Below are 144,179 nucleotides of genomic sequence, written 5' to 3'. Positions count from 1 at the left end.
AAATTCTAACAGGATTAGACAGGGTAGATTCAGAAAGAATGTTCCCGATGGTGGGGGAGTCCAGAACTAGGGGTCATAGTTTGAGGATAAGGGGTAAACCTTTTAGGACTGAGGTGAGGAGAAATTTCTTCACCCAGAGGGTGGTGAATGTGTGGAATTCACTCCCACAGAAAGTAGTTGAGGCCCAAACGTTGTGTGATTTCAAAAAGAAATTAGATATTGCTAAAGTTTTAAAGTTTATTTATTAATGTCACAAGCAGGCTCACATTAACACTGCAATGAAGTTACTGTGAAATTCTCCTGTTTGGGTACACTGAGGGAGAATTTAGTACAGCCAATGCAACTAACCAGCAGGTCTTTCAGAGGAAACTGGAGCACCTGGAGGAAACCCATGCAGACAACGTGCAGACTCTGCACAGACAGTGACCCAAGCTAGGAATCGAACCCAGATCCTTGGCGCTGTGAGGCAGCAGTGCCAACCACTGTGCCACAGTGGCGCCCTCTTGGGGCTACAGCGATCAAGGGATATGGGGGGAAGGAGGGGATGAATTCAATGAGCAGACTCGAAGGGCCGAATAGTCTCCTCTTGCTTCGCGTTTCTATGTTTCTATGTAATGTTGGATGCCGTTAATTTCCTGCCCGTCTCCAGTAATGGGCAGCAAACTGTTGATTCTATGAGCACGGGGTTCATTTGGCACAGTTGGCATCCCTTTAAGCTGGGACGTTGCTGTCTCAGCCAGCTGCATAAACACCTCTCATTCTCTTCAAGATCAGAGAAGCCTCCAGTACAAAAACTGTCGGGTCAACGCTGGACTGCAACCATGGCAACCGAGAACTGTCTACTGCAGTAAAGACTGCTCCAAACCTCCACCAGGTCCTGACACTGCCTGAGGAATGCTTTCTCTGGTGAGTGGGCAGCGTGAGTGGCCCCCCCTTCATCGCAATGGGCCATGAGATTGAAATGCAGCTTGTTCACTAACCGTGTCCCCATGAACATGTCTAAACAGGTGGGATTTTCCAGCCGCGCTGGCCCCAAGATGGAAAATCCCGCCCAAGGTCAATGGAACTTTGCATGGTGCCTGTCCTGCCCCACTGCGATTCCACTGGTGAGTGGGACGGGAACATTCCACCCAATACATTTAACACACGCTTAATATTTCATAACGATTTATTAAAAATAACCGTAACACTACATTCTGCACCCTCTCCTTTCCTTCTCCCCTATGTACTCAATGAACGGTATGTTTTCTCTGTATAGCGCGCAAGAAACAATACTTTTCACTGTATCCCAATACATGTGACAATAATAAATCAAATCAAATCAAAATGCTTCATCATTTATATATTAGTGGAACTCCCAATGGTAAAAACAGAAGAATTATTGACACTTTGGACACAGAGGGAGCGCACGGCTCTCACACTCAATGTTGTGTGGAATCAGCACACACCTCACTTCACTCACCCTTGCTTTACGTACAAATCACTTCAGTCACACCAGCAGGAAAAAAACTACACAGACGGGAATCAGCGGAACGGGGCAACCCGGGGCAACACAGTGTCTGGGGGGGGCCACACTCAGATGGGCCGCATGTGGCCTCTGCCAGGCCGCAGGCTTCCAACTGCTGTTCCTTTCTCACCCACTGACCCCAAACGTAACTAAACTGGATTTTGCCATTTCTCCTGTTGTTGCTTCTTCGCAACGACATGAGTGCCATTCCTCTTCCTATCCACAAGGGGCACTGTTGTTTAATCTGTAGAAGTATTTCCCCTGGGGTCTGAATAAGTCTTTGTTCTGTGACCAGTTAGTCACCTTGGTTGGCCATGTATCCTGCCACTGACTTCACAGACATACATGATTGGCCTAACTGAACTGGAACAAAAACACAGCCTGAAGAGGCACACACAGCTTCGAGGGAAGACTCAAACTCACTGAACTGCTCTGTAGGCAGTGGCAAGCATGAGAAGATACACACACAGCAGTTCCTTCCTGAGTTTGCTTCCGAGAGCTGCCTCGAAGGAATTCCTTTGTAAAAAAATCAATGTGTCACTTTAAAGGGATTTTAGGGGCTTAAATTTAAGCCGCAGTTCTGGAGGTTGCAATACGATTTATTTACCATGGGCTCCCAAACAAATCTTGTGCTTGGAAGGAGAAATCACAAGGATCTACTGGGATCATATAAACATTGAGTGCCTACAGTGCAGAAGGAGGCCATTCAGCCCATCGAGCCTGCACCGATGACCCAGGCCCTATCGCTGTTACCCCATGTATTTATCCTGCTAATTCACTCTGTCACTTGATTTTAATGGAATTAAGGGGAATGGGGAGAAAACGGGAATATGGCATTGTTATGGAGGATCAGCCATGATCATAATGAACAATGAAGCAGGCTTGAATGGCCTACTCCTGCTCCTAGTTTCTATGTTAATACTTGTCATCATTTTTCTTGACAAAAGGCGGCATCAGTTGGGGAAAAAAAAGGCTCACTGGGTGGCAAAATGACCTTGGATAGTGCAGATCCCTCAAGATGAATGCGTGTGGAATTGCCAATATACAGGGAGACTGTAACTCCTGCCATACAATCAAATGTATGCTTTGCGAAAGGTGGCAGCCCTGCGAAAGGTGGCAGGCAGCCTCGCTTGACAGTGAGTGCCCTGTCTGGTCACTCTTCTTTCCAAATTTCAGGTTCTGATCCAGAGAGACCTGCAACCTTCCAACTCCAAAGCTCTGAATACTGACCCCTGCATCCATAGCTTGGGTTTTCGGCATTACTCTGGGCTAGCTTCCAAGATGTAATCTCCGATCAATGCCAGGGGTTGTGGGGTTTAAACAGAAAGAAAAAGATGTGGTTTGCACGTGTAGATTCAAGCTAACAACAACACATTTTTTCTTGCCTGTACAGAGGTCAAATTGAAAATAAAGCCTGTGCAACACCCCAATGACATCACCATCAAATCATGTGATCTGCTCTTAAAGCTATTTGCAACCACTTTATATAACACCAAACTACTCCTGCATTTTAATAAATCTTATTACACAAGCCCTCGCTCAATGAAAATGGCATGCTTCATGGAGGATTAGTACTGTTCTGTTAATCTGGTTAAATCCCAACACATGCAATGATCTACAAAGTGCCTGTAAGCCAGAGGCCCAATTAGTGCAGGCAATGAGAAAGCAGGCATAAGTAGCACTATTGTCCATTAATAAGACAATAAGCAAAATGGATCAATGGATTACAACCTGAATCTGTAATCCCTAATGCACAGAGTTGTTCTCGTTCCAGATATCGCGCTGATCCTTTCATATCAGAGTTACCCAGTCTCGGTCGTTTTAAACCTTTGACCATTGCCTCTTATTATTTCACACTGAGGCAACAGTGGGAATCGGAAGAAAAAAATATAAGCCTGAAATTGTGAGTGTCACCAGTGATTACAGGACTCCAGTCCTCGATAATCAAGTCCAGTTGCTGGTGATTGATATTGGTGGAGAATTACAGAATCCCAATAGTGCAGAAGGTGGCCATTCGGCCCTTTGGGTCTGCACCAGCTGTCTGACAGAGCATCTTAGCTAGGCTTACCCCCAACCCTATCCCCATAACCCCAACCTTTGGACATTAAGGGGCAATTTAGCATGGCCAATCCATCTAATCTGCACATCTTTGGACACCAAGGGGCAATTTAGCATGGCCAATCCACCTAACCTGCACATCTTTGGATACTAAGGGTCAATTTAGTATGGCCAATCCACCTAACCTGCACATCTTTGGACACTAAGGGACAATTTAGCATGGCCAATCCACCCTAACCTGCACATCTTTGGACACTAAGGGTCAATTTAGTATGGCCATTCTACCTAACCTACACATCTTTGGATACTATGGGGCAATTTAGCATGGCCAATCCACCTAATCTACACATCTTGGAACACTAAAGGGCAATTTAGCATGGCCAATGCCCCTAACCTGCTCATCTATGGACTGTGGGAGGAAATCGGAGCACCCGGAGGAAACCCACACAGACACGGGGAGAACCTGCAAACTCCACACAGGCCATTACCCGAGGCCGGCATTGAACTCGGGTTCCTGGCGCTGTGAGGGAGCAGTGCTAACCACTGTGCAGCCAGCCACCCCCTTCAGGATTCAGAGTTTGTTTGCGAGTATCTACTCGGCAAGCCAGCCAAAGGGAAGCTGTTCAAAGTGAGTGGAATCTGCTAAAGTTGGAGAATAAATGCCTTCATTTCCAAGGGCCTACGATATAGGGACAGATGTAAACAACACACCATGGGGGTAGGTGGAACTGTGGCCTTGGCCTCTACCTTACATCACTGCATCACCAAAGTGTACATGTTATCAAGTTTTGAGGGCACTCTGTACTAATTAATGTTTAAACCAGGGATTGTAAAGCATCTGAATGTAAGAGGGCAGGCCATCGGTAATGCACCAAATTAAGCAAATATTAACCTCCAGCAAGGTTTGAATGACCACATTGTCTCGACAAGCAGGGCACTATTACTTCCATAGAGTCCACAGAATCCCCCCAGTGCGGGAGGAGGCCATTTGGCCTGTCGAGACGGCACCGACTCTCCAGCAGAGTACTCCAGGACCTCCTCTCCAATACTATCCCCGTAACTCCACACATTAACCATGGCCAATCCACCTAACCTACACATCTTTGGACACTAAGGGACAATTTAGCATGGCCAATCCACCTAACCTGCACATCTTTGGACACTAAGGGACAATTTAGCATGGCCAATCCACCTAACCTGCACATCTTTGGATACTAAGGGACAATTTAGCATGGCCAATCCACCTGACCTGCACATTTTTGGACATTAAGGGGCAATTTAGCATGGCCAATCCACCTAACCTACACATCTTTGGACACTAAGGGGCAATTTAGCATGGCCAATCTGCCTAACCTACATATCTTTGAACACTAGGGTTAATTTAGCATGGCCATTCCATCTAACCAGCACATCTTTGGACACTAAGGTACAAAGAACTATGGCCAATCTAACTAACCTACAGATCTTTGGACACTACGGAGTATGGCCAATCCACCTAACCTGCACATGTCTGGACTGTGGGAGGGAACCGAGGCACCCGGAGGAAACCCACGCAGACACGGGGAGAACATGCAAACTCCACACAGACAGTGACCCAAGGTCAGAATTGAACCCGGGTACCTGGCACTGTGAAGGATCAGTGCTAGTTACATTAGACAATAGCTTTGTCATCAGCATTGGACTTTTCATTTCCAGAGCATCAAATTCTGGGCTGGGGTGGAAAAGAATTATTCCTCAATGTTCCCGCTAAGAGGCACTCAGGTAGGAAGCTAATTCCAGACAAGCTCCGTAAATTGCTGCGCAAATGAAGGAGGTTTGCTTTAAATTGGAAAAGTGAATCTAACATGCGGCCAAGTCTTCCACCAACCCTGTTGAGCTGGCTCCCTGGGGGGATTATCAATCCAAACAGCAGCAAGAGCTCTGATCCTCCAGCCTCAAACAAGAGGAACACGTTGCACTGTTGGTCTTAACGTGAACGCAGAAGTTGCGTGCATTTCCAATACATAATTTCATCCTTATCTGATAAGGTTCTCTAACTAGGAACCCCCAGGTCCTGATCAATCCCATCGGTTTTTGCATTGTGCTGGCATATATGACACAGGAGACAGATCGGCACAGTGGTTAGCACTGCTGCCTCACAGCGCCAGGAACCCGGGTTCAATTCTGGCCTCGGGTCACTGTCTGTGTGGAGTTTGCACATTCTCCTGGTGTCTGTGTGGGTTTCCTGTGGGTGCTCAGGTTTCCTCCCACAGTCCAAAGACGGTCCAAATTTGTCTTTTAAAAAAATATTTAAACGCTTACACGGGTATGATTGGCATCGAGGGATATGGGAAAAATGCGGGCAGTTGGGACTAGCTGAGTGGTTAAAAACTGGGCAGCATGAACAAGTTGGGCCAAAGGGCCTTGCTTCCATGCTGTAAACTTCTATGGCTCTCTGTGCAGGTTAGGTGGATTGGCCATGCTAAATTGATCCTAGTGTCAGGGGGATTAGCAGGGTAAATATGTGGGCTACAGGAATTGGGCTGGGTGGGGATTGTGGTCAGTGCAGACTCAATGGGCTGAATGGCCTCCTTCCGCTCTGTAAGGATTCTATGATTCTATGAAATATGTGGGGTCACAGGAATAGGGCCTGGGTGGGCTTGTGGATGGTACAGACTCGATGGGCTGAATGGTCTCCTCTGTACATTAGGGATTCTATGATCTCAGGTGGAAAGCAGGTGGGGGGCGGGGGTAAGAAGACTCCATTGCAATGTGTCACTGCGATCTGGGATGCGCTGGCTGAGAGGCTGATTCAATCTAAACTTTCCTGAGAGAATTCGAGATAGACTCGGGTAATGGAAAACTTCTGCAGGGGATGGGGGAAAAGGCAGGGTGGTGATCTGGAGAGCTCTTGCAAGGAGACTGGACTCAAATTGGGAATCTCTGCTAAACTATTGAGATTCTTAGCCCAGGGATCAGTGAGGGTGTTCCGAGCAACCTCAGGTTTGAGGGAAACTCACATAGACACGGGAGAGAACGTGCAAACTCCACACAGACAGTACCCAAGGCCGGATTCAAACCCAGGTCCCTGGCGCTGTGAGGCAGCAGTGCTGACCACTTTATTCTTTATTAGTGCCACAAGTAGGTTTACATTAACACTGCAATGAAGTTACTGTGAAAAGCCCCCTAGTCTCCGCATCTGTTCGGGTACACTGAAGGAGAATAAGCACAGCCAATCCACATAGGGCAGCACGATGACACAGTGGTTAGCACTGCTACCTCACAGCACCAGGGACCCGGGTTCAATTCTGACCTTGGATCACTGGCTGTGTGGAGTCTGCACATTCTCCCCATGTCTGTGTGGGTTTGCTCCGGTTTTGTCCCACATTCCAAAAGATGTGCAGGTTAGGTGAATTGGCTGTGCTAAATTCTCCCTCTGTGTACCTGAACAGGCATTGGAGGGGAATTTCACAGTAACTTCATTGCAGTGTTAACGTAAGCCTTACTTGTAACTAATAAATAAACTTTAAACAGGCGTCGGAGTGTGGCGACGAGGGGAATTTCACAGTAACTTCATTGCAGTGTTAACATAAGCCTACTTGTGACTAATAAATAAGCTTTACTTTATTAACCAGCGCCTCTTTTGGACTGTGGGAGGAAACTGGAGCACACAGAGGAAACCCACGCAGACATGGGGAGAACATGCAAACTCCACACAGACAGTGACCCAAGCCGGGAATCAAACCCAGATCCTTGGCGCTGTGAGGCTGTATCCACTGTACCGCCGTGCCTCATGGAGGTACCCCCAGCTGAGAAGACATATGTGAAAAGGATGTCACATGGATTGATGCTGGGCTGTGAAAGTGTTTCTTGTCTATGCGCGTGTGTGAAAACCGACTGTTGTCTTGGTTACTCTGGCGTGAATCTTTACAGTGAACAAAACCAAACAAAAACCTCCCTGAAATAAACTGGAGGAAAAAAATAGCCCTCCCCGCCCAAAAATGTTGTGGTTAGAACAATTTGATGAACAGGTTACATAGGCTGCATTGCAAAAGCTTTCTCTAGTTATCCGTGCAGCACTCAGGACTCTCAGCACGTTGATTCGTAACAGAGACTCTTATACATTCACTGTAACTCACAACTGGCCTTAATGGTCCTAAATCAGACTTACCCAGACGATAAGAAATTGAACAGATCTCTTTGCCCAGTCTTGTTTGCCAGTAGATTAGAGGAATGCCAGGCTCCAAGCAGCCTCTCTCTCTCTCTACTTTCGATACCTAAAAATAAAGAGGGTGAGAAAGCACTTTGTGCTTAAGTAAAGCTTCTGCAACAGGCTAAGACTTCTGAGCACTCCCCAGAGGGTGGAGTCTGAGTATTTAAAGTGACAAAGGACTTTAGCACAGAAAATCATTAGACATCCAAATCCATTTCGCAGCCTCAACTCGAGCAGATTACAAGAGAATTGCATTGATTTAAGAATGACTGAGATATCGCAACTTGAGCTAGATAGAGTTGATGCAAATTACCGTACATACTGGATTACAAGTTCACCGTAGGTTACAAGCCAACATGGTGGCAAAGTGGTTAGCACTACTGCCTCACAGCGCCAGGGACCTGGGTTCGATTCCCTGCTTGGGTCACTGTCTGTGCGGAGTATGCACATTCACCCCCATGTCTGCGTGAGTTTCCTCCGAGTGCTCCGGTTTCTTCTCACACTCCAAAGATGTGTAGATTAGGATTGGCTATGCTAAATTGTCCCTTAGTGTCCAAAGATATGCAGGTTAGGCGGATTGACCGTGCTAAATTATCCTTTATACAGATTGTACAAACTCTGGGTCTGTACTCGTTGGAGTTTAGAAGGATGAGGTGGGATCTTATTGAAACTTACAGGATACTGCGAGGCCTGGATAGAGTGCACGTGGACAGGACGTTTCCGCTAGTAGGACAAACTAGAACCAGAGGGCACAACCTCAGGCACAGTATCAATACACACGTTGATACTCAACCTTTTTGACTGCGTGTGAGCACACCTTCCTTTGCCATCAAGTCCTGAGGTTGGACTCTTACTCAGAGCTTTTGGCTCAGAGGTAGTGACACTGCCCACTGCACCACTAGATCCCTTCTATAGGCCTATCGTATAAGAACATAAGAAATAGGAGCAGGAGTAGGCCATCTAGCCCCTCGAGCCTGCCCCGCCATTCAATAAGATCATGGCTGATCTGAAGTGGATCAGTTCCACTTTCCCACTTTCTCCCCATAACCCTTAATTCCCCTGTCTATCGGAAATCTACCTACCCGTGACTTAAATATATTCAACGAGGCAGCCTCCACCACTTCAATGGGCAGAGAATTCCAGAGATTCACCACCCTTTGAGTGAAGAAGTTTCTCCTCTTTCTCTCTGTCTGGATTTGGAGACTGGAATCTGCCAGGAAATAAGCCTCTTAGATGTTCTGCTGTTTGGCGATATATCCTTCTCTGGAAATTGCTGTCTCCATCTCTGTCTGGAGGTGTTAAAAGGTTGGAAATCTTGCATCCACGTGAGTATATTTGCTCTGGTGTTACTGAATACTTAAGAGTATTGATAGGCAGAGGGATCTGGGTGTACAGGTACACAGGTCACTGAAAGTGGCAACGCAGGTGGAGAAGGTAGTCAAGAAGGCATACGGCATGCTTGCCTTCATCGGCCGGGGCACTGAGTTTAAAAATTGGCAAGTCACGTTGATGTTTTATAGAACCTTACACCGCACTTGGAACTAATGTTCAATTCTGGTTGCCACACTACCAGAGGATGTGGAGGCTTTGGAGAGGGTACAGAAAAGATTTACCAGGATGTTGCCTGGTATGGAGGGCATTAGCTATGAGGAGAGGTTGGAGAAACTTGGTTTGTTCTCATGGAACGACGGAAGTTGAGGGACGACCTGATAGAAGTCTACAAGATTATGAGGGGCATGGACAGAGTGGATAGTCAGAAGCTTTTTCCCCAGGATGGAAGAGGGGGGCACAGGTTTAAGGTGCAAGGGGCAAGGTTTAAAGGAGATGTACGAGGCAGATTTTTTACACAGAGGGTGGTGGGTGCCTGGAACTCGTTGCCGGGGGAGGTAGTGGAAGTGGATACAATAGTGAGTTTTAAGGGGCATCTGGACAAATACATGAATAGGATGGGAATAGAGGGATATGGTCCCTGGAAGGGTAGGGGGTTTTAGTTCAATCGGACAGCATGGTCTGTGCAGGCTTGGAGGGCCGAAGGGCCTGTCCCTGTGCTGTAATTTTCTTTGTTCTTTGATTCTGAAGAAGGGATTTATGTCTATAGGACATGTTGCTTAAATTGGAACAATGGAGATAGCAAGCTGTTAAGAATTATAACTTGTCACATCTCAGCATTTCAATTGGTAACAGTTATGCTAATTCTTTTTGTTATATTCTAACTGTGTTCTTAAATAAAGTGTGTTTTGATAAAAGCTAGCTAGTGGGTCACTGGAATCATACCTGGAGTGGCACGGTGGCACAGTGGTTAGCACTGCTGCCTCACAGTGTCAGGGATCCGGGTTCGATTCTCAGCTTGGGTCACTGTCTGTGCAGAGTTTGCACATTCTCCCTGTGTCTGCATGGGTTTCCTCCAGATGCTCCGGTTTCCTTCCACACTCCAAAAGACATGCTGGTTAAATGCACTGGCCATGCTAATTTTTCCCTCAGTGTACCTGAACAGGCACCAGAGTGTAGCAACTAGGGGATTTTCACAGTAACTTCATTGCAGTGTTAATGTAAGCCTGCTTGTGACACACAGAAATAAATTAATGTCTTTTAGGGAAAGCATTCTTTCTGGTTGTATCACAGCTTGGTATGGGCTCCTGCTCTGCCCAAGACCGCAAGGAACTACAAAAGGTCGTGAATGTAGCCCAATCCATCACTCAAATCAGCCTCCCATCCATTGACTCTGTCTACACTTCCCGCTGCCTCGGGAAAAGCAGCCAGTATAATTAAGGACCCCACACACCCCGGACATTCTCACTTCCACCTTCTTCCATCGGGAAAAAGATACAAAAGTCTGAGGTTACGTACCGACCGACTCAAGAACAGCTTCTTCCCTGCTGCTGTCAGACTTTTGAATGGATCTACCTTATATTAAGCTGATCTTCATAGCTGTGACTGTAACACTACATTCTGCACCCTCTCCTTTCCTTCTCTATGAATGGTATGTTTTGTCTGTATCGCGTGCAAGAAACAATACTTTTCACTGTATCCCAATACATGTGATAATAATAAATCAAATCTAATATTAAGCTGATCTTTCTCTACACCCTCGCTGTGACTGTAACACTACATTCTGCACCTCTCCTTTCCTTCTGTATGTACAGTATGCTTTGTCTGTATAGCGCGCAAGAAATAATAATTTTCATTGTATCCCAACACATGTGACAATAATAAATCAAATCAAATAATCAAATAAAAAAAAGAAATCTGCCATTCTTACCCGGTCTGGCCTACGCATGACCCCAGGTCCACAATGGTATAGTGATATTGTCACTGGGCTAGTAATCTAGAAACCCAGGGTAATGTTCTGGGGACAAAAAACAGAAAAATGCTTGAAAATCGCAGCAGGTCTGACAGTGCCTGTGGAGAGAGAATAGAGCCAATGTTTTGAGTCTGGATGACCCTTTGCCAGAGCAAAGAGGGAAGAGAGTCAGCAGAGATTTATACTATGTGGGTGGAGAGGCGGAATTAGACAAAGGAAATGTAAACAAGGATACAGGAGGCTGAGGGGCTGCTAAAAAAAAGTGTCCATTAAATAATCAAAATGCATGAATGGCAAAGCAAAGGTACAGCTTGGGAAAGGACTGCCTGAGGAACGTGGCAGTTGGCCTGATAATTGGGGGGCTGGAGGTGGTGGAAAGAAGGAGAGAATGGAGAATGAGATGAAGTGTTCTGGGGACCCGGGTTCGAATCTTACAACAGCAGATAGTGAAATTTGAATTGAGTAAGGAAAAAAAACTAGAATTAAAAGTCAGCAGCAATGTGGTTGACTCATAAAATTACCCTCTCAAGGGCAATTAGGGATGGGCAATAAATGGTGCCCATATCCCAAGAACAATTTTTAAAAGAAACCTACCATGGTGGGATTTGAACCCAGATCCACACAGCATTACCTCGAGACTCTGGATTACACACCTAATACCTCTACCTTGTCACATCCAGATAAAACATAAAATCCTTACAGTGCAGAAGGAGGCCCTTCGGCCCATTGAGTCTGCAACGATCACAATCCCACCCAGGCCTCATTCCCATAACCCCACGTATTTACCCTGCTGGTCACCCTGACACTAAGGGTCAATTTAGCATGGCCAATCCGCCTAACCCACGCATCTTTGGACTGTGGGAGGAAACCAGAGCACCCGGAGGAAACCCACGCAGACATGGGGAGAACATGCAGACCCCACACAGACAGTGACCCAAGCCAGGAATTGAACCGGGTCCCTGGCGCTGTGAGGCAGCAGTGCTAACCCACTGTGCCATCGTGCCGCCCAATATATCATAACAACATGGGGCATTGCGCATTCCTGAACTTAATAATCTCACTGAGGGCGTGCTTGCACTACTTAAACCTGATTTTTGACTGTGACTTATTTGAATGCATGTGGAATGTGTGGAAATATTCAGTCACACACACCTCACTGAGTGGCTGAATCACAGATTCCATCCTTTACATTACACAGTCGGGCGTGTTTCACTCAATGTGGAAAATTGTAAGTTTGCAGCAATTATGTAGAAAGCCTTCCAAAGGAAAAACAGAAACATGACCTCAGGCGAGTCAGATGTTTGGAAAAGTACATGAAGTGGAATTTTAAAAATGAGGCCTGTGTTCGACTGGCCCAATGTTTTGGAAAATACAGCAATTGGCTTGCTTGAAGATATGTGCGAGGCCTGAGCACAGGGCTCAGTTATCTGAGCAGCTCACACAACCTCCACTTGAGAAAAGGCAGCTTTAGTGTTTTGGGAATGTTTTATCTATGTGAAATGGTGTGACGACAATAGTCTCTCCCTCAACGTCAGTAACACAAAGGAGATCAAAATCGACTTCAGAAAGCATAGTGGAGAACATGTCCCTGTCTACATGCTCACCCTGGACATTCTCTCTTCCACCTTCTTCCATCGGGAAAAAGATACAAAAGTCTGAGGTCACGTCCCAACCGACTCAAGAACAGCTTCTTCCCTGCAGCTGTCAGGCTTTTGAATGGACCTATGATATATTAAGTTGATCTTTCTCTACACCCTATCTGTGACAATAACACTGTATTCTGCACTCTCTCCTTTCCTTCTCCCCTATGTACTCTATGAACGGTATGGTTTGTCTGTATAGCACGCAAGAAACAATACTTTTCGCTGTATCCCAATGTATGTGACAATAATAAATCAAATCAAATCAAATCACCTATCAACTTATGGCGCCTAAAGATCCACGAGGTATGCTTGGTAACTTGAACACTGGGAGCGGTTAATTGTAAGTGTGCATACACTATCCTTGGGTGGCACAGGGGCACAGTGGTTAGTTCTGCTGCCTCACAGCGCCAGGGACCTGGGTTCGATTCCCGGCTTGGGTCACTGTCTGTGTGGAGTTTACATGTTCTCCTGGTGTCTGCGTGGGTTTCCTCCCACAGTCTGAAAGATGTGTAGGTTAAGTGCATTGGCCGTGCTAAATTCTCCCTCAGTGTGCCCGAACAGGAGTGCGGTGACTAGGGGATTTTCACAGTAATTTTATTGCAGTGCTTGTAAGCCTACTTGTGACACTAATAAATAAACTTAAAATCTTAAACCTTCCAACTGAGGATTACTGCATGGGGAGCTAAAATCCCGGCTATAATTACACATCAGTCACAATTCAATTAAACAAGTGCTGCTATTGTTTTATTTTAACAATAGAATTCATTGCAGGCTCTGCCGATACATCTCCTAACTCTTCCTCATCGCTTCACGATTTCAAAGTGGAACATAGCTCAGCTCAATCACGGGCAACCTGGGCTGGTGAGTGGGCAGCGTGAGTGACCCTCCTCCATCTCAGTGGGCCGTGAGATTGTAACCGGGCTTGTTCACTAACCGTGTCCCCATGAATAAGATTCAATACATTTAATCCACGCTGAATATTCCAGAACGAGTTATAGAAAATACTTCATCATTTATATATTAAAGAACAATACAGCACAGAAACAGGCCCTTCAGCCCACCAAGCCTGCATCAACGCCTTTCTAAACTAGTTTTAAGCTTATTTACTAGTCACAAGTAGGCTTACATTAACACTGCAATGAAGTTTCTGTGAAAACCCCCCAGTCGCCACATTCCTGTTCAGGTACACTGAGGAAAAATTTAGTACAGCCAATGCACCCTAACCAGCACGTCTTTCGGACTGTGGGAAGGAAACAGGAGCACCCAGAGGAAATCCACACAGATACAGGGAGAATGTGCAGGCTCTGCAGAGACAGTGACCCAAGCCAGGAATCGAATCCAGGTCACTGGCGCTGTGAAGCAGCAGTGCTAACCACTGTGGCACCGTGTGCGAAAGACCTTTTACCTCTGTGCAGTCCCTATCTCTCAATTCCCCGACTATTCATGTATCTGTCAAGATGCCTCTTAAATGCTGCTATTGTATCTGCTTCTACTACCTCCTCCGGCAGCACATTCCAGGTATTCACACCCTCTGTGTAAAAAAACTTGCCTCTCACATCTCCTTTAAACTTTCCCCCTTTTACCTCTAACCTATGTCCCCCAGTAATTGACATTTCTTCTCTGGCAAAAGGACTGCCTATCCACTCTGTCCATGCCTCTTATAATCTTGTAGATTTCTATCAGGTTGTGCCTCAACCTCCGTCGTTCCAGTGAGAACAAACCAAGTTTCTCCAACCTCTCCTCATAGCTAATGCCCTCCAAACCAGGCAACATCCTGGTAAATCTTTTCTGTACCCTCTCCAAAGCCTCCACATCCTTCTGGTAGTGGAATTGTCATCAACTTCCAAAGGACTATTGATACTTTGGACACAGAGGGAGCGCATGGCTCTCACACTCAATGTTGTGTGGAATCAGCACACACCTCACTTCACTCACCCTTGCTTTACGTACAAATCACTTCAGTCACACCAGCAGGAAAAAAACTACACGGACGGGAATCAGCGGAACGGGGCAACGGTCAACACAATGTCTCATGGGGGCCGCACTCAGAAAGGCCGCATGTGTCCACCCACTCCCACCTCCAGTCATCGGCCGCAGGTTGCACACCCTGTGTCTGCGTGGGTTTCCTCCGGGTGCTCCGGTTTCCTCCCACGGTCCAAAAGATGTGCAGGTTAAGTGCATTGGCCTCCCTCAGTGTACCAGGAACAGGCGCCGGAGTGTGGCGCTTAGGGGATTTTCACAGTAACTTCATTGCAGTGTTAATGTAAGCCTTACTTGTGACACTAATAAATAAATAAACTTTTTTATTCAGTTAATGGTAGGGTGTTGGGGAGAGTTACAGAACAAAGAGATCTCGGGGTACAGGTTCATAACTCCTTGAAAGTGGAGTCACGGGTGGACAGAGTGGTGAAGAAGGCATTTGGCTTAATTTCATTGGTCAGAACATTGAGTACAGGAGTTGGAACGTCTTGTTGAAGTTGTACAAGATATTGGGAAGGCCACACTTGGAATACTGTGTGCAGTTCTGGTCACCCTATTATAGAAAGGATATTATTAAACTAGAAAGAGTACAGAAAAGATTTACTAGGCTGCTACCGGGACTTGATGGTTTGAGTTATAAGGAGAGGCTGGGACTTTTTTCCCTGGAGCGTAGGAGGCTGAGGGGTGATTTTATGGAGGTTTATAAAATAATGAGGGGCACAGATCAGCTAGATAATCAATATCTTTTCCCAAAGGTAGGGGAGTCTAAAACTAGAGGGCATAGGTTTAAGGTGAGAGGGGAGAGATAGAAAAGGGTCCAGAGGGGCAATTTTTTCACACAGAGGGTGGTGAGTGTCTGGAACGAGCTGCCAGAGGTAGTAGTAGAGGCAGGTACAATTTTGTCTTTTAAAAAGCATTTAGATAGTTACATGGGTAAGATGGGTATAGAGGGATATGGGCCAAATGTGGGCAATTGGGACAAGCTTAGGGGTTTTGAAAAAAAGGGCAGGGAGGACCTGTTTCCATGCTATAAACATGATTCTATGACTCTATGATTTAAAATAACTTTAACCACTGACCTAATTGATTGCAGAATAACTGCAATAGCCATTAAATGCCAGTTGGTGGTGCTGCTGAGCTGCGTCTCGGTACTCAGAAACCTGTCTGGCCTGATTGTAAACTCCAACCCCCCTCCCCACCCCAACACACACAGACGCACACACACACATAAACAAGGCTTGCATTCTCATCCGCGTACACCTTAAAATTCATCATTCATTTACTGAATGCATGCATTTTGGGCAAGCAAAATACAGAATTCCCCAGGACGTAGCTGAAGGCCTCAGGCTCTCTTGCCAGGGAGAAGCAGTGTAATCATGGGTTAGAACAGCATGGCACCCAGACAGCCCAGTGGATGAGAAGGCTCAAACACTTGTCACAGTTGAAATGAGCTCATTCAGAGTAGGAATCATAGCTTTGATCTTCTGGTTTATATGGTTTAGAAAGGGGATGGTGGGGGTTGGGCAGGGAGAACCCAAGGACATGCATCATTTGACAATGTGAAATTAGTTGAGAAAAACACTTCATGTCATCATAGAGTCATAGAATCCCAACAGTGCAGAAGAGGCCATTCAGCCCATCGAGTCTGCACTGACTTTCTGTCAAGTATCTTACCCAAGTGCTCTCCCCTAACCCTATTCCCGTAGCCCTAGACATATCCTACGGCCAATCCACCTAACCCGCACATCTTTGGACACTAAGGGACAATTTAGTATGGCCAATCCACCTAACCTGCACATCTTGGGACACTTGGGGCAATTTACCCTGGCCAATCCACCTAACCTGCATATCTTTGGACACTAAGGGGCAATTGGGCATGGCCAATCCACCTAACCTACACTTCTTTGTTTTAAAGTTTATTTATTAGTGTCACAAGTAGGCTTACATTAACACTACAATGAAGTTACTGTGAAAATCCCCTAGTCGCCACACTCTAAGAACATAAGAACATAAGAAATAGGAGCAGGAGTAGGCCCTCTAGCCCTTCGAGCCTGCTCCGCCATTCAATAAGATCATGGCTGATCTGTCGTGGCTCAGTTCCACATTCCCGCCCTCTCCCCATAACCCTTAATCCCCTCGCTTATCAAAAACTCATCAACCCGCATCTTAAAAATATTTAGCGAGGCAGCCTCCACCACTTCAACGGGCAGAGAATTCCAGAGATTCACCACCCTTTGAAGTTCCTCCTCAACTCTGTTCTAAACCGCCCCCCCTTTATCTTGAGGCTGTGCCCCCTAGTCCTACTGTCCTTTCTGAGCAGGAAGAGTCTCTCCACCTCTATCCTATCCATCCCATTCATCATCTTATATGTCTCAATGAGATCTCCCCTCATTCTTCTAAACTCTAACGAGTACAAGCCTAGTTTATTCAGCCTCTCCTCATAGCTCAACCCCCTCAACTCCGGTATCAGCCTAGTAAACCTCCTCTGCACTCCCTCCAAGGCCAAAACCTGTTTGATTTGATTTGATTTATTATTGTCAAATGTATTGGGATACAGTGAAAAGTATTGTTTCTTGCGCGCTATACAGACAAAGCATACCATTCATAGAGTACATAGGGGAGGAGAGAGTGCAGAATGTAGTGTTATAGTCACAGCTAGGGTGTGGAGAAAGATCAACATAACGCAAGGTAGGTCCATTCAAAAGTCTGACGGCAGCAGGGAAGAAGCTGTTCTTGAGTTGGTTGGTACATGACCTCAGACTTTTGTATATTTTTCCTGATAGAAGAAGGTGGAAGAGAGAATGTCCGGGGTGTGGGGGGTCCTTAATTATGCTGGCTGCTTTTCCCAAGGCAGCGGACACTAAGGGGCAAGTTAGCGTAGCCAATCTGCCTAAACCGCATATCTTTGGACATTAAGGGGCAATTCTGCCTAGCTCGTCCAGCTAACCTACACATCTTTCGGACTGCGGGAGGGAACTGGAGCACCCGGAGGAAACCCACACCGACATGGGGAGAATGTGCAGACTGCACAGACAGTGAACCAAGGCTGGAATCGAACCCGGGTCCCTGAAACTGAGGCAGCAGTGCTAACCACTTTATTGAAATTCTGATAGTTACATTTGCTGCCAATATAGCCAGGGCTCCAGCACGTGATGAATTGCACAGCCTGCTCCATTTGCCAGCTGGCTGACTTGACTATCTTTCCCTCATCAGACAGACCGATCATGACTCATTTTACATGCCGGGTAATTTAAATGAAAGCAGTCTACGCTTGATTGGAATGGCAAAAGCTGCAACGATCCAATATCCACAGTGGCGAAGCTGGTGAATCATTTAGTCTTTTCAATGTGAAAGAGGAACTAGCTGTGTGCGTATGTGCACAAGCGAGGTCAGGGGGGTCACTCTTGTATCCGTCTTTTCAGTTCTCCGACTGCCAAGTGTTTTGTTCTGAAACAAAGCTCCCCTACCTAATAGCAGAAAGCTTCCTTTGAGTGGCCAGCCCACAGGGATGCTAATCTCCGCTAATTCAGTGGAGTCGCTCACTGTCAGGCAAGTGGCGTTTGGGAGACTTCCTGGACCGCAATGTCAGGCTTCCATGCAGTTCCTGGAGGGAATTAAAAGGAAGGACTCACCTCTCGCCAGTTTTGGCCAGATTCAGAACAAAACAAGCTGCAGTGGAAGGAGGGCACAGCATAATAGGAACTCACCAATCCCTGCATAAAAACAATTACTTCCTTGACCCTTGGGATTTGCATGGTAAATACGTGGGGTTATGGGGATAGGGCCTGGGTGGGATTGTTGTCAGTGCAGACTCAATGGGCCAAGTGGTCTTGTTCTGCAGTGTATGAATTTTATCATTCTAGTGCCCCAACACAGTTGTACTGTGTGAAAAGGCCCTTTGGCCCATCGAGTCTGCACCGACAGAACATACTACTAAAGTCATGCTAATCCCATTTTCTAGCACTTGTCCTGTATGATATATTTCAAGTGCCATCCAAATATTTCATTAAAGGTTGTAAGGTTTCCGACCTCCACTACCTTCCCAGGCAGCGCATTCCAGATTCCCACCTCCCTTTGAGTGAAAACAAAATTCTCAAACCCCCTCTAAATCTCCTGCCCCTTTCCCTAAAACCCCCTCTGATTGACCCCTCAACCAAGGGGAACAGCTGTTCCCTACTCACCCTGTCCATACTCCTCATAATCCTACACACCTCAATCATGTCCTCCCTCAGCCTTCTCCTGCTCTCGAGAAAACAATCCAAGCCTAACCAGTCTCTCCTCATCCCAGGCAGCATCCTGGTGAACCTCCTCTGCACCCCCTCTTGTGCTATCACACTTAGGAGTGAATTTTACCATCCTGCCCACCATGGGAATTGGAGCAGGCGAGGGGGCGGACCATGGAAAGGTCCATTGACCAAGGGTGGGATTTTCTGGTTTTCGGACAAGTGCAGCTGGAAAAGCCCGCCCGTAGTGAGGTGTCCAGAACTGCACTCTCTGGGATTCACTAACACAGCACAAACCAAGGATTTGAACCTGCCCTTCTCAGTCTCACACTTACTCAACAATCCATGGTGGTCTACCCACCCTTTAGTGAAAAAAAAGCCAAGTGTGGTTTCTATTCTCATTTGGCCCAAACTAGTGTAGTGAAAGCAGATACATTAGTGACATTTGAGAGGCATCTGGATGGGTACATGAATAGGGAGGGAATAGAGGGATATGGACTGAGTAAGGACAGAAGGTTTTTTTTAGTTGAGTTAGGGCATCATGAACTGCACAGGCTTGAAGGGTTCTTTATTAGACAAAACATAACATTGTGATGAAACAGTAATAAGAAATGTTTCATCTTTAAATTTCTATCAATATCATAGTTTAATTATGAAATTACAGTATGAGAGGAAGATTGTTAGAAATATAAAAATGGATAGTAAGAGTTTCCACAGGTATTTAAAAAGAGAGTAACTCAAGTGATGTTGGTCCTCAAAAGAGTTTGGGGAGTTAATAGTAGATAATAAGAAAATGGCAGATCAAATTAACCAATACTTTTCTTGTCTTCTCTGTAGAAGATACAACAAAGAAGTGTTCCAGTAATAGCTGGAAAGGGGGTGCAGGGGGGAGAGGAACCTGGTGAAATTACAATCATTAGGGTACTGGTGTTGATCAAACTGACGGAGTTACACAGGTTGACTAGTCTCCAGGTCCAGATGGATTTCATCCGAGGGTCTTAAAAGAGGTGACTACTGAGGTAGTAGATGTGTTGATGTTAACTTTTCATAATTCGTTAGATTCTGCAAAAGTCCCATCAGGCTGGAAAGTAGAAAATATTCAAAGTTAAAGTTTATTTATTAGTGTCACAGGTAGGCTTACATTAACGGGTGGATGTAGCTGTTACTAGGGGGCATAACTATAAGGTTCATGGTGGGAGATATAGGAGGGATGTCCGAGGTAGATTCTTCACCCAGAGAGTGGTTGGGGTGTGGAATGGACTGCCTGCTGTGATAGTGGAGTCAGACACTTTAGGAACTTTCAAACAGTTATTGGATAGGCACATGGAGCACTCCAGAACGATAGGAAGGGGATAGCTTGATCTTGGAATTGGACATAGCTTGGCACAACATTGAGAGCTGAAGGGCCTGTACTGTGCTGTAATGTTGTATGTTCTATATGTTCTAACACTGCAATGAAGTTACTGTGAAAATTCCCTAGTTGCCACACTCCTGTGTGGGTACACTGAGGGAGAATTTAGCATGGCCAATGCACCCTAACCAGCACATCTTTCAGACTGTGGGAGGAAACCTGAGCACCTGGAGGAAACCCAAGCAGACATGGGGAGAGTGTGCAGACTCCACACAGACAGTGACACAAGCCAGGAATCGAACCCGGGTCCATGGCGCTGTGAGGCAGCAGTGCTAACCCAAGGTGCCACCATTCATGAAGGGAGGCAGAAACTGGAAACTCTCAGGCAGTTAGTTTGACATCTGTTGTGGGGAAGGAGTTAGAATCGATCGTTAAACATAGAATCCGTACATCTCTGCCAGTGTACCTGAACAGGCACTGGAGTATGGCGACTCGGGGACTTTCACAGCAACTTCACTGCAGTGCTAGTGTAAGCCTGACTTGCAACACAAATAAATTTTTTAATGGGTTGGAGATGATTCAGAGGAGGATCGATTCCCAGGAACAAGCGCATTGTCTTATGAGGAAAGGTTGGACAGACTGGGCTTGTTTCCACTGGAGTTTAGAAGAGTGAGGTGGGGAGGGATCTCGACTGAAGTATCTAAGGTCCTGAATGGTCTTGACAAAGTGAATGTGGGAAGGATGTTTCCTTTTGTGGGGGAGTCTCTGCCTGAGAGAAGTGGCCATGCTAAATTGTCCCTTAGTGCCCAAAGATGTGCAGGTTAGGTGGATTGGCCATGCTAAATTGCCCTTTAGTGTCAGGGGAATTTGCAGAGTAAACTCATGGGGTTGCGGGGATAGCACCTAAGTGGGATTGTTGTCGGTGCAGGTTTGATGGGCTGAATGGCATCCTTCTGCATTGTAGGGATTCTATGATTCTAGAGAATATTTTAAGACGAAAGTTGACAGATTTTTGTTAGGCAAGGGGTGAAAGATTATTAGGGGTTGATGGGAATATAGAATTTGAAACAAACAGTTCAGTCCTGATCTCATTGAATGGCGGAACAGGTTTGAGGGGCTGAATGGCTTGTTCCTGCTCCAATTTCATATAAACATAGAGGGCATGATACAGAATAGCTAGCGAGAAAAATAGGAGATTAGGAAGACAAAATAACATCTGGACGAAGAACGATAAGTCAATAAAAGGGAAAGTGCTTGGAAAAGTCAAGGAGTGGTTGAAAAATTAAGCAAAGTATGTATGAGAAACATTAAGGTGGCACAACAGGGGTAATTAGCGAGAACTTGGAAATCTTCAAAACTAAATCACATTGAAAGAAAGTCATCAAGCCCACAAATTGCACACTGTAATACTTGGGGAGATAAAAAAATGTGGAAAAAGGAATTATGCCAAAAGACTGGGGGATCGCAGATGTTACAGTCCTATTCAAGAAGGAAGGAATAAGCCAGAAAATTATAGAGCAATCAGTCGTGGGCAAACTGCGAAGGATTTGTAAATAGCAAGTCATGCCTGACCGATTTAATTGAAGGATTTGAGGAAATTACAGAGAGTGTCTGAAGGGAATATGATGGGCGTGGATTCTCAGAAGGCATCTGATAAGGTGCGAGATGAGAGGCTTCTGAAGGGCACATGATATTGAGAGACACATAGTCGCATGAATAGAGAGTTGGTTGAATAACTGAAAATAGAGGGAAAGGGAGAAATGGAGGTATTGCTGATTAACCAGCTTGTCAGTAGTAAAGTATGTCGAGTGGAGGTGGTCTCAATCTGCGAGGAAGAATGCAAATTATAGAAGGGAGAACATAGAACACTACAGCACAAACAGGCCCTTCGGCCCACAAGAGCGCTGATCATATCCCTACCTACCAGGCCTATCTATAACCCTCAATCCCATTAAATCCCACGTACTCATCCAGAAGTCTCTTAAAAGACCCCAACGAGTTCGCCTCCACCACCACCGATGGCAGCCGATTCCACTCAGCACCCTCTGAGTGAAAAACTTACCCCTGACATCTCCTCTATACCTACTCCCCAGCACCTTAAACCTGTGTCCTCTTGTAGTGACCATTTCAGCCCTGGGAAATAGCCTCTGAGAATCCACCCTATCTATACCTCTCAACATCTTATAAACCTCTATCAAGTCACCTCTCATCCTTTATCTCTCCAGGGAGAAAAGACCAAGCTCCCTCAACCTATCCTCATAAGGCATGCCACTCAATCCAGGCAACATTCTTGTAAATCTCCTCTGCACCCTTTCAATAGCTTCCACATCCTTCTTGTAGTGAGGTGACCAGAACTGCGCTCTGTACTCCAAGTGGGGTCTGACAAGGGTCTTATAAAGTTGCAGCATTACCTCCCGACTCCTAAACTCAAGCCCTCGATTAATGAAGGCTAGTACACCATACGCCTTCTTGACCACATCCTCCACCAGTGAGGCTGATTTAAGAGTCCTATGGACCTGGACCCGGACCCTAAGGTCCTTCTGATCCTCTACACTGCTAAGAGTCCTACCCTTGATAAGAAGCTAAGTTAGTGGAGGGAAGATACAGATCAGTGCAGAAAAATATGAAGCTGGGTAGTTATAGGGGAGGCGATGGCCTTGTGGTATAATCACTAGACTATTAATCCAGAAACCCAGCTAATGTTCTGGGGATCAGGGTTTGAATCCCGCCACAGCAGATGGTGGAATTTGAATTCAATAAAAAAAATCTGGAATTAAGAATCTACTGATGACCCATTGTCGAAAAAACCCATCTGGTTCCCTTTAGGGAAGGAAATCTGCCGTCCTTACCCAGTCTGGCCTACACGTGACTCCAGAGCCACAGCAGTTGACTCTTAACTGTCCTCTGAAATTGCCTAGCGAGGCACTCAGTTGAAGGCATCTCACCAATGGTAACTAGGGATGGGCAATAAATGCTGGCCAGCCATCAACACCCATGTCCCACGATTGAATAAAAGAGTAATAGGAAAATCGTATCTGTGTGGGTTTCCACCAGGTGCTCTGGTTTCCTCCCACACTCCAAAGATGTGCAGGTTAGGTGGATTGGCTATGCTAAATTGTCCCTTAGTGTCCAAAGAGGTGCAGGTTAGGTGGATTGGCCACACTAAATTCTCCCTCAGTGTCCAAAGGAGTGTATGTTAGGAGGGGATTAGCAGGATACATACAGGGTTACAGTGATGGGGCCTGGGTGCTATGCCCCGTCAGAGTCGATGCTGACTCGATGGGCTGAACAGCCTCCTTCTGTGGGGATTTATATTCTTAAGATTATCAGAAAAGCGCAAATTAGAGGTTCTAATTATGAAAAAAAAGCTCAAAAACTAAGTTTTCTCAACAGAACAGCAAAACATTAAGGAGCGGGAGAATTTAACGGAGGCATTGAAAATTATGAAAGGTTTCAAAAGATTAAATTAAAAATTGTTTCCACTGTTTGCCAAACCACTAACAGATGGAGGATTACCACAAGAGCCATGAAAGGGGAAGTTTGAAGGAATTTTTACCTCCACACAGAAGATCATTACAACATGCAACAATTTACCAAAAGTAGCTACTGAGACAGAGGCTGACATTTAAAATGGGAAAAATTATAAAAGCATCGGCTGAATGAAGGGAAGTGGGATTAAGAGTAGATCTCTTGTGAAAGAATGGCTCTCCCTCTGTGCTGTAGCTTCTATGCATTTGGTTTTGGACAGATATTAAAAAGCTGATTCTATTGAGTGGCGTGGTGGCACAGTGATTAGCACTGCAGTCTCAGAGTGCCAGGGACCCAGGTTCAATTCTTGGCTTGGGTCACTGTGGAGTTTGCATATTCTCCCCGTGTCCGAGTGGGTTTCCTCCAGGTGCTCCGGTTTCCTCCAAAAGACATGTGGGTTAGGTGAATTGGCCATGCTAAATTGCTTCTTAGTGTCAGGGAGACTAGCTAGGGGTAAATGCATGGGGATAGGGCCTGGGTGGGACTGTGGTTGGTGCAGACTCAATGGGCCAAATGGCCTCCTTCTGCAGTGTAGGGATTCTGTGATTCGGCCTGAATGAACACTGAGCACACTTGCCTGGTCCCACAGGGACACAATGTTTCTCATTAAATTTGAGACACCACAAATATTTATAGGGAAAACTGGTCTATCCAAACTACTTTTTAAAAAAAATTATGAAGTAAAATTGACATATGAAATCCAAATTGTACAAACATTTAGTTTTAGGGCAGGTGATCTGGGTACTCTGCCACCCATACTCATCATACCTGGAGAACCAGAAGTTGCCAAATTCCCTTTCTAGGGATTGCAGACTGTATTCATCTTTCCAGCTTATCCATACAGTGCTTCATAGGAACAGCAGGAGGCCATTCAGCCCGTCGAGTATCATTCCAGATTATCAGTACAGTGCTTCAGAGGAACAGGAATAGGCCATTTGGCCCATCGACTATCTTTCCATTTTATCCGTACAGTGCTTCATGGGAACAGGAGGAGGCCATTCAGGTCATCGTGTATCTTTCCAGATTATCAGTACAGTGCTTCATAGGAACAGGAGGCCATTTAGCCCATTGAGCCTGCTCCGCTCTTTAATACGATCACGGCTGATCAGATACCCCAATGCCTTTTATCCCTACTATCCCCATAACCCAGTGGATGTTAGTTGGAAGGAACTGGGTTGAAGCTGCCCTGAATCATTTCAGGAGGGCTTGTTACAGGCAACGGGCAGAGGCCAATTTTACCGCAGCTTTGACTTAGCCTAGTGCCAAAAGGTGAAAAGGACAGCATAGGCATAGTGCTTAATGTGATCAAAGAATCACTGGACCGGGTGGGGAGTTGGGATTTTCCAACCGTGCTCACGCCAAGGTTGGAAAAACCCGCCCGAGGTCAATGGACCTTGCATGGTCCGTGTCCCACCCTGTTATAATTCCCATGGCAGGCGGGATGGGAAAATCCACCTTACACCAGGGTTGATTGGCGGGGGGTGCAGATGCAAACACTGCGCAACGCAATCAGCAAATAACTAATTCATTGTATCAAAGGGTTATCATCTTTATTAAATATGCAACACAGGCAGGTTCATTTTTAAGCAGCTCATTTCTAGACATCAGTACGCTGATAAGATGCTTTTGTTTGGGGCAATATCATACCTCTGCACAAGAATTGACTCATTTAAAATAAAGAAAAAGCAGCTGCTCTATTTAGGATGCCAGGATGCAGCACAAAGCAAGCATGCAACGTCTACCCCAGTAAGAACAGGAAGCAGCAGCCACGGGAGAGAAGGTTGACAAATCAAGTTATCGGTCTGACAGCGAGCTGCAGAATGGGGAAGCAAGAGAGGCGAGGGCAGGTGAGGCACTGCAGAAAGGGGAAGACAGCAGCTGCAGTGTAGAATCTAGCAAGGGAGGTCACCCGCACACTGCTAGGAGGAGAAGCAAGGTTGGCAATTGACATCACCCCACCGATAATAAACTGCAGGAAGGAAAAGTAACAATGTCTCTCGTTGGTAAAATAAATACAAGTGGAACATTACACAATACACATGATGCAAATCATTTGGCACAGAGGACTGGCCTTTCGGGGGGAGTTGAATCAAAAATTCATAATTTTACTTGCAAACTCATATTTACCAGGAATGCTCCCTGATGCTGTTTTACTGAAACAAAGTTTGCTGCTAGCAACCAGAGAGACATGAGCATTATTTTAGCAGTGACAGATAGAAGAAGCCTGCATGAATTTTATTCAAGATCTTCGCATTTACACGTCATCTTTCCCGGATTATTACACTCTGGGAAAACAAAAGCAAATGCATCAAGTCTTAGGCGATTGTGGTTAATAGTCCTCACAGTGGGTGGACAATATAATAGGGATATTATAATAGTCTTCATTAGGAAGGGCATTCCAGCCTTACTGTAACCTTTCTGTTGAAACCCTACGTTAGAGTTTAGGATGTCAGTTTTAAAGGCATTCCAGCCTCTTGCTCACAAAATGCCCATTTCCCGGCTCCACATTTGACATTTTATGTTGCAGGCTGCAGCTGTCCTTTGTAGACATACTCTAAAGCCGTGGCAATAGTCCTCATGTCCATCTCAATACTCCGCGCCCAGTTCTCCACATCACCAATTTCCTGGGGGAGGGGGGAGAAAAAATACAAAATGTTCAGCAAGACCACAGAGAAGCAACACCCACTTGCTGCTGCAGTTGTCACCTACTAAACACACTCAGATTCTGCCCACAGATGCCAGTCTTCCAGACAAAAAAAGGCATTTGTGTTGATATCCCAAAGTACTTAACAGTCAGCAAGTTAGGTTTTGACAGCAAATGCTGCTTCCAATTTGTGTGCAGAGCATTCTGAGAAACAGCTGGCATTATTTGTTTTGAGGATGTTGATTGGGAGAACATTGTGGAAAACTCAAAATAGCATCACGGGATGTTTCACACCCACCTGACAAAACAGACAGGCATCTCAGTTTAAAATCTCACAAAATTCAGCATCTTTGAAATGCAGAATTGTTACAGTGCAGAAGGAGGCCATTTGGCCCATTGTATCTGCACTGGCTCTCCATACCAGCATATCCTTCAACTGGAGTATCAATCTGGATTGCCACGTGTGCTCGAGATCCTGGAGTGAGGCTTGAACCCACCAGCATCGGCAAGGATTTTCGCAAGATATTGGCAAATAGGAAGCATCATAGCCAAGCCCAATCCTGTCTTTACACTGCCACATTCCAGCAGGGCTATCTTGGTACCGATCAAGAACAGGAATTCTGACAGACGTCTGCTCTGCTCCCCTGCATCCTGCCTACAAATCAAACATGGGGCGTTCCAGTCTGTCTGGTTTAAGGTTACAGAAGGTACTGCTTACCATTGCAGAGATCACTACGTAAAAACTGGAAAAAGGCAACATCTGTTCAATGACCTGGTCCATGCTGATTATTCATCCTCTATAAGTTCATCAAGTCTGAATCTCATGATTCTGCACTGTTCCTCCATCCCTTTATTTCATTTACTTTTAACCACCCATCCAACATGGTCTTGAATGTTGAAATGGGCAGTACAGTGACACAGTGGTTCACGCTGCTGCCTCACAGTGCCAGGGACTTGGGTTCAAATCCGGTCTGGGGTGACTGTGTGGAGTTTGCACGTTCTCCCAGTGTCTGTGTGGGTTTCCTCCCACACTTCAAAGATAGAATCATTGAGTCCTATAATGCAGAAGGAGGCCGTTCGGCTCGAGTTTGCACCGTCCACAATCCCACCCAGGCCCTATCCCCGTAACCAGATACATTTACCCTAGCTAGTCCCCCAATACTAAGGGGCAATTTAGCATGGCCAATCCACCAAACTCACACAGCTTTGGACTGAGCGACTTATCTCGAAGGAAATCCACACAGACACTGGATGAATGTGCAAACTCCACACAGACAGTGACCCAAGACTGGAATCGAACCCAGGTCCCTGACGCTGTGAGGCACCAGTGCTAACCACTGTGCCGCCCGTGTAGGTTAGATGGATTGGCCATGCTAAATTGTCCCTTAGTGTCCAAAGATGTGTAGGTTAGGTGGATTGGCCATGCTAAATTGTCCCTTAGTGTCCAAAGATGTGCTGGTTAGAGGGACTGGCCATGCTAAATTGCCTGTGTTGCACGTGCAGGTTAGGTAGATTAGCCATGCTAAATGTGTGGGGTTACGGTATAGGTCGGGGTAAGTAACGCCGTTGGAGATTGGGTACAGACTAGATGGGTCGAATGACAAGGATTCTATGATCCTACTTCAATCACTAACTCCTTTAGTACATTCCATAGCCTCACAATCCTGTGTAAAACGCTTCCTCCTGTTCTTGATCCTAAACCTTACGTTTCCTCATCCATAACTACTGGACACAATGGTGATTTTTTTAAACTCCTCATTACAGATGGGCTTGGGATTTGAGAGGAAGTGAGCTGCAAACAGCTCTCAGTACAGTCACTTTTAAGGAGGCCACATGCCTCCAATTAAACACCTGTTGGCCGATTTTTCTAATCTTGGGGAAACCTGGTTTTACTCCATGATCACTCCCCCACTACTGTCACCAAACCTATTTGCTTCTGGACAGCAGCCTTGTGTTAAAGTCTTCCTTGTAAAACAGGCAGCTAAGCCTGCTCAATCTGGAACCAAGGAAGAGAACTGAAACATGTCCTGGAATTAAAACCCCTCGCATTTGGAGATACTGCATTTCCAACCATTACTCTTCCTCTGCCACTCTGCAGGTTCAAAAGCATGCTCCCACTATGTACCAGGGGCCAAACTGTTTCTATTTACCCTGCTCTAACCCTTCATTGTAATATCCTCTGTTCCAACCAGGAACGCCCCAATTCTGTCTTTGTATCGTAAACGAGACAGCATCCTTGAGAATCTGCACTGCCCTATTAGCCAGGCATTTTCCTATAGTGTGTCGCCCAAAACTACACGCAGTACGGCAATTGTAAATGGTTTCGGGTGCAGGCAAGATTCCTTTTATTTAATTAAGCTGTCTGCATTGCCCACATCCTGAGGCAGACAAAACAGATGGGTTGGTGACCTGCTCGCAGTCCGCCTTGTAAGCTGTACAAGAGTGATGGGCGCCGCCTGCTTCTTTTCTGCCTCTCTGGAAAATTAGGCTTTTGTGATGAACAGGACTGGGTGGTGCAACTCAGCAGGGTGGGGATTGTCTCTGCATCTCACCAGCCTCTTGCATTACACTTTGCTGCCGCTACTCTGCATCACTGTTAATGTTAACTGGATAATCGCCAGAGAGGAGGTACAGAATATCAAAGGCAAGATGTGATGGTCAATCGGCCAAAGGTCTTAACAGTCAAACATGACAATAACAGGAAACTGATGACCTGGCTCCTTTTATTCCATTTATACTGTGTGGAGGGGTGTGCCCAAAAGAACATCCAGCACAGAAAAACTTTACTGCCTAGGGTGTGTCAGCTATGTTAGGTTTATCTGCCCTCCACATGGTCACACCATGTCACTGCTAATTTAAGGAAGCCATTAGCCAATATGAAAAAGGATTTTAAAGAGAGTCACAGTTCGCCATTTCATATTGCCTTTATTGCTGTTTTGGTGCCAAACTGGGATTCTCTAGCCCCACTGCCGTGAGTGGAGACTTGGCTGAGCACCACATTCTCTGTTCCCACTGGCAGTGGGGGCAAGGTGGACAAACCCGGAGAATTCCAGCCACAAGATTCACATTTCAGGTTGATTTCTTTTCTTTCATCAGAACTTTGGCCACAGACTTGAAGCATTAACTCTGTTTCTCTCTCTCTCCATAAATGCTGCTGAGGACAATTTAGCACAGCCAATCCACCTAACTTGCACATCTTTGGACACTAAGGGACAATTTAGCATGGCCAATCCACCTAACCTACACATCTTTGGACACTAAGGGGCAATAATCCACCTAACCTGCACATCTTTCGGACTGTGGGAGGAAACCAGAGCACCCAGACGAAATCCACACAGACACAGGGAGAACATGCAAACTCCATACAGTCACCCAAGGCCAGAAGTGAACTCAGGTCCCTGGCACTGCGAGGCAGCAGTGCTAACCACTGTGCTACCCAATATACATGGTAGCTGCAGATTGCTTGTGGGAAGACTGAGTTTCAGCTTCGTGGGTGGGGGGGGGGGGGTCGTCGTCCTGGTTTTAGTCGTTTATTACTTAATTTCCTTGATTGTTTGAATAACTGGATGAATAGAATTGAAAATAAGGATAACTGCAGAGCTGTGGAGTGTAATGGCTCATGCGATGCAGAGATACATTGATCAAGCCAAAACAACATGGTTGCATCGCTTAAACATAACATTACTATGATAAAAATAGCACCTGCCTCCCTGAACCCACTTCTCCACGAAAACGGTCACTCATTTGAACCAAGGATTTGTGTTAAAACTGGATTTGCCAGGGGAATTGTAAGATCAGTTTGATTTTTCTCTACAAGCCAGTAGATGGTGCTCAGCACTGCATTAGTTTAATGATGCTCGCCAAAGATGTCTCATCTTTTCTCCACCTAGTTTACTACCCTTACTGACCGATACTGAGGTATAGATCAAGAGCACTCACTCCCATGCGAGTTGGAAGTGTCAGCTCTGAATGAGGGGAGATCTTATAAAAACAGATACAATTATGAAGGGAATAGATAAGATAGAAGCAGGGAAGTTGTCTCCGCTGGCAGGTGAAACTAGAATTAGGGGGCATGGCCTCAAAATAAGGGGGAGCAGATTTAGGACTGAGTTGAGGAGGAAATTCTTCACCTAAAGGGTTGTGAATCTGTGGAATTCCCTGCCCAGTGAAGCAATTGAGGCTACCTCATTGAATGTTTTTAAAGCAAGGATAGATAGATTTTTGAACAGTTAAGGAATTAAGGGTTATGGTGAGCGGGTGGGTAAGTGCAGCTGAGTCCATGAAAAAGTCAGTCATGATCTTATTAAATGGCGGAGCAAGGTGCCAGATGGTCTACTCCCGCTCCTGCCCTAGAGAAAAGAAACAGTGGCATTTTAAGTATTTTTAATTTTCTTTGAACATTTCTGAATTTGTTATAAAAATATCGGAGTTGTGAAAAAAAGCCTGTTTGACAGTTGAGAATCATCCAAATGGATAGCAAAGAGTTGCTCTGCTTTCTAATTGGTCTGGGGAGCTGGGGTGACAACCAATGGCAGCAGTGTGAGGGCTGGGCAATGGAAAATGAGAGGTCATGTGATGAAACCTCCAGGAATGCAGTCAACCAAAAGTTGGCAAATCTACCAGAAGCATGGCAAACAATAAGTGAGCAGAAACAGTTCATGTCAATAGACTGTCCAGTCATGGGGGGGGGGCATCCCAAAGTTTCCCTGGTCATGATTACACCGCATTTACTAACTGAGGTTGAAGCTAGGAGGATGTTTCTCTGGCTACAGAAGCTTTTGCTATCCAAAACTGCGATGGGGGAGAAATTTCTTCATTCAAATTTTAGAATTCACAATACACAGTCGCTGAGTAGATTTTTTTTGTGAATTTTTAAAAAAATTTCATTGCCTGCTTTTGGAGTATCCTTACTGCCAGATAAACATCCATCTTAATTGTTGTGAAGTTGCATTTGTGAAGTGTGGTCCCTTTAAAAGCTGGCTTTGTGTCAGTGCTTGGATGTTTAAAATGCAGAGGCACACACAGTACACAGACAGTAACATTTGTAACCATTTGTAATGCGAAAGGATATATTGGCCTTGGAGGGAGTGCAGAGAAAGTTCACCAGGTTGATACCGAAGATGAGGGGTTAGCTTATGAGGAGAGATTGAGTAGATTGGGCCTGTACTCGGAGTTTAGAAGGCTGAGGGGGGATCTTATAGAGACGTATAAGATGACGATGGGGCTAGACAGGATAGAGGCAGACAGATTATTTCCACTTAGAAAGGAAACAAGGACTAGAGGGGCACAGCCTCAAAACAAGGGGAAGTCAATTGAGAACAGCGTTGAGGAGGAACTTCTTCTCTCAGAGGGTAGTGAATCTCTGGAATTCTCTGCCCATTGAAGCAGCAGAGGCTACCTCGTTGAATATGTTTAAGTCACGGGTAGATAGATTTCTGATAGATAAGGAAATTAAGGGTTATGGGAGCAGGCGGGTAAGTGGAACTGAACCACTTCAGATCAGCCATGATCTTTCTGAATGGCGGGGCAGGCTCGAGGGGCTAGATGGCCTACTCCTGCTCCTATTTCTTATGTTCTTCGGACCAACATAAGAAATAGGAGCAGGAGTAGGCCATCTAGCCCTTCGAGCCTGACCCGCCATTCAATAAGATCATGGCTGATCTGTCGTGTCTCAGTTCCACATTCCCGCCCTCTCCCCATAACCCTTAATCCCCTCTCTTATTAAAAACCCATCAACCCGCATCTTAAAAATATTTAGCGAGGTAGCCTCCACCACCTCAACGGGCAGAGAATTCCAGAGATTCACCACCCTTTGAGTGAAGAAGTTCCTCCTCAACTCCGTTCTAAACCGCCCCCCCTTTATCTTGAGGCTGTGCCCCCTAGTCCTACTGTCCTTTCTGAGCGGGAAGAGCCTCTCCACCTATATCCTATCCATCCCATTCATCATCTTATATGTCTCAATGGGATCTCCCCTCATTCTTCTAAACTCTAACGAGTACAAGCCTAGTTTATTCAGCCTCTCCTCATAGCTCAACCCCCTCAACTCCGGTATCAGCCTAGTAAACCTCCTCTGCACTCCCTCCAAGGCCAAAATATCCTTGCGTAAGTACGGCGACCAAAACTGCACACAGTACTCCAGCTGCGGCCTCACCAATGCCCTATACAGCTGCAGCAAGACCTCCCTACTTTTATATTCAATCCCCCTCGCTATGAAGGCCAGCATCCCATTCGCCTTCCTGACCACCTGCTGCACCTGCAGGCTGGGTTTTTGCGACTCATGCACAAGGACCCCGAGGTCCCTCTGCACTGTCGCCTGCTGCAGTTTTTTGCCCCGTAAGTAATAGTCCAGGGCAACCTTGGTAACAGGCTTGGCAGGCTTTTGAATTTTGACACTACCAGGAACATATCAAATTTGAATTTGCTGTTGTTGACAACATCAGACCAATCATGGTATAGGAAAATTGACAGGTCATCACAGTTATAAAGAGGAACTCAACTGCCCGCCTGGAGTTCAACTGAAGAGCTGCCACCTCTCAACACCTAGAGTGGGAAAGAATGGCTCCCTGCCAGCTAAAAAAAAACTCTTAAGAGAACTCCTCATCTATGTAACAAAAGGGTACCAAATCAGAAAGAGCTTACAAACAGTGGAATCCCCAGAAAGACTCCAAAGATTTTTTCCAAAGCCACAAAACCTGTTTGTATATTTTTTGAGAGTGACTAAGTTAGTATCATTTTTTGGTGATGAATGGTTCTTGTATTTATTTGAACAGCATTCCGTTAGAACCTTACTTTAATTGACACGTTACTTGTTTAGTTAAGTTCCCAGTTGGTTAAATAAATAACATGTTAATTATCCACTTAAAGTGAGTGTCAGGTCTTTCTGTTTATGACCCTCTAAACGTTAAAGAAGAAGAGTTCACACCTTCCCAAACATTTTTAACAGATTACGAATTCTTTGGGGGATTCAGCGTGACTTCTCAAAAGGGTATCAACCTCTGCGTCATAACACAATGGCTTTGGAATGTAAAAGGTATTGTGATGCAAATGTGCAGCCATCTTTGACTGTGATCTAACGTCACTGAAATATGGTTTTGGTCTTTTTGAAAAATGCAATTTGGGGTTTCCAGCCAACAAATCAAGTCACTTTTCACAAAGTTATGGCTTCACAGCATGGTTGATCATTCACACATGCCCTCCACATTCCTGGATAAATGACTGACACATTTAACACATGGTAAGGACTTCATTAGCGTTAAAAAATGACTTCCATGGGGATGTCAATGGTGGCTGCATGCTTACTCATCTGCAGTGTGCTGGCAAGTGATGAGTTATTGAAACTATATCGTCCTGAACAACCTCCCTTATTAAATCACTGTGATTGGCAGAGTGGAATCTTATAAATATAGGATCACTCGAGTTAGGACAGTTGGTTGGAAAAAAGAAGATTCCAAAGTAAATATCAAAACCCTAGCGACATATTGAGCTATACTTTCCACACAAACAACAACCCTCCTAAAATGCTGTCAGTAAGCAAGAAGTTAGCAGCTTCAAGGACTCGACACTGAAGGTAATGGCTGTTTACCCAGTTGCTTGAGCAACAGCTGGGGAGCTGAAAATAATTATAGCAGCTATAGTTAGCTAGGCCTCTTAAGAGATCGATTAGCTAGGCCTCATAAGAGATTGACTGGCTTCACAACCACAGATGTGGGCTCTTGTTCTGAGGCAAACAGCGTACATCGGTTGTCCCAGTGCAGTGTACCAGAATGTAGTGACTAGGGGATTTTCACAGCAACTTCATTGCAGTGTTAACGTAAGCCTACGTGTGACTAATAAATACACCACTTTATTTTAAGTTTTAACATTTGTGAGAAGGACGTTTGCAATGAGGTGTTACGAATGGCTTTGGAAATGGCCAGAATACACAACAGAGAGATATGCAACCTTTGGAATGCACCATCAGATTGTCTTGCATGCAATATTAAAATAAAAATAAGACCTTCTTCCTCCCCAACCGAATTCCACAAGCAGAGAGCCTTTTATTTTGGATATTAGACTGTGCTTTGCGGCCGCACGGTGGCACAGTGGTTAGCGCTGACCAATTCTGTCCTTGCGTGACTGTGTGGAGTCTGCACACTCTCCCCGTGTCTGCATGGGTTTCCTCTGGGGACTCCAGTTTCCTCCCACAGTCCGAAAAATGTGCTTGTTAGATGCATTGGCCATGCTAAATTGCCCCTTCGTGTCCAAAGGTGTGTAGGTAAGGTGGGTTGGTGTGTGTGTGTGTGTGCACGCGCACGCATCTGTGCCCTGTGATGGACTGGTGTCCCATCCTGGGTGTTCCCTGCCTAACATTCAGTGTCTGTCGGGATAGGCTCTGGCTCCCCGTGACCCGGAATTGGGGCAAGCGGGAAAGCGAATGTGAAGACTGTAATTTGATCACTATCAGTTTATAAAGTCTATCTGAAACGGGGGAAAAGGAAGCATTCTATCCAATTCTTGCAGCATTGGTAGCAAATTGTTTTACCTGGCAGATATTACAAGCACAAAACCATGACTGAGAGGCAAGCAAGTGAAAGAGCAGCAAGTATGCCACCCAGAAGAAAATTTAGCCCACGAGAAACAAAGAATTCCAAGTGTTGACTATTGTATGTCGCTACAGGTAGGGATTCAATTCCCAGACTTGGGACATCAGTGGAGATAGCCATTAACCTGGGATAATTAAGTGATTATGCTGTTCCAGGCTGAAGGCAGCAATAGTCTCTCTGACAGCTGTTGGAAAGATATAGTCGCTCATTATTTCAAGGTTTAACATTTCCTGAATGATGATGGTTTAAAGTAGGCTTGGCAATATGCCAAAAATTGGATACACTTAATTCCCTGTTCCCACAATTAGAAGCCAAACATGTAGATTACGCCAACTCCCCCCACCAACCCCTCCAATGAAAATGAAAATTCCAAAAAGCACATTTTGCACATCAGGTTCAGTCAGGGTACACTGTGTTCAGAGTGTTTCAGATATCACACGCCAAAGCTTCCACCCAGGGCGTTTACAACCTTGTACATGCTTGGGCAGCACTGAGAGTAAAACTATTTGGTTGTGGATCAAAGTGTTACTTTGCTCAGTGGATAGCGCTCTCACCCAAGTCAGAAGGCTTCAAAGTTCGAGCCTCTATCAGGACATAATCTAGGCTGACACGAGAGTGCAGATTTGAGGGAATGCTGCACTGTTGGAGGTCCCATTCTTTGAGTTAAACACCAACCACAGTCCCAACTATTTGGCCAGGTGAACAGTACTCCATGGCCAACATTTCTCTCTCAACCTGCACCAACAAAGATAGTCAGAGGCTTTTTCCCAGGGCTGGAATGGTTGCCACAAGAGGACACAGGTTTAAGGTGCTGGGGAGTAGGTACAGAGAAGGTGTCAGGGGTAAGTTTTTCACTCAGAGGGTGGTGGGTGCTTGGAATGGGCTGCTGTCGGTGGTGGAGGCGGATTCGATAGGGTCCTTTAAGAGACGTTTAGATAAGTACATGGAACTTAGTAAGATAGAGATTACTAGGCTTACCTATAACCCTCTAAGCTGGGGACATGTTCAGCACAACTCTGTGGGCCGAAGGGCCTGTATTGTGCTATAGTTTTTCTATGTTTCTAAAGAGGTAAAGTGTTCATGCACCTCGTTGCTGCGTATGCGATCTTGCTGTGTGTAAACTGGCTGCCATTTTTACCTACAAAACAACATGGGCAGCATTTTAGAAGAGATACACTGGCTGTGGGTGCTTTGAAACATGGTAAGGCGCTATTTAAACGCAACTTCTAAAAAAATTCACAGCCCCTGCTCCTGTTCCACGTAAGATTCTGTTCAAAAAGCCAATGCTTGGGATAGAACACTGATGGGATCAAATCTAATTTCCCTCCCCCTACCCCCCCACAAAAAATCACCCAAGCGATTTTGAACTGATTTTGACCGTGGTCGATTAAAGAAACAATCACGGTGATGAAGATGTTTTGGGATATTTTACGGTGTATTCGGTCCTCCCCTGTTATAATTTACCTTCAGGGCTTGGTTGAAGTTATCTACCATACCAAGCCATTGCTGAGTTTGTTTGGCAAACTGGGCAGCCTGGATCTGCAGTGTTTTTACTTCATTGTCCAGTTTCCGCTGATTCACGTAGGCCTGTGCCACTCTGTAAACGGAGACAGCGACATGTCAATCAGTATTCCTGCAGAGGTAATAAGTAGCTGGTTGCTAAATGCAGCCACGCAAGTGGCAAAATATGATCTGGTGAACAATTTCATCACAATAAATATTTATCTCAGAAAACATTCTGAATATATTATTTTGCTTAAAATACAACACATTTGCATTTTTAAAAAAATTTACATGCTCATGCAATCATTGCATTCTGTAATGGCGCTTTCCTCTTCTTGCCGGCTACTATCAAGACAAGGAAAGGGCAGCCATGTTGTCAGAACACCATCCTCACCATATTCTCCTTTTAAGTCACAGAACAGCCTGATTTGAACGTACATCATTTATCCTTATACGCCAAATTCCCCTCCAACGCCACTTTCAAATTTGCTGATGACACTTCCGCAGTGAGTCAGATCTCAAACAATGATGAGACGGAGTACAGGAAAGAGATAGAGAAACTGGTGCAGCAACAATAATCTCTCCCTCAATGTCAACAAAATGAAGGAGATTGTCATTGACTTCAGGAAGCTTAGTGGAGAGCATGCTCCTGTCTACATTAACAGGGATGAAGTGGAAAAGGTTGAGAGCTTCAGGTTCTTAGGTATCCAGATCACTAACAACCTGTCCAGGTCCCGCCATGCTTACGCTATAGTTCAGAAAGCCCATCAATGCCTCTACTTTCTCAGAAGACTAAGGAAATTTGGCATGTCCGCTACGACTCTCACCAACTTTTACAGATGCACCATAGAAAGTATTCTTCTCGGTTGAATTACAGCTTGGTATAGCTCCTGCTCTGTCCAAGACAGCAAAAAACCACAAACGGTCATGAACGAACCCCAGTCCATTACGCAAACCAGCCTCCCATCTACTGACTCTGTCTACACTTCCCACTGCCTCGGAAAAGCAGCCAGCATAATCAAGGACTCCACCCACCCAGGACATTCTCTCTTCCACCTTCATCCGTTGGGAAAAAGATGCAGAAGTCTGAGGTCACGTACCAACCGACTCAAGAACAGCTTCTTCCCTGCTGCTGTCAGACTTTTGAACGAACCAACCCTGCATTAAGTTGATCTTTCTCTACACCCTAGCTGACTGTAACACTATATTCTGCACTCTCTCCTTTCCTTCTCTATGAACGATATGCTTTGTCTGTATCGTGCACAAGAAACAATGTCCTCCTTCTGCACTGTAGGGATTCTATTTTTTTAAAATATCTGTACCAAATCGAAACCCACACCAAAACAAATTGAATTCTCACCCAAAACAGCTGCAATTCCCATTCCCCTTCAATTATAACCTAGTGCATCCAATAAGGACGTGATTTCAAACGTGCTCTTGGAGTCTGGCATTGTTATTCAACAAATGCTGTTTGCAAAATACAATAAAACTCTATTTGACTTTAATGTTGCAAGTTAGGCAAACTCAGGCCCACTTTAGAGTCACTGGGTTGGATTTAGTGGAACCCACTGGAGCAGGCATGATGGTGGGGGGAGAATTGAGCTGGAGTAACTGCATGGATTCCTGATGTTGGGAAAACAGTCTCCAATGGGAAGGGCCTGATATTGGAATTCCACCCACTAGTGACTGGAAGCCAATTATTCCTGAGCACGCTGTAATTTAATGTTTTCTCAGGGATGAAACTAGACTCACACAACTTTCCCACGTTGAAGCTAACTGCGGCCTCATTGGGGGGAGGGGGGGAGGGGAGGGGAGGGGAGGGGGAGGTCTCTTGTTAACTGCCCAATTGAAGGAATTGGCACCGGGAAGTACAGTACTGAAAGCCAAACCCTCTGTCCTTGCCTTCTACCCCCCTGCCCCTGCCCCTCCCCACCAGTGATTCATTCCTCAGGACCCCCATCCTGCCCTCACCCAAGATGCTGGATCTGGGTTTGGTTCTCAGTGCATTACCAGCAGCAGCCACTGCACCAGGTGGTAATAGAGAGCTACCGGCCTCTAATTGGTGATCGGATTTCATAGAATCTCTACAGTGCAGAAGGAGCCATTCAGCCCATCTGGCCTGCTCTGGTAACAATCCCACCCAGACCCTACCTCCATTACTCTACGTATTTACTCTACTAGTCCCCCTGACACTAAGGGGCAATTTAGCACAGCCAATCCAGCTAACCTACACACCTTTGGACACTAGTGGGCAACTTAGCATGGCCAATCCACCTAACCTGCACATCTTTGGAGTGTGGGAGGAAACCGGAGCACCCAGGGGAAACCCACGCAGACATGACCCAAGCCGGGAATTGAACCTGGGTACCTGCCACTGTGAGGCAACAGTGCTAACCACTGCGCCACTGTGCTGCTCCACTTTTGGGGGCAGGATTTCCACCCCACAGAGGGCTAGATGACCCTGTGTTTTCCTGCTGGTGTCGCGGAGAATTGGGCATGTGGGTGTGGGTGGGGGTGGGGGCGGGGGGGGGGGGGGGTTAGATTCTGATTGGGCCTTCATTTGCATCTCATTAGTGGGATGCAATCAGCTTTTTGCCAACCTCCAGTGGATTTCCTGATCTGCTGTGGTGGGCACCATTGGAAAGTCCCGCTGGCATCAAACCTGATTTGTGCACCTCCTAGTGAATTCCCTCCCTGACATTGTTGATCCCACTGGGAGAATTCCACCATGCCTGTTGAAGCGATAGCATTGCGCCTGCTCTTTCAGAAACACAAGTGACTCTGGCAGCAGCTAAAAACAGCTGCTACTGCTGGCACAAGCCATCATCTTGCCTGGCTGCATACAGGCGAAACATACAACCTGTCTATCTGGGCTGAACATTGTGGTTTATTGGGCAGCACTGCTTCTGAGGAAAGCCCGAATGCAATAACAAAAGCTATATGGCACAGTTCACGTGTTGCTGCCAATGCTGTAGAATCCATCCCGCTGTGTAAATAGCAGCAGCCTTTTGCATTTATACAGCACTTTCAATGTCACAAACATCCAGAGAACAGGCACGTTACCAAGTAGAAGTTAGACACCAAACCACATCAGATGTCAGGACAGCTCACTAAAAGTTGGGTCAAAGAGGAAGATTTGAGAGAGTGGTTTTGGAAGGGAATCCCACAGCCTAGGGCCTGGGCAACGAAAGGGATGGCTCATGAAGACAGGACAACAAAAACTGGGGATGGTCTGGAGGCCAGAATTGGAGGAGTGCACTGCAGAGAGATAAGAAGATGCAATTCTGTGTTGCAGAATCACTTCAATTTGAAGTGACAGGAGGTGACATAGGTGACACAGTGGTTAGCAATGCTACCTCACAGCGCCAGGGACCCAGGTTCAATTCTGGTCTTGGGTCACTGTCTGTGTGGAGTCTGCACATTCTCCGTGTCTGAGTGGGTTTTCTCCAGATGTTCCAGTTTCCTCCCACAGTCCAAAGATGTGCAGGTCGGGTGGATTGGCCATGCTAAATTGCCCCTTAGTGACCAAAGATGTGTAGGTTAGGTGGATTGATGTCGGTTGTGCTAAATTCTCCCTTGGTGTACGTGAACAGGCACCGGAGTGTGGTGGCTAGGGGATTTTCACAGTAACTTCATTGCAGTGTGGATGTAAGCTGACTTGTGTCACTAATAAAATTTAAACAAAGGTTGCACTGGAGTTGGAGAAGGTTGAAAAATCCACTTGAGGATTAATTGGTTAACAACAAAGTAAACTCCAGCATGAAATGAAACCAACAAGCCAGCACTAATGGCAGCGTACAATAAGAAACAGCTGACAAAACGTCATTCCAAGTCACAAACTTAAAAGTGCAGCATGTGCACAATTATAGAGGTCATAAGTGTCAACTGTGATGTCCTGCCATGGTTGAACAGCTGCCAAAAGCCATCGCCAAACCTTTTGCGTGAAGAATGATTAAGGTATGGGGAACTGTTTCTGAGCAGGAGTTTGTCCTTTCAGAGGAGGCAAGAATTAATGAGGATAGTTCTACTTCCATTTTAAAGTCACTCTTCTTCTCTTCTCTGCCACCCACCGCCCACCACCTCCCCCCCCAGCTTCCCCCACCCTCTGTTTTATTTTGGAAAGGGTGACAGATAAAATTATTTTATGCTTTCCATTATTATTTCTGCTTTCCAATGCAAAATGCAAAATATTTAAATGAAAATTGAAGAACCGCATCACTTACTTTGCAGGGTTAGTGTCTTAGAAACCCTGAAGCAATGGCATCTACCTTGACTCAAATTCACAGGCGGTTGTACCATGGGACATGATTAGTTCAGTGCCAGAGGCAGCCACTTCTTCATGTCAGCATGTGAACTTGGGCAGCAACAGGGAAGCCGGAAGACGTGAGCTGATGTGAGGGTGTTCTACATTTTAATTACACTCGTCAAGAAGTGCTCAGACATCCACTAGCTTTGACAGTTTATACAGAATCAAAAAGCTTTGGTTAACTCAGTTCATAAATCTCCAAATAATCAACCACATGACCGGTTAACAAAATGTGCTGATAAATTTATTGAATGATATCATCCAGTGAAATACGAATCTGCAACATCAAAAAAAAAGCTTCAAAGCCCAGGGAAAGATGACATGCTCCCAGAGGCATGGTGGCACAGTGGTTAGCACTGCTGCCTCACAGCACCAGGGACCCAAGTTCAATTCCAGCCTTGGATAACTGGAGTTTGCACGTTCTTTCCATGTCTGCATGGGTTTCCTTCAGGTGCTCCAGTTTCCTCCCACACTCCAAAGATGTGCAGGTTAGGTGGATTGGCCATGCTAAATTGCTCCTTCGTGTCCAAAGATGTTTGGGTTAGATGGGTTAGTCATGGTGAACATGCGGGGGGCAAGACAATGTCAGAGAGTTCAGTGCAGACTCAGTGGATCCTTCTGCACTGTAGGAATTCTTTGATTCTATTATGACGGAGTCACTGGCCTCTGGGATTCACCAGTAAATAGGCCACAACGGTGGCCACAAAAGAAGAAGACCAAAAGACAGGCTCGTTTCTCTTATTTCAAATCCAAGTAAAATTGTCGAACAAATAAAGATCAAGCTTTTGACCTACATGCATTCAGAAGGTAGGGATTTTGCCTTGCCAATCTCTGGCTTCTTCAAGGAAGGATAAAGTGGACAGTGGAAAGCTGTGTATTGTCGAACGCTCTTTGAAAATCGCAGCACATAAAGCTCCACACAAAAGAGTCAAATATCCCTCATCCGTAAATCCAAGAACCACATTTTGAAAAATTTATTTAAGGGATGTGGGCATCGCTGGCTAGGCCAGTATTTATTGCCCACGCCTCTTTCTGAACTGATTTGATCTTTAGCACAGGAAGTCGGTGTCCAAAGCCAACATGAACCTTGCTAACTGCACTTGGCAAGATTGGTTATTTGTTTGCACTGTTTACTTGTGGGTCTTTGCAGTTTACCGTGCGAACCGTCTCCTATAAGCAGAATTGCAAATGGCGCCACGGGCAGGAACTTGCTCCAACTACCCTATATTTATTATTCAGTTGTACATCCTACATTTCTAACCATTTTATTTCCTTTGACTATGGCTAGCCTAGGCCTAAGCCTAAATGCTGTATCTAAAAAGCAAAACGATCTGAAACCCAAACTGTGATCGCCCCGAGGGTTTCCGAGGATATGCAACCTGCAGATAAGTTCAAAGCTGTGGGATGAATGAGCTCAAGATATTGGGCCGGATTCTCCGAGCTCGTCCGCGGCTGGGATTCTCCAGTCCCGCTGCCATGAACAGAGATTTGACTGAGCACCAAGAGCAGGGCATGCGAGATTGGAGAATTCCGGGTATTTTCTTTTCATTCATGGGCTGTGGGCATCGCTGGCTGGACCAGCTTTTTTTGCCCATCTCTAATTGTCCTTGAACTGAGTGTCTTGCTGGGCCATTTCAGAGGACATTTTAAGGGTCAACGACACCGCTGTGGATCTGGAGTCACATATAGGCCAGGCCAGGCCAGGTAAGGACGGCGGACTTCCTTCCCTAAAGGACATTAGTGAATCAGATGGGTTTTTTATGACAATGGTTCATCAGACTTCTAATTCCAGAATTTTATTAAACTCTGCCGTGGTGGGAGTATTGCCCTGGGTCTCCAGATTACTAGCTCAGTGGCATGACCACTACCACCATCACCCCCCCAGCAACCTAAAACGTCAGGTATTTGTTAAAGGAGTTGTGTCATGGTTGGAGAGGTACCCATTTGGTGTTGGGGCTGGTGCAATTTCCAATTTGACTTGGATTCAAAATCCAGTCAAGACCCCAAATTAAAATGGAGCAGTGGAACTGGAGGAAGCTGTGACAAAATGAGTTGGGCAAAATTTGCGAGTGGAACAAGTGTAGGTTAAATTTAGTGCAGACAGGTGTGAAATTGAGCTCTTTGGAGGAAAGACAAAAAACTGCGGATGCTGGAAATCTGAAACTAAAACAGAAAACTGTGGAAATACTCAACTGGTCTGGCAGCACCTGTAGGGAGAGAAAGAGTTAACCCTTCAGTTCCATGACATTTCTGATCAAAGGTTACAGACGCGAAACATTAATTCTGTTTTTCTTGCTGCAAATGCTACCTGACCTGCTGAATATTTCCAGCATTTCCTGTTTTAATTACTTCAGAAGATTGCATGGACGAGCTTCCAAAATTGCTGCTGTAATAGCCATGGATGTGCAGCACGGTGGCACAGTGGTTAGCACTGCTGCCTCACAGCTCCAGGGAACTGGGTTCGATTCCTGGCTTGGGTCACTGTCTGTGTGCAGTCTGCACATTCTCCCTGTGTCTGCGTGGGTTTACTCCAGGTGCTCCAGTTTCCTCCCAAACTCCAAAGATGTGTAGGTTAGGTTGATTGGCCATGATAAATTGCCTCTTAGTGTCAGGGGGACTAGCATGGTAAATATCTGGGGTTACAGGGATGGTGTCTGGGTGGGATTATAATTGGCGCAAATGATGGGCCAAATGGCCTCCTTCTGCACTGTAGGGATTCTATGAATCTATGAAGTTGAAAGAGCCTACAAGTCTATGTAAACTTGACACTCATCATGCCCAATCGTGCAGTGTAGCAATGAACAAAGTCAATAGAACTACTGAACTCTACTGCCAGAGCAACAAAATACAAGTATCAGAGGGCAAGGAACTGCACACCAGTGTGAGAAGTGGATGTGGGCGTGCTGGAGAAAGAGATAGATTCCAGTACTGACCAAAGACAGAAAAACAAAACACAAAGCACTCCATACAAGAGTTCAGGAAACAGAACAGCTTTCTAAACTGCTTTCTGAAATCCTCTCTGCTATCTTGCTGTTCACACATAAGAGAGGCAATCGCGCAATGGTATTGTCACTGGACTGCCAATTCAGAGACCCGAGGTAATTCTCTGGGGACCTGGGTTCGAATCCCACCGTGGCAAATATTGAAATGTAAATTCAATAGATCATGAAACCGTTGTTGATTATCGGAAAAACCCATCAGGTTCACTTGTGTCCTTTAGGGAAGGAAATCTGCCGTCCTTACCCGGTCTGGCCTACATGTGACTCCGGAGCCACAGCAATGTGGTTGAATCTCAACTGCCTCTGAAATGGTCGAGCGAGACACTCAGTTCATGGGCAACTAGGGATGAGCAATAAATGCTGGGTCCAGCTCACAACGCCCTGTGTCCCACAAATGAATAAAAAAAAGACTTGAGTAAAGGATGATAGTAACACTCCAAAGTTTAGGTTCCATTAAGGGAAGACAACATTTTGTATCAGGCGTTCAAAGAAAATTGTGAGAGTAAATGGAACCATTACATCTTCAAACAAGTATCGCTGATGTGAAATGATTTTTTTTGTTGATGTTACAGAGATGCCTTCTTTTGAAGTCAGTCACAACACTAAGCCATTGTGCAAATAAACTGTTTCTTCCATGAGAAGCCCTCCAGTTGTAGGCTAGCAAGTTTGCGTTCTGCCAAGGAGGTCAATCTGAGACAGCGCTATACTTTGGATGAAAGCATCTGTATCTTTATGTTTACAGTCAGCAGATTATCACAGTGCTTGACATGGTCGTACTGTGTTCAAACAGACACAGAACATTTAAAATATATAAACCACACTCATGCGCAAGCTCACAATAATCCAGGGAAGTACACGGCTTCATCACAGTGGAAAGCTGGTTAAAGCAACTGTTTGGAGATGGAACATGAGGGCAAACCAGGAGCTCAAGTTACATAGAAACTCGAAGCAGGAGGAGGCCATTCAGCCCTTCGAGCCTGCTCTGCCATTCATTTTAATCATGGCTGATCACTGAATTCAATATCCTGCTCCTCCCTTCCCTCCCATATCCTTTGATTCCTTTAGCCTCAAGAGCGATATCTAATTTCTTCCTGAAATCACACAACGTTTTGGCCTCAACTACTTTCTCTGGGAGTGAATTCCACACATTCACCACCCTCTGGGTGAAGAAATTTCTCCTCACCTCAGTCCTAAAAGGTTTACCCCTTATCCTCAAACTATGACCCCTAGTTCTGGACTCCCCCCACCATCGGGAACATTCTTTCTGAATCTACCCTGTCTAATCCTGTTATAAAAGTTTCTATGAGATCCCCTCAAACACTAAGTTGCTCGACACGTAGCATAATCTTCATCCAAAAGGTGGCACATTCAGCTCCCCAAACTGCTCCTCAAGTCATTCATGTGTTTTGGTTGGGGAGCAAGTTGCAAGGAGGACAACTGCGAGGAAATAAAAAAGAGCAAAGGATGAAGGAAAGAAGGTAGAGAAGCTCAAGAGGTTCTATAAAGTGGTAGAAAGCTCATCAGAAGCAGTGGCTCATTGATGACACAGGACATCGGAAGGCGGAGATCCCCCCCAAGGAGTTTGAGGAACTTAGTTCCCTCAAATCGAGATCTAAACACTATAGGCATCAGGATTTTCCATGCACTCGTCCTGTTTGGCAGACAGGGATTAGGCGTGTTCAAGTGTGGCAAGACAGACGGTGTGGGAGAGGGCTTGAGATCCCCAAGATATGGGGATAAAAGCAAATGACTGTGGGTGCTGGAATCTGAAAGAAAAATAGAAAATGCTAGAAAATCTCAGCGGGTCTGACAGCATCTGTGGAGAGGGAACAGAGCCAACGTTTCAAGTCAGGATGACCCTTTGTCAGGGCTGAGGAAGCTATTTTGATGGGATGCCCAGCAACCAAACTGGATTGGTAGCAACGTTCTTGCAGAGGAGGGCAAATACAGCAGCAGAGAAGGATTTAAACGTATTAGCCCAGGTGGAAGGGAGCAGCCCAAAATGAAAACAAAGGAATTTACTAGCTTAAAGATCAGTAATAGATCTCCAAACAATAGGTTTAAACATAATTGGGTTGAGTTTCCACCAGTTCTGGAGCACTGACCCCACAATAAATCCAGACAAGTGATGGGAATACAGCATGAAATGGATTGCCAGCCATTTGCAAAGTAACAAAAGGGATTGCAAGCATATTCCTGGCACCCAGTGTTGTTATGAGCGAGGGAAGTGGTTAAATTTTATGGGTACATTTTTACTAATGCAATAAATCAATAGCACTATTAAAAGGAGAAATTTAAAAATTGAAATAATAAAGTCCACCACTGTTGGCTTTGCTATAGTGCGTGCATCTATAAAAGTAGAACCGACAAGGTGGTCATCTCCGGACTACTGCCTGAACCGAGTGCAGACGGGCGTAGGGTTGATAAGATTAAGGAAGCGAATGGGTGGCTCAGGGATTGGTGTGGGAGGAATGGGTTTGAATTTATGGGGCATTGGCATCAGTATTGGGGTAGGTGGGACCTGTTCAGGTGGGATGGGGTTGGTCTGAACCGTGCTGGGACCAGAGTCCTGGCTAATGGCGTTCTGGCAAATAGGGTACAGGTGAAGGCTGGGATGAAGGCACTTTATCTGAATGCACGAAGCATTCGGAATAAAGTGGATGAGCTGGTGGTGCAGATCAGCACAAATGGATATGATCTGGTGGCCATTACAGAGACGTAGCTGCAAGGTGACAGGGACTGGGAGCTGAATGTACAGGGGTATCAAGTGTTTAGGAAGGATAGGCAGGAGGAAAAAGTGGGGGGGGCGCGTAGCTCTGCTGATTAAGGGTAGCATCAGGGTGGTAGTAAGGGATGATATAGGAACCAAAGAGCAGAAAGTGGAATCGTTGTGGGTGGAGATTAGGAACACTAAAGGGAGGAAGACGCTGGTGGGTGTCATTTATAGGCCCCCAAATAATGATCTGGAGGTGGGGCGGGCTGTTAACGCACAAATAAATGCGGCGTGCAGGAATGGGACAGCGATAATTATGGGGGATTTCAATCTACATATTGATTGGTCGACCCACGTTGGACGCGGTGGGCTTGAGGAGGAGTTCTTGGAATGCTGCCGGGATAGTTTCCTTGAACAGTGTGTGCTGGAGCCGACGAGGGAGCGAGCTATCTTGGATCTGGTGTTATGTAATGAGGCAGGTAGAATTAGGGACCTTGTGGTGAAGGATCCTCTTGGGAAGAGTGATCATTGTATGGTGGAGTTTCTGATGTGGATGGAGAGGAGAAAGTGGGTTCCCGGACATGTGTCCTTTGTTTGAACAGAGGGGAGTACAGTAGGATGAGAGAGGAATTGGCGAATGTTGATTGGGGGAGCGCGTTGGAAGGCAGGTCTGCTGAGGAACAGTGGAAGATCTTTAAGGAGATCTTTCTTGGTGCTCAGCAGAAATTTATTCCGATGGTTGAAAAGGATCGTAGGAGGAGAGATAATCAGCCGTGGATAACGAAGGAGGTAAAGGAAAGTGTTAAAAGCGGATGCGTTTAGAGTAGCTAAGAGTAGTGGGCGAGAAGAGGATTGGGAGAGGTTTAAATGTCAACAAAGAATGACAAAGTTGATGAAGAAGGGTAGGATAAACTATGAAGCTGGGCTAGCGCTTAATATAAAAAAGGATAGCAAGAGTTTTTATAAATATATAAAAAGGAAGAGGCTGGCTAGGGTGAACGTTGGACCCTTAGAGGATGAGAGGGGGGACTTAGTGGTAGGGGATGGGGAAATGGCTGAGGCCTCGAATAACTTTTTTGTTTCGGTCTTCACGGAGGAGGACGTGAATAATTTGCCAGGTGTTAGCGATGGAAAGATGGTAGGAGTGGAGGGCCTGAATGACATTATTGTTACTAGAGAGGCAGTGCTCGACAGACTGGAGGGACTGATTGTGGACAAGTCCCCAGGACCGGATGGAATGCATCCAAGGGTTCTGGAAGAAATGGCGGAGGTGATAGTGGATGCCTTGGTGATTATTTTCCAAACGTCGCTGGATTCCGGGGAAGTGCCGGAAGATTGGAAAACGGCTAATGTTACACCATTGTTTAAGAAGGGTGGCAGGCAAAAGGCGGGGAATTATAGGCTGGTTAGTTTAACGTCTGTTGTAGGTAAAATGTTAGAATCCGTGATCAAGGAGAAAATAGCAAGGCATCTTGAGGAGAATTGTTTGGTAGAGCAGACGCAGCACTGTTTCGTTAAGGGGAAGTTGTGTCTGACGAATTTATTGGAGTTCTATGAGGATGTGTCTAGGGCGGTGGATAGAGGAGAGCCGGCGGATGTGGTGTTTCCTGATTTTCAGAAGGCGTTTGACAAGGTGCCTCACAAGAGGTTATTACAGAAGGTCAGGGGGCATGGAGTTGGGGGTAGGGTGTTAGCGTGGATAGAGGATTGGCTGTCAAATAGGAGGCAGAGAGTGGGGGTCAATGGGTGCTATTCGGATTGGCAGTTGGTGACTAGTGGAGTGCCCCAGGGGTCGGTGCTGGGGCCTCAGCTATTTACCATTTATATAGATGATCTGGAGGAGGGAACCGAGTGTATGGTGTTGAATTTTGCTGATGACACCAAGATTGGTGGAATGGCAAATTGTGCGGAGGGTATGGAGAGTCTGCAGAAGGATCTAGATAGGTTGGGCGAATGGGCCAGGAACTGGCAAATGGAATTTAATGTTGGCAAATGTGAGGTTGTCCACTTTGGTAGGAATAATGGTAGGAAGGACTATTACTTACGTGGCGAAAAACTGCAGCATGCAACGGTGCAGAGGGATCTCGGGGTCCTTGTGCATGAGTTGCAAAAACCCAGCCTGCAGATGCAGCAGGTGGTCAGGAAGGCGAATGGGATTGAATATAAAAGTAGGGAGGTCTTGCTGCAGCCGTATAGGGCACTGGTGAGGCCGCAGCTGGAGTACTGTGTGCAGTTTTGGTCGACGCACTTACGCAAGGATATTTTGGCCTTGGAGGGAGTGCAGAGGAGGTTTACTAGGCTGATTCCAGAGTTGACGGGGTTGAGCTATGAGGAGAGGCTGAATAAACTAGGCTTGTACTCGTTAGAGTTTAGAAGAATGAGGGGAGATCTCATTGAGACATATAAGATGATGAATGGGATGGATAGGATAGAGGTGGAGAGGCTCTTCCCGCTCAGAAAGGACAGTAGGACTAGAGGGCACAGCCTCAAGATAAAGGGGGGGCGGTTTAGAACGGAGTTGAGGAGGAACTTCTTCACTCAAAGGGTGGTGAATCTCTGGAATTCTCTGCCCGTTGAAGTGGTGGAGGCTGCCTCGCTAAATATTTTTAAGACACGGGTTGATAGGTTTTTGATAGGCAAGGGGATTAAGGGTTATGGGGAGAGGGCGGGAATGTGGAACTGAGCCACGACAGATCAGCTATGATCTTATTGAATGGCGGGGCAGGCTCGAGGGGCTAGATGGCCTACTCCTGCTCCTATTTCTTATGTTCCTACGTTCATCAGCAATTCCCCTCTCCATCCCATGTGAAGTGAGCGACCCAAAAGCAGGATAAATGATCCCGGTGCCTGCTCAAATTTAAAGTTACCGAGCCTAGGATATCAGACCGAGTTAGGTACGGGCGGCACGGTAGCACAGTGGTTAGCGCTACTGCTTCACAGCTCCAGGGACCTGGGTTCGATTCCCGGCACGGGTCACTGTCTGTGTGGAGTTTGCACGTTCTCCTCGTGTCTGCGTGGGTTTCCTCCCACAGTCCAAAGATGTGCGGGTTAGGTTGATTGGTCGTGCTAAAATTGCCCCTTAGTGTGTCCTGGGATGCGTAGGTTAGAGGGAGTAGTAGGTAAAATGTGTAGCTATATGGGGGTAGGACCTGGGTGGGATTGTGGTCAGTGCAGACCCGATGGGCTGAAAGGCCTCTTTCTGCACTGTAGGGTTCTATGGTTCTACGTAGGGTTCTATGACAGGATTTTAGGCTGTTACGATCGTGGAAAATGACAATAACATATTGTAACATGATTAACCCGAATAGATTCAATTTGACCAATGTCCTTGATCCTCTTGAAGTAGTGATATCCTAAAAGGAGAGGTCACAGAGGTTTACAGCATGGAAACAGGCCCTTCAGCCCAACTTGTCCATGCCACCCTTTCTTTTTAACCACCAAGCTCATCTCAATTGCATTTTGCCCATATCCCTCTATACCCATCTTACCCATGTAACTATCTGAAGCCATTTTAAAAGATAAAATTGTACCCGCCTCTACCACTGCCTCTGGCAGCTCGTTCCAGACACTCACCACCCTCTGAGTGAAAGAATTGTCTCTCTGGACCCTTTTGTATCTCTCCCCTCTCATCTTAAACCTATGTCCTCTAGTTTTAGACTCCCCTACCTTTGGGAAAAGATATTGACTATCTAGCTGATCTATGCCCCTCATTATTTTATAAACCCCTATAAGATCAACCCTCAACCTTCTACACTCCAGAGGAAAAAGTCCCAGTCTATCCAGCCTCTCCTTATAACTTAAATCATCAAGTCCTAGTAGCATCCTAGTAAATCTTTTCTGCACTCTTTCTACTTTAATAATATCCTTCCTATAATAGGGTGACTAGAACTGCACACAGTATTCCAAGTGTGGCCTTACAACTTCAACAAGTCATCCCAACTCCTGTATTCAATGGTCTGTCCAATGAAACCAAGCATGCCGAATGCCTTCTTCACCACCCTGTCCACCTGTGACTCCATTTTCAAGGAGCTATGAACCTGTACCCCTGGATCTCTTTGTTCTGTAATTCTCACCAATGCCCTCCCATTAACTGAGTAAGTCCTGCCCCGGTTCAATCCACCAAAATGCATCACCTCGCATTTATCTAAATTAAACTCCATCTGCCATTCATCAGCCCAATAGCCCAATTGACCAAGATCCCGTTGCAATCCGAGATAACCTTCTTCACTGTCCACTATGCCACCAATCTTAGTGTCATCTGCAAACTCACTAGCCATGCCTCCTATATTCTCAGCCAAATCATTAGGCACTAAAGGATTCAGAGAAACCCCAGCTATCTCTTGGGATCTCATGTTTCACTCGGATAATACAGAGCAACTTCAGAAGACGAGGTAGACCCGTGGAAGTGAATGGTGATGCCTGCTTCATGCCAGGTCCCACACACTCACTGCCCTCATTCTAATTCAGGGTTTGATTCATTCTTGGGATATGGGCATTGCTGGCTGGGCCAGCATTTATTGTCCATCCCTAATTTCCCTTGAACTGAGTGGCTTGCTAGGCCATCTCAGAGGGGCAGTTAAGAGTCAACCATATTGCTGTGGCTCTGGAGTCACATATTGGCCAGACCGTGTAAGGACGACAGATTTCCTTCCCTAAAAGGGCACTTAATTGATTGATTTGATTTATTATTGTCACATAGTCATAGAGGTTTACAGCATGGAAACAGGCCCTTTGGCCCAACTTGTCTATGCCGCCTTTTGTTTAAACCCCAAAGCTCATCCCAATTGCCCGCATTTGGCCCATATCCCTCTGTACCCATTTTTATCCATGTAACTATCTAAGTGCTTTTTAAAAGACAAAATTGTATCCACCTCTACTACTACCTCTGGCAGCTTGTTCCAGACACTTACCACCTCTGTGTGAAAAAACTGTCCCTCTGGACCCTTCTGTATCTCTCCCCTCTCACCTTAAACCTATGCCCTCTAGTTTTAGACTCCCCTACCTTTGGGAAAAGATATTGACTATTCAGCTGATCTATGCCCTTCATTATTTTATAGACCTCTATAAGATCACCCCTCAGCCTCCTGTGCTCTAGAGAAAAAAGTCGCTTCTCCCCTTATAACTCAATCCATCAAGTCCTGGTAGCATCCTAGTAAATATCTTCTGCACTCTTTCTACTTTAATAATATCCTTACTATAATAGAGTGATCAGAACTGTACACAACACCAACAGTACAGGTGATGGTGTTGTGGTGTGGCGAGCTCTGGCACAGGATTATCCACACTCGAAAATTTGGCTCTATTCTCTCTCCCCAGATGCTGTCAGGCCTGCTGAGATTTTCCAGCATTTTCTATTTTTATGTAGTGGTATTGTTGCTGGATCAGTAATCCAGATATCCAGGTTAATTGCTCTGGGGACCCAGGTTCGAATCCCACCACGGTAGATGGTGGAATTTGAATTCAATATAAAAAATCTGGAATTAAGAATCTATTGATGACTGTGAAGCCATCGTCAGAAAAACCCAAATGGTTCACTAATGTCCTTTAGGGAAGGAAATCTGCTGTCCTTATCCAGTATTGCTTACATGTGACTCCAGAGCCACAGCAATGTGGCTGACTCTTAAATGCCCTCTGAACAAGGGCTACTAGGGATGGGCAATAAATACTGGCCAGCCAGCGACACTCACATTCCAGGAATGAATTTAAAAAAAGGGTGTCAAAGAAAATCATATATTGTTTACCATTTAATAAAGTTCCACACAAGCCTGAGGCAATGATTAGCTGTAATAAAACATGGAGGTGGATGAAGGAGGAAGAAAAACAGCAAGGTCAAACTGTGACGTCCTTAGTGGAATGCCTCAGTGCGGAGACGTGTTCCCCCCCCCCCCCCCCCCCCCCCCCCCACACACACACACACACACACACACACACACACACACACACACACACACACACACAGACACACACACACACACACACACACAACACTGTTTTCAGGTCTAGAAAATGCCCCAAATTCCGTTGGCAATCAAATATGTAAGGGGACAAGGGTATGAAATAGCAAAGGACCCAGAAAAATATTGGTAAGTGGGCATAATCATGGCAAATGAAATTCCAATACAAATAAATTCAAGGTTTTACATACGTGTTGAATTACACAAAGTAACGACACAGAAGCAAGCCCAATCAATCCAGACTGGCAATTACCCTTGACGTGAGCAGAGACTTAATCACGCTTGCCCACTCGATTCAATATCCCTTCCTATAGAGTGGAACAAAGGACGGGAAGAGGCTTAGAAAGCTGCAGGAGCATACTAACCTCAACACTGCCCATGTTATGTCAATGTAGGGCTGCAGTTAACATAGTAAACAAAGAATGCTGAACTACACTTCCATATCAGTTGAGTCAAAGGCTGAAAGCTGTATGGGGTTCGAGTCACGTCGCACCTTGAATACCGCACCCAAGTCTGCTCATCAAGGCACAAAAGAAATATCCGGAGAACAAGGTTTGAGAGTCAGAGGAGTGTGTTACAAGGCAATGATATGAGCAAGAGAGAGGACCTCATGGGGGCATACAGGATGCTAAGTGGCAGAAAAGCTAATCCTGAGCACTATTTGAGTATACACACATACTTTTGATTTATTATTGTCACACGTATTAGTATACACTGAAATGTATTGTTTCTTGCGCGCTATACAGAAGGAGAGAGTGCAGAATATAGTGCTAGTCAGACATGTGCTCACACCAACAGGGCCACGCACACGCTCACAGAGACACGCACGCACACTCTCACTTCGCACACACACTCACACTTAATCTTGTTTGTGTTGAGTTAGCCGATCTCAGACAGGGCAGTGAGGAGCTTGTGGTGGACACAAGAAAAGAAGTAGCCAGGGCTCCCATTTCTGATTGCCATCCAGCTAGAAAGGGCACAGAATGCCAGTGGAGAACAGTGTTGGGCACAGCTCTAGTGCTGAATAGCTTGCTGACACTCACCAGGCCTGCACAAGGGAAAGTCCCTTTAGAAAGGCAGCAGAGAACTGGCCATTGTATCCCAGCAACAGCCAATGTCCTCAAAAGAGAGGGGCAAAAATAAAATGAAAAAAAAACCTATCTCTGTATTCCTGCTCAATCTAGATTTGTGAAATTATAAACAATAAAGAGCATTGTCTGTACTACATGATGGTGCCTGGGACACTCTGATATGCTCAATTCCCATGAACGTTTTAACCAAGTTTACTGTAATGATCAAACCAGATGTTTGTCACACAAGAACCAAGATTGCTAGTATCATTTCACATTAGATAATTCAGCTAAGTTGCAACACAAAACAAAAGCCCCATGTTCTGGTAAAAATCACCTCTTTAGATGTAATGTACAACTATGCAGAATGCAATTAATTTGGTCGCCAGTTATTCCCCCCTGTTCCAGTGATTAAGCTGGACTCTCCTAATTCTCCTTTGAAAACCGACATGGTTTTAGTCACACATCTACCAAAGAGTCTCTGCAGCTTCTGATTTGTGCAGTATCTTTTTTTTCCCAAAAATTCCAGAAATTGAACTGAAACTGGTGCAGGACACCAGCCAAGTTGAAAGGATGGCGGATTTATCCAGTATCCGTCTTTCAGATGAGATGGTAAACGGTGTCTCTCAGGTGGACACAAAAAAATTCCCATGACACTATGTGAAAACCCACATAAGAGTTCTCCTCTATGTCCTGCCTACATTTATTTCAAAAACAACAGGTTATCCAATCTTTATCAATAAATTCTTCTGACATTCGGTGCCATTACCATTGCTGAATCCCCCATTATCAACATCCTGGGGTTACCATCGACCAGGAACTTCCGTTACCAACGACCAATAGGCACGACTTTAAAATCTGAACAAGAAAAACAGCATGGTGGTACAGTGGTTAGCACTGCTGCCTCACAGCGCCAGGGTCCCGGGTTCGATTCCCGGCTTGAGTCAGTGTGTGTTGGAGTTTGCACGTTCTCCCCGTGTCTGTGTGGGTTTCCTCCAGGTGCTCCGGTTTCCTCCCACAGTCCGAAAGCCGGTTAGATACATTGGCCATGCTAAATTCTCCCTCAGCATACCCGAATAGGCGCCAGAGTGTGACAACTAGGGGATTTTCACAGTAACTTCATTACAGCGTTAATGTAAGCTTACTTGTGTCACCAATAAACTTTAAAAAAGGTTGGGATTTAAGTATTAGTAGGGTGGCACAGTGGTTAGCACTGCTGCCTCACAGCGTCAGGGTCCCAGGTTCAATTCCCTGCTTGGGTCACTGTCTGTGTGGAGTCTGCATGTTCTCCCCTTGTCTGCGTGGGTTTCCTTCCACAGTCCAAAGATGTGTGAGTTCGGTGGATCGGCCATGCTAAATTGCCCCTGAGTGTCAGGGGGACTAGCTAGGGCAAATGCATGGGGTTATAGGGATAGGGCCTGGGTGGGATTGTGGTCAGCGCAGACCTGATGGGCCGAATGGCCTCCTTCTGCACTATAGGATTCTATGATCTATGACAGTACGGTACATTAGCGATTTTCCAGTTTTCTGCTGATGAGCAATGGAAATCAAAGCTTGCATTGTTCTAACAGTCACGAATACCTTTCGGTCTAAGATCATTTCCATTATTCACTACTCTTTCAGCCACATCGCCTTCAGCGAACCCAGTGTGATCACTACCCCACAGAAAGGAAAACCTCAAAACAAAGCATCGCAGATTATAAAGAAATAATTAGCTTGCAGTAGGCTCCAGGCAATAGTTCAATGTCTGGTCTCTCCTGCTGTTCGGGAGGCAACTTGAGCATCACTCTTGCAGGTTCTTAAACCATTGGAGTTACGTGATGGAATTCATGTTCTCAAACCTCACTGCAAATTCAGGTTTACTTGCGAAAAGGTTGGAGTAAAAATGCATCTGACGTTTTTTTTCTTGGCATCACCTTGCGGAATAGCCCATTGCAATCAGTGACTATTCTGCAAGGCGCTCGTGTTTATGAGATTTTTGCAACTGTCACATGCTTGGAGTAGCTATCACACAGTAGTGTGTTGGTATTTGGGGAGACAGTGAAAAAGAGGGAAAAAAAGAGTAGTGAAATGTGCTTTGCTGCCATTAATTCCGAGTGGAGTGGGGTTGACCAGGTCAACAGTCGAGTCAGGGGAAATAGATTCTGTAGGGCGGGGAGCTGGAACCCAGTGTTACAGCAGTCCTGACTGGTTTTATTGAAACACGAAGCAGCAACTCCTTACACCCCTGCAAAAAACTGCAGTTAAAAAAAAACTTACCTTGTGGACTCCTATTTGTACAGAGCAGCACTATTATAAGATAATAAACAGGGTCTGATGAATGTTATATGGCTCTGAGCTGCTTATCAAAAGGAATACAGTGTTCATCTGGGGTGGAAAGCCCAGGGGTCGGACCCAAGGGAGGGCTGTAGTGGCCACAACAAGGGGTGGGTGGGGGATAGAGAAATAGGACATTGTCATTCCCCACCGTTTTCAGAGAGCTTCTGGCCCATTAGCCAGTGGCAGGCCCCTGACGTCTTGCCCTCAATGTCGAGTCTTACAGATGAAGAATGGCCATGTAATTAAAAGGCTAATTTTCAGCAATTTGCTCTGTAGCAACTGACGGAATGAAGAAAGAACATTAAAGCTTTCAAAGCACCTTGTATACAAAGTTAGAATCTCAGTGCTTGTAGGTGGCGTGTTGGTTGAGGTAACTCAAAATGCACTCCCTCAGACTTGTTTCCTTTCTACAAACGTTGACAAGAGGAACATCCATCAACAATTGATACAGTGGCCAGAATTTTACCGGCACGATCGCCCTGGAATCGGGGGCGGGCAAGGCTCGCAGACCGGCATTCTCCGTTGGCCTCAGGTGGGCTCTTACGAGCCTCGGGCAGGCGAGGCAATAAAATTCCGGCCAGCATCTTGAACATCCCTTGGCACTACACAGGAGTGTAGTCAGGCAAAATTGGAATCTGACAGAGATGAGCTATTAGGATAGGTGCCCAAATGTTTGGCCAAGAGGGGAGAGGGGCAATGAGGCAGATAGGTTTAGAGAGGGAATTCCAGACCTCAGGGCTTCGGCAGCTGAAGACAAGGCCAGGTGCTGCGAAAGGAAACTGGGGATGTGCAAGAGGCCAGAATTGGAGGGACATGGAGATTGGTGGATTAGCGGGCTGCAAGACAGAGATGGGGCCAACGCCACAGAGGGATTTGAATACCTGGATAGAAATTTTGAAATCAAGGCAATGAAATTATGGTCTGGGAGCCAATGTAGGTCATGAAGTATGGAGGTGATAGATAAACAGGACTTACTGAAAGTTAGTATACGGGCAGCCAAGCTTTGGATCAGCTCAAATTTAGAGACTGGTTGTTTGCAACACCCACTTTCATTCCTCCCACTTGAGATCTCATTGGCATACCCCATCCACTTTCTCTCCTCAATCCAGAGTACTCCTACAACTATCATCACCATCAGCATTCCCGTATCCCCTCTACCCCCTTGCCACCTGCTTCCCCTCCCTACACTGCCCTGAGTCCCAAAGCTCTGCCCAGTGTGATGACTGCCACCCTATCACCTCCTGTGTGGCACCGGAACTTTGCCAGCTCTCTAGTACTGAGCTAGGCAACCAACAATTTTGTTCTGAATGCGTTCAGCGCAATACCACAAGATGTAGGAGCAGTAACAGACCATTCAGCCCGTCAAGTCTGCTCCCATTCAATAAGATCTTGGCTGGAATTCTTTGGCTGCGCACGCTCATTGCCAGCAAGGGCGGAGAAACTGGCGCTCAGCCAAAACTCCATTCACTGCATCAGGACCGGAGAATCCCAGCCGCGGGTGAGATCGGAGAATTCCGGTCCCATGACTGATCTGATAATCCTTGTCTCCACTTTCCTGCCTTATCTCCCTAACCCTCGATTCCCTTACTGATGAAAAATCCGTCAATCTCAGCCTTGAACATATTTAACAACCCAGTCTCTACAGTCCTCTGCGGTAAAGAATTCCACAGATTCACTCCCCTCTGAGAAGAAGTTCCTCCTCATCTCTGTCTTCAATGGGTGACCCCCTTACTCTGAGATGCTGCCCTCTGGTCTTAGACTCTCCCCAAGGGGGAACAGCCTCTCAGCATCTACCCTGCCAAGCCCCCTGAGAATCTATTACTTCTCAATAAGGTCGCCTCTCATTCATCTAAACTCCAATGAGTACAGACCCAACCTACTCAGCCTCTCCTCATAAGAAAATCCCTTCCTCCCCGGGATCGACTGAGTGAACCTTCTCTGGGCTGCCTCTAAACCAAACTGGAAACCTCTCAGCTGGCAAATCAGAGAAAAGAACTAGGAGTGACATGAGCGCCTTCAGCCCCAGGGTTAAGCAGGCCAGGCTGCAAAGAGGTGGCAGCAAGAGAAAAAGAAGTGGAGTTCACACTTTCATGTTCCAAAACGATTTGCAGCCAGTGAGGTACCATGAGTCATGGTGGACTGCGAGACAAACATAAAAATGGAGCACAGCAAGACCTCATGGTCAATAAGGTGACGAATAACTAGATAATTTGTACTGATGTTAGCCGAGGGATAATTAGTGGCCGAACACTAATAAGGTAGGGAGGTTGGGGGGAGCTCCCCTGCACATCTACTGTCATGGCTCATTTATACCCATGAGAAGGGATCTCGCAGATCCTGGCTCAAGGGTAGCTGGAAGCAAATGTTGGATTCCAAAGTGCCAGGATTGGGGTATATATGAGGCAACGGATTGCAGTCCTTCACAGAAAGAGAGAGAGTTGAACACTTGCATAGAATATAGAACATCGAACAGTACAACATAGGAACAGGCCCTTCAGCCCACCATGTTGTGCCGAACATGATGTCAAACTAAACTAATCCTTTCTGCCTGCCCTTGGTCCATATCCCTCTATTCCTTGCATATTCACGTGCTTATATAAAAGCCCCTTAAACACCCTTTTCGTATCTGCCTCCACCATCACTCCGTGGCAGTGTGTTCCAGACACTACCACTCTCTGTGTAAAAAACTTGCCCCTCACATCTTCTTTGAACTTTCCCCCTCTCACCTTGAGTGCATGTCCCATGGTATTAAGACATTTCAACTCTGGGAAAAAAGATTCTTGACTATCAACCCTATCTGTGCCTCTCAGTTCTATTTCATTTTGATAAGCTGGTTCAACACTGGGCAATGATTGGCCCGTGAATAAAAGTAACTGATACATCAAGTAAGCTTGAGGGTGGAAGAAAAAGGAGGAAAAAAATTAATTAAAACTCACCTGGCAACTGGCAGGAGGAGGAGAATAAAATGTAATTACAAGCTCACATGTCAAGGAAAGCACCTAGGAGATGGCGGTTGGAGGAACAGCAGTTCCCCTTATGATGGGTTAACTGAAAGGCAAGCCTAATGGAAGGTACAAAAGCTTGCAGTACTTTGTGCCTAAGCGTGACCCTCAAAGGGTGGTGAATCTCTGGAATTCTCTGCCCGTTGAGGTGGTGGAGGCTGCCTCGCTAAATATTTTTAAGACGCGGGTTGATGGGTTTTTGATAAGAGAGGGGATTAAGGGTTATGGGTAGAGGGCGGGAATGTGGAACTGAGCCACGACAGATCAGCCATGATCTTATTGAATGGCGGGGCAGGCTCGAAGGGCTGGATGGCCTACTCCTGCTCCTATTTCTTATGTTCTTATGTGACAAAACCATGACATAATTGAAAGCTAGACACAAGTGGTCACCCTATTATAGAAAGGATATTATTAAACAAGACAACTGCAGGAAAGATTTACTAGGATGCTACCGAGACTTGATGGTTTGAGTTATAAGGAGAGGCTGGATAGACTGGGACTTTTTTCCCCCTGAAACTTAGGAAGCTATAGAGGTCTATAAAATAACGAGGAGCGTGGATCAGCTAGATAGTCAACATCTTTTCCCAAAGGTAAGGGGGTTTAAAACTAGAGGGCATAGGTTTAAGTTGAGAGGGGAGAGACACAAAAGGGTTCAGAGGGGGCAATTTTTTCACACAGAGGATGGTGAGTGTCTTGAACAAGCTGCCAGAGGCAGTAGTAGAGGTGAGTACAATTTTGTCTTTTAAAAAGCGTTTAGACGGTTACAGAGGGATATGGGCCAAACGTGGGCAATTGGGATTAGCTTAAACAAAGAACAAACAACAACACAGCACAGGAAACAGCCCCTTCAGCCCAATGAGCCCGTGCCGCCGTTTCAACATTGTGAGTCCCCTCTTCCACCCATGACCCTTGTCTGTGCTTATGGCATTCCTCATTGGAAACCAGATTGAGGGGAGACTAATTTAGGGACAATTTGTTACATCAATCTGCCTAAGAGCACATCTTTGGGATGTGGGAGGAAACCGGAGCACCCAGAGAAAACCCATGCAAGCACGGGGAGAATGCGTAAACTCCCACAGATGCTGGCCCAAATCCATGTATCTGCACAGCAAACAGTGATAGTCACTGAGCTGTCGTGTTGCCCATCAGCTGGTCCAGTTTAAGCGTACACTAATGACATGAAACACTAGGCTACTCTCAAAACATCCAAGAGCAGCCCTCGCATGACCCACCGCATGTATGCCCCTTGTTGGCTTAGGGGTTTAAAACTGGGCGGCATGGACAAGTTGGGCCGAAGGGCCTCTTACCATACTGTAAACTTTGATGACTCCATGACTTTGCAACATACTGATGATAAAAGTTAGTTTAAAGTCTGTAGTTTTGTTGAAAAAAAGAAACAATGGTGAGTTTGTTACTTCTTTGTAGTCTGGTTTCATTACAGCTCGATTAATCTACTTTTGTGTTGTCAGGGTTTAGTTGTACTTTGAACATTTCCTTTAAGTGACTTTAGCTACTTTTGTGAAGGCCGTAATGGAGTTGGGCACTGGTCACCTTGACACATCTTGGCTCAAGTGGCGCTGAAGTGTTAGCGAGGCCAGCATAAAGTTGAATTGAACCTGGGACTTTCTGGAATGTTTGGCACAGTGACTAACTTCCTTGACCAACTGATTCATGAAGGAAGCCGCTGGAGTGAGTACTTCCAGCAATTTAAATGCAATGTAGCGTCATATCAATGCAAAATGCCTCAAAAAAAATATCATCCTGTGCAAGAAGTAAAAGCATCCAACTTCCAATTATTTTCAACTATTCCTGACCATTCAAAGGCTTGGATTACTCAGCGCTGAATGGAAAAGTAAACATTTCTCAGCATCATCCAGTATCTTGATGAGTACCGATTTCCCTCAAAACCCACTACATTTCCTGCACTAGGAACAAGGAGGGAAACTGAACAGATTGGGCAGTGAATAATTCGTTATTTTTAAAACAAGAATGTTATCGCAGGTATCAAATGGGGAAACCTGTCAAGGAGATGTTCCCAAAGCACTATGGCTGGAATTTTACCAGCGCACCCGCCCCAATTCCGAACAGCATTCTCCACTGGCCTCAGGAAGGATTGTGCAAACCTCGGGCGGATGTGCTGGTAAAATTCCGCCCTATGTTTGCCATATAGTGGGATGAGCGAGAAATAAAAGCAGATGGAACATTTCTCAAGATGAGCTATCTTTAACTGCACAGGGTTGCAAGCGAGTGAATGTCTTACATTTCAGTTCTCATACACTCTGCTTTTTTCCGTTGTTTTGAGGGTTTCTTGCTATCATTGCAAGGTCAGCGCTGCCCAATGTGGTGAACAGTCTTGGCAGGGATGATAGAGGAGGCAAACAATAGATTGGAGGGCATGACAGCCTTGGTTATTTTTCCTCAAGTTTATGAGCAGTGAAATGTTATCTTAAACTCCTCTTTCTAATATCTGGAATATTTCAGCAGTTGAGTCATTCGCATCTGATATTTGATTGGCACCCCATCCACTTTTTTCAAACAGTAACTCCCTCCACAACCAGCGCAGCAGTGTACACCATCTGTAAGATACACAGTGTAGCATCTCGCCAAGACTTCTCAGCAACTCCTGAATCCACAACCCTCCATGGCCTAAAAGCGCAAGGGCAACAAGTGCAAAAAAATGACACACATCATCCTGGCTTGGAAATATACTGTCAATTCCTTCATTGTCGCTGGGCCAAGTACTGTCAAAACCCTAAACATTAGAGTCATGCAAGAAAGTAAAAGAAAGACTTGGATCATCGACAGCCAAATTCTGAGCAGATTATCCCGAATTTCTTAAAAAGGAAGTCTGTTACAACGTGGTTAGGGACCAGTTCGGGACTTTTTATTTAAAGTGGACAAAGTTTGAATTCCCAGTTATCCACAAGGAAGATAAATCCACAAGATTCCATGGTTTTAAACTAACAAAATAAACCTTACTACACAAAGTCAGAATGAGTAAAACCATCTACAATATTTTCATAGAAATCATAGAATCCCTACAGGAGGAGGCCATATGGCCCATCGAGTCTGCACTGACACAATCCCACCTGGGCCCCATTCCCACACCCCCACATATTTACCCTGTTAATCCCCCTGATACTAGGGGCAATTTAGCATGGCCAATCCACCTAACTTGCACATCTTTGGAGAGTGGGAGGAAACTGGAGCATCTGGAGGAAACCCACGCAGACACGGGGAGAATTTGCAAACTCCACACAGACAGTGACCCGAGGCCGGAATCGAACCTGGGTCCCTGGTGCCGTGAGGCGGCAGTGCTAACCACTGTGCCACCGTGCTGCCATCTATCTTGTACTCTAACATTCAGAATTAACATGAGGCAAATTGTGGTCAGACACACTGCACATTAAATGGCAGATGTGACCAAGACAGATCTCATGGATTTTGCAGCAACTCACCCAGATGACAATGGTTACTGAGAGTCACGATATCTTATTAAAATTCTGAATCCCTCAAGAGGGATTCCAATTTTTCACTCTGACTGATCAAGCTGGTCAAGTCATAAAGATATACAGCACAGAAACAAGCCCTTCGGCCCAACTTGTCCATGCTGACCAGGTTTCCTAAACTGACCTAGTTTCTTTTGCCTGCATTTGGCCCATATCCTAAAGGACATATCTGCTAGACTGTCTGTGGCAGGTGGTGAGGGAAAACTGACTTGACCTCATCCTCACCAATGTCCCAGTCACAGATACAACAGGGTTATGGGCCCTGATGATATTCCAGTAATAGTACTGAAGACTTATGCTCCAGAATTAGCTGTGCCAAACTGTTCCAGCATCTACCCAACAATGTGGAATTCTACCTGAGTATGTACTGTTCACAAGAAACAAGACAAACTAAACCCGGCCAATTATTGCTCCATCAGTCTACTCTCAATCATCAGAAAAGTGATGGGAGGGGCCATCGACAGCACTATTAAGCGGCACCTAATCGGCAATAACTTGCTCAGTGCCGCTCAGTTTGGGTTATGTTAAGGCCACCCTGCTCCTATCTCATTACAGCCTTGGTTCAAACATGGACAAAAGAGCTGAATTCTAGAGGTGAGGTGAGAGTGACTGCCCTTGACATCAAGTCAGCATCCGCCCGAATGTGGCATCAAGGAGCCCTAGCAAAGCTGGGATCAATGGGAATTGCGGAAAAACTCTCCACTGGTTAGTCATACCTGGCAGTAAGGAAGGTGGTTGTGGTTGTTGGAGGTCAATCATCTCAATCCCAGGACATCACTGCAGGAGTTCCTCAGGATTAGTGTCCTAGGCCCAACCATCTTCATGCTGCTTCATCAATGATCTTCCTTCCATCACAGGATGGCTGCACAATGTTCAGCACCATTCGTGAATCCTCAGATTGGCTTGGGCTGATAAGTGGCAAGTAACATCAGCACCACACAAGAGCCAGGCAACGACCATCTCCAACAAAAGAGGATCAAACCATCTCCCCTTGCCAGTCAATGGCATTACCATCACTGAATCCCCCACTATCAACATCCTGGAGGTTACCATTGACCAGAAACTGAACTGGACCAGTCAGAAAAATACTGTGGCTACAAGAGGAGGTCAGAGGCTGGGATCTGTAGACAGCAACTCACGTCCTGATGCCCCAAAGCCTGTCCACCATCTACAAGGACACAAGTCAAGAGTGTGATGGAATATTCTCCACTTGTCTAGATGGGTGCAGCTCCAGCAACACAAGAAACTCAACACCATCCAGGACAAAGCAGCCCGCTTAATCGGTACCACATACACAAACACTCTTTCCCTCCACCACTGACATTCAGTGATAGCTGTACGTACCACTTGCACGATGCACTGTAGGAACTCATCAAGGCTTCTTTGACAACGCCTTCCAAACACCTAAGATAGCAGATACCTGGGAACACCACCATCTGGAAGTTTCCCTCCAAGTCACTCACTATTCACTGTCGCTGCGTCAAAATTCTGGACCACATGGACTGACTGATGTCCAATAACAATCCTGGAACTCCCTCCCTAACAGCACCTGTGGGTGTACCTACACCACATGGACTGACTGATGTCCAATAACAATCCTGGAACTCCCTCCCTAACAGCACTGTGGGTGTATCTACACCACATGGACTGACTGATGTCCAATAACAATCCTGGAACTCCCTCCCTAACAGCACTGTGGGTGTATCTACACCACATGGACTGCAGCGGTTCAGAAAGGCAGCTCACCATCACCTTCTTAAGGTCACTTAGGGATAGGCAATAAATGCTGGCCTCGGCAGCAACGCCCACATCTCCTAAAAGAATTGAAATGAACCTTCAGAGCTGCCATTTTCCGTTTGATGTTCCAGCAATCTCTAAAGACCAGCACTTGAGTTACTTTACCTTCCCAACACTAATCTTCTCTAAGCATCACCTCTAACGTGCTAACATGAACCATAAACTAGATGTTCGCAACAAGTCAGAGATCAAAAGTATTTTTTTCTCAATAAAAGTCTGTTATTCCTCCACATATACCAAAGCCTTGTGAATATGGCTGCATTTATTTGAGATTCATAAGCTTTTTTATGAAGTTCATCAGCAGTAAACAGCATAACGTGAGGCTCAATCCCAATTTCTTCCTTGCCTCTGCCCCACCCTAGTTCACACTGAGCACAAAAAGCGAAAGTTACTTGGCTATGGTGGCAAATTTAGATTCTGTCCTAAGAGGCAGCAATTATGACCATTCTTGTCCACTGACATTACTCCAGCAACATTACTCATCGTTGAGTCGGCAAGCAATTGCAAGATACATCTATTTTTAAACTTCCTTCCTAAAGCAAAAGTCAGAACAAAGGTTCGAGTCTACATCTGGACAGGCAGATAAAGCAGTTGACTTTAGATAAATGGGTCTCCATCCAAGTGTAGTTCTGAGCGCCTTAGAAACAAGATTCCTTTAGTTGGCGCTAATAGATATTCCAAACTTCAGTTCTACGCAAGAAAGTTTGCAATTTTCAATGTGGAATGTGTGTTCCTTTAACTCTTACAGTACCAGCCACACAAATCGCCATTTTATTTTCAAAAATGATCTTTTCACATTGAAGGGCTTTGGCCCTGAAGAATGGCAGCTCCTTCCATAGCTTGCAGCTGTTCTTGTTAGATACGCTAAAGCTTAATTGCAAGGTTGTGTTCTTACTCATTCTCTTTCTCAGGGAACTATGCCATTCTACAACCACCGTGACACTTCTATTTTCCACACTATCCATCTCACTTAATTTTGTTTCTATCCACTTATTATTCCTTTTCCTCTGCCGAAGGTGCTGTCTCCTAGCTGAAGGAGTGATTTGCAGATTCCAATCTCCTCCAGTATCTCACCCACATGCGAACCGTGACAGAGAGAGTTGGTGGGCCACTTGGTTACTGGCGCTCCTGCACTCATTTTCATATGCATTTCCAGCAGGATTCCTCATATAGCAATCAGGAGTGGAAGCCCCATCTGCCTTTCCCTTCGCTAATCAAGTCAAACCCCCTACCTCCAACCCAAATGAGATTTGGAGATGCCGGCGTTGGACTGGGGTACGCACAGTAAGAAGTCTCACAACACCAGGTTAAAGTCCAACAGTTTTATTTGGAATCACGAGCTTTCAGAGTGCTGCTCCTTTATCAGAAGAGTGGAGACCCAACTCTCCACACACCTGATGAAGGAGCAGCGCTCCGAAAGCTTGTGATTCCAAATAAACCTGTTGGATTTTAACCTGTTGTTGTGAGACTTCTTATTGTGCCCAAATGAGATGAATCATAGGAAATAGGAGCTGGAGTATGCCATTCGGCCCTCAAAGCTCGCTCCCCCATTCAATGTGATCATGACTGATGCTCTAACTCAACAGGGGCAACTAGGGATGGGCAAACAAATGCTAGCCAGCCAGCGACACCCATGTCCTATGAACGAATATTAAAAAAAATACCCCTTCGCTCTCTTCCCATACCCCTTAGAATCTAAAAATGTATCTTGTTCCTTCTTAAAGATATTCAGTGACATGGCCTCCACAGCCTTCTGCAGTAGAGAATTCCACATCTGAGTTCAAAATGGCCTCCCCTGTATCCTGAGACTGTGACCCCTTGTTCTAGACACCCCCTCAGCTAGTGGAAACAACATCCCTGAATCCAGTCTGTCCAGCCCTGTCAGAATTTTCTACATTTCAATCAAATCTTCTCTCAGTCTTCTAAATTCCAGTAAATACATCGCAGTCAAACCAATTTCTCCTCATATGCCAGTCCTGCCATCTCAGGAATCAGTCTGGTAAATCTTCGCTGCACTCCCTGTATGGCAAGTTTATAATTTCTTAGATAAGGAGACCAAAACTGCACCCAGTACTCCCGATGTAGCCTCACCAAGGCCCTGTACAGCTGCAGTGAGACTTCCTTGCTCCTGTACTCAAGTCCTCTTGCAGTGAAGGCCAACATACCATTTGCCATCCTAACTGCTTGCTGTAACTATGTTTGCTTTCAGTAACTGGTGCACTAGGACACGCAGGTCCCCATGTCTATCGACATTTCCCAATCTATCACCATTTAAATAATATTCTTCCATTCTACTTCTCCATCTGGAGTGGATAACTTCACAGTTATCCACATTATACTCCATCTGCGATGTATTTGCTCCCTCAATGAACTTGTCTAAATCACCTTGAAGCCTCTTCACACCTTCCTCAGCATTCCCACCAAGCTGTGTGTCATCAGCAAACTTGGAAATGTTACTTTTGGTTCCCTCATCCAATTCATTGATGTATATTATGGATAGCTGGGGTCCCAGCACTAATTCCAGTCGGATCCCACTAGTTACTGCTTGACATCCTGAAAAAGATTCTTACTCTCAGTTTCCTGTCTGCCAACCAATTCTCAATCCATGCCAATATATTACCCCCAATCTCACATGCTTTAATTTTGCACACTAGCCTCTTACGTGGCACTTTATCAAAAGCTTTCTGAAAATCAAAATACATCACATCTACTGGTTCTTCCTGATCTATTCTACAAGTAATAGCCTCAAAAAACTACAGTAAGTTTGTCAAACATGACTTGCCTTTCATAAATCCATCTTGACTATGTCTAATCGCATTGACAATTTCTATGGGCAGGATGTTACGGCTGCACTCGATCCGAAACCGTAAAATCCCATCCGAGGTCAATGGGCCTTTTTACGATTCGCCCCTCGCCCGCTCCGATTCCCATGGCGTGCGGGATGATAAAATTCAGGCCTAAGTGTCCCGTTATCGCATCCGGTTTGTAATACCTCGTTTTCTCCCTCCCTCCTTTTTAAATAGCGGCGTTCCATTTGCTACCCTCCAATCTGCCAGGAATGCTCCAAAATCTACAGAATTTTGGACGATGACAACTATCACATCCACTATTTCCATGGCTACCTCCTTTTGTACTCTGGGACACAGATTATCAGACCTTGGGGATTTATCAGCTTTCAGTCCCATTCATTTCCATAGAATCCCCTCAGTGCAGGAGGAGTCCAGTCGGTCCATCGAGTCTGCACCGAATCTCCTTTCTGAGCATCTTTACCTAGGCCCACCCCACCCAATCTCCGTAACTCCACACATTCACTCCGCTAATCCTCCTAACCTTGGTATTTGGAGCAATTTAGCATGGCCCTATCCAGCACTACCTTTCTAGTAATACTAATTTCGTTCTATTGTTCCTTCTCACGAGACCCTTGAATCCTTTGCATTTCTGGGAAGTTACTTGTGTCTTCCTCCATGAAAACAGAACTAAACTTGCTGGTTAATTAGCCAATTTATTGTCACTTTGTTACTGTGCAGCCTTATCAATGGATCAGTACCCAGTTAGAGCTGAGCTAAGCTGGACAAATTTAATTCACTTCAAACCTTTAGATGCAGAGCAAGGAACATTCAGACCAATCTTTCTAAGATACAGCTTTAAGGCGCCAATGATACAAGACAATGGCCTAACTGACTGCACCTTGCTCACTCATTCCCTTGCTCCACACGGATTCCTGTTTATTAAGGAGTAAGGTACTATTCACTGCACTGCTGCACAGATGGAAATGTGTTTATCCAGTGTCCCATGCATTCAAATAAAAGCAAAATATCGCAGATCCTTAAAAGCAGAAATCATAACAGAAAATGCAGGAAAAAATTCAGCAGGTTTGGCAGTCTGTGGAGAGAGAAACACAGTTCATGTTTTGAGTCTACTAAATTAGTTAATTCTGTTCCTCTCCCCACAGATGCTGCCAGCGAAGGCTTTTCCAGCATTTTCTGTTTTTATCCCATATATTCTATCTGACTGTGTTCCAGTTTCTTCTGTTACGACATCATGATCACACTTGGTGAACAAAGCACACTAAAATATCGAGGAGCATTTGTTTATTCTGACTCACCTAATGCAATATTAGACCAGAGAATTGCGTTAGATTCCTCTGATTTCTTTGCCTCGCAGTCTAGCGACCAACGGGATTGTCCAACCCAACTGTCTGTCCCTCTACCGCAGCTATATTCGCAGCCGGGTGTCCCTGGAGAAGAAGCATGCAGTGTCCGAGGGCACAGTTGATGCCTTCCGTGCTTGTTGGGCACCACAGGGACTGGGGTGCATTTCTGACCCTTTTAATGACATTTTGATTTAATGTTTTAAGTTTCTGCTTTGTCTTTTGTTTCAGGCATTTCCCTTCTGGCCTTGTCCCCGAGATTGTTTAATTTAGTTCATTTGTTTTGCCAAAAAGAAAGCAGTCTAGGTATGGGCAGTAACACAGACTTCAATACTAGTCCAAAGATGTGTGGGTTAGGTGCATTGGCCATGCTAAATTCCCCCTTAGTGTCTCAGGACGCATGGCTTAGTGGGATTAGTGGGGTAAATATGTGGGGTTACGGGATAGGGCTTGGGTGGGATTGTGGTCAGTGCAGACTCGATGTGATGAATGGTCCCCTTCTGCACTGTAGAGTTTCTATGATGCTAAGTAAAGCAGGCAAGCTGGTCAGCCACACAGATGCCAATAACAAATGAGACAGATTTTACTCTGGTGGGAGCAGGAATGCCAGCGGCAAGCATGGCTGCCATTCACAGGCACCGTTCTCCTGGCTGCTGTTGGGCTGAATGCTCAGCTCATTCTCACAAGGCAGTGTTGAGGTTTTTTTTTCCAACACTGGTCTGCATGGGGAAGGTCTGATTGGAAGAAACGTGCAAGCGGTTTGCCTACTGCGGCCACTCTGTGAAATCAGCCCACAAAAAGCGTGCAGTGCATTCCCCAATACCAGGAGCTATGATGTGTTGCTTCTACATTTGGAGTATTGCGTGCAGTTCTGGTCACCACACTACCAAAAGGGCATGGAAACTTTGGAGAGGGTGTAAAGGTCCAAAGAAGGTTCACGAAGATGTTGCTTAGTCTCAAGGGTGTTGGCTATGAGGAGAGGTTGAATATTCTTATGTTCTTAATAAACTAGGATTGTTTTCACTAGAAAGACAGAGGTTGAGGGGAGACCTGATAGAGTCTACAAAATGACAAAAGGCAGAGACAGGGTGGATAGTTGGAGGCTTTTCCCCCAAGGTGAAAGTGTCAATTACAAGGGGACTCAGGTTTAAGGCAAGATGGGGTAAGTTTAGGGGAGACGTGTGAGGAAAACTTTTCACACAGAGGGTGGTGGGTGCCTGGAACACACTGTCAGTGGAGGTAGCGGAAGCAGGCACGTTAGCAACGTTCAAGGTATATCTTGACGGACACATGAACGGGAGGCGAACAGACAGATAGAAATTGCGCATCGGTGGGCCGAACGGCCTGTTCCTGTGCTGTGCTTGAGAAAGAGGTGCAATATAACGAGATGGGGTAAAAGATGAGAGGGGACACCAGATTTAAAAGAGCAAAGGGGCTCAATTAATATTTATGGCATTGGAGAGCTTGGTGAAAAAAAAATCATCCCACCCTTTGCAATTATTGAAGCTTTCACTTTGCATCACGCAAATCACTGCCAACACATGGCCTCATTTTACCAATCAATTCAGTAAATTAAATAAGGGACTGTACTGATTTTGCAAATGGCTTATTTTTGTGCATGCAGTGTACTTTGATCAAAGTATAAAATCTAAGCAAACAAGTTCCATATTTGTCAAGATGTAACTGAACAGCTTGCAATAAGGACCAGATGTTAGTTCATTGCAGACGCATGGCACAAGTAATTACAGAAGGAGTTCAAAGGTTCTACATGAAATACACAGGGCAGATTCAAAAAAGAATACTCACCTTTCAGAGGTGTGATCCAGTTAAAACAAAATACTCTAAAACATTATCACTTCAACCATAGAACAAGATTTACATAATTAGATACACCTGAAAAATATGATAGAAAGTATAAATGTTTAAGAAACAACTCCCGGGTAAGGTCTACAGGCAGAAGTGAAATTTCAGAGCTATTTCATAAATCTGTGACTTTCAATCAATGATGCATTTCCCTGATCTGGGAGAAATGCAGAAACGCTTGTCTGCGCACATAGAATCCCTACACTGCAGGAGGCCAATCAACACATCGAATCCGTACCAACTCTCTGATAGACAACCATCTGACTTCCACCCAGGCCCTATTCTCATAACTGCGTGTATTTACCTGACTAATCCACCTAACCTGCATATCTTTGGACACGAAGGGGCAATTTAGCATGGCCAATCCACCTAACCTGCACATCTTTGGACTGTAGGAGGAAACCAGAGCACCCGGAGGAAACACACAGACACAGGGAGAGCACGGAGGGGCTTCTCTCTTTGTAAAGGAACTGTGCCCAACGAACATTGGGCTTACGTCCTCTGGGACTGGGGTGCTATTCATGGTTATTGCAGTCTCCCATGTCTGCCAAGTACAACATCAAGTTTCCAAATTTTGCAATAAGCATTCTCAGCTCAGGACGTGTAGCTGTCTGAACAAATGGAGAAGGGTAAATTGAGACTGAGGTGTCTCAAGGAGAAGATGCCAGCTTGTATTACTAGGTCAATGCGCCAGCCCTAATTGTGAGCAGTGTAATCCTTCAGGTCCAGTTGGCTCCTCCCATTCAACAATCCGTCCTTCAGTCACACGATGGGCATCGTCACCGTGATAACTGATGATCACCAACTTGCATTTATATAGCACCTTTCATGTAATAGAACATCACGAAGCATGTGACAGGAGTGTTGTGAAGTTTGCCACTAAGCCACAGAAGAAAATATTAGAGAATGCAGATCAAAAGGGTGGAGAGATGTAGAGAGGGGATTACAGAATTTTGGACCAAAGCAGCGGAAGGCATGGCCATCAATGGTGGAGGAATAAATATCGGGGATGCTCAAGAGGTCAGGAGAAGCGCATGGAGATCTCCGGACTATTGTACGGTTGCAGGAGGTTCCATCACCGAGCCCTTCTGATGACTCAAGTTGGCAAATCTGCAATCGGGACTCCTATAAGACATAGGAGCAGAATTAGGCCACTCGGCCCATTGAGTCTGCTCTACCATTCAATCATGGCTGATTATTTTTCCTCTTATCCCCATTTTCCTGCTTTTTCCCCATAACCCCTGATCCCCTTATTCATCAAGAAACTCTTGTAACTGCCTCGGGAAAGTTCTGGCTTCCAGAGAGGAGAAAAAAATTCCAGCACTAACGGTTTTGCTTTCCATTTATGTGCTGTCATATAAGGGTTGGCAACTTCGACTGAAAATAAATTAAGTTCTCATGGGCAATATGCATGTTGAAATAAATTTGGAATTTGTGAATTTCCTCCTGCTATGTAAAAAAAAACTGATTTGTTAGAAGAATGAAAAACGTCCTTCACTTCTAATACATATGACATGTGCTTAACGTTATCACTCTACTGCTTTCTGCAGCTAATTTCTAGTCTCCACTTGTGAGTATGCTGCATGAAATCATTCAATATTGCACCTTGAAAATTAATTTGATCAATTGGCAATCGAGATGGCTATTCAAATGGAACGTATCGATTGAAGGAAGGTGGGCTGGGAATATATGATTCAGTAGGATGACTATGCCATACAAAATAAAGGCCAAAAGTGGCACACACCCAGTCCCGGGGAGGAACACTTCTTCGCTTAAGGCTTTGTGTGCTGTGCTCCTGGCAGTCCTGTTATTTGCAGTCCACATTCCACTCCCATTACCCATCTCAAACAAATGCCAATATAAACCATTCAGACTGTCACAGAATGCCCTTCCAACTTCCAGGACGTTACTTACACTTCCTGCAAAAAAAATCAAACGGCCAGTAAAATCTAAAAGCCAACCCCCATTTCAAATGTTTCAGATTCAGGGACAGAAAAGCAAAACATGCAAGATATTTTAGGCGTTATTAATTTATTATTTTGCTTGGCATGCAACTTTGTGTAGAGGAGACTTGCTTGACTTGCTTTTATGGATGAGCAGTCCAAAGTTGGAACAGAAATCACAAGAGTCACAGAAGCCCCTTGTGAAACATGCTTACCATCTTCACCTCAGAACTAACAAGTGACCTTTTCCCATTTATTTTAAGATATGGACTTGGGATTAACAAAGTTTGTTCAGCTGTATTCTGCCAAACTAAAGCACAGCAAGATAAAAGAGATTTGTCTATCGGCTATAGTTATGCACTGTATTACAATATATTAATATTTACATACTGAAATTCCACACCACCAATGTTCTACGCTCTTTTCCTGAAGGCGATGACTCTTGCCGGGTACAGACACCTCCATCAGTTCTTGATACTTGGTGCATATAGGGCGCTATGTAAATTCAAGGTGTTGTTGCAGATTCATACATTGCAGGCACAGAAGGTACAGAAGTGTCAAGGTGATGGAGAGAGGGGCTAGGTGCCACCTCTTAAATGTCCACATCAACCTCTGTGGCTCAGTTATAATTCTACAGATGCTGACAGCTCGTCAATACAAAAGCAACTATTCTTCACATGCTGAGTCAGAGCGAAGTGTCAAAAGGCAACTGCCAAAGCCCGATCCTTCACTTGCCCAGCTTGGACCTATTCTGCGGCACACTTTCCAGCAATAGTCACTAGTAATGCTGTATTTTGGAGGCCTCGGGACAGCCCACACTCAGTGTCCCCTCTGAGATTAGCTGACTTAACATAGTGCCGGGGCGTTATACCTTGCACATCCTGGTCTCCATGGTTCAACACACCAAGTTACTTAATCAAACAGTGGGAATGTGGGGGAAAGGAGATGTTTTTTGCATTGTATTTTAGAAAAGAGTCGGTCAATATGAGCACACTGTGGGCTGGAATCTCCTAGCACACTGGCAGCTGGGATTCTCTGGTCCCACTGCAGCGAGCTGAGCACTAAATTTTCTGTTCTTGCTGGTGGCGGAGCACTAATGGCCAGAAAATTCCAGCCCATGAGTTTCCTATTGACTAGGAAGCTTTTCCTGAATAACACCAGCTCCAATATTCGGTGAGCTCTTCCCAATCATCTTCCATAAGGAAGCTAAATAGGTTAATAATCAGTTCAAAGAATGGTTTCTCTGCTATTATAACATTCCCTCACTGCACTGATGCCAGTCAGTCTTCCGCCCAATGTCTTGGAAACTCAATGTTTAGTATTAAACATTAGCTTCTTTTCGCCACTGGACCAATGTTCGGCAAATTCCACACAACAAAAACAGAAAATGCCAGAAAATCTTAGTAGGACTGACAGCAGCTGTGAAGAGAGAGTAGAACAAACATTTTGAGTCTAGATGCTGTCAGACCTGCTGAGATTTTCCAGCATTTTTCCTGTTTGTGTTTCAGATTCCATCATCCGCAGTATTTAGGAGTTGTTGAATGGCTCCCCTCTTTGCTCTTCCCTCATTTGATTGCAACAGACTTTGTTTTAAAAAGATGTACTTGCCAATTCACTGAGCATTTAACTGTTTATGTGCTGTGATCATAAAAGAACTTTCTTGAATTTAACAAAGGAAGGGGTTGTGAGAGGAGGTAGTTGGGAGCAGTACTAATGCACAGAAGTATTATTTAAAGGTCTGAAATGGGGGAAGAACAATGGCCCAGCAACATACAGCCCAGAACAGTCACCTTGACTATGAGACAATCCTGTAAAATTCAGAACAGTTGATCGCCCTGGCAAGAGGGATCACACTTGGATCTTCTCCCTAACAAGTTTGTCCTCAGTTCTGCTGAGAAAACGTGCTGGAAACATATAAAGGGTGAGTTTGTCATGTGATCTTCCTTCCCCAACTGCCAGGGGATTCAAAAAAATCGACATTGTGTTCCCAAAGTGACTAGATTAACTCAAGCTTGAAAGCCAGAGTCCCAGTGTGCAAGTGATTAGCCTTAATGGCTCATCTCCAACAGCTGAATATCTCTGGTGATTGCCTTGGATGCCTTGCCAATGAGACAGGGGATTTGAGTACTATACTCTCCCTGAGGTCATTTGGCGGGACTATCGCACTATCCCCCCAGCCCCTGGCGTATTTTCCAGTGGTGGAGGCAGCTCACCACTGGCTGCCGGCAGGATCTTCCTGTCCGTTTTGCGTGATTCACCTTGCCCGCCGCTGGGGAGCCCATCACGTTGGGGGGGGGGGGTCTGAAAAATCCCACCCATTAACTTTGATGAGTTTTGCAGACAGATTGACTCCAGCCCAATTTGTGGGAAAATTGAATGTATAGTTATGCAAATTGGGATGAGCTATCTTGGCCTGTGAGTTCAAGACACTTTCATCTCTGTGTTTTTAAAAAGACCATTTTGAAAAATTCAATTCAGGTTTCCAGCCTGTGACTTCAAAATCATTATCATAAAAGCCCATCTTCATGACAATGTTTTATGCAACTGATAGCTGTTAGCACTGCTGCCTCATAGCATCAGGGACCCAGGTTCAATTCCAGTCTCAGGTGACTGTCTGTGTGGAGTCTGCATGTTCTCTCCATGTCTGCATGGGTTTCCTCCCACAGTCCAAAGATGTGCCAGTTAGGTGGAGCGGCCATGGTAAATTGTCCCTTAGTTTCCAAAGATGTGTAGGTTAGGAGGATTAGTCCAGCTAAATTGTCTCTTAGTGTCAAAATGTGGGTAAATTAGGTGGATTACCCATGGTGATTGCATGGGGTTACGGGGATAGGAAGGAGGGAAGGGTCGGCTCTTTTGGCAGGTTAGTGCAGACTTGATGGGCCGAATGGCCTCTTTCTGCACTGTAGGGATTCTATGAATAGAATGCAATACCAATAGGGTGAGATGACAAGGGGTGGGTGGAGGTGCTAGTTGAACATAAACATCACCAGAGACCTGTTGGAACGAAAGGTCTTTTACTGTACTATAGACGCAATGTAATTCTTTATGTTCATATCAGACTGAATAACAAAACACCCGCCAGGCTGTAAGATACCCAAGGGATTGGTAGGATAACACAAACTGTTACAGTGATGAGAAGAAAGGAAAACTGTAAATGCTGGAGTTAAGAAGCAAATCAAGAAATGGTGGAAATACACAGTAGATTGACCCAGCAGATACCGGGAGAAAGACAGACTCACCTTTCAGGTAAAGACCCTTCCTCAGGCCTGAACATCTTCATGGGAAATGGGGGTTTATCTTTCTTCCTTCAGAGATGACAGGTCTTGTACAAACACAGAAAACGTTGGAAACATACACAAGAGTGAAGATTAAGCTGTTTATACAGCCATCTAAATCCCTGAGAGCATGACAGAGTGTCTAGCAGCTGAAGTTCCCACATTACTCTCTCTCGTTTGGTCTTCCCAAATGATGGGAAGAGAGCACATTTCTGAAAAAGAAATGGAAGTATGTGCATATATGGATGTACACTGAGGCTGATAGATAACTGGTAGTCAGATGCACGACCTTAATTGAATTAAGGGCTTGCATAGCCACATAAATCAGAGGTAAAGTTTGTTATGAAGTCATGTAACTGTTATCTTTCATTGAGCGGGAATTTTTAAAATATATATATCCATGGTACTGTTCTTGATATATTCTGAAATATCACGCTGATAAATGACAACTATCATTCTTGCATAAAGAAGAATCAGTAATACCTGACAGGAAAACACAATTGATGCTGTTGGTACACACTTCTGCTACACTATAATCCTATAAACTCCAGTGCATAAGGCACAGCACTGAAGTACTTTTATTAACTATGGGTAAAAGTGCTCGCCATCCTGAGAGATGGTGAGTAATGCACTACTGCCAACTCTCAGATGCCCGCTACATGTAACGTTCACTTGTAGCGTTGATTGGCAGAACGCAGCACTTCCAGCTGCCCTCGGAAGGAAGGACCACTGGTTGGGGGGGGGGGGGGGGTGTGTGTGTGTGTGTGTGTGTGTGTGTGTGTGTGTGTGTGTGTGTGTGTGTGTGTGTGTGTGTGTGTGTGGTGGTAGGATCCAAGGTCTCTGATGGCACACCAAATCTGAAGGGACCTTTCCACCCAAGATGGGGGGAAATTTATTTCTGTGCCCCACCCTACTCTGCTTCCACCAGCCTAAAAATTAGGGGTGAGTGGGAAAAGGCCATAAACTGGCCACTTACAGGCCTTAATTAACAAAAGACTGGGTTTCCCATCCAAAGTCTGCCTGCCCAACTGTGAAATTGCACCTGGGTTTGGGTGGGTGAAATTCCAGGGAAAAGCCCGTCCATGCAATTTAACACTCCCACCTCCCCCACACACCCCCCAGAACCCACCTGGGGGTACTGGGGGAGCATAAGATTCTACCCTATGAACTTTTTCTAAAAAAAAATTCATAGAATCTGGAGGTGCAAACAAGGGATGGAATTCTCCCAAAAAAGTTCTAAGCGTTGAATTCATAAGAAAACTGGAGTAATTCACGCCGGCCTTTTCTGTGGGAGTTCAGACTAGAATCTCCCACACTCTTGTGCAATGAAGACGCCATCAGTGTGAATATAATTAGATTTCAGGGTACGGGGCCTATTCCCACACGAGAGGCTGAGACTAGCAGGACTCTGCACATGCGCAGTGGCCCCGAACTATCAGCCTCCCGCTTGCTGGCCAACTCAATTGCTGGCCAGCCTCCCAACCCCCAAATGCTGCCACCTCCACAGCCTGATCACGGCCCCCCCTCAACCATTCCCAGGCCAGCCCCAGCTCTGACACCCGCCCCTGGTCCACTCCAATCTCCAGCGCCTCCCCCTGCCCCGGAGTACCATTGCCCCCAACTCCACGCAGTGCAGACACCCCCGCCAATCGCTGACCTCCCTCCTGACCTCAATGGCAGAGGGACACCATACCTCCACCGACTGCCCCCCTAGGCTCTGCCACCCCTTAACACTGCCCAATGAGCAGTGCCAAGGTGCCCCCTGGGCATTGGCACTTTGCCCCTTTGGCAGTGTGAAGGGGCACAGGCTGGCACTGCCAGTGTGTCCATGCCCAGGGGGCACAACCCCTCCCACCACCCAACCCCCTGGGAGGCTTCTATTGTCCTTCCTTCATTCCAGTGGGGTCAGGCCACATTCCCCAAAAGTGGGGACCTACAATAAACCCGCTAGAGTGAAACATTCTGGTGGGCTGGGAGAGGCTAGCAGACCTGGAGAATTCAGTCCTGTGCCCATTAATCTCATTTAAAAATTGTAGAGAAATGATTATTTAAATCATTTCTGCATCTCCCCACTGGTTTCTGGCGCAGAGAAGACGCCACTGAAAACCCAGCACTGGGAGACGCAAATGCTCACGGGAACTCTGCAAATCAGCCAGTGTGCAATTCTCCTGGTCCGCTGTGCTAAAAAAAATCAGAGCAGCTGGATGGGAGTATCGCGGTCAAGGATTTTCCGTTCTGCAGATGAAATCAGAATGTTGGTGGGGCTTGAAAATAAACATGAAATAAGCTCCTAAGCTACTGGCTAGTACATTTGGCCCAACTGGTTTTTCCTGGCAACAAGGGTCATTGGACAAGCAGACCTGAAATAAAAACTCAAAATGCTGGAAAACCTCAGCAAGCCTGGCAGCATCTCTGGAGAAAAACACAGAGTTAACTAAGTCCCGTGGCAGTGTGGGAATGTGGAGTGTTTCCCCAGACAAAGCATATTGTTCACAGAGAAGGAAATGACAGTGCAGAATGTAGTGTCAGTCATAGCTAGGGTGGAGAGAAAGATCAACTTAATGCAAGGTAGATCCATTCAAAAGTCTGACAGCAGCAGAGAAGAAGTTGAGTTGGCTGGTACATGATGTCAGACTTTGGTATCTTTTTCCTTACGGAAGAAGGTTGAAGAGAGAATGTCTGGGGGTGCGTGGGGTCCTTAATTATGCTGGCTGCTTTTCCGAGGCAGCAGGGAGTGTAGAGAGAGTCAATGAATGGGAGGTTGGTTTGTGTGATGGACTGGGCTTTGTTCACAACGCTTTGTAGTTTCTTGCGGTCTTGGGCAGAGCAGGAGCCCATACCAAACTGTGATACAACCAGAAAGAATGCTTTCTATGGTGCATCTGTAAAAGTTGGTGAGAGTTGTAGCTGACATGCCAAATTTTCTTAGTCTTCTGAAAAAGTAGAGGCATTGGTGGGCTTTCTTAACTATAGTGTCGGCATGGGGGGGAACTAGGACAGTTTGTTGATGATCTGCACTGAATAACTTGAAGCTTTTGCTCATTTCTATTTTGTCCCCGTTGACGTAGACAGGGGCATGTACTCCACTACACTTCCTGAAGTCAATGACAATCTCCTTCATTTTGCTGATATTGAGGGAGCATTGCACCAGTTCACCAGATTCTCTATCTCATTCCTGTACTCCATCTCGTCATTGTTTGAGATCCGACCCACTGCGGTGCTGTCATGAGCAAACTTGAAAATCGGTCACACAGTCATAAGTGCATAAGGAGCATAATAGGGGGCTGAGATCACAGCCTTGATGTCCAAAGGTGTGTGGGTTGGGGATTACATGGAGGGGGTGTGGGTAAGATACTCTGTCGCAGACTCGATGACTGAAAAGCTTCTTTCTGCACTGCAGGGATTCTATGAAAGGGAGGAAGCAGGGCAAGAGGCTAGGGTCAACAGAACAGAAGCTAGAGAAAGAGGTGTAATGGTGGAGGAGGTTACAGAAATAAGCAGGGGCAAGGCCAAGGAAGGATTGAAAATGCAAAGATGACCATTTTAAAATGGAGCAGGAGAGGAAAATGGAAGTCGACATGGAAGGACAACAGTGGCGGAAGGTTGAAGATGGGGGGCTGGTCAGGAGAGCGTTGAATTTCATCAAACTTGCACCAAGTGCATCACCCACAGTTTTAATTTTTACATTCTGGATGATTCAAAAATAAATGTTTTCTTTCAAAATATGCTCGGTGTTAGTTTTTGTTTAAAAGGAAAGGGTTAAAAACTGTTGGCATGTTGCTGGAGAAAATCTCGATTGCCAAATCTCAGAGTCTCAGGCACCTCACAGCTGCTGGCCACTGTAGGAAGCTCAAGACATTGTAAACCTCACTCCAGCAAAGCACAACTGTATAATTTTATTAGTGGGAAGTTGGAAAAAATGACGAGAAAAGATCTGGATCAGTCCAAGGGTGGGACCAGTCACAAAAAAAAGAGGTTCTGAACTGAAATACCAAAAACAAACAGCAGTCATGAGCACAGGGAAAAACCAAGCCAGACGTGGGAACTTGAAAAGGCAAAGTGGCTGTTCGTAGCATCAAATGGGCCTTGCAGTTTTCCAAAAGCATGCACATGATTTGTGTCAGAGAACAGATGGAAAAAATAATCTTCTGCAAAAGGCAGTTGAGAGCCAAATACTTCCCACTATGATAGTCTCTCAATATACACGAGAGAGCAAAAGGGACACTTTATAGAAAAAGAAAGCTTTTAAAAATGATAATAATTATGAACCCTGATGGTCAAAGTTTGACGTTATTGTAGATTGCAGGGTGTGGTACACCAAATGTGGATACAATGCTCCCAGTTGCTCAGATATCATTAGTTTTGTGTTCAAAACCAGATAAACAGGTGACCTCACACAACTTGCACTGTACATCAGCACACTATAATTGCAACTGGTGCCTAGCTAAATTTTTAAACTCCAAAGTCACTCAAAACATCAGCTCTTTTCTCTCCTTACAGATGCTGCCAGACTTGCTGAGATTTTACAGCATTTTCTCCTTTGGTTTCAATGAATGGGAGGCTAGTTTGTGTGATGGACTGGGCTTCACTCACAACCCTTTGTAGTTTCTTGCGGTCTTGGACAGAGCAGATGTGATACAACTAGTCAAGGGATGACTAAACCCAATAGATTTGAATATACATACAATATTAAGTGGTGATAATTTAGCTTTCACATGCTATTGGGCCCTGCAAACCTTGCTCCCCCAAGATTAGTATTATTTATTGTTCAAAAATAATACTTTCAAAAAAACTTGGCAAAGAGATGGCAAGATGAAAAGTATTGCATTTCTTGTAATAGCTTGGAAATAAAAATAGAAAGAAAAGGTTCACATGGTGACATTCATTTTTAAATCTCAGGACCTTATCCCATTTTTAAAACTCAAATGCTGCTCCCCGGGGACAGAAGAGGCTGTGGGAGAAGAGATGGAAACACACGGCGAGTACACGAGCTTCGAGAAAAGGGGGTTGCACAGCATTCTGAAGAGAAATGAATTTTTGCCTGCCCTTCTCCACTGCAGGATGATACTCATGTTGGTTTACAAACCTGTGGGCAGCAAGTGCCACCTGGTACTTTACCCAAGTGGCCTTGCCAGTCACACTCGCATCCCATGAAGGAATAAGAAAAGCTTGGCAAGTTGTTTGACCCTGGGAAGAGGCTAAAAGAAAGCCAAGCTCAGTGCTATCCTCATCCAAAACTGATGATCACACACTTTACTGGCGACATCGAATTAAAACGTGAAAGCGGAAATCTGGCTGATTTTCTCCTCCCTCACCAAAATATATTGAGGGCAAATGCGTCACCTTCAATTAAATCAGCTAAAGTGTGCCAAGCGCACTCACCCTACATTCAAAGAAGATAAATTTAATTGAAAGCTGCAATCGAAGCAAATCCTCCCCAGTATTTTATGAAAGATACAAAATTGTGATATTTTACAAGAGTGGCTCACAAGAGCATATTCAGCTGTAAGCTCTGGTTTTCCCTCCTTAAACTCTCCACTTCTCTCCATCTCTTTAAGGCACTCCACAAAGCCTACCCCTTTGACCAAGCCCTAATAACTCATGTGGTTCAGTCAAATTTTATCTGAGAACGCGTTTATGAAGCATAAGCAATCACACAGCGGGGGAGGAAGTGGCTGAAGCTGCCATCAGCTGATTACAGAGCAGTTAAAGATGCACTGTTGAAAAAAAGAACGCCCAAGGAAAATATGCAGGGTCTGCCGGCAGGGAACAGTCAGCTGGGGGGACCAGATTTGGAAGGATTTCAGCCGGAAACCTAGCCTTCATCCCTTTTTGCATCTTCTACCCCCATCATTCACCACCTCATAACTCTTCATCATCTCCTGGGACCAATTCTGGCCAATGTGTCAAATCCAGTACCAATGCAAACCTGTCAAGGAGGTACCATAGGCCAGGGCACCACCGCTGGGCAGCATGGTGGCACAGCGGCTAGCATTGGTGCCTCACAACGCCAGGGACCTGGGTTTGATTCTAGCCTTGAGCCTTGTGTGGAGTTTGCACGTTCTCCCTTTGTCTGTGTGAGTGTCCTCTGGGTGCTCTGGTTTCCTCCCACAGTCCAAAAGATGTGCAAGTTAGGTGGATTGGCCATGCTAAATTGACCCTTAGCATCAGGGGGATTAGCGGGGTAAATAACATGAGGTTATGGGGATAGGGCCTCGGTGGGACTGTCATTGGTGCATGCTCGATGGGCCAAAAGGGCCTCCTTCTGCACTATAGGATTCTATTCTATGCTTCTATAAAATATTCACATCTAACCTATGCAGTACAAAAGAACAATACAGCACAGGAACCGGCCCTTCGGCCCACCAAGTCCGTGCCTACACAGATGCCTCTCCACTCTAATATTTTCTTGCCTCTACGTGGTCCATATCCCTCTATTCGCTGCAGATTCAATTTCATGTATATATCCAGATGCCTCTTGAACGTGGTTGTAGAATCTGCTTCCACCAGTTCCTCCGGCAGCTCGTTCCAGGCATTCACCACTCTGTGTGAAAAACTTGTCCCTTACATCTCTTTTAAACTTTCCCCCCTCACTTTCAACCTATGCCCCTGAGTAACTGACCCTTTGACTATCCACTCTATCCAAGCCTGTCATAATCTTGTAAACCTCTGTCAGGTCCCCCCTCATCCTCCGATGCTCCAATAAAAACAATCCAAGTTTGTTCAACCTTTCTTCACAATCCATATCTTCCAAACCAGGCAACATCCTGGTAAATCTCTTCTGTACTCTTTCCAATGCATCAACATCCTTTCAGTAGTGTGGCGACCAGAATTGTGCGCAATATTGCAAATGCGACCTAACCAAAGTCTTATACAGCTGCAACATGATTTTCAATTCCTATACTCAACGCCCTGACCGAAGAAGGCCAGCATGCCATAAGCCTTCTTGATGACCTTGTCCACCCGTGTTGCCACCTTCAGTGAACCGTGTACCTGCACACCTAGATCCCTCTGTATGCTAATATTTCTAAGGGCTCGACCATTTACTGTATACTTCCCTTCTGCAGTAGGCCTTCCAAATCAGATCACCTCACATTTGTCCGGGTTAAATTCCATCTGCCATCTTTTCGGCCCAGGTCTCCAGCTGATTTATATCCAGCTGTATCCTCTGACAATCCTCCTCACTATCTGCTACTCCCCCAATTTTTGCATTGTCTGCATATTTACTAATCAGACCACCTACATTTTCCTCCAAAGCATTTATATCTATTTCAAACAACAGAGGCCCCAGCACTGATCCTTGTGGAACACGGCTTGTCACAGACCTTCAGTTAGAAAAGTACCCTTCCACTGCTACTCTCTGCTTTCTATATCCAAGCCAGTTTTGTTTCCATCTTACCAACTCACCTTGGGTCCCATATGACTTCACCTACAGTATCAGCCTGCCATGAGGAACCTGACTAAAGTCCATGTATACAACATCCACTGCCCTGCCCTGGTCAAATTTTCTTGTCACTTCTTCAAAGACCTCAATCAAGTTTGTGAGACATGATCTCCCCTTCACAAAACCATGCTATCTATCGCTAATAAGCCTATCCTTTTCCAGATGTGAGTACATCCTGTCCTTAAGAATCTTCTCCAATAATTTCCCCACCACTGATGTAAGGCTCACAGGCCTGTAATTTCCCGGATTGTCTCTTCTGCCCTTCTTAAACAGAGGAAGAATATTAGCTACTCTCCAATTCTCTGGTACTTCACCCATAGCTAAGGAGGATACAAAGATTTTGGCCAAGGCCTCAGCAATTTCTTTCCTCGCCTCTCTCAGTATTGTGGGATAGGCCCTATCTGGCCCTGGGGACTTGTCCACCTTAATGTTTTTCAAAACCTCCAATACCTCCTACTTTATCTCAACATGTCCGAGAACGTCAACACCCTCCTTTCTACACTATCATCCACCACATCCTTCTCCTTTGTGAATACTAATGCAAAGTACTCGTTAAGGACTTCCCCCACCTCATGTGGCTCCACACACAAATTCCCTCCACTGTCCTCGAGTGGACCACCCTTCACCTTCTTCCTCCTTATATACGCATAAAAAGCCTTGGGATTCTCCTTAATCCTACCTGCCAAGGGCATTTTATGGCCCCTTTTTGCCCTCTTAAGTCCCTGTTCAAGCCTTTTCTTGCTATCTTTGTATTCCTCAAGAGCCTTATCCGGTTTCAATTTATGTATGCCAGAAAGTCTGCTGATGCTTCAGAGTAAAACAAAATCATGAGGAAGTTCTCAACCAAAGCCAAGACTGAGCTGACTGCACTTCACTTTTAAAAAAGACAGACATTGCAAAAGTCAGTGTTTTACAAGGAAAAGGGTACCTCATCTCATGTACTCCTCGTGTTGGAGATCTTTACTGCCTCCCAAAGATACACAAGGCCAACACACCTGGCCGTTCCATCGTTTCAGGCAATGTGTGAGAACCTCTCCGGCTATGTTGAGGGCATCCTGAAACCCATCGTACAAAGAACCCCCAGCTTCTGTCTTGACACTACGGACTTCCTACAGAAAGTCAGCACACATGGAACAATTGAACCAGGAGCATCCTCGTCACAATGGATGTCTTGGCACTCTACACCAGCATCCCCCACAATGATGGCATTGCTGTGACAGCCTCAGTACTCAACGCCCACAACTGCCAATCTCCAGATGCAACTCTACAACTCATTCACCTTATCCTGGACCACATCTTAACCTTCAACAACCAGTTCTTCATCCAGATACACAGAACAGCCATGGGAACTAAATTCACACCTCAATATGCCAACATTTTCATGCACAGGTTCGAACAAGACCTCTTCATGGCACAGGACCTTCAACCGACGCTATACACTAGATACATCGATGACATTTTCTTCCTTTGGACTCATGGTGAACAATCACTGAAACAACTATATGATGACATCAACAAGTTCCATCCCACCATCAGACTCACCATGGACTACTCTCTGCAACCGGTTGCATTCTGGAGAGTAGGATGCTCTGTTCTACTCTCCTGATAGGAGAGTAGGATAGAGCATCCTACGGGATGTTACTGGGACTTGATGATTTGAGTTATAAGGAGAGGCTGGATAGACTGGGACTTTTTCCTCTGGCGCGTAGGAGGCTGAGGGGTGATCTTATAGAGGTCTACAAAATAATGAGGGGCATAGATCAGCTAGATAGTCACCATCTTTTCCCAAAGGTAGAGGATATAGGTTTAAGGTGAGAGAGGAAGATACAAAAGAAGTTCAGAGGAGCAATATTTTCACACAGAGGGTGGTGAGTGTCTGGAACAAGCTCTCAGAGGTAGTAGTGGAGGCAGGTACAATTTTGTCTTTTAAAAAGCATTTAGACAGTTACATGGGTAAGATGGGTATAGAGGGATATGGGCCAAATGCGGGCAATTGGGACTAGCTTAGGGGTTAAAAATAGGGGCGCCATGAACAAGTCGGTCCAAAGGACTTGTTTCCATGCTGTAAACCTCCATGTTACTCTACATCTCTGAATATAGGTATAAAAAAGTATATTTGGACAACATGGCACAAACCAAATCAAATACAAGTATCCCAGTACCAAGGGCATGATGCTCAAATGCTTTAAAAGCCGTCTCGTTATTGCCTCAATTTAATTCACATGTCTTGGTGAAACTCTCACCTCCATACACAGGGTCTTCTACAAGAGGAGCTATTTTCCGTGGTACTACCAACCTTGCTTTTCAGTGAAGATGTGAAAAAGGAACACGGCGAACTTAACATCTTCATTTTAGTCAGATTTTTGACCAGTTTGAAAACTTTACCTCCTCCCCCGCTTCACGATGCTCTGTGCTTTTGTACAGCATGGACAGGGCAGATGGCCTCCATCAATGCTGCTCGGTGCCAAGTGACAGGTGACAGCTTGTGCTGATGGGCAAGGCTCCACATCAAATTCTTCTTTTCCCTGCGGCCCGCCCACCCCCTCGTCTCCTGCTGATGGCTGCTCTGAGAGGTAAAGAACGCGCAAAAGAATTGTGAGGCTCATCACAAACAATGGCTGAACTGGGGGAGTCAATCAAGGGTGAAATCTAGTTGGCACGATCATTCTAAAAAGCACAGTTTCATTTCCTGGGCCTTGATGTTCTAAAACAAGTGGGAGAAACAGCAGATGTCCTCTTTCTTTGATCAGCACTAATGTAGATGTTTCTCAGACCGGCTGCTGTCAAGAGCCAGTGGCACACTCTAATGCTGGAACTAAGATTTTCCTGGTTCTAGGTACTCATTACTTCAACTGAAGCGGCTACAAATTCCTCCCATTTCCCTTATGGGGAAAATCCTAACGGTTACAAGACTGCTCCCGAAACTGTGCACACGGAGGGATTTCTAGCCAAGACTGAATGCTGGCTGCTAATTCATGCCAGCACAAACCGAACTACATAGCAAACTGAATGATTATAACAAGCTGAATACCGCCCCCCCCCCAAACACAATACCACCAACAAACGTGTCTGTAATAAGCTGCATTACTTTACAGGTAAGCATTTGATATTTTAATAGCGAATCGAGCTTTGTTTTTGCCAATTATCAGGAGAAAGGGCAGGGCTACAGCATATTGTAAATTGGTAACTTTTTTCATATGCAGCCCATAAAAGTTTGATCCAAACGTTTAAATTTCTTGGCAAGCTACTTGCGCATTTATTTGGATTTCAACTGCATTACAATTACATTACATTATGCCGTTTACTCATCACAGTGGGTGCTCGACTCTGTAAGGGCTTGGCTACTGAAAAGAATTTTCGTCAAAGTCTACTTTAAAAACAAGAAGTGGGGCTTGTTCGAAAAATCATGTGAACGTTGATTTGGACCTTAATTCTGCACAGGCCCCCATTTGTATTCTGCATGACAACATATCAAGACGGGCTTTCTTGTTGCCACCTACATCAGGATTTTGAGAATTAGCAACGCCTACTTGTCTGCAGTTCAGGAGGCTTTGTATCCTGGGCAAAATCTGGTTGGCATAGCAAGCTAGAAAATCGTTTTAAAAAGCACTGTTTCATCTCCCGGGTCCTGTGTTAAAACTGCTACTCAATACAGTTGGAACTGGGCAAGCAACTCAATGTACAATCATCAGAAGAGCGACTGCTATTGGAAGCAAAACTGCACGTCCACAGGCAGAGTCAGAGACGCTTGCCAGTGCTGGAAAATATATTTTGCTCTTGCATCTTTCATTACTTTTTTCACCATTAGAAGCACAGAGCTTTCCAGGGTGACAAAGTGGCCTGGTGGGACGGTAAGGCATGTAGGGAGTGATCAGAGGTGTGATGCCTCGTCCGCACTGAATGAACTCAATGGGTGGAATTCTCCCACCAGGGACAAAGTCCCTTGGAGCAGGTGAGACATGGACTGTCTCTCACTGGCCAATGGGAAATCCCATAGGCATCTGTGTCGTCATTAATTATGCAGCCGGTGTGTGTGTGTGTGTGTGTGTGTGTGTGTGTGTGTGTGTGTGTGTGTGTGTGTGTGTGTGTGTGTGTGTGTGTGTGTGTGTGTGTGTCCGTGTCCCAACGTCTAGTGCGACAGGACCAGCTGGATGGAGGGTGTCCTGCCCTCATAGTCAGCTGCCATTTATTTAAAAAGGTGCGCAGACATCCTTACTGTCAACAACACTAACCGAGATGCCGGGGGGCAGTGGAGAGGGGAGGGTTGCTGAAGGTCCAGTGCCCAAGATCAATAGCACCTCTTCATTCGCCTTCCTTGATCTTGTTGAAGACAGGGGTGATGTATTCTACCTGGCTGACGGGAGGAGGGGGCCAAGCAGGGAAATGATGGGTGCAGGTCGCTGACGCTGCAAGTGCCCAGGCTATCCAGCGCGAGTCAGCTGAACAATACAGAATAGGACCTCATCTGCATCGCCACGATAAGAAAAGCTTCAGCTGCTCACAAGAACCCAAACCTCCTTCCTTTGACAATGTCCAGGTGAATGCACATTTTCCCTTCATCCCTGACAATCCCACCTCCAGCAATACTGACTGGCTCACCACAAAGTCCCTATCCCTGTCCCCTGCCATGGGACTTCATTCCAGACAGGAGAATATTGCCCATAGAATTGAGTTCACTCAGCATGGACTAGGAATCACTCCCTATATACATTAGTGTCCCTGGGAGAAGCTGTGAACCCATGGCAAGTCTCTGGGAGAAGGTTTGAAGCTGGAGCGAGGGCTGCGTGGAGAGCTCCCACCTTCTGGAAGCTGCTTCGTGGAGGAACCACGTGAATTAACTCACCCACCCTGTGCTGCATGTAGTGCTCCAGGGTCCAGCAAATGGAGGCCTTCATCTTCCCTTCTCAGAGGGCTGTGAGCTGCCCAAGGGCACCTTAACTTTTGGAGAGTGAGAGCGGTGGGGGGGTGTTGTTGAAGTACACTATACATCTGCATCGCATTAGTGGGACGAAAACTGGTTCCATGCCAGCCATCAGCAGAATTGCAATCTGCCAATGATAGGCAGTATCAGAAGATCCCGCCATCATGAAGCTGACTTTAGGACTGTAATAACTTGAATCAGGCAACTGAGGTGGGCCTGTTAGAACATGAACTCCCTGATTAAGGGCCACGTTTTAAGTTTCCTTTCCGCTTGGTCTTTTGCTTTGGGTGGTTCCCCTCCTTTCAGGGAGCTACCTTTTTGAGTTGTCCTTAAGTTAGTTCGATTTTGTTTATTTAGTTAAACACAAAAGATGTCCCTGATTAAGGGCCAAATTGATGGTCCAATCGGGGAGTCTCTTGCTTTGTATTTAACCAGGCGTGTCAGTTCCTCTGGCGCTCCGAGTGTAGACTGCTGAGTGAAAGCACTGTGTATGCTGTTGTCAGACTTGTAAATAAAGGGATGTTGGTGAAGGGACTTCTGCCTCCGAGAACTTATTACAGAACCCTACTCAACCTGACTCCAAGGATTGTGCACAGCTGTGATGCTCTCCAGAGTTCATCAGCCTGCAGACACAGAGTTCAACTTTACATCCAGCATTGAGAGCGCAGCCCAAAAGAAGAGTGCCCAGCCAAGCAGAGGTCCAGGTGATTTTAACAGGCGTGCCTCATTAACATACCCGATCAAAATGTCCTGGAGGCCAGCAGCAAGCTAGCTGGGAGGAGGGGCTTTGCCAGGATCAGAGCACACAGTCCCTGGCCCAGAGGCAAGTGATTGGGTGGGAGTGGAGACGAGTGTGGGATAGCAGTTGGTCGGGGGCAGGGAGGCCCAGAGGAGCTCAGGACACCCATCAGGATAAGTATAAAGATTTTGCACTTACTTATCTTTCTGGGTCTCTTCTGACCCGGGATCCATTTTGTGTCAAATTGGTTTCACTCCAGCCAGCAGCAGAATCGTGATCTGCCACGGTCTGGTGGGGAACATAAGAACATAAGAAATAGGAGCAAGAGTAGGCCATCTAGCCCCTCGAGCCTGCCCCGCCATTCAATAAGATCATGGCTGATCTGAAGTGGTTCAGTTCCACTTACCCGCCTTTTCCCATAACCCTTAATTCCCTTATCTATCAGAAATCTATCTACCCGTGACTTAAACATATTTAGCGAGGCAGCCTCCACCACTTCAACGGGCAGAGAATTCCAGAAATTCACCACCCTTTGAGTGAAGAAGTTCCTCCTCAACTCCGTTCTAAACCGCACCCCCCCCCCTTTATCTTGAGGCTGTGCCCTCTAGTCCTAATGTCCTTTCTGAATGGGAAGAGCCTCTCCACCTCTATCCTATCCATCCCATTCATCATCTTATACGTCTCAATGAGATCTCCCCTCATTCTTCTAAACTCTAACGAGTACAAGCCTAGTTTATTCAGCCTCTCCTCATAGTTCAACCCCCTCAACTCCGGTATCAGCCTAGTAAACCTCCTCTGCACTCCCTCCAAGGCCAAAATATCCTTGTGTAAGTGCGGCGACCAAAACTGCACACAGTACTCCAGCTGCGGCCTCACCAGTGCCCTGTACAGTTGCAGCAAGACCTCCCTACTTTTATATTCAATCCCCCTTGCTATGAAGGCCAGCATCCCATTCGCCTTCCTGACCACCTGCTGCACCTGCAGGCTGGCTTTTTGCGACTCATGCACAAGGACCCCAAGGTCCCTCTGCACCCTCGCATGCTGCAGTTTTTCACCACGTAAGTAATAGTCCTTCCTACCATTATTCCTACCAAAGTGGACAACTTCACACTTGCCAACATTAAATTCCATTTGCCAGTTCCTGGCCCATTCACCCAGCCTATCTAGATCCTTCTGCAGACTCTCCACACCCTCCGCACAATTTGCCGTTCCACCAATCTTGGTGTCATCAGCAAATTTCGACACCATACACTCGGTTCCCTCCTCCAGATCATCTATATAAATGGTAAATAGCTGAGGCCCCAGCACCGACCCCTGGGGCACTCCACTAGTCACCAACTGCCAATCCGAATAGCACCCATTGACCCCCACTCTCTGCCTCCTATTTGACAGCCAATCCTCTATCCACGCTAACACCCTACCCCCAACTCCATGCCCCCTGACCTTCTGTAATAACCTCTTGTGAGGCACCTTATCAAACACCTTCTGAAAATCAAGAAACACCACATCCACCGGCTCTCCTCTATCCACCGCCCTAGACACATCCTCATAGAACTCCAACAGATTCGTCAGACACAACTTCCCCTTAACGAAACCGTGCTGCATCTGCTCTACCAAACAATTCTCCTCAAGATGCCTTGCTATTTTCTCCTTGATCACGGATTCTAACATTTTTCCTACAACAGACGTTAAACTAACCGGCCTATAATTCCCCGCCTTTTGCCTGCCACCCTTCTTAAACAACGGCGTAACATTAGCCGTTTTCCAATCTTCTGGCACTTCCCCGGAATCCAGCGACGTTTGGAAAATAATCACCAAGGCATCCACTATCACCTCCGCCATTTCTTTCAGAACCCTTGGATGCATTCCATCCGGTCCTGGGGACTTGTCCACAATCAGTCCCTCCAGTCTGTCGAGCACCGCCTCTCTAGTAACAATGTCATTCAGGCCCTCCACTCCTACTATCTTTCCATCGCTAACACCCGGCAAATTATTCACGTCCTCCTCCGTGAAGACCGGAACAAAAAAGTTATTCAAGGCCTCAGCCATTTCCCCATCCCCTACCACTAAGTCCCCCCTCTCATCCTCTAAGGAAGCCAGCACTTCTTCTTTGCTCAGGCCAATAGCGCAGTCAGTCCCCGTTGGTGACACTGGAGTCCAATGGCACATTTAAAGAAGGAATTGCCTTATTTCAAACAAGTCCCTTTGCCACCTGCAATGTATAATTCCAGTGGGCCAGATTGTGGACAGAAAGTGTAAGTTTATTTATTAGTGTCACCAGTCAGCTTGCATTAACACTGCAATGAAGTTACTGTGAAAATCCTCTAGTTGCCACACTTCTGTTCGGGTACACTGAGGGAGAATTTAGCATGGCCAATGCACCCTAACCAGCACGTCTTTGGAGTGTGGGAGGAAACCAGAGCATCCGGAGGAAACCCACACAGACACAGGGAGAACATGCAGACTCAGACAGTGACCCAAGCCAGGAATTGAACCAGGGTCCCTGGCGCTGTGAGACAGCAGTGCTAACCACTGTGCCAACGTGCCACCACTAAAATGCTTAGTCCCGTTTTAACTGCCACCGGCCTGTCAGAAACCGTTCGTTTGGGTAAATCAACTGAACTAAATGAAATGAACTCAGGGACAAAGTAAGAAGGGCAGCCCCCAAAAAGGGAACTGCCCGAGACAAAAATCAATGAAAGCGAAAGGAAACTTAAAAACATCAAGTCAAAATATGATTAAGGGGGTCAATGCTACAGCCCAGTCCCTGTGGTGCCCAACAGGCACGGCAAGCCTCGATGGTACCCTCAGACATTGCACGCTCCAGGGACACCTGGCCGCGAATATAGCTATATATAGTAGAGGGGCAGACAGTCAGGTTGGGTAACCCCCTTGGTCGCTCGTTGCCTGGTGGAGAAGTTAAAATTCCTCCCGTTAAGACATGAAGTGAGCAATTTGAGTTAAGTACTGGCAGGTGCCTGCCATTTATAGTTCTGTGCCATAAGTTAGGAGAGGTGCAAAGGGATGTGCGGACGTGGGGGTAAAGAATCAACACCAACTATTGAAAATTAATCTAAGAAAGAAATAACGTCCATCCTTAATATAAAACAGGGGCCAGTCAGTGGAGGCAATCACAAAGACCTGCAAAATGTTACAGTGGATCAAATGCAGCAAGTAATGGTGGGATTTAACAACATAAGGATTGAAGATGATGGAGTGCATAGCTGAAGGAACTTGGATACTGACCAGTTCCTTTGTTTCTACTGGATATTAACTTGCTGGTTGGTGAGTGGAATGTTTCACTCCTGGCAAGATGACTCAGAGGGGTACAGCTACTGTACGCTCTTTTGAGGCAGAAATAAGCAGTTGACACAAACCGCAAAATGCTTCCTGCTCACCAAGTGGTCATTCTTATGTGCAATTTGCGGGGGGTGACTACTGGGCTTGTTTTTGGTCAAAGCTGCTCCACTTATGCATTATCCAGTGCACACTCGTGCACCCCACGAGTCCTAAACCCAGTTCCTCTGGTCCCATCCTGGGGTCTTCGCACTCTTGAGACTATCCTTTCTGTTCCATTGTTTGGGCACCAAGGAGTCCCTCAATGCCAAAGAGGTTGCAGACCAGGATACCAGAGTACATTGGCTGCCAAGTGACCTCTCGTCATTGTCGAAGAGCATGAAGGAGTCCGGCTCCAACTTAAGAGAGTTTCCTCTCTCCCACAGCCTCTGCTCCATCGTCACCCAGAGACACCAGAAACTGCAACAGTAAGAAAGCTAACTGAACAAAAGTATTCACTACCACATATGTATGATCAACCTCAAAATGTTTGACTAATCGAATGATAAAGACAACGGGCAGAATTCTCCAATCCTGCCCACAGTGGGTTTGGTGGCGGGCAAGCAGGAGTGAAATCTCATTGCAATTCTCCCAATGGCGGGTTAATACTGAGTTGGTCTTCTCGCTGGCTGGTAGTGTGAACGCTATTTGCATCTCGTGAATGCTCAGCTGCCACCGGCACCCATTCAGGCCTTTCAATCCTGTGTCACGTTGGTCTCAGACCCGATTGCTAAAGAGTGGTGTGCACAAGGCGGTCCTCATTTTGCAAGAGACTTTGAGGTGAAGGCAACAACTTTCTGCTACGGGGCTGCACTGCTCCCCATGCACTGTTCGCCGCTCTGCCGGGGCAGACTGGCTCCTGCCCTCTATCTCCATGCCAAGTTGGAGGACAAAGACGGGGGTGGGGGGGGAGAGCAATGTGGAAGGAAGGCTGTTCAAGGAGGAGGGAGAAGGGCAACAGCTCACAATGGTAAGCAGAGGGGCAAAGAGGTGGATAAAGACAGCCAGACAATGGAAGGCAGAGGGAAGAGAATCTGAGCCCCCACGGGCACAACGGCACAGCGGTTAGCACGGTGCCTCACAGCAGCAAGGACCCGGGTTTGAGTCCTAGCTTGGGTCACTGTGTGTGGAATTTGCACATTCTCCTCGTGTCTATGTGGGTTTCCTCCAGGTGCTCCAGTTTCCTCCCACAGTCCAAAGATGTGCAGGTTAGGTGGATTGGCCATGCTAAATTGCCCCTTAGTATCCAAAGCTGTGCAGGTTAGGGGGATTAGTGGAGTAAATGTGTGGGGTTATGGGGATAGGGTGGGGGTGGGATCATAGTCAGTGCAGACTCGATGGGCCGAATGACCTTCTTCTGCATCAAAGGGTTTTTATGATTCTATGAAGGCTGCATGAAAAGCTCACTAAGGGGGTTAATATTTACTAGAAGGGGATGCATAAAAAGACTCCAGATGCAGTGGGTGGAGGTCCATGTGGAGTACTGGCAACTCGCAGGTGATGGGCTTAGAGGTGGTTGTATTGAGAAACTGTTACTGTCATCTGGTGACATTGCTGCTACCAGTTTCTCCTGACTGTTCTAATTCAGGGCTCTCGCTTGTACCCCATTGCTCAAGTCCCAAACTGCTGAGGAATACTTGTATGTTTTTATCCCATCTTGCTTGGAATTTGGTGTTGAATGATCTGGCAAGGTTAGACTTGGAATGGAGCACAAGGCATCTATCCAGTGGACTTGGTAACAATGCACCAACCAGGACAGCAGCGAATGCAGATTCACATTCAAGCTTTTGTCCTCAGGTTAAACCTTTAGTACTGGATGAAGTGATCTAGAATTGAATCTATGAATCCAATTGCTCATTTCTTTGCTATACGGCAGGTATCTGAGCCATATTTAAATATGGATATAACTCATGCATTGTAGAGCCATACTTTGAGTATACAACTTATGTTCACTCACCATTCATGGGAAAGCTCAAAAGTGCAATGCATCTACAGCTGTTAGGGAGACAACTCCCACCAACACTTGAAGAAGCTTTGGTACAAGTGTCCAGTTTTGGATATTGTTGGCAAAACTTAGCTCTGTTCACACACAGGTTTCCCAGGCTGGTTCCGCATCCATTCTTTTTTCCTATTGACTTCGTAAAGTGGCCAGCACACGGCACAAATAAGGTTGGGGCGAGAACACAGATATAAAATTTGAAATGCCCAGAAAGCATTCTATCAATGTGTTGGTACAAAGCCCTCTGATTAATGATAGAATTTGGACAGGATCTCTAGAGGTTGTAACAAGAATCATGGCCAATCTCTATTCAGTAAGTCAAAAGCTTTTTTTTTGACACATTAAAAGCAGCAACATATATTGGCTGATTGTATTCATACCATCCAACTACCATCTATTCAATGGTGAACCCATTCTCTCAAAGGGTTTTTGATTCAAGTTCATCCAAGCAAATACATCAGCTTATACTTACACTCATGTTGGTGCCGCTATCATTGTTGCAGTCTGCTCTGAATCCCTTGCTTCTGTAAAAGTACACAAGGCTGCCTTTGCGATGCAGTCAACAAAACAGAAATACAAGCCTGAATGTTAGGCCCGTCACGGGAATCAGAGCAGGCGAGGGGCGGACCATGGAAAGGCCCGTTGACCGCGGATGGGATTTTGCAGTTTCAGGATGAGCGAGGCCATAAAATCCCACCCGTAATGAGCTCAATGAGGAGGATGCACTTCTAAGCCGAAAGAGAAACAAATTGATAGCACCCATAACATGGAAGGCGCCAGTTAAGAATTAATCTGCCAAGAAAATAAAAGGCACCCTATGGGTCTGGTTCAGGTATTTAGTATTTGAATTCTGGAAAGAGTTACAGCAATGCTTTTTGATTTACAAGAGTCACTTCAGAAAGCTTTATTTAAAAAAAACATTTCAATTTGAAAAACCAACAACACTGTAGCTTTAGACTCAGGCCACATACCTCTTAGACTTTCTGTATATAAATCTATCATCACTTTTGTTAGAAGTTAAGAAAAAGGTACACAGTTAAGAAAAAGGTACACAGTTAAGATTTGAAGTGAAATTTAGATAACTGATTCCGACTGATTTGCCACAATCCTTTATTGCTACACAAAAAGAAATATTCACCGCAACAGAATTTTTCACAAGCCTCTAAATATGTTCCACTTCAACTTTTCAAACTTAATTAAATTTGCTTCCCTTGGTCTCAACTCCATTGACGGTTCTGGGAATTTGACACCCCCCCCACCCCCAGTAAACAAACAACTCCTTTAAAGAAAAAGTTGGCAAATTGCATACCAACACTTGTAGTGAATTTTACATCTATTGTAACATTGCCCAGCTGCAAATTTTTTGGCTCTGAGGAAGTGCCATGGCTGTAGAATCTCCTGCGTGCAATTTTACCACATGTGTAGCAGCTGAGAACGGTAACTGAGGAATTCTTTAAATCTGCCTGCAGAAAGGTCAAGGTAAGAACAGAACCTAAACATCAAATCTATCTATATTAGCACAATTGTGTTTGTGTCTGTCTGTCCATATCCTGGCAATGCCCCAGCAGAGCTGAGACATTTTGTGTTTGGTCTTCAGATGTAAGGGACACTTATGAGGCCCATTTGTCCATCTCTTGTTGCTCTAGAAATAGTGATGTGCAGTCTTCACAGTGATTTTTTAAAAATTTTCAGTCTCCTAATTTAAGAAGGGATAGAATTCTCCTTTCCTTCTCCCCTATGTACTCTATGAATGGTATGCTTTGTCTGTATCGCGCACAAGAAACAATACTTTTCACTGCATCCCAATGCATGTGACAATAATAAATCAAACCAAATATTAAGCTGAGCTTTCTCTACACCCTAGCTATGACTGTAACACTATATTCTGCACCCTCTCCTTTCCTTCTTCCCTATGTACTCTATGAATGGTATGTTTTGTCTATATAGTGCAAGAAACAATACTTTTCACTGTATCCCAATACATGTGACAGTAATAAATCAAATATTATGCTGTTCTTTCTCTGCACTCTCGCTGTAACACTACATTCTGCACCCTCTCCTTTCCGTCTCCCCTATGTACTCTATGAATGGTATGTTTTGTCTGTATAGCGTGCAAGAAACAATACTTTTCACTGTATCCCAATATATGTGACAATAATAAATCAAATCTAATTGAATTGGATGCAGTAGAGAGAAGGTTCACTCAGCTGATTCCTGGGAGGAAGAGGTTCTGTTACGAGCAAGGGTTGGATCTGTTCCATTAGAGTTTAGAAGAATGAGAGGTGATCTTATTGAAACATATAAGACCCTGAGGCGACTTGACAGGGTGGATGTTGAAAGGATGCTTCCCCTTGTGGGAGTGACTGGAGCTCGAGGGGCATGATTTAAACATAAGGAGACGCACACATGTCCCATAAACACACAGCTTTGGTTTGACGTTTCTCAAATCACGAGCACTGTGCCTCTTGTAATTCTTTGCCCTTCTATTGACAAGCCACGTTCCTTGTTAGATAACCAACCAAATTGGGTAGATGTGGTTGCAGATATTACGCACATAGGCAAAGGGGGCTTGGTGCTTGCAAGAGGACGACAGGGCACGGGGATGGGGGGGGCGGGGGGGGGGGGGTAGTATTTCTATCATCAGTGAAGCTGAGATACCAGAAAGAGCATGCACTCTTATCAAAATGAGTGCATGAAGCATTTCAGCATCCCCGCCCACTCCTACATCTGTTTCATGCAGCTGCTATAGCGCTGCTGAGTGATGGGTCATTTATAGCTACCATTGCAGTGGATTACACAGTGGAAATAAAATAATAGCCCTACTCAGCAACGCCTGAAGACCACTGCTGCTCAGATACTACGACAGCGATTACATTGAAACATGGAACACTGAGAAACTGTCAGCAGTGACGCCCCACTCACTCGACTAATCTCATAAGAAGCAATTCAAGTTTAGCTCATTCCCGAGTTTGCCTACCTTCTGTTCATGCCTTTTTGCACAGCTGGTACTTTGGAATGTTATCCAACTGTCTCTATAAATATCATACCCATTATTATGAAAATTATACCCTTGTCAGTATTTAATATTTCCAACCACACCCTTTTGCTCTCTTGACACCATGTTTCATTTTCCTCATGTAAAAGCATGCTGGTTCATTTATAAAAATGAAAGGAAATCCATGATCTTATTGAATGGCGGGGCAGGCTCGAAGGGCCAGATGGCCTACTCCTGCTCCTATTTCTTATGTTCTTATGTTCTTATGAAATCAAATGGGAGAATTTCCTCTCAGGCAATGTTCAGAATTGATCTTCAGACCCATTGGCCCAAATCTTCCAGCTCACTCACGGCTGGGATTTTCTGGTGCTGCTGAAAGTTCATGGGAGTTTTGGCTGGAACGTCAAATTTTCCATTCTCACTCACAACAGGTCCTGCCCCAGACAAGACTGGAAAACCCCGCCCATTAGATTGTGAGCAGGATTTTCCAGCCCTGCCAAAGGCACCCCCACCCTGCGACACATTCCATGGCAGTGGGATGGGCAAGCCAAGCAAAACGGCGTGGACTTCAGCAGGATTGGAAGATCCCGCCAGCGGCCAATGGTGAGCTACCTCTGCTGTTAGAAAATGTACCGTGGGAAGGCCCTTCACCTGGAATCATGGGTGAAATCTTACCAAAGCTGTTGGTTCCAGTGTGAAAAAGGCAATGTTTCTCATGTTTTCGGGCTGAATCTTAAGTCTCATTGGTGGTCATTTTTACACCCATGAGTTTCCCAGCGCTCCAGCGGCAGCACGGTTTCGTTAAGGGGAAGTCGTGCCTGACAAATTTATTGGAGTTCTATGAGGATGTGTCTAGGGCGGTGGATAGAGGAGAACCGGTGGATGTGGTCTTTCTTGATTTTCAGAAGGCGTTTGACAAGGTACCTCACAAGAGGTTATTGCAGAAGGTAAGAGGGCATGGAGTTGGGGGTAGGGTGTTAGCGTGGATAGAGGATTGGTTGTCAAATAGGAGGCAGAGGTGGGGGTTAATGGGTGCTATTCGGATTGGCGGTTGGTGACTAGTGGAGTGCCCCAGGGGTCGGTGCTGGGGCCTCAGCTATTTACCATTTATATAGATGATCTGGAGGAGGGAACCGAGTGTAGGGTGTCGAAATTTGCTGATGACACCAAGATTGGGGGAACGGCAAATTGCGCGGAGGGTGTGGAGAGTCTGCAGAAGGATCTAGATAGGCTGGGCGAATGGGCCAGGAAATGGCAAATGGAATTTAATGTTGGCAAGTGCGAGGTGGTCCACTTTGGTGGGAATAATGGTAGGAAGGACTATTTCTTACGGGGCGAAAAACTGCAGCAGGCGATGGTGCAGAGGGACCTCGGGGTCCTTGTGCATGGGCCTCAAAAACCCAGCCTGCAGGTGCAGCAGGTGGTCAGGAAGGCGAATGGGATGCTGGCCTTCATAGTGAGGGGGATTGAATATAAAAGTAGGGAGGTCTTGCTGCGGCTGTATAGGGCATTGGTGAGGCCGCAGCTGGAGTACTGTGTGCAGTTTTGGTCGCCGCACTTACACAAGGATATTTTGGCCTTGGAGGGAGTGCAGAGGAGGTTTACTAGGCTGATACCGGAGTTGAGCTACGAGGAGAGGCTGAATAAACTAGGCTTGTACTTGTTAGAGTTTAGAAGAATGAGGGGAGATCTCATTGAGACGTATAAGATGATGAATGGGATGGATAGGATAGAGGTGGAGAGAATCTTCCCGCTCAGAAAGGACAGTAGGACTAGGGGGCACAGCCTCAAGATAAAGGGGGGGCGGTTTAGAATGGAGTTGAGGAGGAACTTCTTCACTCAAAGGGTGGTGAATCTCTGGAATTCTCTGCCCGTTGAAGTGGTGGAGGCTACCTCGCTAAACATTTTTAAGACGCGGGTTGATGGGTTTTTGATAAGCGAGGGGATTAAGGGTTATGGCGAGAGGGCGGGAATGTGGAACTGATCCACGACAGATCAGCCATGATCTTATTGAATGGCGGGGCAGGCTCGAAGGGCTAGATGGCCTACTCCTGCTCCTATTTCTTATGTTCTTATGTTCCCTCTGATTCACTCGCCCCACAACAACATAACTGCTACAAACACTGGGGAATATAAAAGGCACTCCAGCATTCTCTAGCACTTGTTCAACAACGACAGCAGGGGATGGAGTCAGGAAAGCAGCACCATATTTCTCGAGGGGGCCTTGACCAGGACACTGGATGGAGTGGAGCAAAGGCACTCTAACCCCGCTCCAGGAGACAGCCTCCCAGCAGGGTCACCACCCTCGCCTGCGATACAGCCCTAGTTACTGCAAGCGCTCTCCAGAAGAGGATGAAACAGCAGTGTCAGAAGAAGATGAACGATTTTCTTCACTCAGCTAGGATAAGTGAACCACCCCCAGTCTCCCATCAGACCTGCTCGACCAGTAAGATTGGAACTCAAACTCGCCAACGCGTACTGCGCTCTCTGGATTTTACCATTCCCACATAAGGAGAGTGCAAGTTCAAAAATCCCCACAATGTGTGTTAGTGAAATGGCACCAAAGGTGGCGAGCCATCGTTGAAGGATCAAAACAGATATAGGGCCTCTTGTTCTGGTCTTTTCATCATAGCAGAGAACCAAAAACAAGTGGCTTTGTTTAGTTCGGAAAGAGAAACATTCTTGTTTCAAATGACTTGCCCAGCATCAGGCTTACAAACCTGGTGTGCGGCACAGTGGTTCGCACTGCTGCCTCACTGCGCCAGGGACCCATGTTCAATTCCCAGCTTGTCTGTGCGGAGTTTGCATGTTCTCCCCATGTCTGTGTGGGTTTCCTCCAGGTGCTCTGATTTCCTCCCACAGTCTGAAAGACATGCTGGTTAGGGTGCACTGGATGTGTTAAACTCTCCCTCAGTGTACCCGAACAGGCACTGGAATATGGCGACTAGGGGATTTTCACAGTAATTTCATTGCAATGTTAATGTAAGCTGACTTGTGACACTAATAAATAAATTTTAAACCTAACCTCCCCCCCCACCACAGGCTATTTCAAGAAGAGACATATACAGACAAAATGAATGCAAGGTTGCTGCTTTGTCTACTGCACCCATCCATACTATTTAAGTGTGGGACTCAGGAGAATAAAGCCAGCAAGCTGTTCAGTATTTAATGACTTGTGGGGGGTCAGGGGGCGTTCCCTAGCAGCATTACCTATGAGGTGAGCAACAACTCTCCCACTCTTCCTGGCCCCACAGAAATGATCCAAAGCATTTTATTCTGGAAAATTACAAACAGGTTCCTGGAAATAGCCAAGGACTCAGCGTTATACAAGTAGTGTCACGCCCATTTTAGACAGGAGCACTGAGCATCTGTTTGCAGACTTGTCTGAAAATCTACACCTGGTTGACATGGAAGACCCCAGAGGCGGTCACCATTTTCCTGCCACTTTCAAATGCCAGCTGCCTTGTTTAAAAAAAAGTTCATTTATTAGTCATAAGTAGGCTTACATTTACACTGCAATGAAATTACTGTGACAATTCCCCAGTCGCAACATTCCTGTTTGGGTATACTGAGGGAAAATTTAGCATGGCCAATGCACCCTAACCAGCACGTCTTTCAGACTGTGGGAGGAAACCGGAGCACCCGGAGGAAACCCATGCAGACACGGGGAGAACATGCGGACTCCGCAAAGACAGTGACCCAAGCCAGTAAACGAACCCAGGTCCCTGGCGCTGTGAGGCAACCATGTTAACCACTGTGCCACCGTAAATGGGACAGGCAGCGGCTGAAAATGACCCAAACACACACCTGGAAAAGGGTCAGTAAATAGTAGATAAAAGCAAATTACTGCAGATGCTGGAATCTTAAACTAAAAGAGAAAACGCTGGAAATCTGAGATTTTCGAGCATTTTCTCTTTTGGTGCCAGTAATTAGTAACCAGGTTTCACCTTAAGCAGGTAGACCAATGAATACTCATACTAATGTCTATTTTCAAGCACAGGCTGGTAGGATTTTATGCTTACATATTTGTCACCTTTTCATCATAGCGGAGTAAACAAAAACAAATGGCTGCATTTGGTTTGGAAAGAAAACATTCTTGCTTCAAATGACTTGCCCAGTGTCAAGTAAGAAGCCTTTGGCTTTTCACAAATGATAAGGATTAGAGCGCAAGTGAAAAAGGTTTAGACTCAGGGGGTACAAATGACTGGGCCTGTCTAAACAGTACCTACAGCAGAGCATAATCCTGCCTTCGGGCAATCAGGCTATTATCCTTCTGCAATTATTGCAGACGATTGAACATTTATAACAAATAACAAAGCTGTCAGGAAAATCTTACCATATTGAAGGAGTAAGAAAGACTAAGGATGGAAATATGCACAGAAATTATCATTTTCCCGTTTTCTCATAAATTCTGAAGAATTGTACAAAATGTTTTTTTTTAAGATCACTGATAAAAGCAAATACCCACCCAACATTAAGATGATCCACCAGTGCTTCAGTGAGACGTGTAGCAGCTGCAACAGCTTCCCTCCTCCTTTTCTCTGAAAGATAATGAAGACACAATGTTGGTGACGAACAGCACAGCCATCCTTGTCTATTCTTGTCCTCTGAAGGAGGGAGGAAAGTAACCACAGATGCATCATACAAACAACACCCGGCCCTCTAAATATCATGGTGGTACAGTGGGTCAGCATTGCAGCCTCACAGCACCAGAGACCCGGGTTCGATTCCCAGCTTGGGTCACTATCTGTGTAGAGTTTGTATGTTCTCCCTGTGCCTGCATGGGTTTCCTCGAGTGCGCCAGTTTCTTCCCACAGTCTGAAAGATGTGCTGGTTAGGTGCATTGACCTGAACAGGCATCAGAGTGTGGCGACTAGGGGAATTTCACAGTAACTTCATTGCATTATTAATGTAAGCCTTACTTCTGACTAATAAACAAACGTTACTTTATCCAGTGCTGCTGTGAAAATGCACAATTCGAATAGCCTACGGACCCTCACATCATTCATCTGCCTGTAGGAATGGGCTTGAAGCATTCAAATGTTCCAATTCCCTTCTCTGTCACAGAATTGTTATGGCGTCGAAGGAGCCATTCGGCCCATTGTGTCGACACCAGCTCTCCAAACGAGCAGTATAACATAGTGCCATTCCGTGACAGAACAGCTTGGAGCCAATCACAACTACTGCTCCAGAAACCTGCCAGGATCACACTGCAAACTTCTCTGAATACATAACTACCATTCCTGACTCTGGCCTTGGCACCAAATGCTTGTTGCCTACTTGCTTGAAAAGGTTGGTGATAGCAACGAGGCAGCAGAGCACTTGTTTGTTTCGTTACAAAACTACTAAGCGTGCCAAAATAATTTTCTCACGGAAGAACCGTGATATTCAAAATTTTCATGCCAACATCATATTGAGGTGCTCCAATTGTGACAGAGAAATCAAAATGCCTTCCCTCTTTTACCAAAAAAAGGACCTTTTCCTCACCCCCACACTTCAGCCATCCGTCCCAAGCTAGGAAACTGCTCTATAGCCACAAACAGCTCTCTTAATGCCTCTTTCAAGATACTCTGTAGGCAGAATGGTGGCAGTGTTAGCGCTGCTGCCTCACAGCACTAGGGACCCGGGTTCAATTCCAGCCTTAGGTCATATGGAGTTTGTGCGTTCTCCCCATGTCTGCGTGGGTTTCCTCCCACAGTCCAAAGATATGCAGGTAAGGTGGATTGACCATGTTAAATTGCCCCTTAGTATCCAAAGATATATAGATTAGGAGGATTAGCAGAGTAACTACATGGGGTTATAGGGTAAGCATTGGTGCAGACTCGATGAGCTGTATGGCCTTCTTCTACACTGTCGAGATTCTGTGATCCTATGAAGTCTGAATGGTAAGCCGAGTCCCATCTTCTGGACAGCATCTACCGGTGGCAGAGGCGCGGCTTCAGGCATCACTGTAGGACTACCACAAACCAAACGATTTTCCCCTCCCAAAAATTGAACAGTCCCCACCTGAGATCCACTCATGCAGCACTAGCCCAAGATTGAAGCAGGGGCCTTTCTGGTCTGTGAAGTTCGGTGTCACACCATGTAGCCCATTTGCCCACTAGACTAACTTTGCGAGTTCCAGTGTTTGATTCAACATTAAAAGAAAACTTGTTTCTTCATTTTATTTTGGTTAGATAAGAGGACAGCAATCGGAGAAACTATTCACCACCATGATATCCACAATTCCTCACATGGCGCATTCCCCATCTTGGTCTGGCCACAGGCACGGAGACATATAAGCTGGAGTGACAAGCAGAAACAGGAACTTGTCCAGAGAGGAAAAAGCACAGGGGCAAAAGAAATAAGAGAGCCACTATTGGTTAGCTGAGCACAATTTCAAGCAGTGAAATCAAAAGCAGCTCATGACTGATAAACAACTACTGTTGCTTTAAAGAAATTTCATACCAATTATCACTGCTGACCCAAGTCACATTTTCTAGCCTCTGAACAGCAAAAAGCTACATCTGGCTGCAACCTCCGAATTGTCATTTAATACAGCAAGGCTCGCAGTTACCTTATTAACGCACCATTAGCTCAGTAGTTTTAACACCATTGTTGGCAATTCTGAAGAGCCTTCAAAGCAAGAGGAAAAGAACAGGAGGGAGAGCCATGTAAGACCCATATGACAGCAGCCAGCAGCATTAGCACAGCGTGGTACAATATGAAAGCAGTTATGGATTCGGTCAGTGAGGATTTTAAGCTTAATAACACTGTGGTGGGGTACTAGGATTCACAGGTCTGTCGTGTGTTTCTCGTTGCTTCCAGCGCTGATGTATTAAATGAATCAATAAAGAGGTATTGATTTAATCATCAAAGCTCAGCTTCATACATTTTTGCAGATCCCTGAAAATTGACGGCATCAGGCAAGTCAATTCGATCTAAGCATCAGACAGTGACCTGAAATGTGACCCTGTCATTTTCTCCTCTTAGATATTGACTGATTGTGAATTTCCAGCGTTTGCATTTTTTAACCTTGCAGTCTCAATCTTACTTGTGCACCATTAAGGCAACATTTCCTTGGTACATAAGGCTGCCGATGAACTGCATTTGGTAGCTGGATTGCAAGGACTTTGTTGGATCAAATAGAGTGTGATGCAATGTGGTTGCTTGAATTATTTTTAAATAAAGACTCTCGGATGCTGGATCGACACTAAACAGTTTTTTGGAGATTATTTTTCCTTCCTCCGAGTGTGGGAAAAGCTGCTGGCTAGGCCTCAACTTCTCTGCTTAGAGAATAACTCGAGTCTCCAGGGTAATTAGAAAAGGGCAGACTGTGAATGTGGAATAGCTTTATCTTTACAAGAAAACAGAGGCTGCTCTGATTAGTGTATTGGATGGTTGCAAGGGATAAACACTATGGGACGAGGGGTAGAAAACACTTCACGTATCAGCTGCATTTCTCCAGCCAGAAAGTTGGCATTATTGCTGTAGCAGTCATCTTGGAAGTTATGCGCAATTCACAGCTGAATAACTTTGGGTTGACTTATTGTGACGTTTATTTGTAACAAATAGCTTTTTCAACGAACTGCCAGTGAAGGGAAAGCAATAAATATCACGGGGGAGAGATGTTGCTACACAAAATGAAGAGCCACAAAGCCAAATGTCCCAGTGCCTAACTTTGTTTTATTTTGTCGGTTTTCTCCAAGTCTTGCTGGGGTAAACTACACAAGTGCCAGCTTCCCTGAGGTGCCTTGCGCAACTGGTTGCCACTTCACGCGCGAGCCCAAACGGCAAGTGCCAATTGCTTATTCAAATGCTCAGGGTATCACAACTGAGCCAACATGCGCTCTCCCACGGGAGTCACTCGATTAAACAACTGGGAGTGGGAACTCCCTTTCTCGACTAGAATCACAAGAGAGAAATTGGAACCCTCCGTTGTGAGGCCAACTCACTCAGATCAGGAAGTGAAGACAAAGCCTTTTGTCTCCATGGCAGAGTGCCACGCAGTTCATTGGCACACTTCACCTATACTGGGGCAGACTGTGCTTGATATGTTTACTGCCTGTGAACCCATTGCACCTTGTTAACTCCAGCAACCTGCTGTGGAACCTGCTCTGTTACGTATCACATTTCCGTTATTATTTTCTCAGTAATGCTAAATGGCAGCATTCAGTCACTAGATGAGGTGCAACACTCATGGCAAAGAATTTAAATGCCCAGGCAGGATTGCAAATCAATTTAGGGGCAACAGATTGGCAGTTCTGCACTGGTACGTGTGGCCACGTCATCAGAACCAGGAAGAATAAATTTTAAAGGGCGTCTACCAATATCTATCTTCTACACTGCTGGCCATTTTCACCTCCACCCCCAGTGCTGGCTGAAATACTGCCTGAAGCCATGATAAAATATAAAGGGCGAGATTTTCAACCCCTGCAGCACTCTGCCCAAGACCGCAAGGAGCTACAAAAGTTTGTGAATGTAGCCCAATCCATCACACAAGCCAGCCTCCCATCCATTGACTCTGTCTACACTTCCCATTGCCTCGGCAAAGCAGCCAGTATAATCAAGACAGCGCCCAGGACATTCTCTCTTCCACCTTCCTCCGTCAGGAAAAAGATACAAAAATCTGAGGTCACGTACCAAGCAACTCGAGAACAGCTTCTTCCCTGCTGCCATCAGACTTTTGAATGGACGTATCTCGCATTAAGTTGATCTTTTTCTATGCCCTAGCTATGATTGTAACACTACATTCTGCACCCTCTCCTTTACTTCTCTAATGAACGGTATGTTTTGTCTGTACAGCACGCAAAAGACAATAGTTTTCACTGTATCACAATACACATGACAATACTAAATCAAACATTAAGCTGATCTTTCTCTACACCTTAACTATGACTGTAACACTACATTTTGCACTCTCTCCTTTCCTTCTCTACGAATGGTATGCTTTGTCTGTATAGCGCGCAAGAGACAATACTTTTGACTGTATCGCAATACATAAGAAATAGGAGCAGGAGTAGGCCATCTAGCCCTTCGAGCCTGCCCCGCCATTCAATAAGATCATGGCTGATCTGTCGTGGCTCAGTTCCACATTCCCGCCCTCTCCCCATAACCCTTAATCCCCTCTCTTATCAAAAACCCATCAACCCGCGTCTTAAAAATATTTAGCGAGGTAGCCTCCACCACTTCAACGGGCAGAGAATTCCAGAGATTCACCACCCTTTGAGTGAAGAAGTTCCTCAAATCAAGTACTAAGTTGATCTTTCTCTACACCCTACCTATGACTGTAACACTATATTCTGCACTCTCTCCTTTCTTTCTCACCTATGTACTCTATGAACGGTATGCTTTGTCTGTATAGCATGCAATAAACAATACTTTTCACTGTATACTAATACACATGACAATAATAAATCAAATCATTGCGGCAGCCCTCCATTGTCCAGTTGCACAATCTTCCAGTCTCATGCTGTCAATGGGGTTTTCTGTTGTTCGCACCATCCCGCCATGGGTTCAGGCATCAATGCCAGTGGAACTGAAAGATCACGCTGGCAGGAATGGCCAGAAAATCCCACCTAAAAACAAAGCTGGCCCCAGAGTCACAAGGACAGCGAGGTTAGAATTTGGAATAAATTTGTTCACATGGTATTATTAGAACATGGAATGCTTTACGGCAAGTCGCTATTGAGACGGAGTAGGGGAAGCGGTGTCAGATAATTTAAAAGTAAGGATTGGATCAGCAAAGGGAAAATAAGAGTTCGGAAAATGGAACTGGAAAAGATAGCTTCCATAGTGCTAGCACTGGCACAGAAACAATTGGCTGAATGGCCTCCAATTTCTATTAAATATAACTCTAGTATATCCTTGCTATCGCTGGCATTTTTACAGTGTATTGCAAATTTGCAAAGCATCTACTAATGGCAAGCAGAGCAAGATATCCCTAATATACCAGACTTCTGCTTTCATTCCAATATTAAACATAGAGACCAAATGGCCTAGTTTCAGGATCTTAGATAGAAGTGATTAGATTCAAAGTGTTTTTGCCAAGTATGCTCCATTCTGGCACAGGTCCAGAAAATTCAGATCTTAAACTTCAAAGCTACATTCTGCATAGCAGCTATTCTATCTTAACGATGGTCTGGACTGGAAATAAATTCTGGGACTACTGTGGTTATAATCAGATTAAAGAATAAAAAGATGCCCTTGGGTGCCAGCTGCTATCAGAATCCAGTGCCCCCTACACAGCTCACAGAAGCTGACTTGATACAAATCTCACAACACCAGGTTAAAATCCAACAGGCTTATTTGGTAGCACAAGCCACTAGCTTTAGGGGTGCTGCTCCTTCATCAGGCAAGTGGGAGTTCTGTTCACAAACAGGGCATATAATGACACAAACTCAATTTACAAAATAATGGTTAGAATGCGAGTCTTATTACCTGTAAAACCAGTGCTAGAAAAATAAATACATGCCGTGTTCTCTAGAATCGGTTCCTCTTTATGTACAGAATGCTAGTTCGAGGGTACATGGAACCAATGATACCAATAAAAACATACCATAGGGTGCCAAGTGTATGCAACCAGTCAACACTTATTCACCATACACTGTATCAGTTGGTGCAAGTAGAACCACATTATTTAGTTTAAGTAGCCTGTCTAAATTTTCCTTCTGTTTGTAGGATTATGCCATCTGGAAGCATTATTTATACTACCACTTACCAAGAGCATGACGTTATCAGGAGGCGATGGCCTAGTGGTAATATCACTCGACTATTAATCCAGAAACTCAGCTGATGTTCCGGGGACCCGGGTTTGAATCCCGCCGCAGCAGATGTTGGAATTTGAATTCAATATAAAATATCTGGAATTAAGGATCTGCTGATGACCATTAAACCATTGTTGGAAAAACCCATCTGGTTCATTAGTGTCCTTTAGGGAAGGAAATCTGCCATCCTTACCTGGTCTGGCCTACATACGACGTCAGAATCACAGCAATATGGGTGGCTCTCATAAGAACTAAGAACTAGGTCATCTGGCCCCTCATGCCTGCTCTGCCATTCAATAAGATCATGGCTGATCTTTTTGTGGACTCAGCTCCACTTACCCACCCGCTCACTATAACCCTTAATTCCTTTACTGTTCAAAAATCTATCTATCCTTTCCTTAGAAAGATTCAATGAGGTAGCCTCAATTGCTTCACTGGGCAGGGAATTCCACACATTCACAACCCTTCGGGTGAAGCAGTTCCTCCTCATCTCTGTCCTAAACCTGCTCCCCCTTGTTCTGGTTTCACCTGCCAGTGGAAACAACCTCCCTGCCTAACCTCCCCAACAACCATCTTATCTGTTCCCTTCATAATTCTATATGTTTCCAAAAGGTCCCCCTCATTCTTCTGAACTCCAATGAGTACAGCCCTAGTCTACTCAGTCTCTCCTCATAAGCCAATCCTTTCAACTCCGGAATCAACCTAGTGAATCTCCTCTGCACCCCCTCCAGTGCCAGTATATCCTTTCTCAGGTTAGGAGACCAAAACTATACACAGCACTCCAGGTGTGGCCTCACCAGCACCTTATACAGCTGCAACATAACCTCGCTGTTTTTAAACTCCATCCCTCTAGCAATGAAGGACAAAATTCCATTTGCCTTTAATTACCTGCTGCACCTACAAACCAACTTCTCATGATTCTTGCATAAGGACACCCAGGTCCCTCTGCACCGCAGCATGCTGCAATTTTTTACCACTTAAATAATAGTCCATTTTGCTGTTATTCCTACCAAAATGGATGACTTCACATTTACAATGGATGACCTTACATTTATCACATGAATCAACTAAATTCAGTCCCTTTGAAAGGCTTTTTGGACATGAGGTATGAGGACCACTTAAACTGGTCAAGGAGATGGCCCAACTAGAATCTTCCACCCATTCCCAATTCTCCGCGATGCCAGCCAGAAAACACATCGATGCTGGACATGTCGAGACCAACCAGCCATGCAGAAGTCATGGAATCATAAAATCCCTACAGTGCAAAGAGAGGCCATTTGGTCCATCGAGCTTGCACCAACAACAATCCCACCCAGTTCCTATCCCCGTAACCCTGCTAATCCTCCTGACACTAAGGGAGGATTTAGCATGGCCAATACACCTAACCTGCACATCTTTGGACTGTGGGAGGAAACCCACGCAGACACAGGGAGAATGGGCAAACTGGGAGGCAAGAGAGGCGATTGTGGAGCCTCTGGCTCTGATCTTCAGGTCGTCGTTGGTCACAGGTATAGTGCCAGAAGATTGGAGGATAGCGAATGTTGTCCCATTGTTTAAGAAGGGGAACAGAGACTTCCCCGGGAATTATAGACCGGTGAGTCTGACTTCTGTTGTGGGCAAGGTTTTAGAAAAAATTATTAGGGATAGGATTTATAGTTATTTAGAGAGTAATGAATTGATTGGAGATAGTCAGCATGGTTTTGTGGAGGGTAGGTCGTGCCTTACTAACCTTATTGAGTTTTTTGAGAAAGTGACCAAAGAGGTGGATGGGGGTAGGGCAGTTGACGTGGTATAAATGGTCTTTAGTAAGGCGTTTGATAAGGTTCACCGTGGAAGACTTCTGCAGAAATTGCAGATGTATGGGATTGAGGGTGATTTAGTTAATTGGATCAGGAATTGGCTAGCAGATAGGAGACAGAGGGTGGTGGTTGATGGTAAGTATTCGTCATGGAGTTCGGTTACAAGTGGTGTGCCTCAGGGATCTGTTTTGGGGCCACCGCTGTTTGTAATGTTTATAAATGATCTGGACGAGGGTATAATTGGGTGGATTAGTAAATTTGCTGATGACACCAAAGTCGGAGGTGTGGTAGATAGTGAGGAGGGGTGTCATAGTTTACAGAGAGACTTGGACAAGTTGCAGAGCTGGGCCGAGAGGTGGCGGATGGAGTTCAATGCGGAAAAGTTTGAGGTAATTCACTTTGGCTGGAATAACAGATGTGTAGAGTATAGGGCTAACGGTAGGACTCTGAATAGTGTTGATGAGCAGAGGGATCTAGGTGTATGTGTACATAGATCCCTGAAAGTTGGGAGTCAAGTAGATAAGGTTGTTAGGAAGGCATACGGTGTCTTGGCGTTTATTGGTAGGGGGATTGAGTTTAGGAGCCGCAGCGTCATATTGCAACTGTACAAAACTCTGGTGCGGCCGCACTTGGAGTATTGTGTGCAGTTCTGGTCCCCACATTATAGGAAGGATGTGGAGGCATTGGAGAGGGTGCAGAGGAGGTTTACCAGGATGTTGCCTGGTATGGAGGGGAGGTCCTATGAGGAGAGACTGAGGGATTTGAGGTTGTTTTCGTTAGAAAGAAGGCAGCTAAGAGGGGACCTTATTGAAACATATAAGATGATTAGAGGTTTAGATAGGGTGGACAGTGATAGCCTTTTTCCTCGGATGGAGAAAGCTAGCATGAGGGGGCATTGCTGTAAATTAAGGGGTGGTAGTTATAGGACGGATGTCAGAGGTAGGTTCTTTACCCAGAGAGTGGTGAGGGATTGGAATGCCCTGCCTGCTGCAGTTGTAAATGCGCCTAGTTTGGGGGTGTTTAAGAGATCTGTGGATAGGTTTATGGATGGAAAGGGATTGGTTTAGGTTAGAGGGTCATTGCTTTTTAATTGGTTGCGCAACATCGTGGGCCAAAGGGCCTGTTCTGCGCTGTAATGTTCTATGTACACACAGACAGTGACGCAAAGACAGAATTGAACATCTAAACAATGCCGGGGCGGGGGGGAGAGAGAGAGAGAGAGAGAGAGAGAGAGAGAGAGAGAGAGAGAGAGAGAGGAGAGGAGGGGGGGGGGGGGGGAGGGAGGAGAGAGAGGGAGGGAGAGTGAGAGTGAGAGTATCTGTCAGGTGGACCTTCCAGCATTGAGGAGGTCCATCGCCCAGCCTCAGAGTTTTCCTGGAGATCCAAGTAGATATCGAGTATTTAATAGTAGATCAGTGTATTTTCTGGGCTCCTTTTCAATATGGCACCCAGATATGATGGCAGGAATTGCCCTGTCATGCCCATCCCCCCGTAGAATACAGTTCAAAATTCCCAGCTGCATAACTAGTGAGCCGGGACACAATATGTGGTGTGTTTTCCCACCAGTCTCCACAGCAGGAAGCATTCCGCGTTCCCGCTCCTGCCACTGCACTTGGTCCTAGGATAGGAAAATTCTGCCCTATTATGAAACATTATACAATGTTGAATATTATCTACATAGTGGTAGCAATTTGAAGCTTACAGTTTGACAGCATAACTTTGTAATGACGGCCAGAGGACAAATGATTGAAACTTTTTCTAAAACTTTTCAAGCCTTCATGACAATTACTGGTTAGTGGAGGCAGATGGTGGAAACACTGCTTATATTAAAAAAAAAATCACCCTGCTGTTCTTAAAAATTGCTCGATAATTTCAGTTACTTTTAAAGCCTTTACAAATAAGGGCTTAGCAAACCTCATTGACTCTGTTTGCAAACATTGCAATGCAACATATAATTGAGCCACTTGCAAGTGTTGTTAGCCAGAAATAGTTCCTCTGCGTCCTGGAGTGAAAAGGCATTTGCGTAACACTGCGTATCAAGCTTTCTCCAGATGCATTTTCTAGTGCAAAAGACACCTTCTCCAAGATAGCCCAAACTCACTGTGAACTGCAACTTGGTCTTATGCAAAGTTCAGAATGGCAGGGTGAACAACTAGCCTTTTGTACCATTATTTCCTAGGAAAAACTGACAACTTTCAGAATATAACAGAGCTATTTTAAAGTCAGTCACAAAAAACTTTTCCGAGTCCATAACTAAACTCCAATGTTCCCCCACTAATACCCCAGCCGACTAGGCCCCAAGTCCCAGACCGATCTCCAGCCCCACTACTCCAGAACTACCATCCAATCCTGACCTGCCCCCACCCCACCCCATAACCCCTCACCTTCTTGCATTGGACATTTACTGTCTCCCTGGCTTCTTAAAATGGCCGGGGCCTCTAATTTTCCAGTATCTGGTTGGCAGTAGCTAGTGCGCAAAAAAGGGGACGTAACCCTACCCCCACCCCCCCACATTGGTGACTGTCACTCCACAGAAGTCCTGGGTCATCAGATAGAATAACAGCAAATTTACTGTACAGAAAAAGGCCATTCAGCCCAACCAGTCAAGCCTCCTCTTTTCCTTCCTCATCAAACTCAATCAACCAACACAACCCTCCTATTCCCTTCTCCCATTTTCATTTCTATTCTATATCATTGTTCATCAATACGTTAGTCCATTCTCTCCTTAAATGCATTAATACTAGTTACCTCAAGTGCTTTCTTTGGGAGCAATTTCCACAGTCTCACCATTCTCTACCGAAAATAAGTTTCTTCCAAATTTCCTATTTGATTGCTTGGTGAAATTTTGTATTGATATCCTTTAGTTTTGCCTTTGCTATAATTGGAAACACTCCCTCCATGTTTAGTCAATCAAAACCTTTCATGATTTTTAAAGATCTCTATTAGACCATCCCTTAGCCTTCTCTTTCCAAGAGAAAATAAATCCAGGCTGACTTCTTTTCATGATCGGTATAACTAAATCTTTTCTGTATCTTCTCCAGTGCTTCCATACCCCCTTTATAATACATTGACCAGAACTGCATACTGTACTCCTGTGTGACTGAACCTAGGTTCAATACAAGTTTAGAATGAACTCTCTACTTTTCAATTCTATCCCTCTAGAAACAAACTCTTGGGTTTGCTTGTTTAAGGTCTTTTCAACCTGCGTTGTTATTTTTAGCATATTATATGGTGATTGTATTGCCTAGATGTTCCCCTTCTTTCACTTCTCTTATTTGCTCTGATTCATTTCCCATTACTCTTGAGGGCAGAACAGTGACTCTGCTGCCTCACAGCGCCAGGGGCCCAGATTCAATTCTGGCCTCGGGTCATGGTGTGTGTGAAGTTTGCACTTTCTCCCCGTGTCTGCATGGGTTTCCTTCGGGTGCTCCGGTTTCCACCCACACTGTAAAGATGAGCGGGTTAGGTGGATTGGCCATGCTAAATTGCGTCTTAGTGTCAGGGGGAATTAGCAGGGTAAATATGCGGGGTTACAGGGATGAGGCCTGGGTGGGATTGTTTTCGGTGCAGACTTCTGCACTGTAGGGATTCTATGATTAATCCTGTAGTGGAGGTTTTTATGAATCCTCCCTTTCTGGGTATTTTAAATATGGAGCTAGAAAGGATTCCTGTACACAATGTAGAAACCTCATTCCCTTATCACTTCTGGCCAATTAATTTCAGGATAGCTATGTCTTTTTACTCACTTTCATAAATTGTATGCATATTTCTTCCTCTCTCTCCATTCCACTATGAGTTGCTCTGAGTATCTCTTTCTACTTGATCCCCTATTACCTTCCATCTCTATCAACATAGGTTCTGTATTTACTGTAATATCACGTCTGCAAATTTAGTCAAAATTTTGTTTTTCCATCAAACATTAAACATAAAGGGAGTAATTTTCCAAGGAAGATGTATACACAGCCAGAATTCCTTCAGTCTCACAATTTGAAATTCTGGCTGATGACTGATAGCTGGTAATTTAATCATATTACTCAGACATTCAAGTTATGTGTAATGACCACTTAGGCTTCAAGATGAAATCAGTTTTGAAAATCTTCACAAATCAACCCAACAAAAACCAGTAAAAATACAGCAACAATCTCAAAAGAGTTGACAGAAACCAAGAAAGCTAACAACTTAAAACCAGCCCTAAACATAAATCCATGACATTAGTTACATTCCAAGTGCAGTCAGACATGGGCCTTTCTTACATTATGATGCAGATATAACCAATATTTCATCACCTGCATAACTTAAGATTATGGTTGAAGTTATAGGAATTTTTCCTTAAATTCTTAGAGAAACGTAGAGCTTTATGGATTTTTATTGATATTTTTAGGTGTCCAGATCAACAATCTGTCCTAGTCCCCCCATGGCAACACTATGGTTAAGAAAGCCCATCAACGCCTCTACTTTCTCAGAAGACTAAAGGAAATTTGGTATGTCAGCTACGACTCTCACCAGCATTTACAGATGCACCATAGAAAGCATTTTTTCCGGATGTATCACAGCTTGGTACAGCTCCTGCTCTGCCCAAGATCGTAAGGAGCTACAATGGGTTGTGAATGTAGCCCAATCCATCATGCAAACCAGCCTCCCATCCAATGACTCCATCTACACTTCCCGCTGCCTCAGAAAAGCAGCCAACATAATTAAGGACCCCCGCGCGCTCCGGACATTCTCTCTTCCACTTTCTTCCATTGGGAAAAAGATACAAAAGTCTGAGGTCACGTATCAACAGACTCAAGAACAGATTCTTCTCTGCTGCTGTCAGACTTTTGAATAGACTTACCTTGCATTAAGTTGATCTTTCTCCACACCCTTGCTATGACTGTAACACTACTTTCTGCACTCTCTTGTTTCCTTCTCTATGAATGGTATGCTTTGTCTGTATAGCACGCAAGAAACAATACTTTTCACTGTATCCCAATACATGTGACAATAATAAGTCAAATCAGATCTTGATATGCATGGTGGCACAGTGGTTAGCACTGCTGCTTCACAGCACCATGGAACCAGTGTTCAATTCCGGCCTTGGGTGACTGTGTGGAGTTTGCACATTCTCCCGCGGGTCTGAGTGAGTTTCCTTCAGGTGCACCAGTTTCCTCCCACAGTCCAAGGCTGTGCGGGTTAGGTGGATTGGCCATGCTAAGTTGCCTGTTAGCATCCAAAGATGTGCAGGTTAGGGTGGATTGACCATGGTAAGTTGCCCACTGGCGTTGAAAGATGTGCAAGGAACATTTCAGGGATGCTGTCCATTCATCTGCACTGAAAATGATTGGGCCCTCTACCTGCAAGCAGCATGACTGGTTCAATGAGAATGATGAGGAGATACAGGCTCTACTTGCTGAAAAGCACCATCTTCATTGGGCCTGTCAGAACGACCCATCTTCAGCTGCCAAGAAAATTCCTTTTACCAGGGCTCGCAGGACAGTCCAGAATAAACTGCGTAAAATGCAGGATGCATGGCTGAGCGCCAAGGCAGATGAAATACAGGGATACGCTGACAGAAACGACTCGAAAACGGTTCTATGAAGCCCTCAACACTCTCTAAGGACCTCAATCGCTCAGGAATTCCCCCTTCTGAGTACAGATAGTACAACTCTCATTACATAGAGGGTTCAAATCCTGCAGAAATGGGCTGAACACTTTGAAGCTGTCCTCAACCGACCGTCATCTATTAGTGATGAGGCAATAGACAGGATTTCCCAGGTCGATATCAACAGCGCCATGGATAACCCACCGGTAATAGCCAAAGTCACGAAAGCTGTCAGCCAGCTATCCAGTGGCAAAGCCCCAGGGGCAGATGCCATACCCGCAGAGATCTACAAAGCTGCTGGTCCTGTACTTATCAAGAAGCTCTCACCGAGTTATTCCAGTCCTTTTGGAAACAAGGATCCATTTCTCAGGAACTTAAAGATGCTTTCATCGTACACCTCTAAAACAGGAAGGGCAATCGGCAAGTATGTGACAACCACCAAGGAATCTCGCTGCTCTCCATCACAAGAAAAATCCTCGCAAGAGTCTTGCTAAATCGTCTGGTCATTCATCTGGAGCTGGGCCTACTTCCACAGTCATAGTGTGGCTTCCGTAAAGGTCGCGGGACTATTGACATGATTTTTGCTGTGCGTCAATTTCAGCAGAAGTGTCAGGAGCAGAATCGCAAGCTCTACACAACCTTTGTTGACCTTGCAAAAGCCTTCGACACCGTCAGCCGACAAGGCCCGTGGAGGATCATGTCAAAGTTCGGCTGTCCCCCCAAATTCATTCAGATGGTATGCCAGTTCCACGATGGCATGATAGCCAGAGTACTGGATGGCGGAGAATCCTCTGAGGCATTCCCAGTCACCAATGGTGTCAAACAGGGCTGTGTGCTCGCACCCACACTGTTCAGCATGATGTTTACTGCCATGCTGAATGATGCCTTCCAGGACAGTGTTGCTGGAATCAGCCTCAAGTACAGAGTGGATGGGAAGGTCTTCAACCTGAGGAGACTTCAAGCTATTACTAAAGTGAAGGAGACTGTTCTGAGAGATTTCCTCTTTGCCAATGACTGTGTCCTGTATGCTGGCTCAGAGCCAGAGATGCAAGTCAGTATGGACAAATTTTCCACGCTTGTGACAACTTTGAACTCACCATCAACATTAAAAAGACCGAAGTCACGCACCAGCCTGCTCCTCATGCACTGTACACAGAACCCATAATCACAATCAAAGGACAGAAACTACAGGCAGTGGACCAGTACACTTATCTTGGCAGCACCCTCTCCCAAGCAGTTAACTGCAAAACAGCAAAGGCAAGTTCTGCTTTCAGTAGACTGTGCTCCACTGTATGGGAACGTCGAGGAATCAGCCCAGCAACAAAACTGAAGGTCTACAGCGCCGCAGTACTCACTACCCTCCTGTGTGCCTGTGAAACGTGGACTGTATATCGAAGGCATGCAAGACAGTTCAATCATTCCCACATGACTTGTCTTCGCAGAATATTACGCATCAGATGGCAAGACAAAGTACCAGACACTGAAGTTCTCTCTAGAACAAGTCTACCATCAGTCCACACACTGCTGATGAGAGTGCAGACCCAGTGGGCAGGTGATGTCGTCCATATGCCAGACGAGCGCATACCCAAGCAGTTCCTTTTTGGGGAACTCTCTGCTCAAAGACGCTCGCATGGAGAGCAGAAGGAACGTTACAAAGACACACTCAAGGCCTCCCTGAAGTCGCTTGACATAGACATGACTACCTGAGAAACTGTGGCACAAAACCACCCTACCTGGCGCTGCCTTATCCACAAGGGCTGTCAAGCTTACAAAGCAAGGTGCGTTGCTAAAGCACAACTTAAACACGAACTGCGCAAGTCCAGAGCCACTAGCGCAACAACTACAGTGCCTACACAACTCTGTCCAGTATGTGCCAGGACATTCCGTGTCCAAATTGGCCTGATCAGTCATCTTCGGACACACTGCATCCAGCCTCAAAATGACTAATGGTGTTGTGGTCCTCATAGAAACATAGAACAGTACAGCACAGTACAGGCTCTTCGGACTTCAATGTTGTGCCGAGCTATGTCCAATCCCAAGATCAAGCTATCCCCTCCCTATAATTCTGGAGTGCTCCACATGCCTATCCAATAACCACTTGAAAGTGCCTACAATGTCCGATTCCACTATCACAGCAGGCAGTGCATTCCACACCCCACCCACTCTCTGAGTAAAGAATCTACCTCGGACATCCCTCCTATATCTCCCACCATGAACCTTATAGTTATGCCCCCTAGTAACAGCTACATCCACCCGAGGAAATAGTCTCTGCACGTCCACTCTATCTATCCCCCTCATCATCTTATAAACCTCTATTAAGTCGCTTCTCATCCTCCTCCGCTCCAAAGAGGAAAGCCCCAGCTCCCTCAACCTTTCCTCATAAGACTTACCCTCCAAACCAGGCAGCATTCTGGTAAATCTTCTCTGCATTCTCTCCAATGCTTCCACATCCTTCTTATAATGAGGTGACCAGAACTGAACACAATATTCCAAATGTGGTCTCACCAACGTCCGGTATTGTTGCAGCATAACCCCACGGCTCTTAAACTCAAACCCCTTGTTAATAAAGGCTAACACACTATAAGCCTTCTTCATGGCTCTATCCACTTGAGTGGCACCTTCAGAGATCTGTGGACATGAACCCCAAGATCTCTCTGTTCCTCCACATTCCTTAGAAACCTGCTGTTGATCCTGTAATCCGCATTCAAGTTTGTCCTACCAAAATGAATCACCTCACACCGATCAGGGTAAAACTCCATCTGCCACTTTTCGGCCCAGCTCTGCATCCTATCAATGTGTCTTTGCAGCCTGCAAGAGCCCTCCACTTCATCCACTACTCCAATCTTGGTGTTGTCAGCAAATTTACTAATCCACCCTTCAGTCCCTTCTTCCAAGTCATTGATAAAAATCTCAAAAAGCAGAGGACCCAGCACTGACCCCTGTGGTACACCGCTGGTAACTGGTCTCCAGTCTGAAAGTTTTCCCTCCACCCCCACCCTCTGTCTTCTATGATACATGATGTGGAGATGCCGGCATTGGACTAGGGTAAACACAGTAAGAAGTCTGACAACACCAGGTTTAAGTCCAACCGATTTATTTGATAGTAAACTCGAAGCTTTCAGGACAGCCAGTTGCTTATCCAATTGGCTAAATTTCCTTCTATCCCACACCTCCTTATCTTCTTTGTGAGCCTACCATGGGGAACCTTATCAAACGCCTCACTAAAATGCATGTATACGACATCAACAGCTCTACCTTTGTCCACACACTTAGTTACCTCCTCAAATAATTCAATTTGAATTCTCATCAATGACAACGGATGAACAACAACAGGTTAGGTGGATTAGCTATGCTAAATCGTCCCTTAGCGTCAGAGGAATTAACAGAATAAATATGTGGGATTACAGGTATAGGTTGGGATTGTTGTAGGTGCAGACTCAATGGGCCTCCTTTTGTGCTGTAGGATTCCATTCAGCAGAGCAGGAGGAACCCATTTGGCCCATCGAGTCTGCACTGAGCAAACTCATGACAGTTTCCAATGGAGATGGCAATCCAGATTTTGAAAGGGGTGGGGGCAAATCTTCAGGCTAAACACAATTGGATTGTTTAGCAACAGAAGGCCAACTGGACTGTAACAGAAGCAAGTTTATCAAGGCAGTCTACATTAATGCTTGACTTAGAAAGTTTGAACCTTATGGTTTAATCTATTTTCAGTTCTACAATTACTGTTGTACAATTAAACAATTTTAATTCAATGTTTCTAATATGATTCTATCTTTAATATGTAAAAAAGGCAGGGAAAGCCTCCGCGATTGACAGCGGACTGCACCAATCAGCAGCGGACATTTGTGGAAACACTCCACATAGGGACGGGTCTTCCGGTGGCGGGAACCAATCAACGGGCGCGACAGGGTCGTTTCCATGGAGATTTGGGCCTTGCCCTCTAGGCTGGTGTCCAGCAGTCCAGCGCTCAGAGTCCGGAGAATCGCGAATGCGCCGGCACCCACCTTGCAGCTCTTTGCGTTCGTTCTGCTTGGCCTGATGATCTTTCAGCAAGCGGGACAACATGGCGCCGGCAGAGTTGTTGAAGAAGAGACGAGTGTCCACCCGCCCGCACTCACCCACCCCGGGAAGAAGCGGGCAACTATCGCGAGAAGGAGGGAGCAGTCACGTGAGTATTCTGGCGGCCCCATTGGCCACTTTGCAAACCAAGGCAAACCAAACCCGTCACACAGTAGGAGCAATAAGCCTCACATTTTCTATTCAAAGTTTACTTATCAATGTCACAAATAAGGCTTACATTAACGTTGCAATGAAGTTACTGTGAAAATCCCCTACTCGCCCACAGTCCTGTTTGGGTACACTGAGGGAGAATTTAGCGCAGCCAATGTACCCTAACCAGCATGTCTTTCAGACTGTGGGAGGAAACCGGAGCACCCGGAGGAAACACAGGGAGAACGTGCAGACTCCACACAGACAGTGACCCAAGCTGGGAATCAAACCCAGGTTCCTGGTGCTGTGAGACAGCAGTGCTAACCCACTGTGCCGTCTGAACGGTCCCATATGCCTGTCCTGTATGGTCATGGTGCATTAATGTTTTATAAGCCCTAGTGGCCCCCCACTCTCTCTCTCTCTCTCCACCCCCCCCCCCCCCCCCCCCCGCTGCCGCCCACCCACCATAAGAAAATAGGAGCAGGAGTCGGCCATCTAGCCCCTCGAGCCTGCCCCGCCATTCAATAAGATCATGGCTGATCTGTTGTGGCTCAGTTCCACTTTCCCGCCCTCTCCCCATAACCCTTAATCCCCTCGCTTATCAAAAGCCCATCAACCCGCGTGTTAAAAATATTTAGCGAGGCAGCCTCCACCACTTCAACGGGCAGAGAATTCCAGAGATTCACCACCCTTTGAGTGAAGAAGTTCCTCCTCAACTCCATTCTAAACCGCCCCCCCTTTATCTTGAGGCTGTGCCCTCTCATCCTACTGTCCTTTCTGAGCGGGAAGAGCCTCTCCACCTCTATCCTATCCATCCCATTCAACATCTTATACGTCTCAATGAGATCTCCCCTCATTCTTCTAAACTCTTAACGAGTACAAGCCTAGTTTATTCAGCCTCTCCTCATAGTTCAACCCCCTCAACTCCGGAATCAGCCTAGTAAACCTCCTCTGCACTCCCTCCAAGGCCAAAATATCCTTGCGTAAGTGCGGCGACCAAAACTGCACACGGTACTCCAGCTGCGGCCTCACCAGTGCCCTATACAGCTGCAGCAAGACCTCCCTACTTTTATATTCAATCCCCCTCGCTATGAAGGCCAGCATTCCATTTGTCTTCCTGACCACCTGCTGCACCTGCAGACTGGGTTTTTGCGACTCATGCACAAGGACCTCGAGATCCCTCTGCACCCTCGCATGCTGCAGTTTTTCGCCACGTAAGTAATAATCCTTCCTACCATTATTCCTACCAAAGTGGACAACCTCACACTTGCCAACATTAAATTCCATTTGCCATTTCCTGGCCCATTCGCCCAGCCTATCTAGATCCTTCTGCAGACTCTCCACATCCTCTGCACAATTTGCTGTTCCACCAATCTTGGTGTCATCAGCAAATTTTGACACCATACACTCGGTTCCCTCCTCCAGATCATCTATATAAATGGTAAATAGCTGAGGCCCCAGCACCCACCCCTGGGGCACTCCACTAGTCACCAACCGCCAATCCGAATAGCACCCATTGACCCCCCACTCTGCCTCCTATTTGACAACCAATCCTCTATCCACGCTAACACCCTACCCCCAACTCCATGCCCCCTGACCTTCTGTAATAACCTCTTGTGAGGCACCTTGTCAAACACCTTCTGAAAATCAAGAAAGACCACATCCACTGGCTCTCCTCTATCCACCGCCCTAGACACATCCTCATAGAACTCCAATAAATTCGTCAGACATGCCTTCCCCTTAACGAAACCATGCTGCGTCTGCTCTACCAAACAATTCTCCTCAAGATGCCTCGCTATTTTCTCCTTGAGCCACAAGATCGACAAAGGAGAGGGGAGAGACACATTGGAGCTAATCAGGAAAAACTAATCTGGAAAATTTCCTTCCAACTTCAAGAAAGTGCTCAAAATGAGTTCCAGGAAACCAGAGTGACTATGAGACACACCATCCAACATGTCTGATCACTTTCAATCATGTACACAATGGAAATTGTTATTTTAATGCTTTCAGGGAATCTGCGCTCACTCTTTTGGATTCATCATTATCTGTAGGGCAGCATGGTGATACGCAGGTGAGCCCTGCTATTTCACAGCTTCAGGGACCCAGGTTCTATTCCGGCCTTGGGCAACTGTCTGTCTGGAGTTTCATAGGCGGCACAGTGGTTAGCACTGCTGCCTCACAGTGCCAGCAACCCGAGTTCAATTCCGGCCTTGGGTTACTATCTGTGGAGTTTGCACGCTCTCCCTGTGTCTGTGTGGGCTTCCTCCAGGTGCGCCTGTTTCCTCCCACAGTTCAAAGATGTGCAGGTTAGATGGATTGGCCATGCTAAACAGCCCTTAATGTCAAGGAGATTTAGTGGGGTAAATATGTGGGGTTACTGGGATAGGGCTTGGGCAGGATTGTTGGTGTAGGCTCGATGGGCCGAATGGCTTTATTTTCTGCTGTAGGGATTCCACGTCTCATCCTCTTCCTCGGAGTTCTCTGCCTCATGTGTCTTGTTGAAGAGCCTATCGCTTTGCTTCGGCAATTTATCACATTATGATACTTTAAGTCACCTATTCGCTGTTCCTTGGGTATTACTGGGGTTTATTTGTAATAGAATTAGCATAGCAATAATATCTTCTGCTTTAATAGCCAGATCCACTAAAGATGTCTTCATTCTCATTCTGCCTGTCTTTAACCCATCTGTTGTATTGGTGCCTGCATCTTGTATCTGGAGCATCTCAAATCTATCAACCATCGATAGGTTGAGGGAACTAGGTCTTTTCTCCCTGGAGAGACGAAGGTTGAGAGGCGACCTGATAGAGGCTTATAACGTTGAGAGGTATAGATAGGGTGGATTCTCGGAAGCTATTTCCCAGGGCTGAAATGGTCGCTACAAGAGGACACAGCTTTAAGGTGCTGGGGAGCAGGTACAGAGGAGATGTCAGGGGTAAGTTTTTCACTCAGAGGGTGGTGAGTGAGTGGAATCAGCTGCCGTCAGTTGTGGTGGAGGCAAACTCGTTGGGGTCTTTTAAGAGACTTCTGGATGAGTCTAGCACTACTGCCTCATGGCGCCAGAGACCAGGGTTCAGTTCTGGCCTTGAGTGACTGTGTGGAGTCTGCACGTTCTCCGCGTGTCTGCGTGGGTTTCCTCCAGGTGCTCCAGTTTCCTCCCACGCTCTGAAGATGTGCAGGTTTGGTGGGTGGCCATGCTAACTTGCCTGTTGGTGTCCAAAGATGTGTAGGGTAGGTGGATTGGCCATTCTAAATTGCCCCCTGTTGACTAAAGGTGTTTAGGTTAGGTGGATTGGCTGTGCTAAGTTGTCTCTTAGTGTCCAAAGACGTGCTGGTTAGACGGATTAGCCATACTAATATATCCCTTAGTGTCTAGAGATATGTACATTTGGGGGATTGGCCATGATAAATTGTCCCTTAGTGTCCAAAGATCTGTAGGTTAGTTAGTTTGACCATGCTAAATTGCCTCTTAGTGTCCAAAGACATGCGGGTTAGGTGGATTGGCCATGGGAAATTGCCCCTTAGTCTCAAAGTGTACAGGTTAGGTAGATTGGCCATGCTAAATTGTCTCTTTGTGTCCAAAGATGTGCAGGTCAGGTGGATTGGCCATGCTAAATTGCTCAAAGAACAAAGAACAACCCAGCCCTTCGGCCCAATGAGCCTGCACCGCCGCATCACCCTACACCTATTCTACCCTGCATGTCTACGAATGGAACCCCTAACTTAGCCAGATTCAGGGGAGAATAGTGTCAATTTGGTAAAACCAATCAGCCTAAGAGCACATCTTTGGGGTGTGGGAGGAAACCGGAGCGCCCGGAGGAAACCCACGCAACCACAGGGAGAATGCACAAACTCCCACAGACACAGGCCCAAATCCATGTATCTGCACAGCTAGCAGTGCTAGTCACCGAGCTGTTGTGGCGCCCGTCTACCGGTCCAGGATCAAGCACACACACCGACACAAAGTACTAGGCCACTCCCGGAACTTCCAAGAGCAGCCCACGCACGACCCACCGTGTGCATGCCCCTCGTTTGACACGAGGTGGGCCTCCACCTGCGGAATAAAAAGACAAAAATGTTAATCTTACAAGCCTGCTTTTCCGGTGTCTCCCGAGGTTCTAACCTTATTTAATAGCCCCTACCATAACCCTCCATCCTCGTTTCACTCACGTGTCTATCTAACTGAACCTTAAACGAGTCCAACGTTCCTGCCTCCACCACCCTACTCGGTAGCGCGTTCCATACCCCCACAACTCTCTGCGTAAAGAACCTTCCTCTCACTTCCAAATTATACCTCTCCCCCCTCACCCTTAAATCATGACCTCTCGTGTTTGTACCCAGTCTAGGGAGCAGTCTCTCACTATTAACTCTATCTATTCCCTTCAGTATCTTATATACCTCTATCATGTCCCCCCTCAACCTCCGTCTTTCCAAGGAGAATAGTCCCAGTTTCTCCAACCTTTCCTCGTAACCCAGCCCCTCCATGCCAGGCAACATCCTGGTAAACCTCCTCTGCACCCTTTTCAGAGACTCCACGTCCTTCCGGTAGTAAGGTGACCAGAACTGGACGCAGTACTCCAAATGCGGTCTAACCAACGTTCTGTACAACTGAAGCATTAGACAGCAGCTTTTATACTCTATACCCCTTCCTATAAAGGCTAACATTCCATAAGCCTTCCTAACAACCTTCTCCACTTGTGACGCAACCTTCATGGATTTGTGAACCTGTACTCCCAGGTCCTTCTGTATGTCTATACTCCTAATCTGTCTACCTTTTATCACATAGCTCCTCTCTGCATTATTCCTTCCAAAATGCATCACCTCGCATTTGTCAGGATTAAATTCCATCTGCCACCTATCTGCCCAATGCACCAACCTATCTATATCCTGTTGTATCACCTGACAATCCAGTTCAGTACCCGCCAACCCTGCCATCTTGGTGTCATCAGCAAACTTGCTGATCACACCACCTACGCTCTCTTCCAAGTCATTTATGTATACTACAAAGAGGAGAGGTCCCAGTACTGAGCCCTGCGGCACACCACCGGTCACTGGCCTCCAGCCTGACAAGGTCCCCTCCACAACTACCCTCTGTCTCCTGTTACCCAGCCAGTTCTCAATCCACCTAGCTACCTGACCTCGTATCCCATGCGCCTTAACCTTTTCTACCAGCCTACCATGAGGGACTTTGTCAAACACCTTACTGAAATCCATATAGATGACATCAACGGCTCTCCCATCGTCAACCGTTTTTGTCACCTCCTCAAAGAATCCCACCAGATTCATAAGGCAAGACCTCCCTCTAACAAAGCCATGTTGCATATCCCTAATCAGATCGCAACGCTCCAAATGCTCATACATCCTACCCCTAAGTATTTTTTCCATTAATTTCCCTACCACCGATGTCAAACTCACCGGTCTATAATTTCCAGGGTTATCCCTACTACCTTTTTTGAACAGCGGTACCACATTTGCTACCCTCCAGTCCTCTGGGACCTCACCTGTGTCCAAAGAAGAGACAAAGATTTGCGCCAGAGGCCCAGCAATTTCATCTTTCACCTCCCTTAGCAGCCTGGGATAAATACCATCAGGCCCCGGAGCTTTATCCGTCCTTACGCTACCTAAAAGCCCTAGCACTTCCTCCCTTGTAATAGATATCTCCTGCAACTGATCCTCCGCTCCCTTCAAGAGACCACACGATTCCGAACCCCTCTCCTTCGTGAATACCGACACAAAGTATTCATTCAGGAGCTCCCCCATTCCCTCCGACTCAATACATAACTCTCCACTCTTGTCCCTAAGAGGACCAATTTTCCCTCTAACTACTCTCTTGCCTCTAATATAGGAATAAAATGCCTTTGGATTTTCCTTAATCCTACCAGCCAAAGCCATTTCATGCCCTCTCTTCGCCCTTCTAATTCCCCTTTTTAGCTCCCTCCTACTCTCTCTATATTCCTCCAGCGCACTCTCCGTACCCAGTTGTTTCGATCTAACGTACGCCTCCCTCTTCTTCCTGACCAAGTCTTCAATAACCCCTGTAATCCACGGCTCTCTAATCCTACCTTTCCCATCCTTCCGCTTAACCGGAACATACCTCCCCTGCAACCATTTCATTTTGCCCTTAAAAGCCTCCCACTTGCCAACCATGGACTTTCCAGCTAACAGTCCCTCCCAATCAGTGTCCTGCAGCTCCCTCCTAATCCTGCCATAGCTTGCCTTTCCCCAGTTCAGCACACTCCCGTTCGGCCGGCACTCGTCCCTTTCCATTTTTATCCTAAAGTAGACGGACTTGTGGTCACTGTTAGCCACATGTTCGCCTACCTCTACTTCACCCACCTGCCCCGGCTCATTACCCAACACTAAATCCAGTATAGCCCCTCCCCTAGTCGGGCTAGTTACATACTGCTCTAGCGACCCTTCCAAAACACATTTCACAAACTCCTCTCCCTCCGTACCCCCAGCTCTAGGCCCCCTCCAATTCACTCCTGGAAGATTAAAGTCACCCACTACAACCACTCTATTCTTCCTGCACCTGTCCAAAATGCCCCTGCAAATGCCTTCCTCCACTGACCTTGGGCTGTTGGGTGGCCTATAGCACACTCCTAGCAATGTGATCTCTCCCTTTTTACTTCTCAACTCCACCCACAGTGACTCAATCCCTGTCTCTTCCATATCGTCCTCCCTCTGCACTACTGTGATGTTTTCCTTTACTAACAGTGCCACCCCTCCACCTCTCTTCAACCCTCCTCTGTCGCACCTAAAACACTTGTACCCAGGAGCATTCAGCTGCTAGTCCTGCCCTTCCCGTAACCACGTCTCCGTTACAGCCACCACATCTAACTGCCTCACAAACATCAAGGCCCTAAGCTCATCCGTTTTCCCTGCCACAGTCCTAGCATTGAAACAGACACAGTTCAACCCACGAGTGTCCCTCGGAACCTCCTTCTCCCTGATAATTTTCCTTTCACCCGACTCTCTCCCAGCCACCTCCCCACCCCCCCCTCCCTATTAGTTTAAACCATTCCTGAACACCCCAGCTAACCTCCCTGCTAGGACACTAGTTCCCCTCCCGTTCAAATTCTCCCCACCCCTCCTGTACAGTTGCCCTTCTCTCCTAAACACCTCCCAGTGATCCACAAAAGTAAAGCCCTCTACCCTACACCAATCCCTCAACCATGCATTCAACTGCATGATCTTGTCATTCTTTGCCCTGCTAGTACTGGGCAGCAATCCAGAGAGTGCCACACTGGAGGTCCTGCTCTTTAGTTTGGACCCCAACTCCCTAAATTGCCTACGGACCTCTACCCTACTCCTCCTTCCTATGTCCCTCTCCCCTACGTGTACTATGACCTCTGCCTGGGTCCCCTCCCCTTTCAAAATTCCCTCTACCCTTTCCGTTACATCCTTTACCCCTGCTCCAGGGAGGCAGACCACCATCCTGGAGTCGCGCCTCTGCCCACAGAACCTCCTATCAATACCTCGGACCCTCCCATCCCCTACCACTATCACCTTGCCAGCCCCCTTCTGTCCCTCTAAGTCAGTTTCCCCTTCCTGCCTATCTTTCTGTGCCCCTGTCGACGAACCTTGGGGGGCCTCCGGGGAGGCCGGGGCACCCTGACTACTCTTCTTCTTCCTCTTTCTCCTCCTAACCGTCGTCCACCCTTCCTGCTCTTCAGCCCTTGGGACCTCCTCCTGCTCGTGGTTCCTAGCCATCAACTCCTCGTTTTCCCTGACTAGAAACGCATCCTCCAAATGCCCCTCGAGTTGCCTGACCCGGGCCCTCAAGCGCTGCAGTTCTAAACATTTACTGCAGATGTGGACCTTGGGGACCCGTGACACCACCAAGAACTCCCACATGTGGCACCTGACACAACTTATATTCCTCCCTATATTCCCTGCCATGTCCCAACCTCCTGTATGTGGCAAAAGGTAGAAATCTGTCACTCACCTTCTCTAAGCCTACTCTCCCCTAAGCCCAGCGAGCCAAAGCCCTTCTCACTCAGTTCCCACTCACTCCACTGCCCGCTCCCGACGCTGCCCGCTGTATGCTGCTACCCCTTTTTTATACCCCCCGCTCCCCCTTAACGACAATCCCCTCGCCTAACTTCCGGTACGGAAGTAAACTACTCTCTAACAAGCCCCAAGAACCGGAAGTACAGGAAAAAAGCGGTTTTCAATTCAAATCAGTCACTCACCACAGCCACAGCCACCAGGTTCAATGCTCCGGAGAACAATGCTCCTTCGCATCCAACGATGTATAGGTTAGGTGATTTAGCCATGCTAAATGCGTGGGGTTGTGGGATAGGGCAGGGAATTGGACATAGGTAGGATGCTGTTTCGGAGAATTGGTCCAAACTTTATAGGCCGAATGGCGTACCCTGAACTTTAGGGATTCTCTGATTCCATGAGTTCAGTCGATAGAGGTTGTATTTGAGAGTAAGGTATTTATTGTCTCTGGATTAGCATTTATCATATGAAAGGCCTCTTTGTGAAATAGCTATCAATTATAGTTCCGTGTTCAAGAATTGTGGTTTTTAATGATCTAAAGTATGATTAAATGTTATTAGTTTTAGCTTGAAAGGAAGCCTTCTACCAGTGTGGGTTTGTCTCCTTTCCTAGTAAACATTCTTCATGGTCTCTGGTTCTTTGTGTTGCAATTAAAGAGTAGTTGTTATTCCTGTGGCATGCTATCTCATGCATGGGAAACAAAGTTGAGGAAACTCAGTCTGATTATATGAGAATCTGCATTTTTCCTGTGGAGTGTCAGAAGAAAAGCCGAATCGTTATGCAAGTCACCAGGAGATGAATTGTTGGATATCCTTCCATCAAATTCAAATATTGACCAGTCCACCAAACACACAGATTCCCAACAAAATCCACGTCCTGTTTATGACAAATAATTATGGTTATTGTGACACACTAAATTACATTGGCTACAGCACCAGAAAAAGTCACTTGGTAATATAGACCATTAGCATTGCTGAAAAAGAGCCATTCTGCCAAAACGTCCCATCTTGCACTCATAGGAACAGAGAATGCCTTGACCAGAGTAGACCTGTCTGGTTAGAATTTAAACAAAAGCTTGGCAGTTAACTATTCTCTGGTGCATTCCCTATAGCAATGCCTCTACCAATCAGAGTCCACTCACTATCCAATCAGCATCCTTTTTCCGTGCAATATTAATTGATGTTCCTTTGAGATTCAGTATTCTTGTGAATTTGACAGCATGTTTCTTTTTCAGCAATACTCAAGAAATAATATTGTTTCTCATTCCATCGTGCACTAGAAAATTAGACTGTGGATTATAAATGTTCACTTTTCAGAAGTCCAGAGACAACTGTTATGATTTGCATACAACTTGTGTTTTGGGTTGGCCCCTGCTGGTACAGTACATTTGCCACTAATGTGAATTAGTCTGTGGGTTGGAACAAAAAAGGAAAAAAACCCATCATTTTTGGCCACTTCATTCGTCATGTATTCTGGTGAGACAAATATTTTTAATGCTGAAATCACAGAATCCATCCAATGCAGGAGAAGGTCACTTGGCCCATCGAGTCTACACCAACTCTCCAGCTGAGCATCTTGTTTAAGAAGGGTGCCAGCCAAAAGGCAGGGAATTATAGGCCGGTTAGTTTAACGTCTGTTGTAGGAAAAATGTTAGAATCCGTCATCAAGGAGGAAATAGCGAGGCATCTTGAGGGGAATTGCTTGATAGAGCAGACGCAGCACGGTTTCGTTAAGGGGAAGTCGTGTCTGACAAATTTACTGGAGTTCTATGAGGATGTGTCTAGGGCGGTGGATAGAGGAGAGCCGGTGGATGTGGTCTTTCTTGATTTTCAGAAGGCGTTTGACAAGGTACCTCACAAGAGGTTATTGCAGAAGGTCAGGGGGCATGGAGTTGGGGGTAGGGTGTTAGCGTGGATAGAGGATTGGTTGTCAAATAGGAGGCAGAGAGTGGGGGTCAATGGGTGCTATTCAGATTGGCAGTTGGTGACTAATGGAGTGCCCCAGGGGTCGGTGCTGGGGCCTCAGCTATTTACCATTTATATAGATGATCTGGAGGAAGGAACCGAGTGTATGGTGTCAAAATTTGCTGATGACACCAAGATTGGTGGAACGGCAAATTGCGTGGAGGGTGTGGAGAGTCTACAGAAGGATCTAGATAGGCTGGGTGAATGGGCCAGGAAATGGCAAATGGAATTTAATGTTGGCAAGTGCGAGGTTGTCCACTTTGGTAGGAATAATGGTAGGAAGGACTATTACTTGCGTGGAGAAAAACTGCAGCAGGCGACGGTGCAGAGGGACCTCGGGGTCCTTGTGCATGAGTCGCAAAAACCCAGCTTGCAGGTGCAGCAGGTGGTCAGGAAGGCGAATGGGATGCTGGCCTTCATAGCGAGGGGGATTGAATATATAAGTAGGGAGGTCTTGCTGCGGCTATATAGGGCATTGGTGAGGCCGCAGCTGGAGTACTGTGTGCAGTTTTGGGCGCCGTACTTACGCAAGGGTATTTTGGCCTTGGAGGGAGTGCAGAGGAGGTTTACTAGGCTAATGCCGGAGTTGAGGGGGTTGAGCTATGAGGAGAGGCTGAATAAACTAGGCTTGTACTCGTTAGAGTTTAGAAGAATGAGGGGAGATCTCATTGAGACATATAAGATGATGAATGGGATGGATAGGATAGAGGTGGAGAGATTCTTCCCGCTCAGAAAGGACAGTAGGACTAGGGGGCACAGCCTCAAGATAAAGGGGGGGCGGTTTAGAACGGAGTTGAGGAGGAACTTCTTCACTCAAAGGGTGGTGAATCTCTGGAATTCTCTGCCCGTTGAGGTGGTGGAGGCTACCTCGCTAAATATTTTTAAGACGCGGGTTGATGGGTTTTTGATAAGAGAGGGGATTAAGGGTTATGGGGAGAGGGCGGGAATGTGGAACTGAGCCACGACAGATCAGCCATGATCTTATTGAATGGTGGGGCAGGCTCGGGGGGCTGGATGGCCTACTCCTGCTCCTATTTCTTATGTTCTTATCAAGTCCCACCCTCCAGCCCATCCTCGTAACCCCACATATTTACCCCGCCAATCCCCCTAACCTACACATCTTGGGACACTGAGGGTAGGGTTTTATGACCTCGCTCATCCCAAAACCGTAAAATCCTGTCCAAGGTTAACGGGCCGTTCCATGGTCTGCCCTTCACCTGCTCCAATTCCCATGGCAGGCAGGATGGTACAATTCTGGTCTAAAGGACAATTTAGCATGCCCAATTAACCCAATCTGCACATCTTGGGACACTAAGGGGCAGTTTAGCTTGGCCAATCCACCTAACCTACACATCTTTGGCCATGCTAAATTGCCCCTTGGTCTCCAAAGATGTGTAGGTTAGGCTGATTGGCCATGCTAAATTGCCCCTTGGTGTCCAATCAGCCTAACCTACACATCTTTGGAGACCAAGGGGCAATTTAGCATGGTCAATCCACCTCACCTACACATCTTTGGCCACCAAGAGGCAACTTAGCATGGCCAATGCACCTCACCTACACATCGTTGGACACTAAGGGGCAACTTAGCATAGCCAATCCATCTAATCTGCACATCTTTGGAGTGTGGGAGGAAACCAGAGCATCCGGAGGAAACCCACGCAGACACAGGGAAAACGTGCAAATCTCAATCAGACAGTGACCCAAACTCCCAGCTTAACTTCTTCTACGTTAATTTTCACACGTTGGTTGACAAATGAGCTGAAATTGGAAAGGGAATTCTGAAACTGCTGGTACTTTTAAGTTAAAAGCAAATTAAATGAGCCAGTTATCTCTAATATTCTGACTATAGAGCCATTACTTTCTATTCTTGACTGGTCAGTAATTTTTAATTTCCCTGGGTTTTTTTTTGCTCAGTAACAAAGTTCCTTTTGTCAAATGAAAGGACTTTAATTTGACCACATCATCATTTTCCTGATGGCTCAATGGTTAAAATCACTGTATGGCTTTTTGCCATACATCCAAAAGAAAAGGTTCCAAAGTCAAGTCCCACTACGTGCTGCCTTTGGTGATTTTTTTTTTTTGGCTGAGCCAGCAGTTGAAGTAGTCTTATTGTCCTTTGTACACTTGAGCAAAGGAGTAAAAAGTCCCCAAATCCTTCCACTTTTGATTTCCATCTACCATCTAATGACTGATGGCAGAGATGTATGGGTGTGGATGTCGGAGGCACGCAGATCACTGATATATGCTGCCACACCTCGGCAAATAGTCCACCAATATGACTGAATGGGCTTGCTCATGAAAAATTATTATTTGATGAGGTACTGATGAATGCAAGATGAAAAGCTTCAACTACATGTATCTTTTTTTTATAGCAAAACTCAAGTTCTGTACTACCAAATGGGCGGCACGGTAGCACAGTGGTTAGCACTGCTGCCTCACAGTGCCAGGGACCTGGGTTCAATTTCTAGCCTTGGGTCACTGTCTGTGTGGAGTTTGCACATTCTCCCTGTGTCTGCATGGGTTACCTCTGGGTGCTCCGGTTTCCTCCCACAGTCCAAAGATGTGCAGGTTAGGTGGATTGGCCATGCTAAATGTCCCCTTAGCTAGTCACCCTGACACTAGGGTAAATGCATGGGGTTAGGGGAATAGGGTGAGATTGTGGTAGCGTCCTTCTGCACTGTAGGGATTCTATAATTTAGGCAATGATTCAAATGACTAGAAGTAGGAACCTTAGTTGCTTTGACTTTATTTGGAGCTTTCCAGTGCAGATTCAAGGAGTGTTTACCAATTGAAGTATTTGTGGAGTGCGGCACATCTCAATAAATAGGAGCATGGAGGGCAGAGAATATTTCATACAGTTGGCTCTTGCTGCAGATGAGAAGATATTGTGAGAGAAGGCAAAATGGGGATAGAGTGCAGGAAGGAAGAGTTGGGTAGCAAGCAAGTTTATTGGACATGTATAGTGATTAAAAGAATTGCAACCTAAAATTCCCTGAACGCTGATATACAGACTGCGTACACAAACTGTTTTTCAAAACTAAACTCATGGCTGTCAAAGTAACTGCAGCATCTCCACAATAACTGAATTGTTTGTGCTGCAAATGTAACCCCTTCATTTTATTGACCACAGGAAACTATTGCTTTGGTCAAAAATTTGAACACTACAGTGACAAAACCCCAAATTGCCACAACAACAACCTCCCCTGCTTTTGCAGCGGGGAAGAAGAGAAAGAATAGATTGTGATGCCAATTTTATTTTCTTAAACGTAATATTCAAATGGCAATTCTATGGAAGCTAAACTGAGGAAAGGGGAGTGTCTCTACCTTATCCTCAATAGTAGAGGTTAGTGTGCATTTATAAATATTCCCAATTTGATAAAACAGCGGTAAACAAGATCTAAAAGCCAAATACATTAAAATGGAATGCTTGCAAGAATTAAACTTGGCTGTATAACATATTTGATTTATTATTGTCACATGTATTGGAATACAGTGAAAAGTATTGTTTCTTGTGTGCTATACAGACAAAGCATACTGTTCATAGAGTACATAGGGGAGAAGGAAAGGAGAGGGTGCAGAATGTAGTGTTACAGTCATAGGGTGTAGAGAAAGATCAGCTTAATGTTTGATTTACTATTGTCACATGTATTGGGATACAGTGAAAAGTATTGCTTCTTGGGCACTATACAGACAAAACGTACTGTTCACAGAATACATAGGGGAGAAGGAAATGAGAGAGTGCAGAATGTAGTGTTACATTAGAGTGTACAGAAAGATCAGCTTAATATAAGGTTGGCCCATTCATAAGTCTGATAGCAGCAGGGAAGAAGCTGTTCTTGAGTCGGTTGGTGCGTGACTGCAGATGTTTCTACCTTTTTCCCCGATGGAAGAAGGTGGAAGAGAGAATGTCTGGGGTACTGTTGAGATATATATTTCTTTCAGTTACAAATTTGATGTGAAGTTCAGTCCTGATTGTGCAATGTTGTTTTTTTCACTTTGTCGCACTGAAGGAACCAAACATTGAATTATTGTGATACAGGAATTGGCACTAAAGAATGATTTATCAGGGAATTTGAATGAAGTGACTTTGAATTAAGAGACAGTGTGTTTGGGGCACCCAACTGGAGCATCTTCAATGTCGGCAGATACCCTAAGGTGCTTTCAGGAGCAAAGCCTAGCCCTCAAGACAACCAGTGATCCGATTAAAGAGACAGATAATGCCAGTAGCTATGATTAGTAGCTTAGGAGTTGCATCTGTATTCCCCAGTGGCCCATCAGGAAGGCTTCTTTAGAGATGAAATTGGATTTTTAGCTTCACTGAGCTCTCAATCTTATGTACTCTGAGATCAGGAAAGCAAAATTCCGTGTGCTGGGTGACTCAGGCTAGTAAAGCTATCCTGTAAATGGAATTGCTTTGAAACTGCACATGCAGTTATCAGTTCTAATGCACGATGCTCGCTTCAGACTCCCCTTAAGGTCTGTAATTTTACCAGCCCACCCGCCACAGGAATCGGAACGGGCCACGGAAAGGTCCGTTGATCTCGGGTGGGATTTTATGGTTTCGGGAAGAGCGAGGCCGTAAAATTGTGCACTTTAGACTTGCCACAGAATGATAAATATTTCGACAGAAATTGAAGAACGGACATCAGATTTCTTTGATCAGGTACTGCGGAAATCTGTGCAATTCATGGAAAACCCCTCCTGTGGATAAAAACACCTCATTTTCAAATGGAGTCTGAGATAAAAATGTACACCTCCTGCAGCATGTCAGCATGGTGGAAGAGTGTAGATGACTACTAACAACATAATAAGCTCACCCTGCTGTGAGCTTGTCAGTGCCGCTACTGAAAAGAAAAGAGTGGTCAGGGAGTAAAAGGACTGAGGCAGCGAGGAAGAACTGTAATGAAAATCCGTCCACTCATGTCAGAATCAGACCTCTGGGTCCCATGCCCTAATCTATGGTGGGTGTGGGGACGGGTCGAATTTAGAGAGATTGCCAAAGCAACACTGTTTCAGTCTGAATTTCAAACAGCTTAATTTGAAAGAAAGAAAGCAAGCTAACTCAGGGGGGAGGAACTGTACGCCAAGATTTTACACTAGAGCAGTCAGCACCATACTGGGTCCAGGGGATTTAAGGTTAATAAACTAAAGCTTTCCTTCCTGGGGAAAATGGATTGAGTGTATTTATTGGCGGGGGATGGAGTTTACTGTAAATGTAAACTGAGTTCTACAACGTGGTTGTGCACCAGTTTAATTTCTGATATCCAATGTTAGGCTGATTTGGAGGGAGTATGTCTTTTTGTGAACGATAGCTAGTTTCCTGATCGTGTTAATCGAAACATAGAAACTAGATGCAGGGGTGGGCTGTTTGGCCTTTCGAGCCTGCTCTTCCATTCGTTTTGATCATGGCTGATCATCGAATTCAATATCCTGATTCCCCACCATCTTCCTTGATCCATTGACTCTGTCTTCAATTCCCGCTGCCTCGGAAAAACAACCAGCATAGTCAAGGACCCCACGCACCCTGAACGTTGTGTCTTCCAGCTTCTTCCATTGCAAAAAAGATACAAAAGTCTGAGGTCACATATCAACCGACTGAAAAACAGCTTCTTCCCTGCTGCTGTCAGACTTTTGAATGGACCTACCGTATATTAAGTTGATCTTTCTCTACACCCTATCTGTGACTGTAACACTACATTCTGCACTCTCTTCTTTCCTTCTCCCCATGCAGTCTATGAACGGTATGTTTTGTCTGTATAGCGTGCAAGAAACAATACTTTTCACTGTATCCCAATACGTGTGACGATATCAAATCAAATCAAACATAGAAACTAAGAGCAGGGGCAGGCCCTTCAGCCCTTCAAGCCTGCTCCTCCTTTCATTATCATCATGGTTGATCATCGAATTCAATACCCTGATTCCCCCTTCCCCTATATCCCTCGATCCCTTTAGCCCCAAGAACTAGACATAATTTTTTCTTGAAATCACACAACATTTTGGCCATTCACTACTCTCTTGGTGAAGAAATTTCTCCTCATCTCAGTTCCAAAATATTTACTCCTTACCCTCAAACTATGACCCCTAGTTCTGGATTCCCCCACCATTGGGAACATTCTTTCTGAATCTTCCCTGTCTAATCCTGTTAGAATTTTATAAGTTTCTATGAGACCCCCTCTCACTCTTCTGAGCACACTGGGGTCTAAGTAGGTGACACGGATAACTTAAAATGGTCCCAACTCACCCAAAACATTGCAAATGTGTTGCACAAATGGAAATGAGTGAAACCAAAAATCCCATGTTGTTCCCAGTTCTTGCAACAGTAATGGCCCTGATATTAGACTCAGTGACAGACTTGGTGCAGCTGCAGTTAATGTTGCCTTCATCCACCTGTTGATGCATCGCAGACCAGCTCGTTAATTCAACAAACGTGGCCGCGATAATTGCAGAGGTCAAGCAGCTGAAAGCTGAGGTTAGTTTCTTCTCACAGATATTATAACGTGTTATGGGACAGAGTGAAAGATAAATTGGTGACACTGACTTTGCAAGCATGGTGAGCAGCTCAGAATTGGGAGCCGTACCTGATACCACAGCGACAAGTATGGTGATCCTGATCACCAGTGATTTACTGAGGAGATGGTGACGGCATGGTGGCACAGTGGGTAGCACTGCTGCCTCATAACTCCAGGGATCCAAGTTTAATTCCGGCCTTGGGCCACTCACATTGTCTGCACCTTTAAGACTTGAATAGCAGATTAGCTGTAAAGACTCACATTCTAATCAGTATTCTGTAAACTGTGTGTGTCTTTATATGCCCTGTCTGATCAGAACTCCCCACTCACCTGACAAAGGAGCAGCGCTACGAAAGCTTGTGGCGTTTGCTACCAAATAAACCTGTTGGACTTTAACCTGGTGTTGTGAGACTTCTTGCTGTGTTTACCCCATCCAATGCCAGCATCTCCACATCATGACTACCATGGATACCCAGATCCCATGAACAAATAAACAAGCATTCTAAGTATTTGCAAAATCAAACTTTTCTTTAAGTTTAAAGTTAAAGTTTATTTATTAGTGTCACAAGTAAGCTTACATTAACACTGCAATGAAGTTACTGTGAAAATCCCCTAGTCGCCACACTCCTGATCGGGTACACTGAGGGAGAATTTAGCAGGCCAATGCACCCTAACCAGCACATCTTTGGACTGTGGGAGGAAACTGGAGCACCTGGGGGAAACCCACACAGACATGGGGAGAACGTACAAACTCCACACAGACAGTGACCCAAACTGGGAATTGAACCCAGGTCCCTGGTGCTGTGAGGCAACTGTGCCACACACACACACACACACACCCCCCACTTCTCCACTCTCTTTCCCCCCCCCCCCCTTCAGTAAATGGGGATTTACTGAGAATAAATGTTCTTTTTATTCATTTGTGGGATGTGAATGTCCCTGTCGAGGCATTTATTGACCATCACTGTGCCACTGGTTGAGTGTGTCTTGCCAAAGGGCAATGGTCGTACTTTCAGACTGGTATTCACATTCCATGATGCAAGGACCTAAGTCATACCAGTTATGGAACAGTAGATGGAGCAATGAATGATTGAGTCTATCCTTCACTTGTCCCACCTTGCATAGATAAACCCCAGGGGACAGGTTATGATAAATCTTCAGCTACTTGCTGAGTACCTCGATCAGGATTCCAACCTTTTATCTCTTAGAAAATATACACTGCTCAAAATTTCAAAGTACACTACAGTTCGGAGTTGACATTACATAAAGTGCAAAAGTACAGTTTCTTTCAATACACTATGTGGCACTTACAATTACAGATTCTATTTAACAATAGTAATTTCATGTCAAACGCACAGCCTGAGGGGTTTTACGCGGCTTCGAGCCCTGATTAGGTTCCAACTTACAGCATACTCATGGAACAAATTTCAGATATTCACAAAACTGTGATTGTTTAGATTTTAACCGCTGCACATAATACTGACACTGGCCAGGTTGTATTTTGAACTGTCCTGTATATTCCAACACAAAAACAGAAAATGCTGGAAAACCTCAGCAGGTCTGACAGCATCTGTGGAGAGAGAATAGAGCCAACGTTTCAAATCAGGGTGATCCTTCGTCAGACATGCTGAGATTTTCCAGCATTTTCTGTTTTTGTTTCAGATTGTAGTGTCCGCAGTATTTTGCCTTTATCTGTATATTCCAATGCTTCTTGGCATCTTTGGCAGGTTGGCCCTAATAGTTGGTACTATGGCTGCTATGCAGGGACAGCCCCTCTTATATTTGTGCAGCCTTAATTGTACTTTGATTGTACAACACCACTACTTTCTCGGAAGACTCAAGAAATTTGGCATGTTCGCTACGACTCTCACCAACTTTACAGATGCACCATAGAAAGCATTCTTTCTGGGTGTATCACAGCTTGGTATGGGCTCCTGCCCTGCCCAAGACTACAAGAAACTACAAAAAGTCATGAATGTCACCTAATTCATTGCGCAAACCAGCCTCCCGTCTATTGACTCTGTCTACACTTCCCGCTGCCTCAAAAAAGCAGCCAGCATAATTAAGGACCCCACACACCCCGGACATTCTCTCTTCCACCTTCTTACTTCAGGAAAAAGATACAAAAGTCTGAGTACACGTATCAACCGACTCAAGAACAGCTTCTTCCGTACTGCTGTCAGACTATTGAATGGACCGACCTCGCACTAAATTGATCTTTCTCTATACCCTAGCTATGACTGTAACACTACATTCTGCACTCTCTCCTTTCCTTCCCTATGAACGGTATGCTTTCTCTATATAGCACGCAAGAAACAATACTTTTCACTGTATCCCAATACATGCGACAATAATAAATCAAATCAAAATCAAAAGTATGCAGATGTTATAGACAGATTAATGATCGCATAAAGCCTTATTTTTTCACTCGATAGTGAATCCTCCACATCACGTGATCTCACCCATCTCTCCCAGTAGACCCAGTATAGACTTGTGATTCGTGGTGTGCCTCAGGGGTTGGTTTTGGGACCCTTGTTATTCATTATTTATATAAATGATTTGGGTGTGAATGTACAAGGCATGCTTAGTAAGTTTGCAGATGATACTAAATTAGGAGGTATTGTTGATAGCAAAGAAGGTTACAGGGTCCATTCATTCCTTTGAATAGACAAAGACAGCACTGGTAGGATGGTGAAATGAATTTCTTTTATTGAACAGAAACTAATATTAAATCATTACAAAAGTGAAAAGGAAGAGAAAAGCTGGAGAAAGGCTGTTTATTTCTGCCAGTCCTGTACACTGAACTCAAAAACAAAGCTGTATCCAAACACAGAGATGAAACAACAATATATATCACTCGTTATGTTGTTGTTGAAATTGTTTTGCACACGCTGGCTGGAATTTTACCGGCATGCCTGCCCAAGGCTTGTGACATCCCACTCGAGGCCAGCGGAGAATGCCGTGCTGTGAGCCTCGCCCATCCCGATTCAGGGGCAGACGTGCCAGTAAAATTTGTATAGTTGTCACTAACTTGGGGAAACAGGCCTTGCAGATGTTGTTTAGGGAATACTTGTTTGGCTTATGAAAGGCCTGTTTTGCTTGCAGCTTACCCTTCAAAAAGGGTACAATATAAACATGGAGGCAGCATGGTGGCATAATAGTTAGCACTGCTCCCTCACAGCGCCAGGGATCCGGGTTCGATTCCCTGGCTTGGGCCATTGTCTGTGTGGAGTTTGCACATTCTCCCCGTGTCTGCATGGGTTTCCTCCGGGTGCTCTGGTTTCCTCCCACAGTCCAAAATGTGCAGGTTAGGTGGATTAGCTATGCTAAATTGACCCTTAATGTCCAAAGATGTGCGGGTTAGATGGATTGCCCATGCTGAATTGCCCATTAGTGTCAGGAGGATGAGCTAGAATAAATGCATAGGGTTATGGGGATAACCTGGGTGGGATTGTGGTTGGTGCAGACTCGATGGGCCAGATTGCCTCTGTAAAGATTCTATAATCTATTCTAAATGCAGTCAAATGTTAGTTAATTTTTTAAGCTTAGCATTTAAATGTAATTGCAGAGGAAGAAATATCTTTAAATGAAGTCTTTGCATATATGAAGCAAACTATACACAGGATCCCTCAACAAGGGGGTCTTGATCCATTGGGGAAGTGGACCGAGGATTGGCAAATGGATTTCAATACAGATAAATGTGAGGTGTTGCATTTTGGAAAGTCAAGCCAGGGTAGGACTTATACAGTGAATGGTAGGGCCCTGGGGAGAGTTGAGGAACAGAAGGAGCAAGGAGTACAAGTACGTTGTTCGTTGAAAGCGGTGTCTCAGGTAGGGTGGTGAAGAAGGCATTTAGCACACTGGCCTTCATCAGTCAGGGCATTGAGTATGGGAGTTGGGACATTATGTTCCAGTTGTATAAGTGGTTGGTGAGGCTGTTCTTGGAATATTGTGTATGGTTTTGGTCACCCTGTTATAGGAAAGACATTGATAAACTAGAAAGAGTGTGGAGAAGATTTACCAGGATGTTGCCAGGACTAGTGGGCCTGAGTTATAGGGAGTGGCTGGCCAGGCTAGGGGTTCATTCCTTGGAATGTGTAAGAATGAGGGAGGACCTTATCGAGGTGTATAAAATCATGATCGACATTGATAGGATGAACGCACACAGTCTTTTTCCCAGGGAAGGGGAATTGAAAACTAGAGAGTGTAGGTTTAAGGTGAGAGGGGGAAGGGGACCTAAGGGGCAACTTCTTCATGCAGAGGATGGTGCGTGTATGGAATGAGCTGCCAGAGAAAGTGGTTGAGGCGGGTACAATAGCAACATTTAAAAAGCATTTGGATAAGTACATGGATGGGAAAGGATTAGAGGGATATGGGTCAAACGTGGGCAATTGAGACCAGCTGGGAGGGCACCATGGTCTGCATGGACCAGTTGGGCCGAAGGGCCTGTTTCTGTGCTACATTGCTGTCTGACTCGATAGTTTTTGTGCTGGGGCATAGTTTTGAGGGGCAAATAGAATTGATATAGTAACTCTGGTCCTGGACTTTTTTATGGCAAAGGAATAGTAGATCATGGTGGCCCCTTCAATTTGCAAAGTCATACTCTGGGCACATGTTTTCCCTCTAGCAAGTCTATGTACCTACAGTGTGTGTGTGTGTGTGGATGACCATGCTAGGTATACGATCTATCCTTGTAATGATAAAAGACAATTCATTGTGGGACATGAGTCTAAATTACAGTAATGCCTTTCTTTCAGTAATCAGGCACTCTTGCTGTAATTCATTTATAATTGATGGAATAATGGATAGAAATAAAAGATTTCAGCACATTTGTACCGATGAGATCATGAGGTGATTTTTGCCAACTATCTTTTCTCCCAATCTGTCATTCTAATCGCTCCTCTATACTCAAGGGGCTGACTCTGTGCTTGGGTACAAGTCCACAGGGCAACAGTACTTAGCACATAGTAATTCTTCACAGGAATATATGTGGAGGCAGCATGGTGGCAGAGTGGTTAACACTGCTGCCTCACAGCGCCAGGGACCTGGGTTCAATTCCCAGCTTGGGTCACTGTCTGTGTGGAGTCTGCACATTTTCCCTGTATCTGTGTGGGTTTCCTCCGGGTGCTCCAATTTCCTCCCACAGTCTGAAAGACATGCTGGCTAGGGTGGATTGGCCATGCTAAATTCTCCCTCAGTGTACCCGAATAGGAGTGTGGAAACTGGGGGATTTTCACAGTAACTTCATTGCAGTGTTAATGTAAGCCTACTTGTGACAACAAAATAAATAAAAATAAAAGATAAGATATCATGTGTGAAAAGTGTTTCTCTGCAAAATGGAGGGAGCTCCATACATATTGTGAGGTTAAGCTCACAGTAATGCCAAACTGGGCAGTACCACATGATCCCACAAATGTATATCTTTCAGTTAGCAGAACTGACAGAACAAGTAGATAGGATGGTAAAGAAGGCATTGGTCGGGATATTGTGTACAAGGTTCAGGATATCATATTGCAGCTTCATAAAACTTTAGTTAGGCCACACTTAGAGTATTGTGTTCAGTTCTAGTCGCTGCATTACAGGAAGGATGTGGAGGCTTTGAAGAGGGTGCAGAAGAAGTTTATCAGGAAGTTGCCTAGATTGAACGGTATGAACTATAAGGAGAGGCTGGACAAAACTAGGGTTGTTTTTTCTGGAGCTGTGGAGGTTGTGGGGTTAGGATTAAATCGTGAGAGGCACAGATAGATTTGGCAGCCAAATGGCAGAATTTACGTGTCCTGCCCCTCACGGGAATCGTAGTGGGCAGGACACAGACTATGCAAAGGTCCATTGACCTCGGGTGGGATTTTCTGAAACTGGGGGCGAGTGCAGCAGGAAAATCCTGCCTAGAATCTTTTTTCCCAGAGTTGAAATGTCTAATACTCAGGGCACACACTGAAGGTGAGAGGAGGAAAGTTCAAAGGAGATGTAAGGGGCAAATTTTTTTTAGAGTGGTAGGTGTCGGGAACGTGTTAACAGGGGTGATGGTGGAGACGGCTACGATAGGGGCATTTAAGGGGTTTTTGGATAAGCACATGAATATGCAAGCAATAGAGGGATGTGGACGAAGGGCAGGCAGAAGGGATTAGTTTAATTTAACGTCATGTTCGACACAACATGGTGGGTCTGTTCCTGCGCTGTACCTTTTAAAATATATTCATTCATGGGACATGAGTGTCGCTGGCTGGCCAGCATTTATTGCCCATCCCTAGTTGCCCTTGTTCAGAGGGAAGTTGAAAATCAACCACATTGCTGTGGTTCTGGAGTCACATGTAGGCCAGACCAGGTAAGGATGGCAGATTTCCCTCCCTAAAGGACATTAGTGAACCAAATGGGTTTTTCCAACAATGGTTTCATGGTCATCAGTAGATTCTTAATTCCAGATTTTTTTTATTGAATTCAAATTCCATCTTGGCCATTGCGGGATTCGAACCCGGGACTCCCAGAGCATTAGCTGAGTTTCTGGATTAATAGTCCAGCAATAATATCACTCAGCCATCGCCTCCCCTACTGTTCTTTGTTCTAAGATGGCAGCCATTGGGAAATTCATATCGAAAACTGTCACACTGAGGAAATGCAGTGTGAAGCTACGGTTACAGAAATAATTTTTATCTCATCATTCAGCAGGACAGGCACCATATTAATGCTTCGGAAATGCTATCAATGCAGCGACTCTCTAAATCCTGAAAGTAAACCAAGAACCCATCAAGAGAGTTAGCATGTAAAAACTGAGTGGCCCAGATCTTCTGGTCTCTGGAATGTCAGGGACTGGACGTAACCCCCAAGATATTCTGAACTCATTGGAAATCCCAAAGCAGTAGGAATTGCCTGGAAGGTTTGAACCACTGATGTGCAATTCCCAGAACCCTCCTGAAAAATCTCCAAGTCTGAGACATGGAAACTTTGGACAGTTCTGACTTACCCAGGAAATGATCAGCGGATCAAAACCCAGTCTGGGTGACTACAAAATTGACCCCCTCCCCTCTCACCCCAACCCCTCCACCCTCCATCGCTCACACTGACCCTCCCATCAAACCCCCAAGGACCAACCTGATTAGTCCCCCTCCCCTCTTCCCAACCACCCACACCCCTCCCAGGACTCAACCCAACTTCTTCCCTGACTTGACTTGACCTGACTAGTCACTGCCCTCCCCCTCCCCAACTCGACCTGAATAGCTGTCACCACCCAACTCCCTTCCTGATTCCCCAACTCCCCCCTCAACCTCACTACCCTACCTACCACTCTGCCCACCTTACCCCCTTACTCAACCTGCTTACTTACCCAAACCCCCTCACCCATCTTACCTGAATATTGATAGGTATTTGAGGTTTGAAAAGATATGAAGCTCGGAAAATGTGTTGGGGTTGCTCTGTTAATTAAGGATGTTATTTGTATAGGAGTTCTATATATTTAAAAGGGTTGCAACCTGCTGTTTTACTTTCAGTTTTGTATTCTGTGAAGAGCAGAGAACATTTCTTTCAGTAAAACCTCTCGCGTGTTAGTTTGAATTTGCATGTGCAAACCACGTTTTTCTTTCTGTCAAAACCCACAAACCCTAATAGTTAGGACACTACAAATAGTGAGAGTTGGCCTTCGCTTAAAAGAACAAGATTTCCTGTCTTTTCCAGCCCACGAACCTCTTCTCTCTCATGTTCCCAAATCTGTTTTTTAGCATTGGGCCAGCATGCTTTCAGTTTTTATTAGGTGCTTCTCGCTGACTTATCTCCAGCCCCTAGTTATAATTGTGAAGTTATCCATTTTGGCAGAAAGAATAGAAAGACAAATTATTACCTACGTGGAAAGCAGATTCAAAATGCGTCTGTGCAGAGGGATCTGGGTGTCCTTGTTCATGAATCGCAGAAAGTCAGTACACAGTTCCAGCATGTACTAAAATAGCAAATGGGATGTTGGCATTTATTGCAAAGGGAGTGGAGTATGAAAGTAGAGAAGTGTTGTTGCAATTGTACAGGGTGTTGGTGAGACCACATCTGGAGCAGTGTGTCCAGTTTTGGTCTCCTTATTTGAGGAAGGATGCAGTGACATTGGAGGCGGTTCAGAGGAGGTTCACCAGATTGATTCTGGGGATGAAAGGGTTGGCGTATGAGGAGAGATTTAACAGTTTGGGGTTTGTACTCGCTGGAGTTTAGAAGGATGAGGGGAATCTGATCGAGGGATATGGGATTGGTGAAGTAAATGTGGACCAAATGTTTCCTGTTGTGGGGCAATCTCGAACAAGAGATCACAGGGTATAGGTCGAGATTTAACATTGAGATGAGGAGGAACTACTTCTCACAGAGGGGGGTGAATTTGTGGAACTCACTGCCCCATAGCACGGTGGAGTTTGAATCATTAACTGGCTTCAAGAAGGAGGTAGATATAATTCTGATTTTAAAAAACGGGTTAAAAGGATGTGGGGAACAGGTAAATGTTTATTAGTGTCACAAGTAGGCTTACAGACAATGAAGTAATGGTGAAAATC

The 144,179-nt window shown here is 45.6% G+C and overlaps 2 protein-coding genes across 3 annotated transcripts in view; both read right to left on the bottom strand.

Annotated features, from left to right (window-relative positions):
- The window catches only part of rdh5 (retinol dehydrogenase 5 (11-cis/9-cis)), a 20,241-nt gene extending 12,368 nt beyond the window's left edge, over positions 1-7,873 (bottom strand). The window contains exon 1 of one of the 2 annotated variants that reach the window (XM_080217955.1): positions 7,716-7,873. The gene's annotated coding sequence lies outside the window, so the exon portion shown is untranslated. The remainder of the gene's footprint in view (positions 1-7,715) is intronic. The other variant, XM_080217954.1, reaches the window with a different exon arrangement.
- Positions 7,874-25,317: 17,444 nt separating this feature from the next.
- On the bottom strand, positions 25,318-119,104 carry bloc1s1 (biogenesis of lysosomal organelles complex-1, subunit 1). The gene is made up of 4 exons (XM_080218024.1): positions 118,979-119,104; positions 101,315-101,387; positions 36,474-36,606; positions 25,318-26,407 (listed from the first exon to the last, which is right to left on the bottom strand). The coding sequence occupies exons 1-4, from the start codon at positions 119,037-119,039 to the stop codon at positions 26,300-26,302; spliced, it is 375 nt and encodes a 124-aa protein (XP_080074150.1). The 5' UTR covers positions 119,040-119,104; the 3' UTR covers positions 25,318-26,299.
- Positions 119,105-144,179: the final 25,075 nt, after the last annotated feature.

This window comes from Carcharhinus amblyrhynchos, chromosome X, assembly GCF_965287045.1.
Source record: "Carcharhinus amblyrhynchos chromosome X, sCarAmb.v2.hapA, whole genome shotgun sequence".
Lineage (NCBI taxonomy): Eukaryota > Metazoa > Chordata > Chondrichthyes > Carcharhiniformes > Carcharhinidae > Carcharhinus > Carcharhinus amblyrhynchos.
The sequence above is the reverse complement of the archived record's forward strand: the minus strand, read 5'-3'. Positions and strand labels throughout refer to the sequence as shown.

Bases quoted from the DNA above. Each gene is read 5' to 3' on its own strand.
- bloc1s1 (XM_080218024.1), bottom strand. From the start codon at position 119,039: ATGTTGTCCCGCTTGCTGAAAGATCATCAGGCCAAGCAGAACGAACGC. The intron at 101,388-118,978 runs GTGGGTGCCGGC...ATTATCTTTCAG, and splicing joins CGAACGCAAAGAGCTGCAAG to AGAAAAGGAGGAGGGAAGCT. The intron at 26,408-36,473 runs GTAAATTATAAC...CCCCTCCCCCAG, and splicing joins ACTTCAACCAAGCCCTGAAG to GAAATTGGTGATGTGGAGAA.